The following is a 118,638-nucleotide window of genomic DNA, read 5'->3' as shown; positions in this document are numbered from 1 at the left end:
CTAATGAGGTGTTATGATTTATGCACTGCAATTTAACCTGTTGCCCTAAATACAGCTAGTAAGAGCCTGTGCAGAGTTCCTGTAACTCTAAAACTCTAAAAATAAGCTAATGGTGGGAAACTTACTGTAGTGGTCCTGTAATGAAGTTCCCTAAGTCTTAACTGTTTGAATTGCAAATACTGCCCAATTTTCTTAAAAGGAAGAGTTTAATATGTAACTGGTTACCTGTTACAAATGAAAAATAAAACTATTTAAACTAAGTTATTAGATTAAAGTGCAACCATTACTCTAAAACCAGTAGCATTTTCTAAAGAAAAACAGAAAGGTGGCAGCATTCTACTAATGTCAGCTCATATTCAAATTCACGCATAGTCAATCAAGACAGTAACATGCTGATTTGAAAATTTATAAAGTGACAGTGCCTTTTGTTAGGACATTAACTGGCCAAAAATTCTTAACCGTACTTTTTTAATGAAGTATTCTTCTTTTTCTCCAGCTCTCAAAACGTACTAGCAAACCTAGAGGTAAAGTGGCACTTGACGAAGATTCACTAAAGTCTTTGCCTGAACTTTCTTCTAGACTGATTTGTTCTTTTGAGTGCATTCTTCAGGGCTCCTGTAAGAAGCAGTCTTGCTTCTGAGAGCCATTTAAGATTTTGTTGGTTGCTTTGTTGTTCTTTTCTGAGTTTACTTTAATATAACCCATCTAAATCTTTCTTTACTTTTCACTTCTATGCTGTTTGCGAACCATTATTAAATTTTGTAGAACATATTGTTTACCATGTTCCCAGACATATGCATACACAGATGTAATGATCCATGCATCATTATAGCCTTATTTCTTCAAATTATAAAGGCAAAACGTCTAAAGGCATTGTAACTATGTGGTAGTTCTGAAGGAAAAACAAATAATATGCCATTTATTGAACTAGACCCTAAAGCAGTAAGAAAAAGTTGTCCTTTGTGTCATACAGGCTGGACAGTTTCCCATGTGGCTTTCAAGAGAAGTTATCCATTGCTAAAATAAGACATAATTAAGTTAACATACTTGAAAGTTACTGTGACCTGTCTCCTTCAGTTTTTATTTGGAATAATGCTGATTATTGCATTTTCATCTATATTACCTTTGAGCTGTTTAAAAAAAAAAAGGAAGTTCTGTGATGCAGTTAGTATCAGTCATAAGTATTCGCAAGTGGTAGAAGGGCAAGTTTGTCCCAGGGCCCACACTGTCCAGCAGACTGGAATCATTCTGTTCTCAACCATGGTGTACAATTTATCCAAGGTTATTTTCTGAGCTCCATGACATGGGCAGTGGAAATGTGGTACGCCATTCAGAGCACTTCCGGTGAGTTCTTGGTTAACCGACAATTTTTTGACTTTTAGATAAAGCTCATGCAGAACAGCCTTAATATTTTATTTGAGTGGGAAGTGTGAGTAAATACCATACAGCATGTTCCCTTGTTTATGTGTATACAGAGAGCAAACTGTACAGAAATGTTTTGTGTTCTAATGGTACCCTTCATCAAGAGATTCGAACTCTTGCGTGCGAGGCAAAAACACATAGTGACCTACACCTCTATTCTCTTAATTCTAAACCCAAATTTGGCTCTATTTTTCCATATAAAATGGAAAAAAATATATATTTATTACTAGAATTTCTTTGGTTATGTTGTTTCTTCTGTATTGTATCTTGTAGGGATTTGTGAATCCATCTTTGATTTACATGGTGAGCCAGTTAGGGCAGCTTTAACAAAATGAACAATCTGTTGGCCTTGGATATAATTTGTTAAAAATGTAATTTGTTAAAACACTTCTGTGTTTTGAACGTATATTCTTAGCAGTCACCAGCCATATCATGAATTATTCTAGCTAGAACTGTGAAGTTTTGAAACTTAGCCCACTCTTTCCCCAGCTGACAATCTACGAGAAAGATACGGGATAGGTGCATACAACCCTCTTTAGAAAACTAAATTTGTAGTTTGGTTGGAACGCTGTGTATTTATCAAGATGGACACTTTCTTTGCTTTTACACCTGACTTAAAGTACACAGATTCTTTTATAATGCAAATTTGCAATATTTCTTTTCATTAAAAAAAGCATTTATCTTTAGAGTCTTTGGAAAAGGAGAAAATCTTACCTAGTAGAAGTCTAAAATAATAAAAAAGGGAACATGATACATTCTGACAATCTAAGGTGGGATTGGCTTTAAACCATTTAACTGTTTGTCCAACTCATCTTTAAAGCTTTCTAGTGTTGGACGGTCCACAGTCAAATAAAACAAAGTTCATTCCAAAGCACTGCTCTCCTCCTTAGGAAGTTTTCTTCCTCTTATCCTCCTGCCGTTGAAACCAAGTACTAGTTGTCCATTTTGCTATGAATGTAAAACCAGTTGCTTTCTGGGAGTTGTTTATGGAGTTGAAGCCCGCTCACAGTCTTCCTTTCTGCAAGTTAAACAACCATAGTTCTTTTCAAGTGTTTTTGTACTGTGAGGTATTTTCTTGAGTGTTCTGCCAAGGTGTGGTACCCAAAACTAGCCACTCTGAGCTACGAGGTTTATCAATATTAAGTACGCAGCTGAGTGTATCGTTCACGTTTCTTGCAAGAGTGTGGTCTTGCCAATTCAGGTTCAGCATGCTGTGCTTTACATAACGAAGTAACAAGCGTAGAATACTACAGTAATTTGGGTAATTTGTTTAATACAAATACATTTTTTTTCACAACAATAAGCAGATATATTACTTTTGTTTCCCTTACCTTCTGTCTTTCAGTACACATTCACCCACAAAAACATACAAGTTTTCTTTTGCAAAAGAGAGGGAGTTAAACAAGTAACACAAACTTGCAGTTCCAGATAATTATACACAGTAAAATATTTTCATCATAGAGTACGTTCCATTGCATTATTAGAAATTATAAATGGTTCGTTCTGGTGATGGGGAATTACTATTTTTTCTACACAACAAAAATAAACACCGCCTTCAGATAGAGCAGTGTGTGAATGGCACAGTTGGACTAGTTGAGAATCTTCGTTACGCTAATGGTAGTCGAAAGTAGTATGTTTATACCAGTTTGAAATAAACTTTATAATACTTGTAACTTAGGAAAAGAAATGTGCATCTCCATAGGTTAGGAGTATCTTGTTTAAAATTCCAGATCTGATCTGGCACCAGATTACTTCTACCTACCTTCATTAAAACCTTGCTTAAACAAGAATGCAGATTAAGTTCTTGGTAATAGCAGCTCAGAGCAAGTTTCTGCCCACACGGGTTTAGCCAACCTAAATGCCACCATCAGTGTGTTTGCCCGAGATGGATTGTGGCAACACAGGTAGTTTGATACGGATCTTTATTTGATATATCATTTTCATTAAAAAGTCATAGAATGTAGCTTAATACTTTCAGTGTACTGTTTTTGCAGGATAGAATCCTGTGGTTATTAAATTGATACAGAAAATTGTGCTTCACGTGGGAATGAAAACAACATTGGTTGATAAGCAGCTGCCTAGTGTCTGTATTCGTGCACCTTCCTTGTTCATGCAGGCCTGTATCCAAGGCATGTCGGTGTGAATAGCTCCTTGCCCTCTTGAAGAGATTGCACCCAGATTCAGAAGCAAATTCCAATCCTGCATGAAATCCCTGAAAGCTCTAGAATATCCAGGGCACCTAAGAAGAGAGAGGGCTGTACGGGCTAATACTGTAATGCTTTGAAAGGTTAAAGACTGCTCTAAGCCTGCCTGTAATCTCTCTTGCTGCTGGCTTGTCTCATAGTCTGTCTCAGCAGACAGTGTCCCGTTTTGACCCTTTGCCTGCTGTCCAAATTAATATTTCAAAGGGAGAGAAGGAATTTCAACTGAAGTCTTTCTCCATTCTTACATTTAACTATCTGTAAGCTGAGTTGCACATGTAGCTGAGTGCCATAGTAGTGTTTTGCAGTTAAAGCTGTTAGTATAAAATTTTCCAAGTTGTCTGTTCTGTTGCCGACTCTTCACTGTATTTTTAAAAATGCACAGTAATCTTGTTGGATGCTACACATCTGCTTTCAGAAGCCTTAGGTATTTTTTTCTTTGAGTCAAATTTTATACTTGTTCAAGAAGAAAAAAAGCAGTGTGAATCAGTCTTCAGTAAACTGTCAAAATAGGGAATAAAGTACTTTCAATGGGGTCTTGATGCTACAGCAGGTCAAAAACCAAGCTGAGTTAATGTCACTTAAAGAGAAGCAGAGTTAATGTCACTTAGTAAGAAGCTTTCTGATTATTTCAGAAAGCTCTTAATTATCTTCCATAATAATGTTCCTTGTCAGTCAATTTGGCTATGATTCATCAGGTTTTATTGTAAACATCATTCCAAACATTTAGATGCAGCTAGTAATTTTAAGTGTCTAACTTCAGATATGATAAGATTTACTTTTTAGCAAGTAGATTTACAGTTTTGGAAAACATGCCTTTGCAGACTATCTTAAAACGTGTAGTTATGAGGCATTCCTTAGTACTGTCGTTTTCTGAAGACCCTTCTGAATTCTCCTCCACAGTTATAAACAGAGAAGTTAGTTACTGTTGTATGTCATTTCACATGAGAAGCTGCTACAATTCCAATTTGCAATTGTATAATTGGAAAGTTATTTTATATGAGAAGTGTGTGTCATTATGTGAGAAAACTTAAACACTAATCCAACTCACCTGGAGTAACTTAGAGCAAATACTAATATTATGTATTTAGGGCCTGTTTAAGCACCAAGATTTTGGGTCCTGTCTAGCCAGATGACAATAACTTAGTCACAGCCAAATTACATGAGCAATTCCAAGACAAAAGAACATAATGGTCTGATAAAAGCCACATTTCTTGCTAATACTGCTACTCCCAGCATTCCCTGAGCCTTAAGCCAGTAAACACATTCACAAAGGAATGCCTAATATATAAACTCCAATACATCTTGGGCCCAGCACCCTGGATATTTGCAAGAATGGGATGATTCTGTTATTTAATTATAGACATTTGAGTGTGTAAAGAGGAAATTTACCACTAGAAACTGCAAGGCTTCTGCAGAAGTCTAGTTCACTTGTAATCGTGGCAGATATCTCCCTTTGAATGAACCTGTGCTCTCCTATCCTCTTTACTGTGGTTTTTTTTATTTGCCTGTTTGCTTTTCCTCCTTTACCTAAATACAAGATCAAAAGAGAACTTTTTACTTGTTTTTTTTTAAATATACATTACATTCAGGCCCCACACTTGTCCACACCAGTACATAACTACTCCAAGTCAATACTTGCTGTTGTGTCCTGATGGTAAACATCACAGGTATGAGAAGTGAGTCACAAAATTGGTTCTTTATATATAATTCATCCTGTTGGACACAGTATTACATCTACATTCATTTATCTATTGCACCTTTTAATGCTATTCACACTTCATTTTTATATGAGAATGCTCAAAACACGAAGTTAACAACTGAACTGTTGAATCTCTAACACCTCAAGTTTACCTGTACAGAGGGAAACCATTGATTCATTTTTTCAGTCAGGAAAATAAAAACTAACTTTTCAGAACAAAGAGGTAAAAACTAATGTTCTCTTAAGATACGTAGGTATATTCTCTTATGTCTACCTTTCTGTATCATGAATCTTTAAAAATAAAACCAAAAATGCGTTCCATCTTTCCTGTGTGTCATCCTTTTTCAGACCTTCGATAATGTGCAATTCACTTTTGTGTGATTCTGCAGTAAACTGCATTTTTTTCATTTATAGTTCTGCCTCAAAACTTTGTGTATCCAATTTATGTCTTAATTCAATCTTACAAAGTAAAATAAACAGCTGAGCTGCTCTTCTCAATACGTATCTACACATCCTCTCCTTCCTGTACTTATGTTGCTGACAGCTATACTTAAAAAAAATATCTGTAGCTTATGGAGACATGAGTTTGTACTGGTTGGAATTGCTTACTTTTCAAAAATTCAGGCATATTTTAAAAACAATGCTACCCTTCAAACGTTTCTAATATCCTGCCTAAACATTTAGGCTCCGCTGCAGTCACATGAACATGTGTTGCTGTATGAGGCTTACAGAGTAAGTGCTGGGATACAGCTCTTCGTACTTCCATGGGGTTAATGCATATAACTTGAAACGGATCTTTACAACGTTTTGTAGTAAACAGATGAAAGGTTTTTGTTTTCTGTAAACAAAATGATTCTATCAGGTCTGTTTCTACTTTCCCAGCCATCCAATTTAAGGGGGAAAAAAAAAAAGTACTCTTGTCACATTGGTTTGGCATTGTCTGTTAAACCTGTTCTCTATTGCACTTTCTACACTTCCACTTTCACTACACTTGCTGACTAGTTGAGAAACTACTTCACAAACGGTCACATTCCATACAGTAACAAGTTGCTTTGCTGGATCCGTTTTCCTTGTAGGGTTTTGTTTTTTCTGTGGGTTTTTTTTTTCGTTTTTTTTTAACTGAAAAAAATGCACAGTCATTTCTACTCTCTTTAGCATTTGCAGTGTAGAAAACACTACACCTTGTTCTGCATGGAAGAAACAACGCTGTCTCTCGTCAAACTGGCATGACCTCAGATGTCGTTTCTTCAGCTGCCGGCTGAGAGTTTGTACCTGTCTGTGCTACTGGTACCACCACTGCGTCCTTGACGTCCGAGTTCTGAGTGCACGAAGAGTTCTTCTCCTCCAGTTTTTTGGCAGTGTCTGGGCAGTTCTGAACAAAGATCACTCTGTTGTAGGCTTTCAACCTGCGCCACAGCTGAACGTACACCTTACACTGCACGTACATGAAGACCAGGCCCCCCGTGAATCCAATGGCCACCACAACAAGTTTTGTCCAAAATGGCCATTCAAGGACACCTTTGAAATAAAATGTTTGTATTTATTACTGTTGTTATACATTGAATATCAATGCACTTGAGTTTCAGTCAAATATTTTGAAATGAAGCCACTTGCTAAGAATGCCCAGGTGCGTACGTGCTATTGGGGCAGTTGTGGCTCAAATAGGAAACAGCAGCAGTTTCCTATCCCACAGGCAAGCCAAGAAACTACATCTGCCTGCCACTTCTAACTGACCTCACCACAGTTTGGCCAAACCAGAAATACAAGGCCACTCTCACAAAGGAAGTGTAATGCTTGATACAGTCAACATGGAAACATTTTACTGTTCTTCAGTAATATCCCCTTATTCCATAGCTTGCTTGGGCAAAAAATATAAGTACCAAAACTGAGATAACTGGATACCTATATATATTATGCACATCTTCAACAACCACTGTTTTTTTCAGTCGTGCTAGAAGCATGACACTGTTTTGGGTACCTGGAACACCAACATTTACAATACTATTACCTGGTCCTAGCTTCATCCTGAAGTAAAAAAAGCTAGTGGAAAGGGCTCTTATTTCCTGCGTCACCTGCCTTCATTGGCCTCTTTTTCCTGCTGTCTGTGCAACCTCCCTGAACACAACTATATCAAAAAGCACAATTTATATTCCTATATACTAAAAAAAAAATTTTACAGTTTTTGGTGTAGCTGTTCTTAACTTTTCTGGTTGCGTTGGTCAATCACATTGCTATTTACAGAAAAATACGTGGCTGCTAACTAGAGATGAGAGCATTTGAACTTGATTATGATATGAACAATGTCAAAATGATTTGCTGTGGCCTAAAGAGTTTAACAGAATAAATTAATATTGTATTAAGAACAGCCTTTTTATTAATTCATACCGCTGTATCTGCTTTTTTCAACCCTTCAGTAGCCTAACTTAAAGGCACGGCTCCCAGACATCCCCTTACACATTGCCTCACCACATTTAAAGATTAAATGCTCTGCACAAGAGTCAGACCTCTGTATCAATGCTTAAGCTGTCAGTCTGAACAATGTGAATAGGTTTGTTGCTCCTATGTGGAAGGTCTTTCAGCACCATTTTGCTCACTGAGCGTAGTATTCAAGGTGCCTTGCAGATGCTGTATTCAACTGCTGGTGATATATCACAACAACTTGGTGATATTTCTGAGTTTTACACAGGACATATTTTTTTTGCCACAGGCAGGAAAGCAACCTGTGTTCCTCTGGGACTCGGGAGAAGAGCTTCAGTGAGGAACCAGTCTTGACTTCTAGAGCTGGTAACCTGGACTCCTCAAAAGCAAGTCTTTACCTTTAGGCAGCTGACTGAGTCTCATGAATAAGTATCCCCTTTACTGTTAAACACATAGGAACCAGGCTTTTAATTAAATCAACAAATGGAGACCAAAAGAAGACTAATTATTGCAAAAGCACAGAAAATGTTTGAAGTAGCTGTAGTTTTCCCTGTCATGGTAACTGTTTAGTAGTACTTAGAAATTGTAACAATGTATTAAGTGATGGTGCAGGCCAATTATTAATTTTTTTTTTTTTAATTTGCAGCAAAATGAAAGCACACAAAGACCATCTACATCACTTTGTATCTCCCTAACCACTATTACTCTAATTAGTAGTTCAAAGTCATTCCTAGTCCTCTCCTCAGGGCCAGTTTTTTTGAGATGAAAGACAGGATTAACTATTTAGAAAGAACGCAAAACAAGCCTTTGTAGTATACATTCATCTGTGACTTACTGAGGCTTGTTCCATGTTTTCCTCTCATTGGCAAGAAAGGCAAGCAAAAGGAGTATCATCAAATATTTATCTAACTAGCAAGGCACAAAGCTCCACCTGTTTCGCTTTCCACGTTAACTTCAGAGTACAGCACAAAGCTAAGAGACCTTTGTCCATCTACTGTGCTTAAAGTCAAATCAGATCAAAACTCAGAACCTTTTTATCCTCTTCATCATCATGAACGTATATAAGACTAAATTTAAGACCGAATAGATTAAATTCTTAATTTATCTTAAGATAAGATAAATTAATTAACTTAATCTAATTAATAAATTAATTAACTTAACTTAATCTAGATTAAGTTCAAATGGAAAACAGTAGTTTACTTTGGAATATAGTTTCCGCATGCAGTAAGTATAGTCCAAGAAGAAACCTACTCATGTTAAACACGCATTTTGTCACACAATGTCCCGTTGAGTTTTCAGTGACCTCTCTGTTCCAGTGTCTGACCACCCTCACAATAAACACAACTGGCACATGGACATTCACAGTGAAATTCTATTCAAAAGGATGCAGGACTGGCTTTACATGTTACTTAAATCCCACATGAAGGACTAACACAACTGGAACACAGTCTCTTGGAAGTTCGTGTTAGGAAGCTTGTTGATAAAAGGGCTCTATCATGTTTTACAGGATATAGAGGTTCAAGTGGGTAATATAAATAAATTGCTATATTATGACCTGAACTTGCACTGAGCTGTTTGAATTTTACTCATCTTTTTGTCTGAGCTTTAGAAATACCTAGATAATGGGAGATTAACCTAGGAAGAACCACCAGGCTAGTTAAGCTGTTGTAATGATTCCACTAAGTAGAGGTCTCTCTGCAGGGGCATAACATAAGCTTTAAACAGCGATGCATTCATTACTTCTGCATTCAAGCATTTGATGTAGCCATGTACCAGTCAGCTGTTATTTAAGAACAGAACGTGACTGGTTGCACAGCTGCCTTTCAAAGCCATCTGCTGCATTATCAACAAGATTGACGAAGGTAAAAGATACTTACCATTGTCATTGCCTTGTTTAATCTCCTCAGCAGTTCTGTCAATTAAAACATACAATGACCAAACAACACAGGTAATTGCAATGACATGGAATGTGACGGAACAAACTATTTTCCTCCTCTCACTTGTTGTCATCTGTAGTTTCTCCCACTGTAATTTAAAAACAAAAGTAATAAAAAACTTTACAATAAACCGATTAGACCATTCTGACTCTTTCTACCAAAAGCCCAAGCAGTAATAAAATTAGCAAATCCTTTTATTTTGATAATACACGTTGCAGTAGTATGTGCATTGTCACTGTGAAATTCATAATGATCTCATTTGCACAGATCCAGAGGAATGAAAAGGTCTGTTCTATTTCTGTCTGCTTGCAAATGACATCTGAAGTAATTTCATAGCGGTGCAGCCACAATATGTTAATAGACAGGTAAAAAGCTGAATGTTTATTTTAACTTTACCTGAGGCACACTTCTGATGATGAGAGAGGAAAAACCCCAAACATTAGCTTGTAATACTTAAACTAGTCTCAGCTATTCTCAGTTGCTTAGCATCAGAGGAATGCAGTTTCGAACAGTCTTCACATAAAATAAAAGCATAAGAAATGCAACTGCATTGAGGATTAAATTCAATAAACTTGAAAAGATGATTACATGGAAATGATCATACATGACAGCAGTCAAACAGTCTCAGTAACACAAGAAGGGTTTTCCAGGTACATATTTGTGAATTATGGCACTAAATCCTAGCTTAAGTTAAGACTATTTTAAGATACAATAGGCTATTCTCTGCATTTGAACAATGCAACTCTTGAGGCGATTTTTTTTTTAAATCTCATTTATGGAGACATCATTTTTTTTCATCACTTCTTTAAAATAAAACCTTTCTCTGCTAAGAGGCTTGCCTTTTTGAAAACAGACGAAAGAATATGACATTTAAAAGCAAAACACCTCAATTCCAATGAATAATCTCGGAGTCTGTCGCCAGCATCTGATGAATGAAGCGAGTACAAAGCACAATACAGCAGTGCCACCTCTCTGCAGTCCTGCTAGTGCAAGACTGGACCGTGCTTCAGCATCTGAGGCACCGCACGGACCGCCGGGACCGCAAAGCTGCACCTACACGGGCCTTTGGTACGCACTCGGGCTGTGGCTCCTATTAGTTTCCAGGTGCTAAGGCCGGAACAAAAACCTTGGCCACTTCACAGCACTGAGGTGGTATAAATTGAATTTGAAGGTATGAGTTTGGCTTTGCTTTCCTTGTTTGGGTTTTGTTTTTTGTTTTTTTGTTTTTTTTTTTTAAATTATTTATTATTGGCTTTTTTTTTAAATTTTATTTTGGTTTGTTTTGGAGAAACAACAAATTTCCCCCTCGATTGCTTATGGCTAGTGTCGGAGATGGCATCTAAGCTATATGCTTAGACTTTAACCTGAACCAATATGGCCATTCTTCTCGTCTGAACGCTATTTGCTGTCTAGTCACATTTCGAAGGAGCACAACGGCAGTAAAAGCTGAGGAATTCCAATGCAATGTCACCAAGAAGGCTAACTCTCAGAAACACTTCTTCCTGCCGTAAGTTTTAGAGCCATACATACCAGGCCAAACAAATTTCATTCTTTAATGGCAGTTGAAGCTTGTAGGTTTCAGAGCTGTTGCCTCAAAAAACAATCTCTGGAGCATTTTCTAGCACTTGCCAGAATTTTATGAACACAAGGCTTATATAACTGTTTAGAAGAACTGAGATATTTCCTGAGTAATAAACAAAGAGACAGAACTAGCAGTTTATTTACCAGCTGATACCTCATTTCAGTTTCTGATACATCTACTTAGGAGTGAAAACTAAGCTTGCTGGGTTTTGCATGGCAGTCTGAAACAATGGGAGGCATTTAAAAAAAGTACTAAAACAAAAAACCAGACTCTTATATTCATTGTGGTTCATGTAGGTAGTATTCCACAGTCCGACCAGACAGACTGTGGCATTATCATCAGTCTTATCATACCATTACAGTCACCAGGTTACACAGCATTTGACCTGGAGACTTTCATCCTTTTTGCAGTGAAAATTCAATTCAAGCCTTGCAACAGGCTTTATTTCCAAAGAAAAAGTTGTCTTTGTCCAGATGGAAGAAAGGGTTTTACCTTAACCCTTCACTTATCCGTGGATGCTTTGTGAGAGATCAACGTCAAACATAAAGAAGAATGAATTGTGTTCTTAAAAAGAATTTTTCTATCATCTTAGCTCTGATGCTACACCTGGTCTACTGGAGAGAAGATTCTGTGCTAAATTTTCATTGTTGTGCGTAACTGCAGTCTCATTATAGCCATTTTACTCTCTGTAACATACACAAAAGCCTTAGTGTTGATCTGAATGCCCCGTCAAATAAAACTTTTTCATGTGGAATTTTAAAGCCAAGGACACTGGTCCCAATACTTTAAATGTAAACATTTGTAGGTGGAAAAAAAAAAAAGAAAGACAAACGACCAACAGGAAGGATAGGTAAATAAAGAAACAAGCTCACAAACCTCTGCTGAGATACACAAGATAGGTACACCAGGAGAGGGAGCTAGCAGAAATGAGCAGAAGAATTCTGCATCCTCTCCCTGGCCCCTTTTCTCCTCCCACAAGACAGCATCCCTGCGTGTCTATTCTATCCACACATGCATCACCACAGCAGAAACAAGCTGGTTGGCAGGAGACTGGGAGAGGCCACCAGGCCATGAGTGGTTGTGGCACTGGAAGACTGTGCAGAACACCTCACAGCCCCAGAACTGGGACACGAGAAAGGAACAAGGAGCAAGGAGAGACTCCTCCTCACACGGACAGACGCAGGGGGATCAGACTATTTGGGAGAATTTTACAGCTCTCAGGACCTCCCAAAGCTGCGTTTCTGTTTTTCCCTGCCCCAGCTGTGGTCCCGCTTCTCCTCTCACCTTGAGTCATGAAGGGGAAATTTAATTAAACTTTGTGCTCTAATCCTGGTGATCCCTGTGGTAGCTGAGGTAATTTTCCTGTCCTACTCATGTATTTTAGCTCAGCTGAACAGAGAGTACTATGTGACTACTGTCACTCTCCACTAGATGAGTGATGCTGGTAGATAAGCCAGCAATTTAAGTTGCCTTGGAGCAGGAAAGTGCAGTTCACTATTTAGGATTTTTGCAATAGGCTTAAATTGAAAATTTAACTGTTAATGTTCGCACAGACTTGCTTGGATAAAGCACAGTGATGTGAAATAAAAATTGTTTGAAAATCCATAGCAAACTATGAGACGACAATATATTGAGAAGTGAAACCATCAGTCCCTTCTACTTGTGCTTTGTAGTCCAGGACTCGATATAGCCTAAGTTGGGTGGGTAAGTTTCGCAGGTGCTACCATGTCATCCAGCGCATTAGCACCTCCTTAATCACTGATAAATTCGCCCCTGCTGTATTTTGAAAATTCTGTGGTTCTCATGGCTCTCTACATTCATGATGACAAGATAAAAATAAATTGCATCACGTTTTATTCTCTTCATCAGTGATGTAGAAAAATGTACAACCATCAGGCTGATGACACTGTGATGTGCCATGAATAGAATATCAGATGCCATCAAGAACAGAAAGATAACAGAAAAGTAAGTGCCCAGATGCAATTTTCCTTGGAAACTTTTATGTTAACACTCATAAGGTGCTCTAGAGACTGGAAGGAGAGCCAGAAATGGAAGACTGTAACAGCCAAAGGAGACATTTAGAATTACTTGCAGATTACTGAGTCACTAATTGATAGACAAACACTCTAGTTTTTGCCCAGCCTCCACCGAAGCACCCTTTCACTGTTGTACATCTGTCACCATCCACAGATTCCTTAGTCCTGGCAGGAATGCACACACACAGACCAGGAATCATCACAGATGCAGATGGTTTCATGTCCTGCAAATGCAAGCCATAGCGTATCACTGTGCTCCACAGAACAGGTGTGCTAAACCACTTCGTAACATCTAGCAAGCACAAGACCTTTTACACAAGTCACCAGACAAATCCACAATGCAACAGTACGTGTCCCGAGAAGAAAGCTTGAAATATCCCCAGCCCTCTTTTTATTTTCTGAATAAGGTTTCTGAGCGTTGCACTTGCACTGTGCTCTGCAAACCACTGGGTGGTGGTAGGAGACCGTCTGCATCAGGGGCCACTGCCAAGGAGCCAGAACGAACTGCCCAAGGAAAGAAGCTGGACCGTAAATGTGATCAGAAACACTCCTCCCACCCCAACTACTACTTACAGCTACTTCCAAAATACGACGTGCACCTCAGCCTGAATTCCTCTGCTTTACTGCCAGAGATGTTTGCAATAATCTTGAACGTGGCAGCTGTAAAACTGTCCCCCATCCTAAGGTTTCTACCTTGTCTTTTGGGTTTGCTTCCTAAAGACTATGTCGCTCTGAAATTTAAAGGGAATGGTTACTGATTTTATAACCCACTCTTGCAACTACAAAATGTAAGAAAAAAAATATTAAAAAGAGGAAAAAAAATAATAGCCTACTCACAGGAAACATCTAAATCATACGTTGCCAACCACTTCCCTTTCCTGTAACACAGTCTGAGAAAATCCCTGATGTTTATTTTAAAGGACCAAAATTTGCCTCCCTGCATGTCACTTCTAATAAAAGCTTAGTTAATCAATATGCAACAAATAAATATGGATATTTTTTGATATCCTCTGAAAACAGATTGTCTGTGGATGTGGGGGTGCTGCTTCATATCCTAGAGATCCCAATACAGTCTCTCTTCTAATAAACAGAAGTAAATCTGCAATTTGAATTCCTCTCATACATTAAGCTTTCTGCAAAGTGGTTTCGTGATGGCCCAATGCAGAACCAAAAGCTTCACAGTGCTCACATAAAGCTGTTACCACACCACAGAATTGCACTCTGCAAACTTGCTGCTTGTTCTGCTTTTCCCCACCTTCAGATTTATCGTCTGCCTACCCCCATCCCCATTTGGTGCCCACATGTTGCCTCCTGCTCCTGGTAATCTTCCATTACATTGGCCACCAAATTTTATCTGCGTAGGCTTCCTGAAGCAACTGCGTATCTACTGCAGGTTTGCAGATTCACACCTCTACAACCAAAGGTCTCTCTCCTGCAGGGGCTCATCACTGAGGACACCAAATTGAAGGTGAAGGTAATGGGCTGCTTTGAAACATGCTGTGAATGCTTGGACTTTTAACTCCTGTGTATTTTCAGGATCCCTATTTTTAAAAATTGCATGTAAGAAGGCCTGACAGGGGAATCTGGTATGGGCATGACGTTGCTAATATTAAATATTTTTCCTGTGACATATTTCTACCTATCAATCATTTAGCAAAAAAAAATGACAATGAACATACAGTAAACAGCACCCACAGCTGGAAGGACTTCCTTCTGCTCTCACCTACAGTGCAAGTCATCATGGAACGTTTTCTGAATTCTTTCTACAATCTAAAGAAAGACTTTAAGCCAAACCCTATCTTAAAATAATCATGCCTGCAAAATGAAGGCTAAAATTATTTACTAGGGGCTGTTGTGGAAACTGCACTTTGCACACAGACTAGGAATACACAGAAAAACATCTTTTTTATCTCAAACCAGGCCTGAATCTAGCCAGGACTTTAGAAAAAAAACTCTTACGAACTGGAGCAGTGTAGGATGAAGTGAACCGAGCAGTGAAGATGTGTCAGTAGTCTGAACATGTAGCTCAGAGCTATTTATTTTCTGTGGTTTAGGGAGGGTTTTCTGGTCACTTCTTGCAGTACTAATTCGCTCAGGCTCCACAGTAAACTGTTCACTACTGTTCACTACTATCAACTTACCAGCTGGAGGAAAGCAGCTGCAACAGTAGTTTGCAGGAATGGAATTTGTGCAGTGGGTGGAGGAGGAAGAAATAATAGTAATAAAGGACAACAGGGCTCCACAAATGTCGGGAGCACAAAATAGCCTGGTGCGGATTTGCAGCGTTGATGAGAGATGAGACTTCAAACCTTGTAATTTGAATAAAAGCATTTTGGGCCACTCTGTGCCATCTAAACAAGATGTGGTTAGAGCCTGTGCCTGAGGGACTGCATCTTAAAGAAGGACAAGGCATGCCTCACTGCATCCTGCTCCAAGGCGAGAAGTGTCCCTCATACAGTCCAACAGAATGTGCCAGGTCTGGTGGCTGAAAAGAGAAGGGTTTGGGCCATGAAAACACCTCCTCCACGTTCTTTGCCCCAAACACAGCCAGAGCACACTCACAGAGGAAGAACTGAGCAGGTTCACAGCAAACACAGGAAACATATTGGCCATTGCCTTTTGTCAAAATATGCATCCCAGGGAAGAAAGTCTTGTAAGGATCAAGAATAGAAGACCAGAATTAGACCTCTGTTACATTCATCACGCAACACAAAAATAAAATAAATTTTAAACATCCCACGTCATATAGTGCATCATATGGCCATATCGATGCACAACCTTACCTTGATCTGGTTAGCTCATTAAATGAGCTGGTACAAATCCTTCTCTGTCAAACACGTCTGAAGTTTATCTATAATCTACTTCTGTCCCTAGGTGACACTAAACAAAGCTGACTGGAATTCAAATGAATGTCCATGGTGTATTTAAAATAACTACTAAAAGTTTAAAACTGAACCAGAAATGTGTGTCTTTCTGAAGACAAACACGCTTCAATTCTATTTTATATGTGATATGCATGCCTAGAGTAAGAAAAGGACTCTATAATAAAAAATCTCACTTTGATAAATACCTTAAGATTATTGTCTGCAAAGAACTAATAATTCAGTTTTATCAAAATCAAGGCAGTGTTATATTTCTTTTTTTAAGTGACAGAGCTGGACTTGAGTGATATAATCAAAACTTCTGCAATTTTTAGCTGTGTATGTCATCAATTAGCAGACCCTTAAAAAGTGTAAAATAGGGATATTAAGTAATTTGAGAAGATAATTTCTAAAATGAAGTAGCTGTTTTTGCAATCTGGAAGTACTATTGAGAATACTTGTCATTTACCAACTAGAAGAACTTCAGTACCTGCATCTTAATCAACCCAACACAGACTAAACAAAAAAATGTTATGCTTTGGAAACACAGGAACAGTCAGATCTCATGTCCCTTTCATCCAATGCTCTGTCTCGGACAGAGGCCAACACCAGATGCTTCAGAGAAATGTGCAAGAAACCCCGTGGCAAGTAATTATAGCATAATCTCTCCATATTGGGAGCTTCCTCCCAACTCCCATCTGCTAGAAATTATTTTACATCAATATATAGAACGTGGAAGTACTCTACAAAGTGTTTACTTTCCAAGCATCCTCTTGGAATGCTGAAACATCAACCAATTCTTTGTTCAATAGAGGTCTACGATCATCCTTCGGTACTATCATGAGCTGCTCTTTTACAATTACTATTTATTTTTCTGCCTTGTAAGCCATTTAAGGAAAGGATCATTATCTCCTAGCACAGTACGCTTCAGCTACCTTATCCAAAAAGATAATCCTGACAGATAAACTGCAGGTGGAACATTAAACTACAGGTCAGGAGTGAACTTTCACCATTAATGCAAAACTATGGGGAATGCCTGGTACTAAGAACAAGAGGCACACATCTAGAACTCCAGAAAAGATTTACTTTAGATGCCTGAGCATATGCCTTTATTACTCAAATAATCAAAAAACAAGCTACATGTGGGCAGCCCATAAAGAAGCAAGGAAAAAAAGGGATAGGATCTATGTCTCCACTAACTTTTATCACCTTTAGTCAAGAACAGAAGCAGATGCTACTATTACCTGCTCTCCCTACAGCATTTCTACAATCATTCTATTGAAAGGATCTAGTTTGTGTGTCACTTCTATTCTCTTTGCAGCTACTTGTCTCCCGCCTCTGTCTACTTTGTCTTTCCAAAAGAGCAGCACACTTAATTGGAGGCATGACATTTTCCTCCAGTCACTAAGTTGCAAATGCCTTTAAATCACAGGCCAGCTCTCAAACAACAATAGCTTAGAGACAAAAAAAAAAAAAAAAAAAAAAAAGACACAATCAATCTAACTGCCATGCCACAAAGCACAGATCGTAATTTTTCTGCAAGGCCAGTTAAGCTGAGATTTCACTTTCCAACCAAAGCAGGTGGAAGTGTTGCATTTTGTGGTATGTACTCTATGGGCAATAGAAGACCAGTGATGACACATGCTCAGTGCTGGATTTGAGATGGATTGTACCAGAGTCAAAGCAACCACAAGTCCTTCCTCCACTACAGCAGCCATAACAAACCATCTCCCACCAGTCTGTGCCAGAGTGTCTTCAAACGCCAAGTAGCATGGGCTCCCTTTGCACAGCTGAGTGTATTTTGGTCTTAAATAGCATGGACAGCAGCGTGGGATAGCGTGGAATGGATGTGGACAGAATGCTGGGATAGCATGGGAGAGAAATTAGAGAGAAAGGTAGATATAGCAACATGCTGGAGATCGACATTCCATTACATAGTCTTGTACACCTCTCCACTTTGTTTAGTCTTGTCCAATTAAAGTGAAATTTCTCTGAAGAACTGTTCCCTGAGGCACCTAACACACAGTTAGAATATATGATCACGGTTTTGTTAGAGAGTCTTTACTTGAATCACCTTCTCTTCAGTATTCATCACACTGCTTAACTTCCTCGATATCAAATTGTCTAGCCTGCTGAGAAGTAACTAGAAGCATGCATTCTGAAATTAGAGCTGATGAAATAAAACTGGTGACACCTGAAAAGCTAAATCAACAAGTATACTTTCTATTTATTTAGCTGTAGTCATAAATGTTGTACAGTCTTCTCCAGGAGTTACAACAGAATATTAGTTATTTCACCTTCCACCTCGAAAATATTTTTCACCTAAGTTTGCCTTCTCTTAGAACAGTGCAACCATGAAAATTCTCATTACTACCTTGTACTAAACGTGCTTGGTCTTTTTTCTTTGCCGATCATGCCCTTGATTCTCCCACTTGATACATTAGTAATTTAAACACTCTTTCCAATACGTAAAATTCCTTAGAGTTCTAATCTGTATCTTACAGAATAAAAACCTAAGGCCATTTACCTGGAGAACTTGCTGTGCAACCTGGCCTACGGAAGCGTGTGTTACATCACTACAGCCCAAGGCCCTTCAGCATCACATGTTGTAAGAGGAATGGTGAGAAGTATAGCAGCGAGCGGCAGAAGGAAGGGTAAAAAGGTACCTTCACATGTAAGGAGGCTTGCAAGAAAAGGAGTACAGTTGAATGGAAATGCAGAGCAGACACATCGGAAAGTCACTGAATGAAGAGTAGCCATTTGGTACTGCTGGATGAGCCTCAAGAACATCATGTGCGTCTTTTTGTCTCATTTTCTATCCTTCACTTCTATCCATCAAAGATGCTCTTACCAATTCTCCCCTCACACCCATCACCCACTAAATTAATAGTACAAGGGAATCTGAACACTAGTTCTTTTTATATGGTCATTATTGTCTTCCTGAAGTTATAAGAGCAACTGACCTACATTGTACAGAAAATGGAACTCAACTTCTGAGCTTCCCTTAGCCAAATCAGACTGAATCGTTACAAAGATGTGGTTTGGGTTAAATGTCCTTGTATACCAAAACAGTGGTATTTTTAAAAACGTTGTTGTTTAAACATATCTAGATGTGCCTTATTTTTCAACTATGTATACAGTATATACATATATGTCTGAATTACATAAGAAAGATTAAAAAAAGGAGCTGAAGTGTTTCATTATCAATAAATACGACTTTAGCAAGAATACTGATTTCCCAATGAATAGCTACGGTTACCTTCTCTGTCTTTTCATTTTCACACAAGAGAGGCTCCTTTGATCCAATTAAATAAAATTGAAACAGAGGAAATTTTTGCTGACGAGAGGCTACAGTAATTAACACAAAACTACAGCCTGGTGCTCTGGCAAAGAGCTGAGGGAAGCTATTCATTCTGAAAGACTTCCAATAAATGCCATACATTTCAATTTTGCCACATACAAATTGGAGCAGATGAATAAAGAGCTGAATAATTCCCGGAGGAAAAGTTTATCTTTTTTTTTTTTTTTAAAGTGATTTTAATAAAATGCTACAGGAATAAAATTAACACTAAAAATCATAAAATATACTGAATAAACTGATAATTATCCCATTTGATCATAATTCAGATCAAGTACCGTATTGCTACGTTCAAAAGAACATCACTGTGTTCAAGAGAAGCCAATTTTTGCACGCGTTCCACCAACAAGAAAGCATCAGTCTGTCAACTAAAACTCAGGTCAGATCATTCTCACATCACAGAATCATAGAATGGTTTGGGTTGGAACATCAATAGGTCCCAGGCAAAATAAATTTGAAGCAAATAACCACTGTAAAATTGTATGTGTTAGTTATGTGATAGATTAATACATATATTAACCAGACCATGAATAGCAGCCCACTCCCACCAGAGCTGGTAAAATCCCTAGCTTCAAAATTAAACAGTAAAAATGGCATTTTTACAGAAGTCCAGGAATAACAATAACTGGTTTAGGTCAATGCTTGGGTTGATTATGCTCATTAAATTTTATATTACTAGCTATGCATTTTGTGTCAGGGCACCATTCCATTTACATTTTTTTTAAGTTGTAAAGCCGGCATCAAGAGACTCTCTTAGTTATTTTCAATGCTTCAGCTACCCAGCCTTTCCTCTGCTATAACTATTGATGAAGCCAAGCTGTAAAACACAACACGGAAAGGGTTGAAATAGAAAGCAAAAAAGAGACCCCAGGTTCTTAAAAAAAAAAGTGAGAGGCTGATGAACTGCAGGTTGGGGTAGGTAGGACCCTCTCAGCAAAATGGAAGTGAAGGCTTTTGATGCAACTTGCATCTGTAAACCAGCTCAGACCAAACTGTTTATTTCAGCCTCAGAAAGCACAGAAGGATTTGTATTTCCCAGAGCTCGTGTTCATGGTTCTGTGCAATAGGGATAACACTACTAATACCCAGAGCTGGACAATCTCTTGAATTCCTTTTGCTTTTGTAAATGCTACTGAGCAGCAGAAGTAGCGAATTTGGTTACTAGCAGCTAATTAGAAGGGGAAACAGTTTTCACTTCATTTTCTGGTATAAGATTTTTTGCTCGTTTCTTAAAAGAAAAAACGTTCGAAGCAATGGCAATAAAAACATCTTGTTCCACCTACAGGAAGGACAAGGGGGTGTTCCAGCAAAGTATCATAGTAAGATGTTTTTTTGCAAGCCTAAGGGTATATTATGATGGTTTCAAGGTATGAGGCACAAGAGGTCTGAATCTCTCGTCAGAAGTCCATGGGAACTGGAACAGCTGTGTGAATAAAAGCTATGTTAAGTGGAGGAGAAAGAAATATGGAGGTGGAAAGCTAACTTAAATTCTACCTCTACGAGAAAGCTAAGACACATTATTCTTGTTATGGCACAAAATGCAAGACAACATTACTTTGCAAACTCCAGCATGCTATCTGTATACAGATAAATTGGCAGTAACGTTCTATTACTCTCTCAAATATTAGGAATACAACTGTCTAACAGAGTAGTCCCTTGCATCCTTGAGGCATCACAGTCAGATATAAATGCTATAAAATTATTTTTACTTTAAAAGCTTTAATATACACATTCTCCCTTGAGCACAAAGTTATCCACTATAATGACATGATAGCCAATAAGAAAGTAATAGCTTTGTGCCTTTGTGCATACTGGTGAAGTGTCTGACCCCACATATTACAAGAAATGATTTGAGGCTAGCGATGTTTTGAGACAGTTTACTGGAAGAAAGAAAACACTGGAGCAGGTTGCCTTGACGACGCTATGTAGCTGCACCAGAAATCAAAAGGAAATGTAGGATCTTCTATGTTAAGGACTTGCAAAGTATTCACCAAATTGGGTTAAAAGAGAAATAATCCCACAGCACATCAGTGTTACCTGACCTATGCAATATTGGCTATCACTTCTTATCATGAGCCTTATTAGAAAACTGATGAAAAAGCCAGATGGTGGGTACTTCACAGCACAGAGCAATAAGAAGTAAACAGCAAGAGATACAATAATGACTTCTCAAAGTTTCTTTTTTTTTTTTTTTTTTTTTTTTTTATCCTCGGAGACTCTGCAGGTCACTTCTGGTTCTGAGAGGCTATACTCTGGTGGGAGAGGTGGTTTCTAATGGTGACCATTTTTGATTTCATAGCAGGATTTCACAAAGATGTCTCTGCAGGCTATGTCACTTTTGGCGGTGATCACCATATTCTTAAATAAGGAATGGAAATATGAATTACCCAGCTAGCATCGAACCAAAAATAAAACACCCTTAACATACTCTGCTGTCACTGAATTTATCATGCACACTACCAGATTTTATCAAAAAAAGATTTATCCACAAAGCATCCAGTTATGAATGAATTTCTCCAGGCAGTCATATTTTTTAAGATTTACTCTTTTTATAGGACTGCATTGAGCACAGAGAAGAGAGTGAATCTGGTGCTGTCACACATTAGCTAAGAGCTCTGACAACTGGATTTAGAGTAGTGCAGGTGACGACTCTTTTGTAAAAAAAGGTACCCTATGCAGTTTTACCTCCAACAGGGAGAGCAGAAACAGCTATGTTTCTTCTACAGAGGGAAACACTAAGTCTGGGAGAGAAATGGGACTTAAAAGATTCACTTTAGACTTTCCTTTTGTCTACCATAGCTCTCAAAGCAGCATTCTGATTTTCTTCTGTTGCTTCCATAGATGATTCACTTCTTTTTGTGTTTTTTTTAGGAGCCTGTGGAATTGCTGATTTCTCTGCCTTACAGCTGGGCACTACCCACAAGTTGTCTGTTGGCTCCAACCCTACATCTTAACTGCTTACACAGCTCCTACTGATCCGATGCTCTTGTTACAAACAGAGTATCTTTAACCTACTATATCAAACCCAAATATTTGCTTTTGATCCAACAGTTAAATCAGCATCATATCAAACAGTCAAAATCTTCCCCAAACTGATTTAACCAGTTAATCACTAATCCAACCACAAAGGAGCACTGATACACTTGAACCGGGTCTGGCATTGTACAGAAATTGGAGGTAGCCAGTGCCATAACTTCACTCCAGGACCTAAATACCCTGCTCTGGGCAGTTGTGAACCATGTACCTCCAACTGGGACTTAAACATTTGAATCCTGTATGGGAGTTAAAGTTGACATGGACATTTTATCACTCTTATTACAATCTGGTTATTTGTAAAATAAACGATACTAAGCAGAGAGAAAGCTTTCCTTCCTTCTCCTCTAATGACAGCAGCTGGGTACATGAGAAGTTCCACAGAGTTCAAGGATGTAAAACCTGAAGAGAGGCACCTCTTATATTTAGAAGTGCTATTTATCAGTATATAAGCAAATACAGAATACAAGAGGAGTAAACACTTAGAAGATATATGAACACATTCAAAACAAACAAGAAGATCAAGTTTCTTTCATTACCAGTATTTTAAGACTGGCTTTGCTTCTGTTTGATTTAACAGAAACTTGTCCTTCTGTTTTAAACATAGAGGATTGAGAGTACTCTTTTAGAAGGGACAAATTCAGATACCCTTTTTATCAGAAAGTAAGTCAACCTCCATTTGTACATTATGCTTCCCTAAACAAAAAATTGACTTGCTCTTCCTTAATGACCAAGAATAACTACATGGTAACAATGTACAATATTGCTTATGCCTCACATAAATAAGACATTATTTGTAAATAATTTCAAAGATAAATCAAAATCAGGAGAGAAAATAGATGTATCCAACATGACAGAAAAAATATGATCAAAAAAAATGCATCAAAATAAAACATGTCATCAGATACCAGACATCTTAAATGCACAGCAAAATTTAAATATGAAAAGTATTTTGAAGTATAGTGAGACACTGTGGAGAAATCTCAATTTGAAGACACTTCTGTGTTTTAAGCGCCTTTTAACTCGACACTTTAATCCATTTCATACTTACAGTATTTTCATTCATTTCCAGTTTCTACTACGCTTCAAACACCAAATTCAAGAGATATGAAATGCAGGTGCTACTTTACCAGGATTATATCCTTTTTAAAGAAGAAGTGATTTTCTGAGGATGAAGCTATTACCTGAGAGAGCTCAATAAGGAACTCACAGAAGCTTCTTGCCACTTTCTAATTCCTTCCATGATAAATAAATTCACTTCATAAATGAGAAACTCTGCATTATGGATTGCAAGTGCTGAAAGGTAAAGCTGCAAATACTGAAAAGTAAAGCTACAAATGCAACTGCATTATTTATAAGCATAGATAGACATATGTCATGGTTTGATGTGGAGGGGGGGGTGGTTCTGGTGGCAGGAGAGGGGTTTTGCTCCCTGCGACCTCCCTGGTTTTGGAACCGGGTTAGGCTTAGTTCTGGCCACCAGATCAGACTGCCATCCCCCTCGGGGTTGAGCCAATAGGGCGCCTCTGCGAATTGCCCTATTTAAGTCAGGATAAAGGAACCGGAAAAGGTGCTTCGCCCAGGATCGAGCAGAGAAGGGAGGAGGGCACTGCCCCCGCGCCCTGGCTCCCGGCCGGGCAGCTGCCTGCGTCGGGCCGGCGCCGCCCATGGAGAATGGCGGCGGCGGAGCCAGCTGGGGAACTCGGGGGCACCCCACTCCCGGGGTGCCCACTGGGCTGAGTTCACCTGGAGAGGACTGAGATCTGAGAGAAACAGCCGCATCGACAGCAGGTCAGTGAGGATGGAGCGGGAGGAGGTGTGCCGGAGCCGAGTTTCCCCTGCGGCTGATGGTGAGATAGCAGGCTGCCCCCCTGCAACCAGGACGGCCTCGGTGGAGCAGAGACCCACTCGCAGCCCGTGGGGAGAAGATGCCTGAGCCTGAGGATGGTCGTGTTGGGGTGCACGACAAGGCAGAGAGGCATCTGGAGTCTGTGTGACGACCCACGCCGGAGTGAGTGGCTACAGCTCCCTAAGTATCCGAGACTGTGGTAAAGCCCACACCGGAGCAATCTGTGGGGAAGGATTGTTTCCAGTGGGCTGGACTCACACTGGAGAAGTTTGTGGATTTTTCCTCGTGGGTAGGGGATCCATTGGAGCAGGGGAAAAGGGTGTAAGGACTCCTTCTTCTTTAAGAAAGAAGCAGCAGTAACAGCACGGAATGAACTGACCTGCACTCCCCCAGTCCCTGCCCCCTGTGCTGCTGGGGGGAGGAGGTAGAGCCGGGAGGAAAAGGAAAGGGGGGGGGGAAGGTGTCGGTTTTAAGATCTGGTTTTGTTTCTTTCTCTCAAGTAATCGGTTTTTTGTTTCCCTTTGTCCTTCTAAGTAATCATTAATAAACTGTTTTGCTTTGAGAAAGCCCTGTCTGTTTTGCCCAGGACCATGGTTGGTGGGTGCTCCCTCTGTTCTTGTCTCAACCCTCAGTCCCTTTGTTTTTTTTTTTCTCTCCTCTCTACTTTACTGGAGAAGGAGAGACTGTGTGAGTTTTAGTTGCTGGATCAGCCTAAAACCACGACAACATAACAGAGACCACAAGAAATAAAACAGACACACTAAGCAATGCTGAATATTTAAACTCTAAATTTGCATTTAGCCAAGTAATTAGACCTGCTCGAATATATGAAACACTTGCAATGCCTGTTGATCAGTGCTTAAAAGGATTACTTCAATGCAATGACTCATTAAAATGATTAAACTAAGTTTTATTTGATGTCTGGTGCTTTCAGGGATTCTGTAATTAAATAACTGTTGCATATTGACACAAGCCTATTGATTTAATAGAGATATCTTGACTTATGTTAACTTAGTATGCTGTGAATGGTCACTTATGGGTGCTAACAACTCTATGACAATATGCAAACATGATTTTGCTATAAAATCCTAGACTTTGATAAAAAATCTTTAGAAAACATTGAGAGTGCATGAAAGGCCAAGGCATGAATAAAGATGGTAATTCACCAATTGAACCAAATAGTTTGTTTTATATTTACATTCTGTTTTTGTGACACTGCAAAAAAAAAAGTATAGATGCCTGTCATTAAGTTCTGTGGTCTGTAATTTTTTCCTTTCAGGAGACCAGTGGTTGGAACGTTATAAAGGTACTATGATAAAATTCATCATAATGAAGTAATGCACAGTCAAGAACCAAACGTTGGAATCTCACATCATGACTAAGGTAGAGATTAAAAATCAAAACTGGTTGAGAGATGTGACCCTTTCACTTGTAGAATGTCACTTCAAGTCCAGGTCTAATGGCCATGGAAATGGCATCTTCTGGAGCTGGCCAGAAACTGTCACTTTGAGGGAAAAAATCTCCTTTTTTTTTTTTTTTATTTATTTTTAATAAACTGACTTTCTTATGGAACTGAATATTCTTCTGTTGCAACTAAATCTGTGGTCTTTTGTTTAAGAAACACTGAAACAAAATCTGTTTTCAGAATTCCTCAAAGTTTATTAGCAAAATAAATTAATTTTGCTGTTTCCACTCAGCATATGGCAAAGCTGACAAGAATTGCATTGTTTTCAGATATAACTGCCACTGCTCGTAATCTACTTGCCATTGTGACCAGAGAATTCCAGAGACTTGGGAAATCTTAATTCACTGCTGCCAGGCTGGACTTAGTGCTGGAGAGTGAAGGCTCTCTGGGTCTAGCACATAGCCAAGCTAACCAAAACCCAAAGCTCTCAAGAAAGTCTGGAAATCCTATAGTCGGCAGTGCTTTTCAGATCTCCATCAAGGAGACAGGATTGTGGAGAGCTGTACGAGCTGCCTGTCCCACTGCTCTTTGGTCTCTGGCAATCAGTCTTCACACCATCTTCTGGAAACCTGGACTCCTAGAGAACGCCTCGCAGCTGAGGTTCTGGGCTTCATAAAAGCTTGCACGAAATTTGACATTGTTTCATTGGAACTTTCCACTTTTGCAAAACATGTAGGTTTTGACAAAACAGTACTTTCAGTGATTTTTATAAAAGATGTTTGGGTGAAAAGTTACGAGTCAGCTGCACTTAGTTGGCAGGTCTCTTGATGGTCCCTCTTTCCTCCCTTTTATTTTGTCTTTGCCACAGCTGTCAAAATGCTTGGTTTACAGAACAGCTTCTCATAAACTGTTTAGTGTTTCATAAATTTGTGAATGATGAGGATGATATGGAGCGCATACACTTATCAGGGACGATATATTTAGTTTAATATAACATACGAAGGGTGTCACAGTTGCATGCTATAATTGCAAAAAGGATTAACTAATTTTAACTTTGAAATCTTTGGAAACTTTGGTTTCATTTTCTGAAATGGGTGTAAATTATAAGAAAGGATCTATAATTAGATGCTGGGTCCATACTACACAGACAAATATTTGTTAGCACTGCATTTAAGTGAGGAACGTCACCAGCATTTACTGCCAGGCAGATAAACTACATTGAGTACTGCTTTGAGAAGAAACAAAATCATCCTGTTTGAAAGAAGAGGCTGATCTTTGCTATGTGAGAATTCAAAAACGTACCTGAGAACCAATGCAAAGCTGAATAAGATGGTAATCATTCAATTAAGAAATGACAGACTTGCTGGAATTACATTACCACTCTAAATCTGCCAGTATTTCATTAATTTCTTTCAATTAAAAAAAAAAAAAGGGAGGAGGAGGTGGCAATGACCTCATACACACAGTTAAAAGTGTCTATTTCTGATATCAACAGTTACGCACATTTGTAATTCCTTTTCTCCTTGGATGCTATAAATTTTGTTTCCATTTTTTAAAGATGCTCTATTATCTAATGCAATCAGGAAATGGGTTTTGTTAAAAATACTGATATCTCTATGTTGTCTTGGGTAAAGCGGCTGTTGCAAGTGTACTTGTTAGATAGAAGGTTAAAGCAATTTGTGTTGAAAATAGAAACATACATACAGAAAAAAAAACCCAAACGATATGCTACAGGCAGGGGATTTTATACAATTATCTCCTTCCTGTCACATTAGCTAAAATTTATCTGCAATTACTAAAACCTAAGTCAATATAATTGAGTTTTTAGGCATCAGTTTTTTATTTACATCTGTTTCAATTTCCAGTCTACCTGGCAAGATCTACCTGGCACTTGAGAACTGTGTCCTTTCCTATCACAAGCCTTGCTTGTCAAATCAATCCCAATCCTCTCTTCAAAAGTGGTTTGTCATCAGGGACTTAGTAGAAAATTTATCTGGATGGGAGATGAGAAGGAATTCCATTTGCTCTCCTTTCCCTGAACTGCTACCTGTGCAAAGCTGACAAAAACACGTCTTTTGCCATCACGACAGTACTACATATGGATATAGTAGTTAGAAGCTAATAGTTTCTACGTATTTTCACACTGAAATTTATTTTAAATCAAAACTTGCCCTATTCTAGATTGACTCAAACTACAAAGGTGCAACAAAGCCCAAAAAGAATGAGAGCATTTTTAGAGAAAAATTAGAGGAGAAATGAATCACTCCAAAGGAAACAAAACCCATATATGTTTAACAAATTCTTCACCTTTCCTATACTGACAACCCGTGTACCATTAAATTGATTTATCCTGGAAAACAGATGAGTGCAGATAGCATACATTTGACTTTCAGGATGCAAGGTCGCCTTGTAGTTTAGATTCCATTAACTAATCTTAATGTACGAGTGATTAATTTGCCCACAAGCATAACAGTTAGAACAGATGCAGCTAAATTGATTGACTGTGTGACTTCACAATTGCTGCCTCAACACTGGTATAAGCATCATTCTCAACTAGAAGTTATGGGCTCAATGTAAAAATTACTGGGATAACAGGCCTATGGCATTCGAGAGCAAAATGTGATGAGTACAATTTCTTTCAGGCTTAAAAATAGGGAGATCATCCAATACCAAAAAGTGGAAGGTATAAATTCTAAATACAAAACCCTATTATTTATGCATTTTTACTGCAAGTGTGGTGAAAGACAGTCTTTAGTCAAAATCCTCTGCTGCTGCAAATCAACTAACTTCCATGTAGAAATAAAATCACTGGGACTGATTTAACGACAGCAAACATAAAGCCATTTTGGACAGGCAGGTTTTTCTTTAATTGTGCCAGTATTTTGCCCAGCCCTTCCGACCATTTGACACTTGAGGATAATGAGATTCAAATCACCATACCTTCCGAAGAGGTTTGAGCTTGGTCTCCATTATAAAGTCGTACTTGCAGAGTTCACAACAGCGCGTGTCTGAGCTCTTAATCCACTGGTGCAGGCAGGCCTGATGGACAAAGCGCAGGGTCCCTGTGCAGCGACACGGTGTGATGAGGGGACTTTCATCATCTCCCTCACAGTGACAGATCCTGACAGGAAGGACAGCAAGAGCTAGTGAGGGAACTTGTCAACCAGCAACGCAAAGGCATTGGTTTATTTACACCGCTTTTTTGTTTTCAGACTTGACGTTCATAAAACGTAAGTTAAGTGACCTTTCAGATAGAGGCCCAGGAACATATTCCTTGTTCCTTTCTGCCACTTAGTAGTTCCTTTCTCTTCACTTAGTTATTTCTCTTTGAATTTGCTACGTGGTCCAAAGGTGAATCAATAGAAATAACACTGTTTCTCTCTGTTATGCAAAACCTTTACAACAAATACCAGCACTCACTCTTAGAGCTGAAGAGTTCTTGGTCTGTAAGTAATGCCAATAAAATACACAAAGTTAGCAGAATCTAACCCCAGACTGGAAATTTCCAGTATGAAAAGCATAAAAAGTTCCTAGAATACCTCTTTGGAGTTACACGGTTAAAAGGATAAGAGAACAGTTTTGAGTACTCTGGAGTAATGCGTGTGGCACAGCGTACACACACGTGCACACGCTTTTTAGGAGGCAGGTGTTAAAAAGTCATGGTCCCTCCTCTTTTTCATTCTTCACTGTCCCGTTGAAGCAGACAGCTGCATTATCTGGGAAAACAAAAACTACAGCTGTAAGCAGACCCTAAGTTAGGAGTGGTCCCAGAACTGGGAATGGGACTTGGAATGGGATACAGAGCTTTTCACATTGCGTTTTTGCATAAAATGATCAGTGTCCTAGCATCACAATCTGATGGTTTTCTTCTGTGACACACGTCCAAATATCTTGTTGATCTTCCCCTCTTTCAAATAGACTCCTGATTATATCAGGAAAATGTTCACCCATCGAAACCAATGCCAGCTTTATTGGCGAGCATCTCTGTGAGGGCAGAGGAAGCTCCATGGTGAGTGGAAGGCTTAACCAAAAGCCTGAAGTGAAGGAGGTTCACCTCAACGAAGAATAACTCCCTCCCATCTCCACCCTAGAAAAACACAATAAAGCACCCAAGCCCTAATGAGTGTCCTAGGAGTCAAATCGGCATGTAAGGGGGAAAAAAAAAGAAAAAAAGCTGAAGCTTGAGACATGTTATTTCGAAATAAAGAAGTACCAACAACCAACAACAGCACAGATCCTGGTGTCACGCAAACAAAACTTAGACCTTAGAAACTTAGTACTTCGGATAGGTACCCTCAGATACGTGCGTGCAGAGGAGGCTGAATACATCTGAGGAATAACTTGCCCCGTTATGCAGAAAACTGTGGCCACACCGCTCCTGGGGTAGGAAGAAGGCGCGGGAGGGCCCTGTAGTGAGGCTGTCTTCCTACCAGCCCGATTAGGGAAGAAGGGTGACCGTCATCACAGCACAGGAGCACCCGGCGTGCTCAGGAGGCAGCCTGGCAAAGACCGTGAGGAAGACGGGCTACAGCATAGCACTGAGGCTGCCACGTCTACAAGCAGGGGAGGAGGAAATTTCAACGTCTAAGCAAAAGATCTATGGATCAAAATCAGCAGCTTCACTATTCTTCCATGGTGTAGCCTAGAGCCATGAGAAAATGAATCTACAATAATGGGAAAGCAGAACAAAGCTGCTTTGCTGGATATATAGAAAGAAAGAGACAAAAAAATCCAATAAAAAAAAATGAAGCTCCGGAAATCTGGTACACAAAAGCCAGGTTTCAGTGTCTGCAGTGGTGCTCGTCCAGCAGCCTCTCATACCCCACGGGAGCAGAGGGGAGAAGAAAATACCCACAACTTCCATCTTGCACACATTCATTTTTTGAGACACGTTTCACAAGAACTCGATTTACAGTCTTTTCTTTACTAACCCAGCCAAGCCAGGTGCATCAGGGGCTTAGCTCTTAAATGGAAACGGGCTATATGCTGACTTCTTATTGAGCCTGTAGCTTAAGCAGAACTAAATTTTCAAAACACCAAATAGTTATTTTGCTAACAAATGCATTCCCAGTCGAGAGTTACATAAAAAACATCATTTTCTTTTTAAATTAAAACTATTTCCCAAAGGAAAACTAGTATTCTCTGTTCATTTAAATTCAAGCTATACATAATTTATTTTACAGGCTTAGCATTTAAACTATTTAGAAATTAGACAACTAAGCTAGGTACCCAAGAGCCTTTTTTCTACTACTGGCAGAATTGTTTAAAATTATATTAAGAGCTAAAATACAAGCCTAAAACTCCACTGGGATCTTCAAATAAAGTGACATTGCAAATTTGAAATGAATAGGAGTATTCTTCAGTAGAAATACTTTTACAGAAAAACACTATATGAATTATACATTCCATTTATGCTTTCATTTTACAGAATTTTCAAGCTAAATGTATAAATAACAGAGTGACATTAAACACCTACATTACACAGAAGGTCCAGCTAAATAATCTAATGGCCTCTTCTAGCTTTCTACTCATGAAATATGTAATGAGAATAAAAACAAACTTCAAATGGAATTAAAGTCCAGAGAAAATAACCAAAGGCACGGTTTTCATTAGCTTGATTGCTCTTCAGTGCAATTTAGCTCTTTGTTATTTGTTTAGCCAGAGGAAATTAGCTTAAAAGAAATTTGTGCTACCTAAACTCACAATCACAGTCTGTAAAGATACGTGGGTGCCTGATAGCTATTGAAACAGACTGTTGGCTAGCCACTTAAATATCTTTTAAAGACTTGGGCCAGATAACTTGTAATATCTTGCTCAGCCATGAGTACCGAATCAGAATTTTGTGTGTCTTTGTCCTTCGCTGTATTTATCTAGCATGTTGTCATGGTTTGATGTGGAGGGGGGGGTGGTTCTGGTGGCAGGAGAGGGGTTTTGGTCCCTTTGTTTTTTTTTTCCTCTCCTCTCTACTTTACTGGAGAAGGAGAGACTGTGTGAGTTTTAGCTGCTGGATCAGCCTAAAACCACGACACATGTACATCACAATTACTAGAAATTATAGAAAATAAATTGTAAATAATTGTTTTGAAAAATACTTTGTTCAAACAGAACTGAGGTAAGAATACAAAGCATAGACTTATCTGAGTGGTATCTAAACCAAGTCAGATGAAGAGAACTTCCATTTTAGTTGCCTATTTTTACAAGCTCAGAACTATTCAAAATTTTCACCCATCAGACTGATTATTTGCAGGGCCAACCTCATCCTGACAGTAAAATTTGCTTACACACTTTAGAAATGAGTTGAATGAAAAAACCCCACTCTTGCCTATAAAGAAAAGAAAGAAAATTGCTAAATCTATACTGATTTATTTACAAGTTGTAGCATAGGTTGATCATGGTTAATAGCTGCAGTTTCAGCTGTGTAGACACACCTACAGAATTCATGTACTCAGCTTTTCTCAACTTTCTAGCCCTTTAGTAGATAAATGGCCTTCATTATAGAGCAATACTTTTGACTATCTGGAAACAGAAGGGAGGAAGAGAAGTTGTCAGCTATTTGACCAAAACCTTTTAGTTAGAATCCCTTTGTAGTCACAAATTGAGCCTGCATATTTTATTTTTTCTTGTAGGTTTAACAGCTTAGAGCTTTAAAGATTCCTGCCTATGAACAGGACCTTGCTTGTCTAGAGGAAAAGAGTACCAAGATGCAAATGAGCTTGCTTTTTTTTTTTTTTTTTTCAGAAAAACAGCTATAGCTATCCTGGATGACTATCCTTCACTTCTCATCAAATTAAGGTTTTGTTGTGGTTTTTTTTCCATACAGACAAACATTTCTTACATAATCCCAGTTTAAAAGGTCAACTAAAAAATCAGTATTAAGCAAGGAGTTCACACGGAATATTTTTAGGTTTTCCCAGCAGTGGTTGAGTTTGGCAAAATCTTAGCAACCAAAATTACAATCTAGATGGTTAGTCAGCATTGGAGCTGCCTATTGCAAGAGATACAGATAGATTCCAACAGGTTTGTAGCTTTTTCTTCACATGCAAGGTAACAATTTTACTTTCATTAAAGAGAATAGCTGCTAATCTCAACTCTCATTGGAAAAACAGCAGTTATCCTAACCTGTCTTTCACTAATCCACTTTACTCTTTGGTAATTAAGAGAATAAGCCAATTTCTATTGCACTGTAGTGAAGTATAAAATGGGCTTATGCTGCAGGAGTCTTGTGTATTGCCAAACTTAGTGCTCTACCCTTACCCAGTTGGCAAGTGTTCCTCTATGACAGTATCTGTACAGCTAATTTCCATAGCTGACTATCGTCAAAGGAAGGTGATTAAGGATAAGAATGCATCAGCATGTCCCTGCTTGTGCTTCAGGCCACATAAGAGCCTTGTCATTAGGAGCAGCGCTAGTGGAAAAGAGTTTGCAGTAATTCTGCAGCACCAGAACTCTTTCAGTGGATCCTGTATTTGAGATCGGCACTGCAACTCAGTACCTAATAAAATTTTCAAGGATTTTTGGCCATTACATATAGACAAAGGGTTTAGCTACAGTAAAGTAGCGCAGATAGCTTTTATAGACTTCCTTAAAAATATACCAGGTCAAATTTTATCCTCATTAACAAACATACAGCCTAGGGGAATGCCTCTGAGGCTTTCAAAAATAGGGGGCATGGGCATACTGCTAATGATATATTACAATGTTTAAGGTTTATAAGTGACATAATTATGTGAAAAATGTATTATTCTCTAATATTCCTGGGTGCTATACAGCTGTCTGTGCTAACAAGCATTGCCGTGAAAGTGCAGCAAATCTGTTGAAAAAAACAACTAGTGCTAAAAACCTGATATCTACACCAGGCACATCTTGCTGGGGGTTGCTTTGATGTGATACTGATTTGAGGTTGGACCAGGAATACATCTTGCAGTTTTCATTCACTGAGGGAATACAGCAGGAGAAGCCTGAGACCAATACTCAGCGTGGTCAAGATCATGGTAAAAGTAAGGGTGATCAGATGTGCTTCTAAAACAGGCTCCTTATCTGATCTAAAGCACTAATGGAGGTCCCTTATCTGACAAAATTAGGAGGAGCTACTGCCTTGTGACTATGACATGTTTACCACCACTGTGATGCGATTTCCATGCACTGTGAACTGAACTAGTGCAGATGCCCAGTATCCATATGGTTGTTTTCCTGCAGATGGAAGTACACCAGTAGAATAGAAATGCTTTTGAACTTTTAGTACATCTCCCTAATAAAAGGGGGAAATATCTTTTCCATATAAATATGCCCATGGAAGATAATGCCTATCCCAACCCCCTTATTTTTGGTAAGAAATGATTCAAAAGGCAGTTAAAATCTTGCCCTTTACTGGAAAGCATATCTGGACTCAAAATGATTATGCAAAGATAAATTCTTACCCTGTTCAGGGATACATCTCATTGCTATATCTCATTATTATTTAAGGGAGCTTAGTCAGGGAGAAGCATCATAGCTGGAAAATGGTGGACCAAGTGAATCCCTGGCTTTGACTTTTGGCTCTGAGTATTATTATCTGCCAGCATGAAATACCATGAGCTCCTAGGCTATTTTAATTGGACCAAAAGGAACCAATTCCACAAGTTTGCAAAAGGATGCAAAAAATTACTGTTGTTACTATCTGACAATCTGAAGAAAACTGTTCTCCTGTCCAAAAATGGTCACTCTCTCTGCCAATTCATAAAGTGCTTACAGTGTTTTTAGATGGTTAGAACCTAAAATTAAAGCAAACAGCTTTATGAACAACTCACAGCAAATAATCAACTCATTCATAAACAGAAACCAAAGAAATATCGAACTCTGCTCCCGAATAATTTATCACTTAGGAAAAAAAGTTAAATTTGCTAAATATGTTCACCCTGCAATAGGCTACAGCATGCCATGTTTCCCTTGCTTTCATTTTGCAGGCTTTTTTTCTTTTTTAATCTTGTTTCCATCCTTTCCAGTGTTAAATCATAAAGTAATCTAAATGACAAATTGTTCTTCCTCTCCATTTAAACACAGTGTGAATGAAGCACATTAATTCTCCATACTGAATGTAATCAATTTGTATACCTCTTCCCTGTCACTCCTGCCCTTCCATTATGCTATGCAGTCAGCTGTCTTTATCTGACTGGAGGAAAAAACATTTTCTAAATGTTGCAGAACACCAGTGGAATTTCATAAAGGTCTAGGTAAAGCTTTCTCTGGATTTCTGCAAACGTGATCAGAATTTGTAAGAGACCCAAGAGCAAACAACATTAGCAAAAGCACACTAAATCTTTTATTTTGTCAACATTTCTTGTTCTTCTAATAATCTCCCATTATAGGTGATAAATAGGATATCTAACCATCTAAAGAATTACAAGTAATTCCTGCCTCAGACGGACTGTCAGTGAAACTCAAGAAACGTGTCAGACAAGATTTACTGTGCTGAACACAAGTTCACAGAACTAGGGACTGCATCTTAGAAAAGGATTTAGATTTCCTTCCACAGGCCTAGTGCAAGTCAAAGCTTGAAGTAACTGAACTCCCCACAGAATATATGCAAGCTTGAAGTATTTAATAATAGGACCCTTAAAAGCAAGGGTCTCCTCTCACCCAAATTTTCTAGTAGGAGGTGATGCCATTTCACCTATTTGCATTAAAAATAATACTAAGTTTTGAGAGAAAGAAGTAGAAACCAGGACTCAGTTCTCCTCCAGTTAAGTGACCCTAACCACAACAAAGACATGCTTGCCTTGTTTCGGCTCTCCTTGCATCCTTCTGAATCATGGAGAGCTTCCAAAAGAGACTGCACAACCAGATGGCTAAAGAGCTGACAGATGGGGCTTTGAACCACCAGGCAGAGAATAGAATTAACCAGGATTTCATACTGCTTCAAAGACTGATGAACCACTAGACCATCATACAGAGGAGGAGATTCCTCAAAAAGCAGGAGATTCCTATCAGAAAGTCACCTTGCAAAAAGGCTTTGAATAAGAAAGTAAGCAGCAGTCACAGTTCTTTAAAAGGAAAGAGTGAGGAGCCAATATGCCGAACAAAATTCAGAGATTTGGTTCCTAAAGAAGCAATGTATCATCCTGAGACCCCAAGGAAGGCACTAATGTCCCAGGGAGAAACAGGTTAAAAACTCTCTTCAGCCAAACATTATAGTCTGGCACTTCAGCAGCCTCAAGTTTTTGGTGATTTTAGGGGCTCTGGATGGTATTTAAAGTCTATGTATTCTGCACTGCTGTTTAAATTACTGGATCCAACTTTGTGGTTTCAGTATAAATATTTAAAATGAACGTTAAATTTCAATGGTAGTATTTGAGCCTATATATCTATCTTCACCTTTCTCTTTTTTCCTCAAGTCCATGAGTACTTGCCTCCTCCCAAGAGGCTTTCTGTCTGTTGATTTTGTGAGCACTCTACTACGTGAATATTTCAGGAATTAAGCATTTTCATGCAAGATACTACTTTTGCAGGTCTACTAAATAATATTATGACAAAATCTCCAACCTGTTAAAATGCTTGATTTCACAGAGAGAAACTACATAATCATACTGTCTCTTGTCAAGTGTAATGTACACTATTCCTTCCTATCCATGATTGTGTTAAGACATAGAAATACCCACATTAGTCTTTTCCTAAGTTTATAATGGTCTTTTAATTAATACACGAGCTTTTATAAAGCGATTTTAAAAAATTATACTTGAAGAAGATTCTGCAGATTTCAGGAATCAACTTCGTCATATCCCTTACTACTTCTCCCTGTTCTTACCAGTTTTCTGGCATGCCTTACTCCTATTTACTCTTCACATGAGGGTCTACCATTACCTGACTGCATACAAACTCATTCATGCAGTTCAACAAAATCAAAATTCTACTTCCAATAGGCATTCTTTTTCACAGTGAGAAAATCCACCTTATTTAAGTGTGTGTAGTTTCTTCCTGCTAATTACAGTTCAGTGTGATTGCTGAAATGTCTGCATCAGTACTACAGGAAGATTTTACACCAAAAGCATAACTAGTCAAACAGAAAATATCTTCCAATTCTCCCATCATACATAATAAAAATACTATAAGATTAATTCAGAATCAATACACAAAGCACTTATGATACACTAGTGGCAGTATCAACTACCCAATTTGCTTCCCTTACTAATTCCCATGTGAAAATCCATGGGACTAAATCCTCACCATCCACTCATTTTATCGTGTCCCACACATAGCTTTTCCCTTCAGGGAGATGACCTTCATGCAGACCAAAGAAAGCTATTTCTGAGGTTGTGCCTCAAGCCACACGGCAAATTCCAGAATAAAGTACTTATGAAGAAAATCCCAGACTCGAGGCAATTTAGAAAAAGAGAGATCCAATTGTATGATTTAGAAAGCCTATCCTGTGAATCTCAAAAAAAAAAAAGTACCAAAACAGCCCAGCATGGTCAGAATTTATGTAGTTGCCTCTAATCCCAGAAACAGAAACCTTGCCTTCTAATGGACTCCCAAAGAAAACAGTATGTTCAGGGAAGAGATTGTAAAGATCATCATTGATGCCATGCCAGTGTTTCACCACTTTGGAAACAGAGAGAGAGCGACACTAGAAGGGGAAATGTCTCACTTGAGGTGACCAAGAGGCCTACATTAGACTAGCTGAAGTATATATTGCGCCGTGGTACTATCCTTTATCTGACTAAAGTGCTTTCACTAGAATTGGATGTGTCCTGTCACATTCCCGCTCACGCAGCTAAATGCACATCCAGGAAACTGCTTATAGCCTTATATGTGTATACAAATGTGCTCCACTGCCAGTAATTCATAGGGAAATAAAGGAAAAAAATTGCCTCCTCAAACACTTAAAGATAAAATAACTAGCACCAGGAGATGTTTAAGATCCCTGTTCCTCTGCTATTTCCACACAATCCCATCTAGAGGACAGCCATTCCTCTCAGACAGTTTTGTCACATCAAATAGAAAACGTGAAGACCTAGCTTGAAGAAGTACCTCAAGAAAACAAATTTTCCACATCACAACCAGCTATGTTAATTCCAATCTCAGAATAAACATCACAAAAACCTCCTTTTTCTGTTATGCAGAAAAATGGTTACTGTATATGCGCATATCTGCATTGAAATGTAATTATTTTTGTTCAGATTCAAGATTGTGAATCTGAAGAAAAACATAACACAGATCATGAGTCAATTAAGTGCATGGACCTGTTCTGAAAAATAGAAACTACAGTCTATACTGAATCGGTAGTAAAAACATGTCTTCCTTTTTCTTCAGCTGTCTACAAACTGATTAAGTAAGACAACTTACCAGCTATGAAAAATTCACATGCTTTTGATTTTGTAATGTTTTTCCAAGATGTATTATTATCACCACTATGATACACCTAGTAATGACAACAACAACAAAATAGCATTATGCTTGACATGAAGAAAAACTCAATTATGACTTTCTTGACAAATTTGAAACACCAGGTCAAGTTATCAACTGTGTGGAGTTTAACTCTGGTTGTTCAAAGTGCATCTCCACTGATAGTGAGCCTAGGGACACATATCTATCTAAAGTTTTCAACCTTCCTCTACTAAACAAGAGCTTAGCTGAAAAGTTTTCATGTACATCCAAAAAGTTCATCCTTGAACCAAGCTCCAAGTCTTACAAAAAGTGCCTGAATAAATAACTATAATAAAATTGAATGGGTTGAGCAGATAGAGAAAAGACTGGAGTCCACTTCCCATCTGAAAGCAAAGTTTAAGTTTAGGGACTTAGGTAACAGCTAAAATTAATCTACATGAGACAATTACAAAACTTTGACTTTAATTTATCTTTTTCTTTTAACACAGTACAGTTAAGCCCATGTAAAGACCCATGTTGAAATAATTCATTTCAGGTTTTGGGTAGCTCATACTCTTAATAATTATTAAATGGCCTTATTACATGTGCACTGTGCCTACTACATTGGATCTCCAATACCTGCAGGCTTGGTGGTTCAGAAATTTAAGACAACTCTTCAAGTTGTTGAAGCAGTTATCTGTGCACATCTCTGCATCATATCATGCAGACATTCTTCAAGTACCTAAAAAACATGTAACATGGTTACCACTGCTGCTTTTTCTTGGCATTTCTGAAAAGTGAAGAGATTCCAAGCCAAGGATGTGGTCCTGATATAAAAGCTGATGTGCAAACACAGCTGATGTGCAAACACAGTCAGACTTTACTCTGATGTATTTTAGATTATCATGACACATGATGGTCAGATAACTGAAACGTCCATTCTTGGTGTAACAAGGAGAGCACAGCACCAGCTCTTTCAGTAACGGCTTATATCTCCTGCTGTGAAAAAGCACAATGCCTGCATGTCATCTTTCTTCTTTTTAAAACTAGGATCTTTGTAGCGTGTTACTAGGTTGAAGTATACTGTGAAAGTGCCTGACGTGGCATCGTGGACTTCCTCATTCTGACTGTGTTTACATTTACATGCAAATTTCTTCCCAGCAAAGAAAAGTGAGAAGTTTTCGGTTACCATGTAAGAAACCAAGCCTGATCCTCTTTCATACTCTGTAGATGAGAGTCAATGCTGGCTCACATGTTTGGAGAGGGAAAAAAAAAAAAAAAAGAAAGAAATACTTGTTTCAGTTCTGTTAAACTTACGGGATGGTGCATTTTCATTTACCACTAAATTAAGCAACTCAAGTCTACCCAACTATCTACTCCAAATTTGGACTTTAGCTCAGAGGTGGCCAGCTTGCTCTCATTTCCAGGGAAAACGCTTACCTTCTGATTGCATGCTTCACACCAAGGGCATCAAACTGTCAGAAGCCCGAACTACTGAACTAGAGAGAACCGTAGGTGTTGTTTTGTCTTTCCCAAAGCTTATTTTAATGCTTATTCTGCCCCATTATCCTTTGCATCTTTCCAATCCTTGTGATGGAGACCGAACTAACAGCCTCTACATGTTCACAGTTCAGCAATGCAAAGTCCCATACAATTTACGCCTGACTGGAGAGGGTGTTTTGCAGACACTGTCCATCAGATTGCTGCGGCAATGACAGTTCTACAGGACACTGAATCAAGACCATAAATTTATATCATGTAAGTCAATGAAAAATGAGAAAGAGGGACCAAAGCTGGATTTGAACCAGTCACCTAAGGAAGAAAAACTCCATATCCCATTGTATTGAGCGATCTGGCACTCTGCCTCATTCTCTGCCTCTGGATGGACATTTAAAACACAGTGATACTCTGGCAGAGGACGCAGCATGTCTGTCATCACAAAGAAAAACATTTGGTTCCCTTGTAGGATTACTGTTTTTAAATAAGAGAAACACATCTTCAGATTGAGATAGGCTAACTTCTCTGTAGCAAAGGTTTTTGCATTATTTCTTACGGCCTGCCAAGCAGTTTAATACTGAGAAACAGTGACAGAAAGCAGTCAAGAGAAGGTCACTCAGCCCGTGGCGGTGAGAAATTCCTCTTAACAACACTAAATCTTTCTTATTAGGGACTAACCTGCATACTTCTAAATCATCAGACCAGTCATCATACAACACTGGAGGCTTCTGAACAGCATCAGTCACACTGGGCCCTGCCCCAGCAGGTGCTGCCTTGTCTGGGACTGCCAGAGCATCGCTGCCGGAGCCTGCCTCGGCAAAGTGGTCCTTCGAATCTGTACTGTGCCTAAGGAAAGACACAGGCTGCCGATCTCTGCAGTAGCTCTTCCCTTTGCTTTTCCCACATTTTCTTGAGGAAATCCTTGCTTCCTGAGATGATGCTGAAGACTGTGATTCCTTAAGCCTTGGAACCCTTCTTCGGCGGTGATTTAAAGTAGGATTCTCAGGGTCAGACACCTCTTGCTTCTGTTTCCCCATTGTCCCCAAGGTGACAAGTTCAACAGCATTATTGTTTGGGGGCCCGTCCTGGTTACTGCATGATCTATTGCTCCTTCTCCCTCTCCTGGGCATTCTGGCCTTTTCTCTTGCTCTCCTCCTAGCCTGAGCCCACTGACTCTCATCCGAAGATGATGATGAATCAGATGCATTCCAGCTGGGTCTTGCAGGCTCAAGATGCAATTTACAGTCTTTCCCCTTTCCTTGCTTTTCTGTATGCTCACCATTGTCTCCAGTCTCTCTTTTCCTCCTAAACCTTCGTTTTACTTGTTTCTTACTAGACTCCCTATTAGAAGGGGTCAGCACCATGACAGGGGTTGCATGTTCAAGCTCATCTTCAGACAAATCATGCAAGGTAGTAGATCTAGACAAAGCATTAAGCAAAGGAAAGGGATGGAAATGGTAAGGGTGGGTGGAAAGAGAGAAATCACAAAGAAAAAGGATGAAAATCAGAACATGAATTTTAATAGAAAAACATGAGACTGAAAAGCAAAAACAGAACCAAAAAAAGAGAGATCAAAAGAAAACTAAAGTCTATGTAAATTATGAATAGTGTCAAGCAGAAGCAAGAGCTGCATATTATTTAATAAAAACAACCAACAAGCATCAGGCAGATTACAGTACATTTTTCTCAGCACATACCTACAAATGTCCTGAGTGGAAGGGCAGACAGATAATCGTGACTGACTCCTGGGAGCTGTTCCTGTTGTAGGACTGCTTGCCTGTTGGAATAAGTTAGACAGTTTGGAATCTTTGTCCATGAAATACATTGCAGATATTTTACTGCTTTGCCACATGATTACAAAATTAAAGTAGTTGCTGTTGTTCATAGTGCACTGTTGAATACATGCAAGCTCACAAAATACAGGAAGCCTGACCAAAAGCAAAACCTATTTGTGGAACTAAATATGACTGAAGTGTTTCAGCTCTCATTTGCTCATGACTACGTTTTGTCACTGTTTGAGGAAGCAGCTTTCAACACTTGAATTTTCATTCTGGTTTTGATCTACTGTAAGTATCTGATGGGAAAGGATGTTGTCTTTATTTCACGCAATCAAACAACCATGATGATTCCTTTCAAAATGGAGTGAAGTGCATTTACATTATGCTCAGTGATGAAGAGCACAAAGCTAAACCACGTTGAGTGGACTGACAGAACAGCAAGAAAATTAAAGTATGTTTTAGAAGGTTTTCAGGGCAATCAGATCTTCCAGAAGAGCTGAAAAATGTTAAACTGATGAACCTGAGAAGACCAAAGTTCAGGCTGCGTCTCTACAAGGCTGATCACATTCTCAAACAGCAGCAGTTTAGTACGTGACATTTTGCTCATAAGGTTGTTGCCACAAATTGCAGACTCAGTTGCTCAATACTTCCACTGAAAACATATTTTGATGGTGTTAACAGTAAACTATTTCAATCTGCCTCGCAGTCTATTGGCAGCATAGCTGTATGAAATTCGAATTTAAATCCAAGGCTTTGTGATTCTTCAGGATCACTCACAAGGTATAATGGGAAGAGGGTTTGACACAAATCATTCTGTAAGGCTATGACCTTCCCTTGGCTGATAAGGGCATTAGCTTTTAGAATGCAACCCTATCCCACCAGTAGTGAGCACCACTACCAACAGGAGACAAAATACCATAAGCCTAAGAGTTCCACTAGATCACACACCAGATGCGAGGGAAGAACGAGTATTCAGCAAGAGTACAAAGTACAAATAACACAAAGCTGTAAAGGCTGTCATCCCAAGCTTTTATACTAGCAAATCAAATTCAGTCACATGTAGAGTCCATAATTAAAATTATTTCTAGCTCACCTTTCACAGACATTTTTGTGGTGTCAGTTTGAAAATTAATAGTACAAGCAAAAATAAATAAACACAGCAAGTACCTGCTGACTCTTCACTTTTATCCAAGGTTCTTAATATCCATTATATTTCATGCATAGATCTTTTGGAAACATCAGTTACCACTATATGCATTTTTGCCTTTAATGGGATACCAGCTGAGACTTAAGAACGGTTCTTTTGCATTAGAATAATCTTCTAGCTTTCAGAATTCAAGTAACCCTTTTACCTTTGATTAATATCACAACACCAAAAATATTATTAATTCTTTACTAATAGTTCCACGAAATGAAACTCAGAGATATGAAAATTAAGTTGACATGAGAAATTTAATTCATAAAGCATTTGGGCACAATCCTTGTGTTCAAACGGTTTTTCAATGCCTGAGTCCACCAGACAGAGGAGGAACATTAGCATGTCTACATGCAGTCTTGCTGGAAAAAAGGACAAGTATCAGTGAGAGAAATTGTTTATATTTCTTATCTCTTTTTCTGCAAAACCAACATTTCAATTAGACATACTGTGAAGGAATATGACTTGTTCTTACGTATGTATTACAAACAGATGGTATATGTATGGTTGAATATACAATCTTTTTCCACCTCAGCCTCTGTGATTAGTTTTAAGTGATTAGGCATACCTTAAGCTACTTAACCAGGAAAGACGTAGACATCAGCACCAGAGCCACATTGGGCTACATGCGGCTGCTGTGTGAGAAAACGTCCCTCCAGACTAAACCCCAGGTGATGGACTGCTGAAGAAATCCAGCCCTAAAGTTGAGTGTGGGCTCCTGAATTCATCCCTCGTGACTATCTCCCATTTCTTTTTTCCCCTCACAACTGCAGGACTGTTACGGTTGCTTCTTTCAGGATCTGTGTACTACAGGGGTTTGGCTTGATCTTAAGTGGTGGTCAGGTTGTCCCCATGCTGTAAATGCAAGTTTTATATCACCTTCCCACAAGTGTTACCCTTTGAAGGGATAAGGAGAAGGGCCAAGCTGGTCCAGTAACCGTACAGTAGGTCTGCACAAGATCAAGAAACTTTCAGCAGCTATTAAAAAGCAGGAAATCAGCTAGACAGTTCTTAAGAGGGCTGGAATCAAGCCAAAAATTAAAACAAATTCCTTGAAAAGCTTTTACACTTATTATTTGGGAATGGAAACAGGTGGAAATCGAATTATTTTAAGACAAAAATTACATTACCAGTTTGATTGCTTAAATCTTACATTTTACTCTCAGCTGTAAAGAGGTCTGGACTGTTTCAGCACTGCTCAGTCAAATTTACTTTCTAGTTCCCCTGCATTGGATAATGATGTTATGTTTAGTTGCACGTAACTCAGAGGAAGGTTTATTTCCTTCTAAAATAATTTACATCAAATTCTTTAAAAAAAATGAATGCCTTTTGCTTGTTTCTCTAATCCCTATTGGAGCAAACCCGACATCTGGGCAGTCAGAAAGCCTATGCACCACTTAAGTCTTCCAAAAACAAAGCCAGAAAACTCCAACATGCCCAGTTATTCACAAGATAATTCAGATTCTTATCTCTGAGTAAGTTTCATTTGATAGGTTTCCTCAATTTTCAAATAAAAATTTTGATTTTTATCTACTTTAAAATGGCTTTTAATGGTAAAACTGTAGATTCATAGAATACCAGTTTGGAAGGGACCCCAAGGATGATCTGGTCCAACCTTTCTTGGCAAAAGCATGGTCTAGACAAGATGGCCCAGCACACTTTCCTGTCAAATCTTGAAAGTGTCGCATGTTGGGGAGATGAACTGATGGAGTGATTTCTAAAACTAAGAAAGTTGGTGCTTTTGATATTCATTATCTGATGTTTAGTTATGAACCTGACAGGCACTGGAGGGCCTTATTTTGTAAATAATTCCAGTCTTATCTCCATAAATTAAATAGGCGTGGAAGGACCTGTTAATATCAGGTCTGTCCCTGCTACCGTATGTCATACAAATATAATGATTCACGGCTAGTCAAATTGTTTTTAAAAACTTGTAAATTCTAACTCAGTTGGAAGCCTACGCCAGACGTTTACTCCAAAACCCGTTCGCTTTTTCACCCTACCCATGTTCTGACACCATAAACTGCATCTGCTTTCCACTGCCAACACTGCCTCTGGGCTTACCTCATTTCTTCCTGTAATATTCCCTCTTAGCCATCTCCTCTACAAGCTATTGATCCTGAATTCTTTTTTTTTTTTTTAAAAAAAAGTATATTCTCTTAAGCCTAGCATCACAGTGAAGATACCTAAAGTAGCATTTTGTCAGCTGGTGTATTTAGAGAGCACAACATACAGCTGTATGGAAGTTCCAGGTTAGATCTCAGAAGAGATATAGTTGTATTAGTGCAGTGCTTTGCTTCCTCTGAGCGGCACAGTGGGCTGATGAACCCAACCAAGCACAGCTCTGCATAAGTTCCACGTTCATTCAGTCGGTGCTACCTCAGAGTCTCTGCAGTACTGTGCTGCCACAAAACTCAGCATTGAATATGTCCGTCATCCCTGCTCATAATATAAGCTTTCTTTTATTTTTAATCATCTTTACTGCTAGTTTTAGCAACAAAACACAAAATCCTTTAAGTGGCATCGAGTTTAGTTAAAGGTATATCTGACAAACCAAAATACGATTATTTGAATATGTTCTGCACATATTATATCAGTCCAGCTCTTATGGGACTGTATATACAACAGATGTTGGAAACAGTCTCAAGCACACAGATCTTACTGCTATAATTGCTATACCATTGCTATATTGCTATTTAGCACACTGAATATTTTGTGATACTGTATTTATTTAATAGACGGATCAGATTGATGCTGTGGACTCCAATTCCACTTGGCAGGCAGAATAATAAATTTTTTTAAAAACAGTATTCCTTGAATGGATGTCTACTTCAGAGACCTATATTGTACAGCTTAGTGGAATGGGAAAACTAAACAAGCACTGTGCTAATTTTATCATACCAAATTATATCAGCAGCATAATTAAATGTAGTAATTCAAAATAAAGTTGTCTGACAATTTATAAGCAAGGCAGCTCCTTTCTCTACGCCATCAACACAAGGAAGATGCTTGAGGGATAAAGCAAACTCCAGCTGATTAACTTTGGCATTTCAAAAACATTGTTAGTAGAGAGAGATTCCCCAGTCACCACCTTCTGCTGTCTTGGTCAGTTTAGATGAACTTTCCCGTCAAGGATATGCAATTCAATTAATGGACATGACAGGGCACTTAACCATAATTATTTTTGATATCTTCAACAGGATTTGGTAGTATGCTTTTCAAACAGAGTGCTTGTAAATAACAGAGTTTTCAAGACAAGTGAGATGATAATAATTTCTCTGACACAAGGGAACTTTAATATCACACATGTCTGTGTTAAAAGACTGGCAAAGACAGAAATGAGGGACAGAATGAAGTTCAACGGATTAAAAAACCCAAGAGTTTTAAATCAATATTGCCTTTACTTTGGTGTTCAGGATCTGACACAAAAACGAGAGTCCTCGCTGACCATCTATTGCTTACCACTGCATGTGCTAGTCCAAGAACGTTAAGTTGTGCTCTTCTTCAGAAGACAGAAGGGCTCTACTTTGACCTAACAGAAAAGCCGAGTAAAAGCACGTTCCATAAGCGCAAAGCATTCATATTTGAATGGAGTTAAGCTTTAAAATAACAAACCAGATGTAATGGACAGCTGCTGTAAAATGGTCTCGCAGATACCACCAGAAAGGCTAATGAATCCTCCAATACCTCTGTTCTGAATAAAGACAGCATTTCCAAAAGCTGCTCAGCTCACAACACTGCTTAAGTAAAAAGTCACAGAAAATTGAGGGAAGGAGAGCAGACAGGGAATATGACTAATGCTTTTATTCTCATACTAAGTATGCTTTATAGCAGTGATGGATCACAGAATCCTCCAGATCCACCAGCCAATACAGTTAAAAAGCTGAAACTCTATCCCATTAAAATAATGGCATACCAAGGAATGGATACCTTAGAAGATTATGGCAGTTTGCATGGCAATAAGCTCAGCAGGAGGTCCAGTCTGTTTATTTTCATCTGAAAATTTCTACTTTTTAAACAACACAACTTTTTGTGGAAAACATCTGTCTTTATAAACATTTATTGGGATAACTTCTCAGGTCTAAAAAGATCAAAAACATGGTGGAAATAACCCAAGCCAGATGTATCTTATAAAGAGCGTCTTGATGGCAACTAAAACTTACGCACATGGGTTTGGGAGGGGGGAGCTTCTTGGTTTGGCTTTTTTGGTTTCAATTTCTTTTCTTTTCTGTTTTTTTTTTTTTTATGATAGAGTTCCTGCTTTGTGCTCGAAGTTATTATGGTCTGACTGATGGCTTTACAGCAACCGTTACATTAATTGGTAACTCAATTTCTGTTACATTTTCTTTCATACAATTTTTTAAATTGAATTATTCCTTGCACATTTCTTCCCCAATCCTTTTCTTTCTGTCCTGTCCTCCATCCCCTCCTTCCAACCGACTCTGAAGAGAAGGAATAATGGGAAAAGAAGCACAGAAGGAAAGACAGGAAACATCCTTATGATTCTGCTCAATGATATCCTTCAGCACCTTTGAAAGTTAGTATGATCCTGTAACAAAATGGTCTGAAATCTAAATCACTAAATCAGGTTTACTTTCCATCAAAGTAAAATCAAAATTGCAAGTGGCAAACCTATCCTACTATTTAAAAAATGAACCAACAAAAGCAATTACAATTTTGACTTGCAGATTCAATAAGCTGCTTGATTTCTTTTCTCCTGTCTTACTGATTTATGTTGACCTTTATTTTCAAGGTAGAGGTTCTACTCAAAATCCCACTTTCTATAGAGGTAGAAGCACTGCTAGCTAAACTTTGAATTATCCGATGGATTATAGTTTGCAAAAGCCTTTTTACTGCAGCAATGCAATATTTTTGATTCATAATTCTCTTCAAGGATGAGTCTTTCTAGGTACTACCACTTTCTAAATATAAATATTCTATAGTTCTTAGAAAAAAATACACAGATGTAGGCAATTGAAACAAAGGATGTTCTAGTCTTTACATAAAAGGTGCAGAGCCCTAAGACCAGCAGCTTTTGACTGTCTGGAAGGAGGTAAATACAAATTTATTCTGTAGGAAAGGTGAAGCACAAAACACAACATCTTTGATACTGTATTTTGTAGTATTTTGGTTCTAAAGGTAGTCAGTCTCAGTATTCAGAGAACATAATTTAGACTTTCTCTTCCAAAGAGGGCATCTGTTTCCACACATCCCTCTATCTGCAAGACTTGAAGCCTCAAAATGTTTGTATATACTAAGCAGCTTGCAATCATATGACACTCTTGCCATTCTCCCACAAGTGCATACATATGTGGGCACACACCTATTCTTCACTTGGTTTGATGTGCTACAAAGGACAGAGACCGGATAAAATCCCATCAGTGAGGATATCATTATTATATTTGAGCAACTCTACTCTGGTGTGTATTTCATATCTATTTATTCGAGTCCTAAGGAAGAAAGAAGCCTAAATGTGACAGAGCAAAAGAGCTGTAGAAGGAATATCAAAATGACTAAGCCAAAAGACAGCGAAACTCTGACAATGCATCATTACAAAAAACAGGAGACACCATATTTTTATGAAGTGCAATAAACCTCACACTGCAGTAAAAAATAATTTTGTATCACTCTAGAAATAAAGTTCATTTAACTGATTTTTTTTTTTTAAGACAAATACCTGAAATGTGTTGCTTAGTGGCATGGTGAAAAAACAGATGCCATATAAAATTTTCCAGGAGTACATATGGAGCAGGTATGTTATGGATCACAATTCTTGTTGAAAATTAAACAATAAGCATATGTAATAACTTGCATACTGTATTTACTGAAAACAAATCAAAGCTCCTTCTCCTGTATGGTATCACATATCACAGGATAGGACTGAAATCTGTGATAACACAATGTCTTTACAGAAGTGGAATTTATATATAGGCATTACACACAAAGTAAGCTTATATAAACACATAAAGTTTGTGGTACTTAGCACATTTCAAACATATATGCGATTTTGTCTGGATGTGTCGATGTGGCACATTTAGGCATACTCAGAATATGCTGTTGGCAAAAATTGTGATTTAATAATCTGTATAATTGTATGTATTATTGTATACATACAATCGCATTTCTGTACTTATTCCCTCTCACTAGAACATGAGTTTAAAACAGGTCAAGTGAATCCAAGAATAAATTGAAAGTGTGTTATTTTCTAATGGTTGTCCTCTGGAACTAAGATGTATTTAACATAAGTTTATTCAGAAGTTCAAATTTCAGGCAGAATTAGGTGAATTCTGCAGTTATGCCTTTTGTTAAGCTTATTGCAAATAAAGAATAAATCGTTCAGACAAGCCACAAAGTATTCTCTAGACAAAGGAATCAAACATTTACATCTAGGAGGAAAAATAACTGCAGCAATAGTTATTATCCCATCCTATCTACTTCTAGTTTTTTGCCTCTCTGCTTTATGTTTTGATGAACAAAATACTTTTAACTAACTTGTTTACATTGTGCTGTTGTTTTTTTACAGTAACAGAATCGTAATGAGAGTTAAGTGCCAGGTTAGTCTTCACCTTTGATATTAATGATTCTGTTTATGAGCAATAAGAATCATTTAGATGACTAACAACACACTCATATTTTAATGCTGCTGGGTTTGTATACACGGTCTTATTCACCGTAACAGCACTTTTGAAGGCTGACATTTTACACTTTACAAGAGCAAGGAGTTATTTTTTTCTTGCTTTATTTTCCCTTTTGAAGGTTCTACATTTTCTCCCAGTTGCTCACTACAGCATGAAGCTACACTTGGAAAGCATGTAGCTACATGGTTCCTTGACAAAAACACCACTGATCTGGAAGAGAATTGTCATTTAGGATCAGTGTGAAATTGGCAAAGAACAGAGAGAATAACAAATGTGGGCCAACTTTTAGCAGTGTAGTCCCCTGTAGCAAAATGCAGGGGATCACACAATTGCTCTTTAGCATTCAGTCATGCAACAGATATCTTGGAGATGCTGCAATCCTCTTTCGGGCTATCAAAGTCCATGATATGAACCTCTTCAAAATGAATAGTTAATTTCCTTTATGCTTTTTCCATCATAAAACCTATCATTTGTGCTAGCAATAATTCAGAGAGAAGATATTATGCATTCTTGGTATCACTGCCAAAGACACGGTGGTATGTTTACCCATTCAAAAATGCATAGTGTGTAATAGTGAGTTCTGCTTAATGTTGTGTAAGTCAAACTCTGATACTGAACTCATACATTCTCCTCGTGCTGAGAGACCATGAAAAATTAACAAATATCAAAACCCATGTGAAAGAACATTCAATTTAAATCGAAGAGATTAAATGAAATTTATAATTCAAACGGATAAAATATTATATTACATATTACATAAATTGAAATCCAGTTTGTGAAACATATTTCAAAAATCACAAACCAAGAAGCTCAAATCAACAATCAATAAATTGGCAACAATATATTTTTCATCTAAAACTTTTGTGGGCACTACTTTGACATGCTGGTGCCTTTTGGTCTTTGTATTCTATCGAGAGGAGCTCGACCTGACATAAGAAAGCAGTATGGAAATTGCATAAACATCGAGTAAAATCAGTTCTTTCCTTCTTTCCCTTCTCTGTTGTTTTTCATATTCTAAATTAGACCAGTGAATATAATCACACTGAGTATTCTGAAACAATCACCTCACTTCTTCCTGATGTAATTCAATGGAGTTTTATTAGATGGCTGCTTCAGAGACTTGTAAATAAAAAGTGTTCAAACACCTGCTCCAGGCTTTTGAGAAGCAATTGAGCCAAAACAAAAATCAGGTAATTTCCTCCAAGCCTGAGTTTCTCTGCACTGAAAAATAAGCCCAAAGTTCCCATCAGAGAATTTCAAATCGTACTGCTGAGAGAGCATCCTTCTCTAAGGAGCTCTTGAATCACAATTAACATGCAGAAAGATAATTACAATGTGTTAGAAACATTTCTTCCAAAAAGCATTTTAACATAAGCACGCAGCCTCAGAAACACATATAAGCATAACCTCTATGGACTATAATTCAAACACAGGATTTGTTCCACTGGTTAACCACAACAGAAAGAAATGAATCCACCAGATCTTCTCAGATTAGCTTTCTTCTTAAATTATAAACATCTTTAGGAAGACAACAAGTTTACCAAAAAAATCTGGAGTGCATAGAACTAAGCAGAGGCAAATAGGTAATTTACTTAGATTTTAAACACACCCAGATAAGAAAATTCTAATTCTGAAATCTGGAACACCGCACTAGGCTACCTCTTACAAAGAATAATAAAGTTGTCTCTACCACTAGCACCACGGGAAGTGGGTGGGAGAGTGCAAAGTCTAAGGGTTTTAAAAAAAAAATAGCAAGGCTGGTTGATAACTCATATTTCCAATATTTCTATGGTTTAATTTATATGCATTACAGTAGGTAGGTTTTGAAAGCCACAGCTAGTAACTAGGGCTCCACTTTGTCACTATGAGATTATACGAAATATAGATCAGTCCCAAATGTGATCTATTACTCTTAATGCTAGCAATGCAGAAGGCAAGAAGACCTATTTATTGATTTATTGATTCTACAGGGAAAATCTAGGTTATTACCAGAAGTGCAGCAGAAATCAGACACTGATGCATTTTCCTAATTGTTTCTGCTTGGAAAACCAAGTGAAGCAGTTGCTCTTGGAGTCTCAACGCAGTTTTATTGACGTAGAGGCTGAAATGAATGAACAACTGTCCCAGGTGGGTGTTCACTGAAGACAGCCACAGTGACTGCCAGTCAGGAGTACTGGGAAGCAGGCAGGTAGAACTGGGCAGAGTATAGAAGACTGAGGGTACAAAATGATGTGAGATTACTTTCAAAAACTCGCAGTTAACTCAGTGGTTACCCCACAAGCAGGATACATACGGTCACAGTAATGAGCTGGAAAAGAATATAGAGATGGATCCCCCAATTAGTTTGAGCAAATGCTCCCTTTCTCTCCTGCCCGCTGAGGGAAGGAGGGGTAAAGCACGGTGCCTTACGGAGACAAGGGGCAGCGGGAAGCTCCAGCCCTGCTACACCCAGTTTTCGCTGTTCATGTACTCTGGCCCACAAATGAAATAGTACCTGAGCCAGGTTAACAGAATCAAAGTGCAGGATTTTGCCTTACTCCTGCCATACTGATAAAATACTCCATTATACAAGTAAAAAACCCTGACTTTCACAGGTAGAGCTACACAATTTTATAGTTATATGAAAATAATTTGTAAATATTCCATTTGGCTTAATTTTATAATAGTACATATACAGAAATATATTGGCCAGCCACTGTTTTTACTTAGTAACATGTATTACAGTAGACTTTACAAATAATTTCGTATTGAAATCATATCTAAATATTTTGCCTAAAATAGTTTATTACTGAAATTCTTACCAGAAACTTATATGCAAGATATGAAAAGTCTTTTCAAAGTGCTAAATTTCTGTGTTCTCAACGGACAGCAAAAGTGAATGGTAAAACTGACCATTGATTTTCCCCCCTCCCCTGTAGGGAATGTCTGATTTTAAAATCTATAGATTGAACAGGTATATACTAACTAGTATCTGGAAGATAACAAACAAATCAAAGTAATTCCTTCTCATTATGTCTAGATAAGACACAATCAATGTTCTACAATTCTATTTAATCTGTAATACCATGTAATTCAGACTTAATGTACCTAGCACGCAAAATTGCCCAAGCATACACTGCAAACCTCAGGTGTCCTCTCTGAATAAACAACTTTAAAGCATTACGAAATATGAATCTGTATTTGCAGAATCTTTGCTATGTTCCACTTCACAAATAGGATGGCACAAAATCCAGTGATATCAGGGAACATCTACTCTGCTCTAGACTAGGAGCCCCATATACAACCAAAGGTGCATACACAATACAAGGTAACTATTAAAACATAACTCTCTGTTTGACCCTTTTTAGCTTATTCATACAGGCAAATGAAAGTAGTGAAAGATACAAAATCAAAACAATACGTTTTGATTACTGGAATTTATGTCTGGATAAAGACTCTCCAATTTTTCTGTCCATTGAAATTTTTGTTATATGCAAGATCCGACACTGCACAGAACACAACTCTTGCCTTTGGATTAAAGTTTATGCCACCTAGAAACTTCCAATCTTGTTTTGAGGTGCAATATTTGCTACTAATACTTTATGTCATGTAATATTAATCTGAAAAGTTAGATGTTTGCTTTTCTATGTACACACACATATATACCCTCTTGTTTTACAAAAACAAAGCATTTTGAAACATATAATAAACTGGAAACTGACTTTCCAATCAAGTGCCTTTCACCATTTGAAAAGCTTCAATGGCAAGTAGCTTCACCTAGAAAAATTGATTCCAAATAATGAATGATGCTGTACATCAGAAATAGATGAAGTGCATGCCTGAAAACCTTGCTTATTAACGTACTACTAAAAATGATGCAAGCACCCCTTTCTAATAAGCACTTATACTGATTTATGTAGAAATCACTTCAAAATAAATGTTAGTCACTGCCATGTGTCTCGTTGTCAGTGAATAATTTATGCTTTGTCACAGTGTAACCCACGCAACTGACTTAAAAAAGCAGAAAAACCAATATCAAATTAACAGAGACTTACAGTAATTATAACTATAGATATGCACTTTAAACTCTTAGTTAAAATAATACATACAATTCACTGTGATCAAGCTTGTAAGTGTACAACTATATACTTATTAAAAATAGGCAACAAGTCAGGAAGAGATTCAGCCATGTTCTACAACAGGCTGGATATATTGTACACATTTTTCCTTGCATTTTTTTTCCTTTTTAATATAAAAGAGCAAAACCTAACACATACCTAGTTTCTTAATCAAGAAATCACAAGAATTTTTTTTACATCTCTGAGAAGAAAACAGTTTTACAGTGTGTACCCCACAGACAGTAATATTGTGGGGAAGAGGTCTAACGATACCGTACTTGCACTGGATGTAAAACATTTAATCTTTAGATACAAACATAATACATGGCAGATGTTTAGGCTGGGATTCAAACAATTATTGAGTTTTTAGCTTTTACCTCCTGTATATCCTGGCTTTTTGGCATAGATTTCAGCCACATCTGAACCAAAAATACAGAAAAAGGGGGATTAAAAACAAAGAACTCCAGTACAAATCACATTTTGCTTCTCCCTACAGTTTCCCTTCTGTGTTTCCTAGAAACGAAAAAGCATCTAGATATAAAGTCCTGGCTGCAGTGAACCATAAATCCCTGTAAAAGGAATTCAGAATTCAGTCCAAAATGATGAAACATTCATAGCTTTACACATTACAGCTGTTAGCATTTGGGTAGGGCAGAGGGAGCAAAATCAAGCAGTAATTCTATCTTAAGACAAAGTGTTAACAGAACATTAAGTAGTTGTGGAAAGCAGGTGAAAAAAGTGCAGTTCTTATTTACCTATTATTATTACACATAGTACAGAAATAACCATCGAATATTTATACTTTTAGATGGATTTTACATGGAACCCATAACGTTAGGCAGAAAAACTTAAAATCTGATGTTTATAAAGAAAACATCAGAATATGTATATATGGTTAAATGGAGTAAAGTACTGTGCTATATTTAATAAACTTAGTCTTCTTTAAATTTTATACAAAGGAAATAGATATACCTTTCACATACCTTTGAAATGTTACTTGATCGACTTGTGGAACGCCCTGGGGATTTGTCATTCTGGAAAACAAAATTAAAAGATGAAAAAAGTTATGTCATTTGAATCTTACCTAAGAAGAAGTTGTACTCCTTTTGTGATCGTCAGTGCACAGAGTTTCTCTTCCTCTATTTCTCATCTCTTCAGTTCGGCTACTGACTGTACAATGGAAGACAGCTCAAAAAATAAATCATTACAATATTCACACGAATTACATCAGTAAAAGTTGAAAAAAGTTCTGTATGAAATTAATGTTAGCACTTAATTACTGTTGATGTATTTTGGGGTTTGTTTTTTTTTTTAAACAACATTTTGAGTGAAAAATTAATGTATCACCATGGCTTCTCATAAAAACTGGTACTCTTGTAAGAACAGGAATGTTTCATGACAAATAGTAAAATCCACCTAGTTACACTGGACACATCCCTGCTCAAGAAGTTGAGTTCGTCCTTTCAGGAAGATTAAACCAGCACTATGTGACATCCTGGCCAGGTTTGTTCTGAGAACCATAAATAACAACCAGTCATAGACACAGCTGAATTTAACACCTACCCTTCCATCCCCTCTCACCCACATACACACTCAATCCAACACCATAGGTTGAAATCCATTGATAAAGTACACGTTGAATAGCTACATTTTTAGAGCACAACTCTTTTTTTTTGCTGGCAGTTCAAAGGAGGAAGCGAAGCAGTGGTTCAATGATTTCCTCAGTATTTGCACTTCCCCAGCAACAGATTCAGCTTCATCTACACGGAAAAGGTACATGATATTTCAGACATGTAAATGTACATATCTTAGGGAAGTCATGGAAATGTTTTTCTCAGTACTGAGAATGTGGGTTCAAACACTGAGGTGAAATATTCATATAAACAAGACTGATTTTTACCGAGAAGGGGTTGGACTAGATACCTTTTGTGTAAGATTGTTAAATTACTTACTCAGAATGGGAGGCAAGGAGGAACATGGGGACAAAACCCAAAGTAGACTTTTCATCTGTGCACCATAATTTGCAATGCATGCATCACTGCAGCAGGCAGACATATACGTTAATAATTTCATGCATATATGTCCATAAAAGGCTTTCAACTTGACAATGACCCATCTCTCCTTGTCCTTCATTAAACAACCACAGAAAACTATAGAAGCTGCCAGTTAAAAAAAGCGGATTTTCCTGCTGCATTAATGCACGTCTATGCTAGAATTTAGCATTTCTCCAATAACTTGTAGTACAGAACAATTTTGTAATGGCAAAAATGACAAAAATAAACACCACCAAACTTAGATAATTTGTCAATAGACATTCAGGAAAAAAACACTTTGTCATTTTTATATCAAAATAGTTGCTTCGATCTTACCCCAGTAAACATGCCCAAATAAAAAAATACAGTTACATATTAATTTATTAGTCTTTATAGAAAGTTTGAAACCTACTTCACTTTCATAAACCTACTGTACCTCTCTTCTTTCAGACCGTTGGCAGCTTATATTTTTGTTCCATCCCTCAGCACCATCAATCTTTTGCACTGCAAATACTAATATATTGCATTATCTCTCTTTTTGTCTTCACTGTATTAAGTCGCATAATGTACTTCTGTCCTCAAAATCCAGTGTAACTGAACTCCCTGACCATACATAATTCTCCATTTTATTCCACCATACTGGCTAATTCTTAGGACTTAATCACCTTCAGGTTTATGTGTCAGAGTTTCTTCTCTTTTAGGAAGAATGGAAAAAAAATTGTTATGCATTCATTTATTACATCTTGTCCTTGAGGTTGGCCCTGCTTTGAACAGGGAAGTGAACCAGACAATTCCTTCTGACCTAAAGTATTCCATGATTCAAATATTACTTCTGTAATATATTATATTATTATCCATTGCAGCTTTTGTAATAAATTAATAATTGTTTATACTTTCCAGATGACATTAAATATACAGCTTTGAATGTCTTCATTTATATCCATTGAAAAGATATTTTGGATATTCTGGGTCAACTTTCAGAGAAGCTCTGCTTTGACCTCAAAATAATAGAAGTTAGGGACCCATGAAATTAATTCTCCTTTTGTGGTTAAAAATTATGAACGAGGATCATTGCTGAGAAACTCTCTGCTAAAAGCATGCCACCTTTATCCTCCATCACTTTGACTACGATTTTGCATAGTCATATTTGAAAATACTTTGCATTTTCTGACACTGCAGTGAACTCTGGAACTCTAACTTCCTTTCTTTTAATAATTTGTCATCCAAGACTCATTTTCAAAATCTGTTTTCTGACTACAGCTCTTTAGGCTTTTTACATGATCCATTCTTCACTATGGCACATATCAACTTCACTTTAGTTACAACAAGCTCCTGACACTCTACCTGAAAACCCCTAGCATCCAAATGCTGCAAAGTACTAGATTGGACACTGAAAGGTCTAAGTTGAGAGAAAGAGGGCTGGATCTGCAGCTTTTGGGAAAACAAATAAATAAATTTAATCATAATTTCCAAGTTCAGGTATTTTATGACAATTTATCCTGAAGAGCATATAAATAAAACACGAAATGTTGCCCTAAATAACTGTACATAAATCAAAGAGAGAATTTTTCATTCAATCTCTTTTGAAATGTGTCCTTAAAGAAGGTCTGTGTGTTCTATTTTAATGGTTTATCTTTAAAAAGTACTCATATTGTTAAGAAGAATTTATTCCTTTTCTTACTGTAAGTGAAGAGGAACTATCTTTATTGAAGAACATTCTTCCTACAAGCTTGCTAAACACTACTAAAAAGATTTTTTTTCCACACATTCAATATTGATTTACATTTGAAAGGTTATATCCGAAGAAATATATGTTCAAACATCTATACATATTTTTGTGCATCAAGGAAATGTCTTATCATGTCCTTCCAATCAGATTATTTCAAAGAAAGTAGTATCCACCTTTCAGAATTAACACTTCTCAGCAGGAATTACTTAAAAATCTATAACTACGGCTTTTTATCTCCCTGACTGAGTTTTCTAAATTGAGACATACAGAAGCTTGGTCCTTGAGCAAAGTAAAAACAAAATATTCAGAGAGATCTCTTGCTAAAACTCTCAAATTGTCGCCTTCTCCAGTGAACTAAGCAGCAAAACATCTCCTTCCAAGACTCCTCCTGGCCATGATAGGAATGAGCTTTTCAGGTTGTATGTTGTATTATGTAGTCCAAAAACCCCACACTGGAATGCCTCTCCTTATTTCCAGACATCCTGTACCACAAATACCACCTCTGTTCTGTCTTGTATTACATTCTGCAAACACTCATCAGATATCTCTTCAAAACTGTAATAGCACAGAAACAAGATCCTGTAACTATTCCCCTGGAATATCAAGACAAATCAGTCTATGTCTGTAAATTTCCTAAGAATTCATTTTTACCAAGATCATTTACAAAGATATCATTGAAAATACGATTCAACCTTCAATACAAATTCTGGGAGAAAGACAAAAGAGAAACAATGACAGGAAATTTCAGATTATGACATGTTCATGAAACCACTTTGGGAGGAATGTTATATGCACCTGTCCCACCACATCATACCAAGAAACCAACGCTGGTTGTAATAAGAAATTAAAAGAATTAAAAATAAAATAATAGCTAAGTCTCTCTTTTTGTGTCAGTAAACCACCTCCTAAAATCTCATTTCAGCACAAGACTGATTTTTTTTTTTTTTTTTGCAGTGACTAGTTAAAATTTAAGCCCATTAAACTTTCTGATGCTTAAACTTGCAAATGTGACGTACATTGCTAAGAAACAGCATTTTTGTTAAAGCAAGAAACTAAACAGGGCAGTAGTAACAAATTCCTAAAATACTGCTGGGAACAGTTCAGGCTCTCATTCTAAGGAGGAAAGTGGTAGACTAGCTGGTTGCTTTCTGACTCGCACTACATTTTCATACTCACAGTTCATGATTTAGTCTTGCTGGGTAGCAAAGTGCATTTTAAACTAACTCATTTGTTTGTCTAGTCTCTTTCCTTTAGTTGCTCCTTGCTCTTCTCTGGCTCTGAGCATCGCTGGCAGCCTGCTAACGGATTGCACCTCATCTCTCTTCAGAGAGCACAATAGAATCAAGAACTAATCACAGCATCTCCACTCACAGGAGAATCTTAAGCAACAACTTCTGTCACATGCATACACCCAACCCACCATGCAAAAAGAAACCTTTGCGCAAAACATTTTGCCTTTGTTTTCTTATCTGTGGGCTCTAACCTTTGCATCCAAGTGCTGCAACATGCTGCTTCACACATCTGCACACATTCCTCAGGCTTAGAGTTCTATATGTGATTGTAACGACAGATTTTTCTTCTAGAAGTCATATCACAACACATCACGAAAATAAATGTCTTCTAAATGTAAGTACAGCACAAGCCAAATGTGGTTTTGCATGCCTGAAGTCCCTTTCCACCTAGTACCCTCTCACTGCATCCACATAGGAGCCTCCTTTCAGCATCTTTTCACTTCTGGAATTTTGAATAGCAGCAGAAGCTTCTTTCACTTTAAGGTCTGCGCTATCTGATATGTAGATGATCTGAAATAGCAATGTCAGTTGCTGGGAATATAAAGAGCATGAATTAACATTATTAAAATGGATGTGAGCACTCGATATCCTCATTTCAATACCTTAACATGAAAACAGAAAGACAAAACCACAAAACAGGCAACACTTGCTTTAACTGATAAACAAAAACTCCAATGACCGTAATTAACTAACACATAAACACAGTGTAATTACCGTGCAACATGTATAATTTTACTGTGGAACCCAGAGTGTTTTCAATACCAAAGAAAAGTTGGGTTCAAGGTGCCAACTCACAGAAGAAAAGTCCTCTGGGAATATTATAGGTTGTGATGCAGATGTAATCCTTTATTAAAAAAAATAATAAAAGATAATAATAACTATTAAGACAAATTTAATAAAATATCAATAAAATACCTCTAGTATTATATTATTTGTATTATTCATATATACTATATCACATCTGTATCTATAAAAACAGAACATCTAACTGCATATAACATCTATCTATCTATATATGAATGTATTTTTATATATAGATTTGTAAATGTATTTGCTGTTTTCCTAGTTATCTGCTACTGGACATGGCCCGAGCCAGGATAACACTGTGTCCCACAGTGTGGCTATTTTTACATAATTCAAGAACTATTTCACAGTTTCTCATGTTTGGGTCTGAATTATTAAAGAAATTCAAGTATGTACATATTTATTTATGACTATTTATGCCAAAAAGATAATGGCAACGTTACTACTGACAGAGTATACAACTTGCCTTGTGGCCAGTTCAGATTTGGACAGTTTTTCTCTATGGGAAGGAGGGGCGGGGGGAAATCAGTTGCTGCTGAGAGCATCCTAACAACTTTCAGAGAAACTGGCAATTTCTAAACAGTTTTGATGTGGGGAATTTGAGTCCTGGAAGGAAGTCAAAGCAGATTTTAGCACTAAAATAATAACGAGAAAGAAATTCATCATGAATTGACAGTTATCTTTTATTATTCATGGAATTATTTTCTGTGCTGTTACATATTTTACCTCATTTTTTCATACTTTCAAATATTCAACAGTTAGCCTTGTAACTCCTCTTATAAATGAATCATACCACTAAATCACTAAATATAGAATTATTGGTAGTTAAGTCTGTATTTGAAAATGTAAGAAAATTTATCTCACTTCTTTGTAAACAAATAACTCACCATCCTAATGAATTTTAACTTCACTAAGTTGTTCAACATTTATGACAAATCACCTACAAGGTCACTATGCAAAAAGCCTGTTGAGAAGGTAAATCTAAACAGACTGAAAGTCTATATTGTAAAGCACAGCTGTACAAAAGCAGTGGATTATTACAAATAAATGTTTCTGAGGATGGCGAAGCATTTAAAACACGTCATTCTGACTGTTATCTGTGGAAACAGACTAACCCAGTGTGACATACAGAAATTAGATTTACTACCCTAAAACTTGCACATTTTCCACATTTGTATGTAGGCAGAAGAGTACACAGCAATGGTCAAGGAACCTCTCTCTTAGTGGGCTGTCGGGGAACCTTGTAGAAGAATAATGTACAGGTGCTTTACTTGTCATATACCCTGTTACTAATTTTGCAACTAAGATACCTCTGTGGCCAGATTTGCAGCACATAAGACCACAATAATTGCACATTGGTACTTTCACTACAGTAAGGTTTGGAGTTGAACATTTTAGGAAGTTATTTTTTCCTTCTTCAACATTTTTTTTTCTGAAAAGGAATGCCACTAACTTCCTGGCACAGACATATCACTGTGTTACTTACAGCAGCTTCTGGCATTGGTATCTCTAGAGGGCTTGGTTCCCTTCCTCTCCTACCTTATACTATCTTACTCCTCATCAGTCTCACTGGACTCGGTGTAGCAGCTTTTTTATACTGTAAGCTGCTAATAAGCATGATAAATATATTAGAATCTGATCCACCATCCTTTCGAGCTGAAAATGCTAATTACAATTTAATGAGGCTCAGAGAAATTTCCATCACAGGCCAAGATGAGTCAATAGCATACTTGCTGTTACAACATAAAGGTTTCACAGTGATGCTTCTACCTGCAATTACAAGGGCAACTTCCATGTTACAATGTTTGGTTATCTTCTCTATATTGCACAGATTGATAAGGTCAAAACTGTTTTAAAAAAGAGAATAAGTACACCATTACGTTAAAAAAAAAAAAATAAAAGATCCAGCATTGAGTCAACCTTGAAGAACAGCACAGGTGTGCAGAGAATACAGTCAGAAAACAGCATATACTAAACACTCGCCTGATGTAAGTGCAATTCCTTTAATAGCTCACAAACAGTCAGATTTTACTTTCTTTTACCATACTCAGCAAAAATGAAAATTTCCTAGAAATCCTTGCCAAAATGACAAATGAAACAATCATGAAGTTGGAAATAAGTTCAACACAAATCAGTAAACAGACAATGTGTGTCATGTAGCCTCCCTTGACTGATCATGAGATAATAAGCTAGTCAGAAGCTTTTATTGGAAAATTATTTCTGGTGATGCCTAATACTGATGAGAATGAGGTTGAATGAGCAAAACTGAAAACAAAAACGGCCAGGAGTTCAGAAGATCAACATATAAGAGTGAGCAAGAGTCTTACAACAAAGAAACCATACACAACAGTCAAAGGGTCTTGCGCATTAGTACCTCCTAACACAAAGTGAACTTATTCCTACTGCAATTAAGATAACCAGGAACTGAGGGTTGGAAGTGGCTCCAATTTCCTTCTGTACCTGCAGACCAAGAGAAGCCATTTGATTCAGTTCAGAGGCTGAAGGAGATCACCTCCTTTCCCTCATGGAACACAAGAAAAGAACCTGAACAAATTTTAAATTGACCTAATAACCGTCTTCCACATTTTTCTGCTACATATTACATACTTCTTCATCCAAGTCAATAAAATACAGTGCAATAATCCAGCCCCAGCCCCCAATGACTTAAGTTTTGAGCACTTGAACAAGTTACCACAGGGGAAGTTTCCAATGTACGCTATTTTATGAAGTTCCAGTATATAAAAAATATCATAAATTGTTTACGTATCCTTCAGCAATAGAACATCCTTCAGAAAGTGTATTTGTAGCAGACAAGATGCTCTAATGCCCTGACTTGAAGTGTGATATGTTTCTATGCCCAAATCATCAAATTACTAAAATACCAAAGAGAATTGAAGGGATTTGTCGAAACAAACATGAATAAGAAGTACCAGTATTTTGCATTGTTCAGTACAATGCATTGCATTTTTGATAATTAATTATCACTTACCTCTACTAGGAAGTGAAGCATATACGTTGCTCAGGATAGATTTGGGCAATAAGCAATGCACTGTTGTGTGGTAACAGCCTGGTGCCAGTGGATGTTTCTGCCTCCTCCGATCTAGGGCAACAGAGCGAATTGCACCTACTGGCAGAAAGGTTCATGGTGCTCTTCTTTTCAACAAGAAATCAGTGTTATATCATCCAGCTCATTTCAAAACGACACTATCCATCAGAATCTATGGACAGCAATATGCTAACCAGTCTGTAGGTTACCATACTCTAACATAACATAATTTCACATGACTGGTTTCATTTTTTAAGTAGATGTGAAATTTCCATACACTCCTACTTTCACCCACTGAATTCGTCAGCTGATTAACAACGTCAGGAATTATTTTTTTCAAAGTAACCAGGTTTCATTTACCCTTTTGCATACTTTAACCTTATGAAAAATCACAAGCATTTAATCAAAGGTTGTTCCCTATGATTAGGTATTCTAAATCACTCTCAGTATGCAAAAATACACATCTAAAATAGTATCTGTCCTTGTCGACTCAGGAACTGTTTGGTGAACACCAAACATCAAGCATGTAAAATCTGCTGTAATTAGCTGCCTTTGCTCTTCAGTTTATACTTTGGGAGGGGGTAAGAAAAAAGGCTGCCAAAATGATAGTTCCTAGTAGTACTTTTCTAACAAGACACAACTGATTCCTGTCTTTATCCAAAGCTGACCACGTAGTTAAAAATTAAAAGCTGCAAAGATAGATATCGGAAAAGTGAAACTTGCCATTATCTTGTTATTAAAAAAAAAAAAAATCACAAGAAAAAAGCAAAGGAAGATTATAATTTAAAAATCAACAAGCTGTTAGTCTGTACTCTAATGACATACCTCGGTGTGATCAAGATGGCTGGAATACTATTTGCAAATACTATTTTAAATAAAATAATGCATAGAGGGATAATATTAATTACAACTGAAGAAAAGATAAATAAATAAATAAATAAAACCAGAAAAAGACAAATACAAAGGAAAAGAGATGGAATAGAAACATGTCTTTCCAGTTGCGTCGAAACACGGAACCACACAAAAAGTAAAAATTTTTTCCTATGCATACAGGCTTTTAAAGAGCTAGGTTTTTAGAGTCAAAAGAGTAACCTACAGGGAGAGAGAGTAATTGCATGAATTCATTACCCTTAGTTTTTTACCAGAGAACTGTGCGTATATTGTCACTCAATACAGGGCTCTAACTTCTCTGACACACAGTGTCTATAGAAAATTTACTTGTCACATTTAGAAACAAATCTTGGCCTACAACCATCTTATGAATGTGTTTCTTTTCCATTGCTATTTGCCAAGATACTTCTCTTAGGCAAAAATATAGAGCTTTTTATTATTATTATTATATCAATGTCTAACTACAGCCAGTTTAGTTTCTACCATCTCACTACATTAATCAGAGCACTTCAGTTATAACAGGTAGCAATATAATTTGTGACAGATTCCCACAAGTCAAAACCACCTTCTGCTACTTGGTTGCTAATGTCTAAATTATCTGGCAATTATAAACAAACTGCATGATTGCACTCGATTTACATTCACTTATTACTGGAGACATGCTATGGGAGATTTTGTGTTTAGGTGTTGTTGATAAAGACACCGTACCTTGGAAAATTGCAAATGTTATTTTTATATCTTTTTTTCCTTGGCATTACTCAGCTATAGAAAATGAAGACAAGCAAATTTCTTTTTTTTTTTTTTTTTTCCCTCTATAATACAAATGAAACAAGAAGTCTGCGGGCTCTACTTTGTCAATCTGTTTTGCTAGTGTATGATTGTCAGTTCAGCTTTGTTTTATTAATTCCACATAGGTGTGACATATATGCCACTGTACATCTCTGTTTCAAATATGAAATAAACCAGCTATTTAATTATCACTTCTTTTCACACTGTGTTACCCTCCTTAAATGGGTTTGACACATGGAGCAAGAAAGTGAAATAGAATCCTCCTCGCTATGACATCAAATTATCATCCTGTCTCTCTTCTATGATGAGCAGAAACACAACACAACAAATTTCACTGCAGCATTCTTAAATCGTAGGTACTATCATTTACCTGTTACTATAATTTACAGATAATGTATTTAAGCATTTCCATCCTTGATGAATAAAGAACTGTTTTTTCATTCTATCAAGTATCAATGCCAACTTTAGTACACTAGCCACTATATTTATTTCCCAAAGCTCCTAGTACGTCACGAAACTTTGCTTTTCCATAAGGCTCTCAGAGAGTTTGAAGAGATGACTTGGTCTTCTCTTTATCATCTCCAATCAATGTTAATTCAATTATCAGTCTGAATTTTCCTTATTTTCCCTTATGAGTAACATCCTTTCCTCATCCTTCACAATGTTTCCTCAAACATCTGGTTTCTGCAATGATCCTCCCTTGTATGAACTCTCTTGCTGGTCAGTATATAAATTTCATCAAATAGTTGTAAGAATTAATGGATAGGAATTTTTTTGACAAGAAAGTAGACACAGATAATTGTCTGTGGACTATGCAATCCAATTTTTAATTCATAGTATGACATGCATTCAGTTTTCTCTTTGTTAAGTATGACTATATGCATATTTTTTAATTGAAAAGACAAACTAACTTGTTCCAGAAGCTGGAATTCAGAGGCCAATTTGTTGTCTGCCAATTATTGTGACCTGCTGGACTCCAGTCAATTAATACCCGAGATGAAAGACTGAGTGGCCAACTAGCTGTCTAGCAGCCAAATATTTATCAAAGGACAAAAGGTTATTTAAATACGCAAACTGAAAGTGCCTCAATTACAATAGAACTATTAAACATTACTTGATTATGTGCTGCACATTCAAATATTACGGATTTCATACCTTTTGTCTGATTACAAGTTTTATGTCTTCCCTTTAAAGCATGAGCTTGAACTCCTTTGACTAAAAGGGAAATTGAAAGGAAATAATATTTTTTCCAGGCCCCTAAAGGATATCCAAGAATTCAAATCCTTCAGAGTACAGGTGCCACCTTTCATTGGCTGATTTGATTCATTATTCAGCCTAAACCCAGCGACTCCAACTACAACAAGAATAGAAGCAAAACTGTAAATAATTAAGTTCTTGACCATAAGTCCTAAGTGCTAAGTAATAATGCTAATAAAAAATAATGGAAACAGAACTAGACAAGGAACAGTAATGCTTGGTAATATGCCTCAACTCCGATATGCAGCAAACCTGTATCTCAAGGATCTCCACAAGCGTAAGAGAAATGTGCTTGTAAGCAGAGCTCACAGAAAATCCTGACATTGGATAAGAGTGGGATTAAAAGAATTTACATTAAACCCTGGTGATTGCTACTGCTGGATGCAGCTGAAAAATCAGAAAAGTTACCAGCTGAACACTTTAATTCTGTACTGGCAGGCCCAGATTTAAAGGCCCACAAACCTTAGCACTATGGGCTTAGCAGGTCTGAAACCCCAAAATCTTGAGCTGAAAATAAAAAATGTAAGGACATGAAGGACTTTTATGTCAGTTGAATCCAATGTGTATATAGAATCCAAAGATACATTCACCAGCATCTTTCCTACCTCTTTTGGAAATCCCAAAATTCATCTTAATGCTATACTAGCCAAGGTTAATAAATAATTAAACAGTTTGGGGCTTATCATTTAATTTAATTATCTACCCATTAGTTCAGTCATTATGTAGCTTGTGATTTTCAACATAAATTGGAACATCTTCACTCCTCCCTCTTTAAAAATCAAAGCAAAATAAACTTTAGTGCTTGAATGACAAAATTTTTATAAAAATTCTTCTCAATCAAGATCTATATGAAAATTTATGGAGTCATATACTTATTCACACTAAAATGTGTAGAAAATTTGGAGGAAAGATAGCTTCAAGTTAAAATATTTATCCACAGCCACTTATATCTGCTTCAGAACTCATACTGCAGTTCATTCAAATCTTATTTCTATGTACTTTGATCCAGTGATTATCACCCTTCATAACTGATGGGACCCACCATTCAGATAATACAAACTTTCCTACTGTGAAATTTCCATATATGCTATCACAGGTCTTTACTAAAGAAAGATGATCAGAAATGATCATTCTTGTTTACAGGTAAGCTTTGTCTGATTTGCATCTCTAAAGTTACTGAGTCTGTTCATAAAGAAGCTAGCAGCAGAAATGAATAGTATCTTATTACTGCACAAACCCAGAAATGTGTCATTTACTATAACCCTTGGAAGAGTTTCCATGACAAAGACTAGACCTTTGCTTCTGTTTCATGTGAAATATTTTCAGAAAGCAAGGTCTGGGATCCAGGTCACAATGATTATCTTTTTCTTTGCCTTCTGAAATATTCAGTATATTCATTAGAGAAAGGATACTGTTGAAATTACAACTAAATTTGGCTTATTCTTAGAACTCACATGTGTACCTATTGCTATACATTCATGTATTTAGTCAGGGCATCAAGGGAAACTATTATAAGAAAGGTTTTTTTTGTTTGTTGGTTTGTTTCTGTAAATCTACCCTAATGTTTAATTAAAAGGCTAAATCTTGAACCTATTTTCCACTTAAAATAATGCAAGAAGTGTGGAACACAGTGTATACCTATTTCTTAGCAGACTTGCCCAGCAAGTCATACATATTCATGACAGAAGCTTTCTACAGGTCTTTTATTCCCAGACAGACATGACCTACATATTCAGTCTCAAAGATGTGTTGAGAGAGGGACATGTACAGCACACCATTTACTGATTATTCCTTCTTAGCAGATTTTGTGTTATAACAGAAATCTCTCGGATGGAAAGAGGAACACCAAGGGGGAAAGAAGGAGGAAGTCTGGGGAAAACAGATAATGGGGACACTGTCCTGGGGAAGAGAAACAGCTACTCTATCTTAGGCAAGGGAAGATTTTACTGTTGGGAGTACAATTTTTGATTGCAGATGTGACTAATAAATGAATGAACAGAAAAATAAAACCAAAATATGAGGAGCAGCTCTACCAAGATATCTGATTAACTATAATGCGAAGACTCTGTAGGCAGTTGTTAATTCCTCCCAGTCAGACCTTCATGCCTAATAAAAAAAGTCCTTGGCATAATTAGGACAGACAATAATTCCAACTTTCCCAGAGTGGCTATAAATAACTACTTACCAGAATGTAGAATAGGCTATATTTATTTTATTCATATCTGTTAATTACTGCGTAGAATTTGGTCTAATGTGTTGGGAGTAACATTCTGACACTGTAATTGACTCGAGTATTTGCACACACTATTCTACGCATTTTTCTGTGTCTGTCTTCAAAGGCTCTAGCTGTTCAAAACACCACCAAAATTATCCAGTCTCTTATTCATGAAACATTTTAATTGCTGTCTTAGATACCAGTTAATACCTTATGCTTTGTGTATTTTCCCATTACTGCAGGCAACAATGAAGCATATGTGATTCCATTCTATTCTTTTCCATGCTTTCTCACCGAGGAACATTGCTTTTCTTAGCCACAACACATATTGTGAAATAACGTTACCCACAAATGACTACTGTCATTTTCTAAACAGATACCACACCTTCTCTCATTTCACTATAGTGGGTCTTCAATGTGATAAATGCTCTAGATTTTTAGTCTTCAGTGCAATTCCAGATTTCCAGTAGTCCACATAAGAAAGAACTTCAAGTACTGTTTTACTATTATAAGAAAATAAACAATATTCTGCCAATTGTATCTGAAGCATGTATTTAACTGGTGACTTACACAGTGTCAACTTGAACCGGGTCCACTAAAGATCTGGCTTATTCAGCTCAGGTAGTGGTCCATACTTTTCGATACAATGCTCACGGAACATTCTCAGCAACACGGTATCTTTCAGATTTTTGGGAACGAGGCCTCCCAACCCTGGCAAACATTGGCTTATACAGTTATAAAAATGCAGATGGTATTTAGGTGACTCTCTTTTAGATCTAAGAAACATCTTTAGCTCAAACTGAATTTTTTCCCCTCATACAGAAACAGTATTCTTGCCAATTATTGCTCAAAACAAGCAAAACAGTGCTTTCACAATCTGAGATACTAGACAAAATTATTACAGAGAAGAGAGCCTCAGAGAAAGGATTAAGGATTCAATTTTCAGTCCTTTTTTTTATTAAGCATTTAACTGATACAAATGCTGAGTGATCAAACAAAGGTCAATATAAAGGGATTAAATCTATTTATTTTTTTCTTTACTTGCTTCTAGAGTTTAGTTTCCGCTAATACTTACACGCATATGATTTCACAGAACTTGTTTTTTAACTTGGAAGGGTCATGGAACACTAGGCATAGAGAGCTGGAAAACAGACCAGGTTAGGGAAAATGTCAAGAGAGAAGCTGACGAAATCAGTATCTTCTTTGCTCTTCCAATTTGACAATAAAAACAAAGTATGAAGATGTAATTTCAGTATTCCAATTTTGGTTTACCTTAGTTCTTTCTAAACTTAGGTATATGCTTCATCACTTCAGTACTAAACTTTTCCACTCATCTAATTCAGGACAATTCTAATGTTTTTAGATATCAATGATCCACCATTCCTACGTGGCTCTCAGTAGAACTTAAAACATATGGTTCCTTGAGTTTTTTTTCAAATATTATCCTGGTTGGGAGGTTAATTAAAGTATAATTCTATCTGTTTTTCCAGTTGTAAAGGTCAGGATCCAAACTCAATCTACACTGAAACAGAATTAACCTTTGGCATTCAAAGAAAATAGACGTGCTAAAACCACCCAACTGTAATAACAGCCAAGCACCACAGCACAGAACTCAGCTTACTCATCCACATTGGAGAAAAACTGAGGAGGGATGATAATGACAAACTGACAGAACTTCTGAAAATGATGCCAATTAGCAGGATGACGAACATATCCTCATACTGTGATAATAGATGGAGAAATTTTACTTGCAATAAAAGATGAAAATATAATCCCCAACAACAGCTCTGATATGATTTCTCTTTTAAAATCAGCGCACACATAGTCTAGTTGGAAAGGTCAGTGAAAGTCCCCTGCCTTTCCCAGTGTGTGCAAAAGACAGTCACAACTACAGTCCCTGTGAACATGAACATCTCAGCCAACCAACTTTTCTCAGCCTGCACTACTCATAGTTAGCATCAAGTGAGATCACTTCCTTCCCCACATTATGCTTCCCAGGGAAATGAGATTAAAATATGCTCAGAAGGCCCAGATAAAAGACAGAAGATTAAGTATTACACAGATATAATATGTTACGCCTCTGTGATGTAAAGTATCTAGGAGGCAAAGTATAATAGCTCTTCATATAAGGAGATGCGTGTGGGAGAGAAGTCATGTAAATGTCCCTTGCACAATACACAATGTTATCACCCTGGAGCCACTCTCTCACTATTATATTTTCATGTGGTGCAAGTAATTGGCCTCTGCAATTAACAGGAACGAGGAAGTAGCCCAGCTGGATTTCATTCCCTTCTCAGGTCCGTATATGAGCTGCTCAGTAAGAATCAACACAACGTAAGGAGAGAGAAAGTCAGATTAGCTCATAACTGCAGAAACACTAGGGGACACTTCCAGGTAAAAAACCTTTAAAGAGCCTTGCTGTCCATCCCTCAGTTCTCTCACAGCACAACTCAGTACCAGGAGCCCTGAATCAGAAATAGGATTTAAAAGATGCAAGGGACAAATCCCCATCCTGTCTCCGAGATGCTCAGTCATTAGCAAGAATCTATTCTTCCACTTTAAACATAAAAAGAAATGGTACTTTTACACCACTTCAAATCACTTCTGCATTGCACTCCAAGCTAAATCCCTGCTCTCAAAAGTGCCACGGCACATGTAGCTTTGAGTTCATATCTATATTAGCTTTTCAGTTCAGTTTTATAGCGCACTTCTCCGAGGGCTCTAATTGGTATGTGTTCTTTTGTGGTACTAAGAAAACACGACACAAAACAGGACTAGAGAAGGAAAAGCTGTATGTCTTTTGCAAGTACTTACTGGAATCTGAGAGTAGATGTTGGGATATCAGTAACTTCCCTTGCATCCTAAAATAAATGTGTTCTAATCCCTGTAGTTTATTTAGCTATTTAATATAGTCAAACATTCACTCGATAATCCATTCAGGTGCTCCCTTTACCAGCAGTGAGTCAGGCAGCCAGTTTGTGCACTGATCTCCATGGCAACAAGCTTGTATATCTGGCAACTAAAAAAAAACTGGTAAATTAAGGGTAATTTCCTCTCCTCTTTTACTTTCAGACACTTTAAAAAGCATAAAATGGAAATAATGAGAAATATAATAAACAGCTCATGATATTTGTCATGATGAAAATGACACAAATAGAACCACCACAAAAAGGCAGCGTTTTGCAGTTATTTATCTCACTGAATTAATTACGACAAGAATCATACCTGTCAAATGAACATTAGCTGGTGAATCGCTAGTTAATTAAGTATGCATTTGCAACGTATCGTAAACTGCCAGCTTCGCTGTAACAACCACTGTGTAGAAAATCCACTATACAGTATCCTGCATACTTGAGGTAGCCAAAAGAAAAAAAAAGCACTTTCCTCCCAAAGGTTCTTTGCCTTTGTCACACCTTTGCAAATTCCTCTTGGCCACCATGAAAAATTATTTTCTGATTATCCATTGACTATCTGTCTTCTTTTCCTCTATTATGGCGCTAAGCTTCCTGTGAGACAGTTTATCAATTAAGTTAATCAAGACAAGCAAAAACTCTTTTCTGAGTCCTTTCTCTGCATTTAGCTGATACAATAATTGTTGAGCAACGGGTGACCAACCCAGGTCTGACTGTGCCTCTGCAGCTTTTCATATTCAGTTTACCAGTGACAAGTCAAATTCAGATATTGAAAAAAAGTACTATCAATCTAGACTGTACATATATCTCTTTAAAACTGCAGAGAAATTAATAATAATATTAATCCCCATGAAAATGACTGAGATTCATCTATACTCCTTTGGAGCCCAAATTCTTCAGGGTGAAATTCTGCATCTTGGCTCATGAAGCACTTTGACATTTTTTCTTGCCTTAACATCTATATATTGTTCCAGACTTCAAAATTTGAGACTGTTGGGTAAATTTTCACATTGCATTCAGTACCTTTTAGAGTTGAAAAAACTGAATGTACAGCTGTGAAGGAATCCTACAAAAAGCTGAAGTTGTGTCCATGTGACGAAAATATAAGGAAATACACTCCCTGAGTGATTTTATGTAAAAAGATATGGGCCAAAAAAAAAAAAAAAGACAATGAGCAACAATTCACCGAAGGCATAAACATTCACAGTAATCCTCTTCCTTCCTCCAAACATATGAAGAGTGAGAAGTCTGCTGGAAAATTTGTATGGTCAATAGGTGGAAACGGCCTCTGCACAAGAAACAAGTAAATAAACTATAACCATTCAAACTAGAAGAGGGACAACTGAATTGAAATATGACAGATGGCCACAAAATCATAAGAGGTGTGGAAAATAGGAAATTATTTTCCAGTCTACCAGTACAAGAACAAGAGGACACCAAGTCAAATTAGCTGGCGACAGGTAGAGAGCAAAGTAAATACTGTAAGTGGCTAATGTTCAATAAGCACATCAGAAATTTTTAAAAGCTTATAGAGGATCAAAAAGTGACAGAACATACTTGCAGATGAAAAGTTTGTTCAAGGGGAACACATAAAAAATTACTTCTTGGACAGGAATTCCCTCAACTACAATTTACTGGATGACAGGAGAATATTCTGGGAGCAGCTCATGCTCTTACTGTACCCTTACTGTAGCGTTCACAATTAGCCATTGTCTGAGATAGCAAACTCAGCTACATGATCTTTCAATTTGTCTTCATTTGGACCTTCTTACGTTAATAGACGTAAACTGGATAATTATAAGACTGAAATTTGTCATTTCAATTACCAAGATGGAGATAAATGAGAACAATTCACACTAATCAATAAAACTGTTGTGAGATATTACGTATTTCACTAGTTCAGTCCTGGAAGATATCTTTGCAAATGTAAAGCAAATTATTCAGCTCCCACTAACTCCAAGTTCCTGAAAACTGAATGTCGTGGTTTTTGGACTGAGGGTCGAGACAAGAACCGAGCGGGAGCACCCACCAAACATGGTCTCGGGCAAAACATGACTCAGGCTTTCTTCATAAAAACAAAACAATTTATTAACAGTTACTAAACAAGAGACAAAAGGGAACGAAACCGGTTACTTGAGAGGAGAAAGAGAAAACAAGGCCCGATCTTAAAACAACAACCTCCCCACCCCCTATTTTCCTTTCGTTCCTGGCTCTGCCTTCCCCCCAGCGGCGCAGGGAGACAGGGAATGGGGGAGTACAGGTCAGTTCATCCATGTTGTTACTGCCGCTCCTTTCTTAAAGGAGGAGGAGTCTTTACACCATTTTTCCCTTGCTTCGGTGGATCCCCTACTCACAAAGAAAAAGTCCCCAAACTTTTCCAAAGTAAGTCCTGCCCGCAGGATTGCAATCCTCCCCATGGATCGCACCAGTTCGGGCTTTACCAGTCTCGGCCTCTTAGGGAGCTGCTGCCACTCGCGTCGGCGTGGGTCGTCCCACGGTCTCCAGATGCCTCCACGACCTCGTCGTGCATTCCATGCCCCATTATCAACAGTACCTGGTCGCGCATCCCCTGCTCCACGACCTCTCCTGGGCTCAGGCATCTCCTTCCCGACGTGGGTTTCTCCACAGGCCGCGAGTGGGTCGCTGCTCCGCCGAGTACACCCTGGCTGCAGGGGGGCCGCCTGCCATCTCACACCGATTTGCAAGGGAAGCCTCAGCTCCAGCACACCTCCTCCTGCTCCATCTTTGCTGACCCGGTCGTTGTGGTTGTCTTCTCTTAGATATTAATCCTCTCTGGGGGAGCTCGGCCCGGCGGGCACCCCGGGAGTGGGGCGCTTACCGAGTCCCCCATGCGGCTCCCCCAGCGCCATCTTGAGCACATGGCGCCGGCCCCGGGCCCGAGCGGCCGCTCGGCCGGGAGCCCGGAGCGAGGGCAGCGCCCTCCTGCTCTCTCCTCGCTCCTGAGCAAAAAGCCCTTTCCCGCCCCTTTGTCCCAACTTAAATAGGGCAATTCGCAGAGGCGCCGCCTTGGCTCAACCTCCCCCGGGGGGGATGGGACTCAGATCTGGTGGCACAGGGAGCAAATCCCCTCCCCTGCCACCAGAACACCCCCACACACATCAAACTATCACACTGAACAGCTCTGAAAACTGTGAGGAGATCATTTTTTACGTAAATATTAAAACTTGCAGTGAAACTCAGATTGCTAATTCAGCTGTATTTGGGAAAGTTCCTGTTGAGTATAAAGACACTGTATACAAAAAAATTTAAAAGGCTTGAGATTTAGTCCTTTGTTCATAGCTTTGTCTACATTTTATTCCTCACAGAATAGTGGAAGTTCAGAGTAAATTAAACAGTAAGTCCTTATCTTTGCTGAATAACATTTTGAAAAAACATTAACATTTATAAGGAAACTAAACTCAATGATTTACAATAGCGTGCAAAACTCCCATATCCTGTACAAAAGGATTACAAACACCCCATAATTTAAGTTGGATTATCTTTGATTATATTTTAGTATGAAGTCAGTTGTCCAATTTGTCCTTAACAGAATTTTTTAAAAAATTCTTTAAAAAAATATTTTGAATTAAAAAAACAAGAACATCATCATACCAGCATACCCGTATTAGACTAGTAGCAAAAAAAATATGGTAGTATCTGAGCATCCTCATGACACTTATTATTTTTATCAAAAGTTTTAAAGCTATTGTCTCTGCACATTCTGCTTAAGGTATTACTTTACATAGCATGTTCTTACTGTTTACACTGCAACCAAAAAAATGTCAGATACATAAAGTAGCAGACAATAACCTCTTTAGTTCTCAGGTACCAAAACCAGAAGCTAAATCCTCAGATGTTATCCTAAATTCACAGTGTGCACATGTAGCTAAAGATTTTTACAGTAGCAGGTCTTATTCTTCAGGTCACTCAAGGAACAGCACGGAATATCTAAAATTTTAAGTAGACTTTATAACATTTATTTAATGAGGGATATATAAAAATAACTCAACTTTTCCAACATTCCTGTGATTACAATGCAGAAGTGAGTCAGGAGACTAAAGTAAACACATATAGAAACCATCACACAAACATACGCACACTGACTGTAGTTACTAACATAGATGGTTGAGGTTTTTTTCAATTTTCTGTTTAGTAGCTGTTCCTTGAAACAAAACCATTTCATACCCATTAGGGTTTGAACCAAATTTCACTTTGAAAGGGTTCCTAGTCACCTCACAAGAGAGCTTAGTTGGTGGAATGAGCTTATCCAGCTGTGACACTTGGATGCTACCCTCTGTTGTGTCTGATTCAAACCACAAAACTACTGGTTCTCCCAGGGTAATAATTTTGTTGCTGGGGAAGAAAGAAAAAAAGGGGGAAAAAAAAAAAAAAAAGAGAGGAGAGAGTCCTAGTTTCACCCTATTCTGAACCAGACAATTATTTTTTGTTGTTGGAGGGAGGTAGGGTTTTTTCACCATAGTACACTTTGAAGTACTTTACTTTCCATTCCAATAAAGTTCTGAACTAACTTAAATTTAGACACTCCTGATAGAATAGATCACTTCTCTATGAGATAAAGGAGAATCAACATCATAGACTATATCCATTTAATAAGCTGCTTGCTAATGGGCAGGATAATCAAGAATAAGCAGTTTCCTTCTCATTCTAATTTACAGGTCATATATATGCATACTAGTGTATAGCATACTAGTAACTCCCTCCTTTCTTAATACAATTAACTCGTCTATCAAAAGTTTCAGTAAAGTTTATTTAAATACTTCAACTTTTTATAAAGACCTTTGATGAAGGATTATCACACAGATAAGCAGAAATCTAGTAAGGAATAGAAGATTGTCAGATACATTTTGAGAAATGAAACCATATGCTAAACAGTGATGTGGGAATAAAATTTTACATGCTGCCACCAAAGACAGAGAGAGAGAGGGAAAAAAAAAAAAAGAGTTATGGCATGCATGCTTCATGTTCTGTGACTCTTGAGAATAATTATTCTGAAAAGCCTGCTGAGTAGATCAGTGCTATAAAAGGTCGTTAGACACTACACTGTATATTGTATGGGAAACTTGAAGGAATTAAATGACCAAGCAAAAAATGAAAACAAGATAAAATAAATAAAAAAAAAAGCTGATCTGTATTAGTTGTACAGACTTAACAGACTTAATTCATAGCCCCACAAACCTCTAAGATGAAAAGAGACTTCAAAGGAAATATTTAAAGAAGGATACACAGGCTGAGTGGCTTTGGGAAAAGAGAGGGAACTATCAAACAAATGGAAAAATATTAATTATCTCTTATCAGTCTCTTGCCCCCAAGTTTTGTTTTGTTTGGGGGAAAGAAAGGGAAGAAGATTTACTCCACATGAGGCAGGGAAAGACCTTCACACACTGATACCGGAAAAATGATCAGATAATTCAGCCCAGTCATAAAATGAAATCTTGCACTCCATATGTTGCATCACACTTATCCTTCTGGGAACTGAATTATATCCCTTCAGTCAACTCATCCTTTCTGGAACTCTAGATTTTTCCATCCTTCTCAGCTGAGTGTCATCTTTACATTGTTACTCAGATCATAACAGAAAATACTGCACTATGAGAAAGTTATAATACTCCCAAACCAGTTTGCTATGTCATTCATAGAATCATAGAATGGTTTGGGTTGGAAGGGACCTCAAAGATCGTCTAGTTCCAACCCCCCTGCCATGGGCAGGGAAACCCTCCACTACACCAGGTTGCCCAAAGTCTCATCCAACCTGGCCTTGAACACTTCCAGGGATGGGGCAGCCACAACTTCTCTGGGCAACCTGTTCCACTGCCTCACCACCCTCTGAGTGAAAAATTTCTTCCTTATATCTAATCTAAATCTGCCCTCTTTCAATTTAAAGCCATTGCCCCTTGTCCTGTCACTACATGCCCTTACTTTACTATTTCTTTTTTTCTTTTTTTCTCCACGACTTAAAAGATTAGGCTCAAACTTCTAGATTTAGCATTCTAGATGTTTTGTCTAGGGTTTACCACGGATTTACATGGTGTCATTACAGTGTCTGCAGTGTTATTTACTCTCACATTCAATGTATCTATTCTATCACTTCCAGTTTCACTAAGTGTAGTTGTTAATCCTGAGGAAGATTCCACTGAGAAGTCTGTAACAGCAGAGCAACCATTTTTCTGAAAGAGTTAATTTTGGATGCTATATAACCTATTTAATACTTTCAGTATTTTCAGTGGTAAACAAACAAACAAAAACCTAACGGGCTTTGTACCACCCTTTTTACTAGTTACCTCATGTAACATGGAAGCTCCTTACTTAACTTTCAGCTTCAATCTCTTCTGTGCAAAGCAACTGATTTCTAGCTGAAAATGTTACTTCTTTACTTCTCTGCATCCTTCTTTTCAAGATAAAAATGGTAACTGCTCTTCCAATTAAATGATACAGTTGTTTTAACACAGTATTTTGTATAATGCAATTTTAATCCAGAATCTTCAATAACAGGTTTCTTTGTAATCCGTTTCTTAAATGACATTAAAAGAAAGATGAATGGTTTCTGAAAAGTATCAGGAAAATGTTAGTGGTGGTGTGCTAGGCACTGATGAGATCACATCTACAAGGACAGACACATAAGAAAGATTAATTGAAACCGGAACGGGGGCAGAAAGGTCAGTAGAATCATTAGAGAAGCGGAAAGTCTACAACATGATGGCTGAGATGGGATATCTGGTGTGTATAAATGCTTCTGCAGTAGATAACTAGGGATGGGAAAATTTAAGATAAGCCAGGGTTTGCACATAATAAATGGGTATAAAGTATCCAGAGGCTAGACATCTATTTAGGCTAGACATAGAAGATTCCTAATTGCTAGAAAAACAACTTCCCAGTAAAAAGAGAAAAAATATGACTGTTTGAAAATAAGTTAAAGAATAACATGAAAATTACAACAGTGGGTGACTGGACTCAATGATAGAGTCTCCTCTAGAAATATATTTTACTTTGAGAACAATATTTTTTAGTTTTCATTAGAGACAGTATCTAATTTTCACCAAAATTTTTGCTTAGGACGAAAAACATTTTTCTTCAAACATCTTGCTTCCACTGAAAACACAACATTTAAAAAAAAATTCAAAGTATTAATGCCAACAGAATGAAAATTTTTGTTTCAAACTTGGTCAATACCTACAACAATGTGTTGTCTGTGCAATACTTCAAATGAAAAAAAAAACAAACCCAAGCTTCAGTTTTGAAATTCCTATGAAGCATAAAATGGAATTTTATTGCCGTCTGCTCTCAAGTATGCCCTCTCAGACCTCAGATTACATGTATCAGCACAGTTTATCAAAGATTTTTCAAGATGTAGCATGCAAAATTCAGCACAAGTAAGGCAGTCATAGAGACTAACGTGAATACAAAAAATCTGGCTTCAGGTTCCTGTTTCAAACACAAAAGCTCCAGTTTTAACCGAAAGCTTAGATGCACTTTTTTGTTAAATTGGGCACAACAGCTCAGTTTTCAGCATGAAACCCACATTTTTTAACATAAGAAATTTTGATAAGAATATCAGGAATATGATACAAAATTGCATAATGTATGCAAGACAGAAATCTACTACTAAATCAAACCTGAGATTAATAGTTAATTTTTTAATAATTTATTCTTTCCTCTATACAGAATAATCCCTTAGTATCAGAAGTTATCACTTTCCTCAGTTAGCCAGTTTCATTTTCCTCTTTTATCTTGACAGAAACAAAATAATTAACACACACACATCATTTGCATAATCCGTTACTCCATATCTCCTCAATGCTTTCAAAACCACGCAAGGATCTTATTACTCACAGAAAGGATTTGGGCTTTTCTAATCTTGCATTCCTCTCTGCTCATGTAAAGGCTATTTCCATTCATTGTTACTTTTCCTTTCCTAAAGACATTTTTGAGTTTTTCATCTTACCTTTCTCACACTAAACACTGCAACAGAACTGAGCTTCAAAACTGTGTTTGTGAACATTCACTCCAATGACAATTTTGAGTATAGCTGCTTTAGCTAGGATTATGCCCAAGAGTGACCATCCTTCCTGAATATCCTACGAAACAATTTTTAAGATTTGGATATACAGAATTTATGTAAAAATTTTGGCATATTTCCCAATACAGATGTCCATATTTGCACCAATTAAACCTAATCTAAAAGTATCGTATCAGTCACAGGTCTTCTGAAGACTAAGCCAACATCATTCAAATTGAACTTCTACCAATATACTTTCAGATGGGAGTCCTGCTAGACACACACACTTGAGATGCAGTACAGAATCACGGCATCTCAACCATGGCATCTCACTGATCCTAGGATCACAGGCACCACAGCAGGAGGACACACAGAGCTCAAATGAGGCAAGGTCAAGGAGACTCAAGCACAAAGCATTTTTTATACCAGAATAGGACATGGGCCCTGGCTACCTCAGGTAGGGATTATTCACTGGCTTTTAGCATTTTTTTCATTCTGACACAGTTGCTTAAGTTTCATTCAGTGCACTTCAGTTTGCTTGTTCACCATTTCACATACAAATTCAATAATTAAATATACCTGCACTTCTCCTTGCGTATTGCTTCTGCTTGTCTCTAAACATGATATGTCAGTAGAGAGGATTTGGAGAGATATTTAGCAGATTCTTAAACGTGGTTTAATTACATTATACTGTTGGCGTGTGTAAATTAAATGAATCTGATATTTATTGCCTTGTAAAGTGTTTGTCTATTAAATTTAAAACTAATTACTATTATTTGTAATAAATATCTATTTTTCAAGTTTTCTTCAGCATAACTGTGAATAAAACTATTTTTATACAGATAAATATTTTCATTCAAAATATTCCCTATGACAACAAACCATTATTCCCAGCTATGACATGACACTCGCACCTTGCAAGATGTAACGCTATGAATCCTTGATTCCCCTCTTCTTCTGAAAGTGACAGATTATTCTGTTATTCAAATCTTACTCTAAGAAGTTAATATTAAAGGTATAAAAATAAACTAAATTGTGGCCTGCTCGTTTTTAAATACTGCCATCCAATTAAACATGACAAACCATACTGATTCTCCATTGTTTGTAGTGAATTTTATGTCTTAGTATTACTATAGAACTTTGAAGGAGCACTATTTTCAATTCAACCTATGGGAGAAACTAGGCAGTTAAAAGCCTGTATGGGAGACTTCACTAGACAACACTCATCTATTAATAAAAAGATGTGTTTTATTCATGGGAAAAGGTTTCTTCTCCCCCTGCAACACTTCTGTACTGCACAGATGATTCCACAACTGTTAAGTTGACATGAAATTATAGACAACACAAACTATTCCAAAATCTGTACCACTTTCACAATCTTATTGCCTAGGATTCATTCATATTCAAATTTTTAAAATGTCGCAAACACCAATAGACATTAGCTTTGATTTCATAACACCATGCATTTCACTAGTATGTTATTATAAAACATACCTAAATTACAAGCTATACCATAAAAATTGTATCTTAAGATACTAGTGAATATCTAAACTCCATTCTCTGTTTATCCTATTCAGTTTTGGTAATAGATTTCCTTTTTTGATTTGGTTTGCAATGATGAGTAATCATTAAAAACAAAACAGAACTCTGCCGTACTGTTAGAACTCCAATTCACTCAAACTAAACCAGAAACAAAGTGAGAAACACACATAACTTGTGACAGCAGGGCAATGTTATAACCAGTAAAGTAGAATTTACCTTCCAAATTAAACCATGCCCAGTGGCCTATGCATCATGGCACACCTTTAACCTAGCATAATATCAAAATTACAATCTCTGACAAATAATCAAGTTCAGCTAATTTCATGGTTTTGACTACCTCCTGCTGCCATGAGATTGTGATGACTTTGTAGCATACGGTAAGGTAAAAAGTTGAAGAAAACCATGTTTTAGTCTTCCCTACAGGAAGGAAACCTAGCAAGGCTGCAAGACAAGAGGCAGCACCTGAAAGGAATGTGTTCTGGTTTGACCATATGTCTTCCCTTGGTTATCAATGAGCAGGCAGAGAGAAAATGTTTTCATCTTTTTTAAGAGAATCTTGGTTACACATTTGCAACACTGGGACTGGTTCCACTGATATGTACTGGCTTGTTATGATGCAGATTGCAATGCAGGACACGTGAAGATTTGTACATTAGTGTATTATCTCCTCTCTATGCTCAGCATTCTGCTTAGTGCTATCAACCAAATGCAATGGTGCCACTGCGTGTTCATCCAGACTTGATTTACAATAGAAAAAATAACATCTAAAATTCCCATTCAATTTGCTAACAACATGGAAAGTTTTAATGCAAATCTACACATTCAGTATAAAGCCTCAGCTTGAATGATCTGAATTGCCTATCATTTCGGTTTCATTTATTTCACTAGTAAATTGAATCTTGCTACATGGGCATGGCTATATAGCCATGTAAATGTAATGACATCATTGTAATACTGGAAATACAAGAGTTAATACAAGGTGCCTGATGATATGCTCATGCTCCTAATGAATGCTACCACCAGCGTTCATGATGAGTCCTGTGCCAGCTCATTGTCAGAAGCCTGGAACATGAGAGTGCCTTGAAAACTCTCAGATCTATTTTGAAGTCAACGTCTGTTTAAGAAAAAACAAATTAGCAATCCTGTATATACTTTAACACCTAGCATGCTTGCACATGCTTAGAGCTAATAAATTAAGAACAGCAATTTTAAAAGTTTATTTTTAACATTAGTTTACCTTTTCTGTAAAAAGCTCATTTTCTTTCTTTGAAAAATTCCACATAGTTGAGTCATTCTGCAAATTCCTGTGCTGACTGAGCTTAAAAAAAGTAGGCTATAATATGGCAAAATTATTCATTATTTTTATGGATAAATTTGGGAACATAGAAGCTCTAGCTGGTGCCATGGGAGACTTGCAAATTTCCCATTAACTGTAAGCAATGTAAAATTTGTATCTCAGCTTATTTTCAAATACGTGAGTATTAGAAAAGGGAAATCATAAAAAAAAAGTAATACATACCTGAATAGTTTAGTTATGGTGTTACTTTTAAATGACTAAAGTATTGGATGACCTTAAATAGAACGTATTTGATCATACAGCTGGAAGTAGCTTTACTTATACTGCAACGTTGACATTTTCAGATACACAAACTACCGGGTATATGTTCATATTTACCAATTTACCAGGAACTCAATGTCTGTTTATTATCTCAGTAAATTAATGGAATTAATAATTTTTTATAATCTAACATCTTCTTGCATACCTGATAAAATTAGCATTATGGTTAACAAGAACCTTCTTAATCATAGAATCACAGAATGGTTTGGGATGGAAGGGACTTTAAAGATCATCTAGTACCAAGCCCCCTGCCATAAGCAGAGAAACCTTCCGCTAGGTCAGGTTGCTCAAAGCCTCTGAGCAACCTCTTCCAGTGCCTTACCACCCTAAGAGTGAAGAAGTTCTTCCTTATCTCTAATCTAAATCTACCCTTACTTAACTTGGAACTGGTGAAATCTAACATACTTCAGCATAGTCTGCATATAACAGGACAATAAATTATTAAATAATTCTAAAATTATAAAAAATATAAAAAACTATACAGTTCACTGACAACTGTCAACTATCAACTAGATAACTGGTTGAAAATGCTGCATTTATAGATCCTAATTCCTGTGTGACAGAGAAGAGAAAAAAGCACATTTAACATTTCTCCTAATACATAAAGCCCCAAGCTATTTTGAAAACAGGCTGAAAGTTTGAAAAGTGCTTGAAGATTCTCTGAGAAAAACCAAGCATATAATTTCTAAAGATGTATGATCCCACTTAGAAATCTTACTTTAAAATACTCTGAGGCTGCTCTTATAAGATACCAAAAAGATACAATTAAATATTCACACAACTAATAGAAGGTATAAATAAAAAATATGCTTCTAAATGCAGGCATACTAAACGATTGCACAATTAACAACAGGCACAAAAAATAATATAAAACATAGAATCATACAAAAATTTTGCCCTATGACAGTATATTCATTGCCTATGCACTTCCACCCCAAAAATTCAACATCATGCCTCCAAGTGAGGGATAAGTAAGTTAAAGAGTGTAAACTAAACAGGTCACCTGCAGTCCTAGCTTCAGGACTAGTCTGACAATACTCTCTGCTGCTTTCACATACAGTCTGCGTTCAGTCCTTTCCCCCGTCACAGCTGCATGTCTTTATCTCTACTCTTTTAGCTTTTCATCACATTAAAATCACATCAAAAATTTTAATTACTATTTTCCAGTGAGAGAGCTTCCAACGATAGTATGTGACTCCAGTAACGCCTTTGAACATAAAGCCTTTTCCACCTTTGTATGGTAACTCGTCTGTCTGCATAATTCATGAAGACAGATGAAAGACTACTTCCCATGTAAATATGTCAGGCAGAAAAACAACTGCTTTGAAATGAAACTGAGAGGAAGATTTAGATCAGACTTCGGGAGTCAAGGCAGGAAGCCAAATTCCTAGCAAGCATTACAGTGCTTAGGTACTGCAGAGGGTCTGCATAAATTATGGGTCAAATTTTACCCCATACCAAAATCAAAACTGACTTGTAGCTAAGCGTGCCATGCAATGCCAAAGAACATAGGAGACTGTGAAAGCTATATAATGCTAAGGCATCCCAAAATCAGGTTACGTGAGGCACTTCAATTACTTTCGAAACACATATGATCGTTCTGCACTGCTGAATTAACAGCATCAACCATCTGCCTTAGAACCGCTTTTCCTACAAACATTAACTCCACATTTGGAAATCACAGAAGATATGTCACATGAACCTTTTAATTTCACCTTTACTTATGCCTGATGAGAGAAACTGTCCTGCCAAGTATCTAAAGAACTAACCAGGGTAAAAAATCATGACCTGAACTTCTTTCCACATCTATTCAGAGAAAGCTTTTCAAGGAGCAGTATTCAAGAACAACCTGCTTCTTCAGAGACTCTCCCCTGATTCCAAGATCCTTTCTGCCTAAGCATACTCAATAAAAAAATTTTGGTTAAATTTTAACCAGAAACCATCTCCCAAATGCATTCAGTACTTTAACATTAAAAACCAACATACCTTTTTGATCACTATATTAAAGTCGGCAATTTTAATTTACATTGAACTTCCAGTAACTTCCTCAAAACCCTCAACCATCAAGTCAGCAGCTCAGGAGAAGCTGCTGTTCCATTCTGCCCTCGCAAACAGTGGCAGTGACACAAGAGCAACCTCTATGAAGCTGAAAGCCAAATGTGCACGTGCCTGGAGAGAAATCCCAGATTATCATTCTGATTGCTCATCGCAATGTCCTTGCCTCTCATTCCTGAAGCGACTAGGCACAGCACCAAGACAGCGGAGAACAGTGAGTTCTGCCAAAATGGAACAGTTAATGCTTTCTTCAACTCTTCCATTCAACTGAATTTTCAGCACCTGTGAACATGCTGACAGATTTCTTCCTGCTCTGGTTATTTGGGAATCCACTGCAGGGAAACCTGAAATTAGGAGTAGCGCTCTGCCTGATATGCTTTTGAAGGTATTTCATATTCTTTAGACTTCTGACAAGAACAGGTGTTTTAAAGCACCTAGCTCAATTTCTTTAATTGTGACTGTCAAAGGTTGGTAAGGCATAACCTTGGAGATAGTATCAATAAGTGATAATGATTTTTTCCTTTCCAAAATTCACACAATAGACTCAAAATTGTTCAGAAACAGCAAATAGATGCTAAGCCCTCAGAGACTTTTCCAATTTTTAAATTTAGGCTATGAAGGAGGCATAAACGGCAATCTTTCTAAAGAATCCATATCAGATTTGACAATTTATTTCAAAATGCATCTAAATAAAAGCCTAGGGAGTTCCTTAATAATAACGAGAAGTAGGTCTTCATACAATCAAGTAATTAAACATTGGAACACTGCCAGAGAAATTGGTCAACGTTAAAAGTTAATGTTAAATAGACACTAAAAGGCCTGCAACTGGAGAAACTAATGAAAGAAAAAGCATTTATCAAGGGCTATTAAAAACTTTAATATATCCCATATGGATGAAGAGGACCTGTGACTGCATATTTCTTCAGATTTGAGGAGCATGTCACAGAAATACTGATACTTGCATTCTTCTACAGGCATCAGTTGTTTTTGAAGGAGACATGATACTGGGCTAGACGAATTCTTTAGTGACCATCCAGATCACTGGATTTTGCATGAATCTGACTTTGGGAACCATATTTATGTCCATATTTTTCAAGTGGACAAAGATGTAAAGTTCTCAAGTTTGAACTTCATTATTGCTTTCTCATCATTTAACATTTTGACAAAACAGAAAAACAATTCCAAGAGCAGCATAATATTTCAATTTTAGGAGTACAGTGAATAATACCAGCCTTGGTCATATTACAGTATCCTTTGATGCCAAAAATAGAGTTTATAGCCTCATATAAAGACATTCCATTTGTAGCTATAGCAAGAAGTAAACTTAATTTGAATTACAAACATATTTGCATGATAGGTAATATTGTATATCCATAAGTGTTTATGTAAAAGCTGTATCCACTATCGAACATGAGAAAAAGAAAATTAATGTTGTAACTGCTCTGTGTCCAAGAATTCAGTGATGAATGGTGAAGTTTCTTGACTTGTATTTTCAAAACAATGCACCTGAAAAACATAAATTAAACCCCACACAAGAATAGCATCTGCTGAAAAAAAATAAATGAAATCTTAACAAGAAAAGAGCTGTGTGTTTTGTAGACCTATTTTTTTTTTTGTCCCTCGTTGATTTTGAAATACTTATTAGGCCCAGGTTTGCTTGTTTTACAGGATCTGACAAGATCACAGCTTGTGGCAGTGTAAAGATAAAGGATTCATTTCCTTTCTTAATGTGCTTATTGCTACTCCAAGGAGTGAGATAAATGGAATAGCGAAAAGGAATATAAAAAATGGTGAAAGTACTTCAGGTAGGTTCTAATATATTTAGCTTTTTCATCTCTCAACTCACATGAGCGTACGTATTTTAGAGACTCACAGTCTATAATTCGTGGTTAAGGAATATGTTCATGAAATGCGTTTAGTTATTCTATTCACTGAAAAAGATAATCTTTAATAGCAGCATAATACATGTGTTTGGTTAGATTTCTCATCTTAGTTCTTTATTATTACTATGATTACCATGTGATTAAGCCTCTAATAACCAAGAAGACTACTCAGATAAGAAGAGTTGGGTACAACATCAAAATCAGACATGAATCTAATTGCTGAACTTTCTACAGTTGATTTTTGGACATACTCCTTTTCAAATCTATTCTAATCTGGAAATTAGATAAGATTTTGCAAATCAGAACAAATATTTTTCTAATGTGTGGGTTTTAAGCTTTGATTACAAGTAAGGATCATTTTAAAAACTCTTAAAGCATACCTGTGAGTTTAAATATATGAAAAAATTGTATTTAGTTCACAAGGTGAAAGGTAAAATAGTAGAAAACTGTGTTGAAAATCCTTCTCTGTCAAAAAAAAAAAAAAAAAAAGACACCTATGCTGACCATCACTGACACTTGAAATCTGAAAGACCAAAGCCTACAATACTTCCCTTCTAACTGAAAGGACCTTTAAAACTGATGACAGACGTGCAGACCTGTACACCTGTGAATGTATTGCACCACGGGAAATGGAAGAAAACTGTTAAGGACACTAGAGCAAATACATATTCTGAATGTGATTTTTGAGTTCAAAAAGTACTAAAAGGTTTTAGTTTTTACTATTTTAAACAAGAACCTAGAACCATTCTGTTAATCTTAACTGTTAACCAAACTGTTAAAATTAAATTTTAAAATATCTTTTCTAAACAAAGGAACTCAACAATCACTGGACTCTCATTTATCAAAAAATAAAGGAATTTCTTACAAGACAAAGCAAAATCCATTTTGTCTTTAAAAGGTGAGCCTTACAGAACATAATACAAAAATGGACATTTTCAAGAAAAAAGCAGTTGGATGAATGTCAAAAACAGCTTCATGACTGTGAAACTTTCATCACAGCAATCTCTTGACAGCTTAGGTATTCTGAGGATTACAAAGCAGTTTCAACTACACTGTTTTCATTAATATAACTATCTCAGGCCATCCAAAGCCAGAGGCAGTGACTGGAAGGCTATTAGAGAACAATAATAAGCTTTCTTGAGCAGACGTGTTATTCACAGACATGCTGCTGAATCTTTTTTTTTTTCCTATATATTCTGTTTCAAAGATAACCTACAAGTCAAATGCATTGAAATACATTCAATCTTCATTCTCAGCTTTCTAAATAATGCATTAAAAAAGCTGGCATTTCTTAGTCTTGGACTTCATTTAGTATTGGGGTTGAAGGGGAAAGGAGTGAATATGTAAATGTTTTCAGTTTCACATAGCTGATTCCTCACACACCTCCCATTTAGAAAAAAAAAAAAGTATTTTCTTTTCTCATTCTTTATTATGGCACAGGAAACTTTATAGTATTTCTCATGTCTGAAATGTAAATTTTAGTCCTTTCTCAAGGTATTTAAAATTGAGTATTATTGAAATAATAATGCAAATGGTCTAATTATTTGCTTTCATGTAAAGAATAAAAATAATAATAATGTAGTCCTTGGAGATGGTCCACGGACTAGCTGATTAAGGTAAACAATAAGCTAATAAATCTCAAAGCAGTTACATTTTCTGGCAACTGCAATCAGTCCAAAGCAGTTGAATGGTTTCTGAAATGTTTCTGCATAACTAAAAAAAAAAAACCAAACACAAAACAAAAAAGCAACTTTACATTATTCCTGTGTATCACAAGTCACCAATTTGCAGATTTCTTATCTCATGGTTTTTTTTATTTATAAAAGCTATTGCCTATCTAGAATGTGTAATCAGACAGAAAAAGCAGAAAAATAGATTGTGAAATGTGACATCAGAGATTTCATAGTTTCCAGACCTTCTTACAAAGTCTGGCAGAGATTCAAAGTCGTCTAAGCACTAAACCTGAGACGACGATAGTGTGCAAGAAAGCTCTAAAAGAAGTGGTCAGCTTGTTTGAGGAAGAATGCCTACATCCCCATTTACAATTGTGTGGCACTGCAGACGTTATTTGGTAGGTAAGCTGCCGGAGTTATCTGGAAAAAAAATAAATGCTGTGCATCAACTTAGACACTATACTGTCTGCAGGGAAAAACAAGCTACTAAGCTGTATTAGAGAACTGTCTTCCTACATTCTTAGCAATATGGAATGAAACCAAATACATTTTACATATTGTTTTAAATAAAGCCACAATAAGTGTTTATCCAGTGGAGTCTCCTCTATTTGTCTTTGGTTTTAAACTGCATCTAATATAAAAATGCATAAAAATGCTCAGAAGTGCATTACTTTAATTAAATAATGTCAGGAAATAGTGAATACATTAACTTTTTAAAGAACTTCTAACAGATTAAGTTCGAAATCATATTTACTTTTCCTGAGAGAGCCATTCTGCAAGTCTGCAAGTATGCCAGAATGCTTTCTAGTTTATTTCACTGAAGGAGGCAATCTGTATTAAAGCAAAATAAAAGCTCGTAATTGGGAAAATGCAAATACCAGGTTTCTAGTCTCTCAATTTAGAATAAAAAGTATACATGTAAGGTCACTTCATCCCACTATACTGCTTTGAATCTAAAAAAAAAAAAAAGCTCTCCAATATTCTTCCACGTTTATACATATTTTGGTAAAGAGAGAATTCACTTGTACCATGCAACAATAAAATGAAAAACAGAACATCAAAACCCCCAGACAATGGCCCCTAGAATCAAAATTCCTAATGATACGAGTTGATCTCTAAATGACTAAAATTTCTGAAAAAGAGACACTTTGCTTGTAGGGATTTTTTTTTTAAAATTAAAGTATATTCTGTCCCCAAATATATATTTTATGCAGACAATTTGATAGTCACTTCTCAACACAGTGATACATAGATAAGGCATAAACAGACCCCATTCTGAGTGGCCTTTATGCAGTTAATTAAATCCCCTCCCCCAAATTTTATTACATAGATAACCAAAGCATATTGAATTTTCTCATGTACGAAAATAAATTGCTTTCATTTATTTTTTTTTATCTGCAAAAAAATGATTGCTTTACTAACTTTTGAATTGAGAATAAATAGACAAAATTACTAAGCTCATTGCACATCTCATGCATCGGAGAAGCTGATAAACAATGCATTTTCCATGAAAGGTACCAACTGACCAAAGCACTAACTCATGTTACTGTAACCCAGTACCTCTCTGCAAATGTTTTTTCAAATGCTAGATACTGAGTTGGAAAAAAAACCAACCTACACCTAACCTCTAGCTTATTAACTAATTCCAAAGAAATTGTGGGTGTTAGATAGGATCTTTGTGTCACTTTAAATTCAGGGCAGTGTATTCATGACAGTATGCAGAAACAGCCATGCAACAGTTTTCCCCTCTGCAGCTCCACACAATTTGAAGTCATGGTATTTTCCACAATGACAGAAAGGACACTGTGGAGCAGCAATGTGATGCTGCTCAAGAATGTAGTGCTCCACTTTGTTTCCTCCTTCTAAAAAAATAAAAAACAAAACCAAAACCATCAACCAAAAACATCTAAACAAGGAAATACAAGACTGTAACATAAGTTCAGTTACTTTTGTCTCAAAAATGGATTTCTGAAATATTGCTGAAATTCTTTCACATCTGAACTTGATAAGAAAGCTCCTCTAAAAATATTTTTTTAAAAAGAAAACCAGACCACACTTTCAAGGCTGGTACTAGAGTTAACACTTCTTGATTCAATCCTATGTGTAGACACATATTACACGAAAGCTTTTTGTACATGTTAAACAAAAGCTTTTAGGTCACTTGCAGCATTAAACCAAAGTTTTACTGTTACACTTTGCAGAATTCTTTTGTCTTTTAATCACTTCTTCAGAGCCACGGGAAACATGTTTACACTAATTATGTTATAATGTACGTTCTCTATGTTTAGAAAGAAAATATGATCAACGTTCAAGATCAAGCAGGAAAAATGAATGATCCTGTGATTCAAGTACAGAAATCAGCAGCAAGATGACTATTTGTGATTCTTGTTAACAGTGGTGCATGCAAAACCTCAGGCAAAGCTTCCTTAGAACAGATCTTCGAAACCAGCAGATGGATGACGGATGTCTCCAACTTTTTTATAGTGTATTTTAAACACACTTGCATGCTAAAAGGGTAGGCACCCCAGAACACTTTGGAAGAAACTTTTTTTGGAAGAAACTGAACTTTTTTTTTTTTTTGAGAACAAGTGAATTCATAGTTGCACAAGATACTAATCAAAGTGGAGTTGATATCTGTATTCATACAGAATTTACTTTTTTTCCTATTTTTTTTCTCCATTTTCTTCCTCATCTCATTTTGTCTTCCCTCTATGGAGAATTAAACATAATGGAAGGAAAAAAAAAAAAAAAAAAGAAAGTTCTGTACAAATCATCCTCTCATTATTTCAAACAATTCTTGACAGTGTGGAACCTTGATTACTGCAAGATTTCAGTAATGGCAGATTTTCTGATGCTATCTGAATTGGACCTTGCACCTAAAAATCACACTTTGATAAATCACCAAACTCTGAGATGCATCACTTCAGATATTCTAAGCACATAATTTCAACGGGTTGCTCTGAAAGTCAGTCAATTTTTACTGAAATCCCCAAATAATGATTTAAAATTTTAGGTTCACACTTTCAAAAACACCTCTTTTGCCTACAGAACAGGATTTTCAGAGATAAGGAGCATCATTAGCCATATAAAGTTACCGGGCGATTAGCATCTCTTTAAAAATGATATGAGTATCTTGAATCAGCTATCCAGAAGCACAGATCTTCAGGATTTTGCTTTAAATAAAATGGCCTTCATCCACATCAGCAAAGAAAATGAAAGGAAATCATACTGAGTCTCTCCAAAATATTCAAAATATCTCATACTACTGTAGTTCAACAGGCATCATTATTGATGTTTTGACAATTTAGTAATTATCTATGCAGTTATAAGATCAGATTAAACTGATTAATTGAATTGCTCATTTTTCTGCATTTCGTTTTTATCAGATGTTATTAACATTTCATGAGCATTAATATTTATAGATTACAAAGATTACAAGAAGCAATTAGCACATTCTGAAATAATATTACCCAGAGAAAACAAATATCAAAATAATTAAACAAACTCAGGTTTCCATAATAAAAAAGAAATTCAATTATTTCAGCATCAGGAAATACTGTAGTATAAATTAATGTCATTTAACAAGAAGAGTATATGCCTAAATCTGAATAGGTAAAATTATATTTCCCCACTAAACACGAAGTCTGAGTACATGGTTTTGATGCACCACACTTTCAGATTATCAACAGAGCACTTTGAGAGCCCTCAGACTCAGTGTATTGCCTCTATGGTCTTCATCTGCAGTCAACTGGAGTTCACTGGATGGACCAACATCGACACACCTCCTGGTTCAATGATCTCATTGCTATAAATTTTGCTAGACATAAATTTATTCTGTCTACCCTCAAACTTACACTAGGCAGAACCTGTACTTAACAGCTTCTCTGTGAAACACAAGAAGCAGCAAGTCTTCAGCTACTTCAGGTTTGCAGATTTTTCTTTTGTTTGTTTGTTTTGAGGTGCTTCTTTGTCTAGGGAAACTATAAGTTCCAATTGATAGCCTGATCAGTAAACGAGCTTTTTGTACAATCACTTATCTTCTACAACACACCTTTTCTCTTTATTTACATATTTCCCTTATATATTTCTTCCAATAGTTATATTGAAAATGCTTATTATGGACTGATGGACACTAAAGATAGCCCTATAACAGAGTACTGATTCTTGTCTGAGACCTCAAGACACTGTGAGGACCAATTAATACAATCTTCTATATTCTTCAAACAAAAACAAAACACAAACATCTGTGTAAGATGAAAATATTTCTTCACTCTCACAGCAGCAAAAAGAGTGCACTATTCCAATTTAGTAATAAAATGCAAAATACTTGCATTATCACCTTTATGTATTGCTAGAACAATGCACTTACAGCCTGAAAAATAACAAAGTAGACTACACACATGAGCATACCTCAGAGCAACTTAAAACATAATTCTTGTATGTGAAATGCATACCATATTAAAGCTAAGAAAAACAAACATCTTCCAAAATTCAAGTGTATCATTTCTGCATAAATAGAAAATAAATGGAAAACAAGAGCTCTCTCTTTGTAATATTGAAACATCTATTAAATACATTTTTGTCACGGTTTTCCTCTCTTTCTGTCAGATCATGGTGGTGCAGTACAGGAAACAACAGAAAAGAATAAATTCACAGAAAAAACACACTTTTTCTCCCTCATCCATCATGAGAGAGAACCAGTGTTTAACTTTTGGGTATAAAAATGCTAAAAGCATATTTGGTGTCTCTCTTCTTAATGTAAGGTGGGTCAAACATAGAATCATAGAATGGTTAGGGTTGGAAGGGACCTTAAAGATCATCTAGTTCCAAACCCCTGCCATGGGCAGAGAAATCCTCCACTACACCAGGTTGCCCAAAGCCTCATCCAACTTGGCCTTGACACTTCCAGGGATGGGGCATCTACAACTTCTCTGGGCAACCTGTTCCAGTGCCTCACCACCCTCAGAGTGAAAAATTTCTTTCTTATATCTAACCTAAATCTGCCCTCTTTCAGTTTAAATCCATTGCCCCTTGTCCTGTCACTACACGCCCTTGTAAAAAGTCGCTCTCCAGCTTTCCTATAGGACCCCTTTAGGTACTGGAAAGCTGCAATAAGATCACCCCAGAGCCTTCTCTTCTCCAGGCTGAACAGCCCCAACTCTCTCAGTCTGTCTTCATGGGAGAGGTGCTTCAGCCCTCGGATCCTAAGATCTTACTTACAATACCTTAAGAAAACCAGTAACTCAGTTATATAAATTACAACCTACATGGTTAACAAGTAAATATTGTTGGTGTCAGTACAGATTGAAAAGAGAAAAAAATTAAATATGAGGCAAAGAAACAGGAAATAGACACTTTACCACAAAACAGATCTTCACAAAGAATGAAATCAACACACTTTCATTTAAACAATGCTTAATTATTAGACGAATCACAGTCAACTGATATGGTACATTAGTTGTACCTTTCCTACCATTGATTTTATAAAAGGATTATCAGGACAAGAGCAGCGAGGCTATATTTCTTTTAGAAATCGGAAAAAAAACAACATGCACAGAAAAAAGGCAGGAGAAAAGCTAATACATATACCATGTGCAAATGTTTCCATTCCAAATTTCTAGGATCACAGACAAGGCATTCCTGTAACCCTCAATACAAAATCACAGTAGCCCAAGATAATTCATTGTCAAGAGTATGTTCTTCGCCTTCGGTCTAAATTTCCACTTCTTAATCTCATCCTATTACTCCCATCTCACACTTTATGAAAAGACAAGGGGGAGGGAATAAAAGATTAACCTTAGATGTAATTAGCCTGATAAGGTCACAGGCAGTTTTCTTTCACAGTCAACAGAAGTGAAATGGTCAGCATCCACATATGGCCTTCTTTGACCACATATTTTGATAGGATTGGCATTTCCTACAAATCCAGACTAACATCTCTGAAACTGCAGTGGAGTACCTGGTCCATGCTGTCATCTCCATCTCCTGTGGAATGAACACTAAACCTCAGCCTGTTGATTCATCTCTAGAAAGTCACTAGGTCTTCTGCCATATTTTCCCCTCCTCCTTTGTACTCATTTTCCAAATGTATTTAATCCACTGTCAACCAAGATAGGTCTAACACCTTTGCCTCTACAGGATTTAAACACCTTACAATTGTAAGTGAATTTTTATCCTGAATGTTATCATTAGTTCACATTAATAAGGCTGAAGTCACAAAGTAGACTTGACTTTCACAAAGTTATGTAGAAGTTACATACAATGCAAGCCACCGCTTTAACCTGCACAATAATTATGATCCTTTTTCTGCTTGGGTTCATCACTCCAGCACTTTCTATTGCTGTTCTTTGCTGTAAAGGGGAAAATTCCAATGGCAAGTATTCAGTGATGCTGCCAACTGGAAAACAGGGTGATAACATTAGATTTCAGAATCTTCCCACAGAGTATTTTTGGAAGAATCCGCTTATAAAGGTTAACCTTTGTTTGAAGATCTGATTTCTCCCCTAGACCCTCTCCTAGTCCAGTGGTCCATCAAAATCTCATAAAAAGGGAAACTCATACACACTGCACGTTTCAAGAGGCCCTATCTTCTGTGCTGCAGCGTATCTCTGTTAAATAAAAGGAAAAATGAGAGGAAACTGCAATGAGGACTCAAACTATCTCTATACAAGCTAGGTGTTCACAAAACAGTCCTGATACGTGTAGACTCATCACGCTGCAGGAAAACCAGCCAAGAGGCTGGGTGGAACACAGTGCTGAACGTGGGCTGAAATGGCTCCGCGACACATTGACATACCATTGCGTCAGAAGAACAGCTAGCCACAGAGATACAGTGCACTGCCTCCTGTGTCACAAAAACATCACCAAATTATTTGTAGCATCCAGAAGACTCTTACTGAGGATGGTGTAGCAGAACACATTAGGGACGTATCTAGGGGGACATGCAGCTTCCTGTAGTTCACTACTTTCTTCTTCTTCCATCCCTGTGTGTAGCAAAACTTATGTACTAATATGAATGCATTAAATGGCTTCTATGCATGCATGTATAACCCTGTATTCCTCTTAAGAATATTTTTGGGAGTATTTTTGGAGTATATTTTGCATTAATGATTACTATGTAAACCATTTAACAGTAGGAATGAATCCTGTTGTGGAAACTTCACAAACTTATGTGATTAGGTACAATTTAAACTAGCAGGGTTTAAATAAATAAATAAATAAATAAATAAGGGAATTCCTGATTCTTACGCTTTTCTATCAACACTCCAAAGTGCTGCTGCACAAACTAATATGCACATACTTCACTCTAAGCATGCAAATGGTATCCAGATAGATTCTTGACGAAAATTATAAATACACATTTGCTGTTTACAGGACTGAGTTGCACAGACCACAGTAGTCAGCACAGAAGAGAGGTTATCCTAAAACTGGTTCTAGATCTTGTAATTCAAGTAGTATTGTACTGCAATGTACCATGCAAAAAATATAGATCCTCAGGAATGGGAGTACTATGTAAACTTGCAATTCAACTTAAACATTCGATATTACCATGAGAATTTTTACAAGATAAAGTTGCAGAATCATGTTCCACCACTACTTTTTTTCCTTCTTTTTTTTAATTTTTTTTTTTTTTTTTTATCATGATGTGCTTTCATAGCTTTCCTTGCTGGTATTACTCTAGCAATAAATGAATTAGCAGAGACATTTCTTTGATGCTTCCTGTCATCTTGGCTTCTCCATTACAGCGCAGGTGTACAGTTAATGATGGGACTGAAGGCTTTACCGAGTTAAAATGAGAATAACCCATTTCACTTTAACAAAAATTTAGGTTAATTACTTGACCCTGTCTGATTTTCTCATTTTCTAGAACTCCTTTTGCAGATAGAAACTGAACAGTCATCTGGTAATCCCCTCTTTGTCTCAGTACTACAACCCTCCATCATATAACCTGGACCTTTATACACTTTAAACTAAATCTAAGATTTCTATGGACATATTAAAAATTGCTAGAAAAATAACACTTGAGCTTTCAGTCAAAAGTTACGTGAGCAACTCTAATGTACTGAGACGTAACTCTTCTCTCCAAATCTAAAAAAAGTTAATACATTTTAAATTCCACACTTAAAAGATGCCCCTTTTTCCTAAGTGAAACAGACTAATGAGACAGCTTCAACTATACAGAAAAGAAACACATTATGAATAATTTATATGAAATAGATTTGAACTAATCTTGTAAACACATGTTGCTATGAGAAACAAGGTGCATGAAATATTTTGAGGAAAGAATAAAGGATTTAATACAATCTATTTGAACAGTTACACAGATATTTAACAAATAATTATTATCAATGTCTTCTTATAGTAAATTGATCTACAGAAAATAATTTCTTGAAAATGCCACTGACAAAAGTATCTGTAATCTGGACACCTAAAACCTAGAAAACATAAATATTATGTAAGCTATGGAGCTAAATAAAACATTACTTTTAAAAACTTTTTAAAAAATCTAATAACAACAACAACAATAAACATATTGAAGCCAGAATTCAGATAAGCTTTATTTTTTTCTCCAATATTTAAGTTACTGTTGCTTCTATAAATGCAAAGTAATAGTAATTTTCTGCGTGGCCTTCATTTTTGGTCAGGAAATATGTTGTCCTTTTCACAAGTGAAATGAAAATTATTTAAGTGAAGACAGTCATTTAAAGCCTGTCACAGGGAAAGCTTAACTGAAATCAGTGGTCAAATATGTAAAAATTTGATCACATCTGTCTTGCTCTTAAATTATTAAATGACTCTGGTATGTACTGAGAAAGAAATTGAGCAATAGGGGAGGTTTATCCAAAAGCTTTCGCCTATGTCTGCCCTTCTCTAATGGTTTACGTATGCACAGAAAAGAAGCACAAACGCACTCTTAACAACTTTACATCCTGTAACACATTTGTAGTGAGAAGCCAGCAGGTGATGGTAACCCAGGTAACAACTGCTAATTGGCTTTAAATATAAGGAAAATCAATGAGATTGGCCTGGGGTGGCATGAGGCCACTAACAGCTTACGCTGACCCTGTAAATTAGAAAACAATAAATAGTTAATACAAAAACCCTGCAGGGGAGCGTGCAGCATCATGCAGAATGATTAGTCCAACGTGGAACACCTACACTACAAGCAAAACTTTCTATAGTTTAACATTAACAAATACTAAAGGACTTGCTATTTAAAAAGCTAAAAAGTAACCTGATGTAAAATGCTAAAAATGAACAAGCATCTTTCTTCTCAAATGGCCTTAGAGCATCTGAGGAAAGAAAAACAGGTGAGGTGAATCAAAAAGTACAATGAACAATGGCAATAAGAATTTTAGTCCAAGAATGTCAGAACAAACACTGACTCTAACTGAAATGCTGCAGAAGTTCCATGATGTCCATGAGAAGCAAACAGAAAAACTCAACTTCTCAACACCAGAATAATAGAGGGAATCTGCCCAGCTGAGATACAAACCTGTAGCACCACGGAACATGAGATACTGAGGATCCCTTCTCCCCTCCAAAAATTTATTCAGACCTTATGTATTATTCCGTAAGCCACCTGACACAGAAGCCAGGAGCAGTATGTCTGAACCACAAAAGGTTATATTCTCCACAGTTCCTTTATTCAATGTGTAATTACATGTGCTGCACCCAGCTGGACTTTTATTCTTCTACAAGTATAGACTAAGAGAAGGTTTAACAAAGCATATAACTTATTATACTAGCTGAATAATTCTGCCTCTTTTGCAATTACATTTCTCTGTAGAATGTCTTCCACAGTTTGATACACATATACACAGTTTTGCTACAATATTAACTTTACTACTAGATTTCCAAAAGCAGTGTCTATAATTTTCTAGGTATAGTACTGTGGATTTCCTAGCTAGTTCTGCAGCTCAATTAACATAATTCTACTTAATAGTTATGCAAATAAGAAGATAATTCAGATGAAACCAACTCCATATTCTTAGATAATAAGCCTTTTCTCACATCTAGTTTTTGAGTATTAAACGACACAATTTTCTTATATCAAATTAAAATACACATCTTAAATATCCCCTCAGCCCCTGTCAGATTAACGAAAACAGGCTTGCATTGTTAAGGGAAATCTAGATGGATCCTATTTCACAGGATTTTCAGCAAGGAATTACACTTCCCTGATGAAAATCAGGCAGCCAAACACTTCAAGCTCAGATCAAGAGATCCTTCTTGTTCTGGAATTCAATTTTGGGTTTTAAATAAAGATCATAAAACCATAGAATGGCTGGGGTTGGATGGGATCTTTAAAGATCATCTAGTGACAAATCATTCCTACACTATTCAGAACTTTCATACAGTTAGCAGAACTTACAGCTAAACCCCCGCTTCTCAACCCTAGCTTCTCAGTTTATCCCCGGAAGAAAATCTGTGCTGGTTTTGGCTGGGATAGAGTTAATTTTCTTCACAGTAGCTTGTACAGTGCTATGTTTTGGATTTGTGACGAAAACAGTGTTGATATAGGATGTTTTAGTTACTGCTGAGCAGTGCTTACGCAGAGTCAAGACCTTTGTGCTTCTCACCCGCCCCCCTAGTGAGCAGGCTGGGGGTGCACAAGAAGTTGGCAGGGGACACAGCCGGGACAGTTGACCCAACTGACCAAAGGGATATCTCACACCATATGACGTTGTGCTCAGCGATAAAAGGTGGGTAATAAGGAGGAAAGCGAGACGTTTGGAGTTTTGGCGCTTGTCTTCCCAAGTAACCATGACACAGGATGGATCCGTGCTTTCCTGAAGATGGCTGAACACTTGCCTGCTGATGGGAAATGGTGAACTAATTTCTTGTTTCAGTTTGCTTGCTTGCATGGCTTTTGCTTTATCTATTAAACTGTCTGTCTCAATACATGATTCTTCTCACTCTTCCCCTCTGATTCTCTTCCCTATCCCACTGAGAGGAAGTGAGTAAGTGGCTATGTGGGGCTTGGCTGCTTGCTGGGCTTAGATCACAACAAAACCACTTTCCCTGGTTTGTTTAATTATATTTTGGAATGACCATTGACTACTATTAACTTGCTCAGTCAAAATGTGTAGATCAGATGTGGCAACCTGAGACCTGCCTATGTCAAACAGATAATTCATAAACATTTTACTTTCTCTTAGAGAAACAGATGGTATAATTTGCTTGCATATAAAAAAAATCCTTCCTTAGAGTTAAATTAGATGCTTGATCATTTGCCATGACTTCCAAATTTCATTTGCATATACAAACATAAATTACCTAGTTACGCACATGACTCTACTTCCACATATATTCACCCATAATTCTAGTGTGGAATACGACAGGGGAAGGTAGTATGTACTAATGACTACAATTCAGCATGAAGTATGTGCTCATGTCCCATTAGTTTCATGTGTTTAACAGGATGTACTGAATCAAGGACCATACCTTATGCAGAACAGGCTCCACGTAACTATTAAGAACATACATTGTGATAATGCTCAAGTTCTGAATTAGGACTCCAAGAAGCACTAGGCACTGAGCAAAGACAGGCAGACACAGCACCACTTCTAGCAAACTGCTTAATCAATGTTAATACATATTTATGTATTCCCATCAAAATCATTTGCACTAACCATACATACATATACTTATAGAATCACAGTATAAATAGATACTGTCAGTAGAGAGACAAGTGACTCATGGAGAATTTGAAATTGTACATTTTCAATTACATCCATTGTCCTTTCAGAAGACAAAAACTGCAAATACTTTTGCATAAAATTATGAGCTTTCAAGATCTGGATTCTTTTCAATTAAGGAAGGAAAGATTATTACTCTTTTCATAACTCTAGCAAAAATCAGAGAAGGGTAAAAATGAAAAATATATATATGAATTTGCATTTAAGAAGAGAAAAAAAACACAAAATGGTAGAGAATAATCTGAACATCTTCAGATTTATCTGAATGAATATCTACTTCAGAAGAGATAAATATAGCAGATGAAGCCTACAGGCTTTTTTCCATGTGCCTTAGCACAGTTGCCAAGAGGATCTGCTCCACGATCTTGCTGGGCATAGAGCTGAGACTGACTGGCCTGCAGTTCCCTGGGTCTTCCTTTTTTTCTTTTTAAAAATGGGGGCTATGTTTCCCCTTTCCCAGTCGCTGAGAACTTCACTGGACTTCCACGACTTCTCATATATGATGGATAGTGGCTTAGCAACTTCATCTGCCAGTTCCCTCAGGACCCATGGATTCATCTCTTCAGGTCCCATGGACTTGTGCACTTTTCGTGTTCCTTAGATGGTCTCGAACCTGAGCTCCTACAGTGGGCTTTTCTTCATCCTCTCAGTCCCTGCCTTTGCCTTCTGTGACTTGGGCAGTGTGGCCAGAGCACTTGCCAGTGAAGACTGAGGTAAAAAAGTCATTGAGTACCTCAGCCTTCTCCATATCTTGGGTAACCACGTCTCCCGTTTCCTTCTGGAGAGGGCCCACATATTCCTCCTTTTATGACTGACATATCTATAGAAATTTTTCTTGTTGCCTTTTATGTCCCTGGCCAAATTGAATTCTACCAGGGCTTTAGCTTTCCTAACCTGATCCCTGGTTGCTCGGAAATTTTCTCTGTATTCTTCCCAAGCTACCTGTTTTTGTTTCCATCCTCTGTAGGCTTCTTTTTTGTGTTTGAGGTGGTCCAGGAGCTCCTTGTTCATCCATGCAGGCCTCCTGGTGTTTTTGCCTGACTTCCTCTTTGTTGGGATGCACCGCTCCTGAGCTTGGAGGAGGTGATCCTTGACTGTTAACCAGCTTTCTTGGGCCCCTCTTCCCTCCAGGGCTTTATCCCCTGGTACTCTACCAAGCAGATCCCTGAAGAGGCAGAAATCTGCTCTCGTGAAGACCAGGGTAGTGAGCTTGCTGAGCGCCCTCCTTGCTGCCTTAAGGATCTTGAAGTCCACCATTTCATGGTCACTACAGCCAAGGCTGTCCTTGACCTTCACATTCTCGACCAGCTCCTACTTGTTGGTGAGAACAAGGTCCAGCAAAGCACCTCTCCCCGTTGGTTCCTCTATCACTTGGGTAAGAAAGGTATGATCAATGCATTCCAGGAACCTCCTCAATTGCCTATGTCCTGCTGTGTTGTCCCTCTAAGACATATTGGGGTGGTTGAAGTCCCCCATGAGGACCAAGGCTTGTGAACGTGAGGCTTGTCCTATCTGTCTATACAGGGCTCATCCTCTTGATCTTCCTGGTCAGGTGGCCTGTAGCAGACCCCCACTGCAATGTCACATGTCCCTGCCCTCCATTCGATCCTGACCCATAAGGTCTCAGTTGGCTCCTCATCCATCCCCAGGCAGAGCTCCATACACTCCAGCTGGTCATTGACATGAAGAGCGACACGTCCTCCTCATCTCCCCTGCCTGTCCTTCCTAAAGAGCCTGTATCCTCCCTTTCCTATGCTCCAGTCATAGGATTCAACCCTCCACATCTCCGTGATGCCAATAAGATCACAGCCCTGCAGGCGCACACACATCTCTAACTCCTCTTGTTCATTCCCTGTGCTACGTGCGTTTGCATAGAGGCATTGAAATTGGGGCCCTGATGAATCTGACTTCCTGGTTGAAGTGGCTGGAATTCCTTTCCGCTGCTCTTCAGGTGTTCTCAACTTGTCTTGTTCAAACCTGATATTATCCCCCTCCCTCTTCAAATCCAGTTTAAAGCCCTGTCAACAAGCTCCACTCATTGAATGAAAGAACATTAGGAAGGATAGAACCTGAATCTATTCTATGATTCTATGATTCTTTGAAGTTTAGAAACAAAGTATACAGGACAAACAAGCACAAACTGATAATAAATTCAGCTTGAAAAACAGATACTGATTTCTAGCTATCAGAGAAGCAAAGTCAATTCCAGCTTTATGTCCCACTACACCAAGTTAATGGACTTTATGAAATTGTTTTGAGTATGAAAGAAATACTCTACTCCATATGAAGGTAAAATTATCAATACAAACCCCAAAATCCAATAAATCACAATATTAAACAACATTTTTTGAAAAGTTATGCCTCCTTTGATTACAGAATGACTCAAAATTTTTGAGGTATGCTCAGAACCAAGAAGACAGGGCTCCGCCTAAAATTGAATACAAGGCTTTAATCTTCAAATAAAGTAGACTGAGCGATAAAGCCTGGGGATAATAGTATAATTAAGTGTAAACCTATAATTGAAAAATGTTTCCAAGAATATTTAGCTGAGTTTTGCTGAAATATTCCACAATTTATTTGATTGGAATGAAGTTAGAACATCTTAACATCAAATAAAATGAAACAGTACAACTGGTTTTATTAAACTCTTTAAATTTATTTCAGTGGTTTCATGAGCTAATTCCTTTTTTATTTTTTTCCCACATTGCTATTCGGTATTCCATGTACTTGCTTAATGAAAAAAACAATTTTTCAATGATCATAATGTGCTTCCTACTCCACAAGCTTCCTTCTTTCTGTCTCTAAGAGAGAAAAATATTTCTTTTCATAAAAATTATTAAGACATACTTTCAATTTTCAGAGCATTCCCCTTCAGGAAAGCGGCATTGCAAAATGATTGCTTTGAGTGTTTATTTTTAAAGGGAAATAGAAGTTTATTTTGAAAAGCCTTAGCCAGAAGACATTCTGCTGAATGGGAAACGTACACAAAAGGCATACATCAGAGGTGGAAAAAAAATGCAGTATACACTCCAGTTTGCTTCCCACCAAAACCAGACTGGCCACCTGCAGTCTAAGGAAGAAGAGAGCTGCTTCTTCCTACCATAGATGTACTTGCGAGATAGATCAAATAAAGCCCCACTAAGAGAACCAGGACCACAGAGGAGCTGCAACACACTAAAAAATGAACATTAATTCAGAAAGAAGGGACTCGAACAGGTCGTCAGAAGTGGCCTTGTACACTTACAACAAATAACTTACTATATTCTTTATTTTCTGGCATTTCATTATGTTTCATTTTCCAGTGCTAAAATCTGTATCTTCACTCAAGACCAGATGGAAAATTTTGCAACACTGAAAGGCTAAGACTGCTAAACAAAATCAAAACTGATTTGAAACAAGATTTTAGTTTTTAAACGTTCACAAGGAAGATAAAGATTTTTCAGCCTCCAGCCCACAAATTGGAAAGACACTGCCAGCAAAAGCTTATACAGAATGTCATTTACTTCAGAAGTGAGGGATAGAAAGAGCAATGGTTGAGAGAGCAGGAAGCAAAGAAAATGAAGAGGAAAGCTTGACAGGCCTCAAGAGATATTACTGCTTTATTTCCTGTTGCGAAGATTATTATTCTATAGTCAACCATGACATTAAAGGACACATGGTATGTTCCCTAGCTGTTTATATCCCTGGCTGTCTTACGCACTTCATCAGCTAAGCAGCAGTCTAAACAGTTTCACGCAAACTTAATTTTGAACAAGTTTTAATATTAATAAGGTTAAAACATGCTAACTCTACTGATTTAACTGCTATGAACTGTATTCCCAGTTCATAATTTCTAAATCTTATCTGATAGATTGGAAAGCTTACCTTTGGAATATCAAACGGAATTAAACGTTAGTTATTAGTCAAACAGAAATAAAGATATGCCAATTTTCACATATCTTAATTCCTTAATAGCTATTACCTATTACCAGCAATACCTAAACATTAATAGTAATAAAATAAAATAAAAAAAAAAATCTAATAGTAATTAAATACGGGGATAATACACTTGAAATGTCTTGTTTCATGACTCATTGCTTTTTAATTTCCTTTTATTTCTCTGAATGAAAAAAAATCCAGATGAAAATGAGCTACAACAATAATCCAGAATATTAAGTAAACTAGAAAATTTGCAAATTTTAGTGCTGCCTTTTTGTGTTCTCTTCCTTAGCAGAAACTTACATTCTCGATAATCTACCATCATATAAGACAATTTTGCCACATTAAGTAGAGGCTTTTTTCACCAGGACATCAGTAACTTTCAAACAGACCATCGTCTCTTCATTTATAACTTTCTTCACACTCTTTGGAACACCACTTCTCATCAGTGGTTATAAACAATTATTCACCTTTCTGCTTAAATGTCATGATGTCCATGTTTCAACAACTGGGGGGCAATACTTCCTGAGACATCATGCTTCTTAGGATAGGAAAACGTTGTGCTTATTTTAAATTTAATAATGAAATTGGACTAAGCATATTTAACCGAGTAGGTTTCAAACAATCAGTTTTGCTGTAGTCTGAAATGTCAATATAGTTGAATGAAAACAAGTACATAAACAATCTTTGCTCTTACATTCAGGCAGTGTGAAGCCTTTACATTCAAGTATTAGTTCTTACTCACCTGGGGTTGTCTACTGATGTAAATTGATTAGAGTAAAAAATGCAGGAATAAAATTCTTATCAATAGGTCACTTTATTCAACTTCATACAATTCATGATAACTCCACTATGTAAATTGTCAACTTTACATGGCCTGAACATCTACTGTCAATAGCTTTGCATGCAAAAACTCAACAATTTCTTGCAGCATCATGTTAAATACATGAAGATCATTTTAAAATCCATCTCTCTAACACAAGTGCAGACATACTATACTTTGTTCCTGTTACAAGCAGGAGCAAAGAGCAAGCAAGGTACCTTTAGATAATATCCAGCTGTATTCATGAGGGACCAAAGGCCATTGCATTGATTAAGATCATAAAGAACGTAAGTAATCCATATTAGGACATTTCCTGTTTACAGACTTTACTATTCACAGAACATCAATACTGATTTACAGACACAGCATGCAAGTCAGAATGGACCATGCATAACAAAAAAGATGAAAAAATAGCAAATGGGAAGAGTAAACAGCTGTAACGTCAAAGAGTTTCACACACTGAGGCAATGCAATCAATGGCAAACACTACGTTTTTTAAAATAACTTTAATGCTCTGAAGTTCATCTGCACATGCCACCGTCATGAAATGCAACTTTTCACTCACCAAAGTAGAGTTATGTGAAGCATCACCTGAGACCTCGGGTGTTCTTGTGCTGTTTGGAAGTCTGTGAGGGTTACGAGCTATCGCTTGGCACCAGCCCAACATTTTCTCCTTCCAATTATCCCTTCTCAATTTCTGAAATTCTGAAAATAATTTAGATTCCCTGAAATATTGACACTTTGGACTTATTGCGTGCATGTCTCTGGATGCATGCCTTTAAAAACGCCTTTTTAAGTTATATCTAAACAAGCTAATAAAGACATTTTTAGAAGAACATGTTTATTTATAATACTCCAAAGGCTTACGCCATGCAGGTTAGAAAAGAACGATGCACTTTCAGCACACCTTACATGCATTATTACTATTTCAGCGTCAGCAAATTCAGTGCCTTCCCCCATGTTAAATCTTTCTCAAGTTGTCACTTTAATCAAAAAAGTGTTATTTTAAAGGAATTTTGTTACAAAATAACTGTGAGAGTAGCATCATTCCTAAAACCATATAACATTTGGATGCAATATGCCACATTCCCTGAAATAATTAGAAATAGTCCTAAAGCAGTGGAAGATATTAAATACAGATCATCAGTGTGAAAACACACATACATGTACTCATGCCCACGCACATCAGAATACCTGGCTTGTTTTGAAGCGTTACACTAGGACGTACGGTAAATAGTAAAAAGTAATGTACATACACCAGCAATAAATGCTACATGCTAACTGCAAGTTGCATATGAACCTCTTTTTAGTTTGTAACTGTAACAAAATACTTTTTAAGTAACACCAGCACATTCTGGAAATACAGCACTAGTAAGTTGTGGCATTTTACGTGTAGGAAACCTCCATAAATATTTTTAAAATGTCACAATCTACTCTACTGTTGAAACATGTAATATAGCTATTCAGTGCAAAACTTGTGTGTTTTTTGTGCACATGTCTGGAAACTAGAGATTAATGCCAGCTAGAAAAAGAAAATCCTTAAAAAAAAAAAAATTAAAAAAACCACCAAAACTACATATTTGGAATAAACATAAGAATTCTTTTCATTTTCCCCTAGAAGAATACAATATTAAGATTACAGTCCAGTGGAACATGTGTATAAATTTCTGGCTTGCTATGTCTGAAAAGATCCCAGACTTCACTGTTCCTCTGAATGCACACCGTGAGCAAGGTGGCTATATATTTGGCTGGGAGCCCTTCACTGCTTTGCTTCTTTCCTGAAGAAAGAATATGAAAAATTCATATAATATTAAATATATCATATTCATATAATAAGAAAAAAACATATTCTTTCCTGAAGAAAGAATATGAAAAAAAAAGCACATAATTTTTAAGAAAGTCTTCACTGATTTTAAAAAAATATTTATTCATAATATATGTTTCTCTCCAGAACACTGTTCAGATGGAAAACTTCCTGATCATTCTCCAACAATTGGACAAGAATATCCAATCTTTCTACTACTGAAAAAAAAAACCCCACCAAAACCCAAATCTCAACTTTCCATGGTCACTCTTACACTTCCTTCTTTAAACCGAATGCACACAAACATATTTTTGCAAAGGCAGCAAAATTAACCTAGTATATTTAAGATAAGTGGTTTAAAAGATACCCTAGGAACAAAACATATGGTTCCCAAGTTCCTGGAGCCCTGAGGTCAGATTAAAAGTGTGCTACACCTACCGATGAGCCACTGCTTACATGAGCAGTTCGCTGAAGCTTCCTTTCAAAACATTACACTCTTGATCACTTAAGAGGGAAAGCTTCAGGTCTTCACTGAAGACCCTTCCTAATATTCTGTTACTTCTGATAAATTATTATCTTATTGTTATTTTAGGCCTGTATTTTAATATAGCTTGATGTGTCAGGCTACTTTCTTTGTTTCTGATTATCTACCAAATTTCCAAGTAAACTTTTGATGAAAACAGATCTATATTGCTGCATGTTTCAATGTACAGCGAATTCTTCCAGAGATGTCTTTAGCGTAGAGAAGCAATGCAAACTTCACCCCCTTTAAAGTCATGTACTTCTCACGCTTGGGGTGGATATAAGCCAATTCAACCTGAGAATACAATCCCACCTGTCACATATAAGCATACAACGTGTTATACTACACAGTTTGGGTTTGATCGCAGATGAAGTGCGATCGCTTAGTCTAGGGAATATCGTACAAAATTTCTCTGCACAGCTGGATACTGCTGGTACTTAGACCTGACAAAGAGCCATAAAACCCAAGCAACAGCTGTAGTCGAGTATGACAAAGGTAACTACTTGAAGTCATTACATTATGAGTTTCTACACAGCTGAGACAGGTATATGGCATTTTAACAATTTGCAGTAGATCCTCTATAATGTCAGCTGGAAAGCAGTCTAGGTTCTCAAAGTTTTACAACCTTTAAAAAACACGTTAGTTTAGAGCTCCACAGAGTCTACCTGAGCCACAGATGTAATGAGGAGCGAATGCCCAAAATTGGTGCGTGTCATCTACCTGCGGCAGCAGCTCTCCAAGGATCTGCAAGGAGACAATTCTAAAGAGTGACACCACCATCACCCCTCCGTAAGTGATCAATCAATCCTTTCTATACTGTCTATAGTAGAAGGAAAATGACTGTGAAGACTGGGAACCATCTGATTATAGCTATAGTCCTATGCTGTTCCTTTTGGACTGCAGAACTATTTGCAACATTTGCAATTATTTTTTTGCCCTGAGGAGTGAAAATGATGACTACCACTGTAGAGATCATAACTGAAAGAAGGACTTCGCACTTGCCCATAAACTGAAGAACCATTCAAATAAATTGCCTGAAAAAAAAATCTTAATTCATCAATTTGTTTAAAAATAAAAAAAATACTTTATTCACACTTTTCCAGGTGAGAGAATTTTTACTTAGACTTTATGCAAGCAAAGAGACATAGAGAATTATAGATTCAAGTACACCTTCCACAATATTAATGCTAAATAAATAGTGGTTTATTTAAGGACAATGTATTAAAAATCATATATTAAATTTATATGAAATAAAAGCCTAATGTCTCAAAAAAAAGTTCATTAATCTAGAGAGAGAAAAGAATCGGTAGACTTAATTCAGGAATATAATTAGATTCAGCTAATAAAGGCCTCAACAAAGGCTGAATTAAGGCAAAGTACATGAGAAAGTTATGCTTTTTCAGTTCTTACCAGGATCTAACGGCTACTGTAAAACAGCAGGAAATTGAACACAAAAATACTGTTCTTTATCTAAGCTAAATAGTTTTGTTCTCTGTCTTCGAAAATTCCCAACAGCAATCAAAGTGATGGTATTTGTCCAGCAACTAAACACACTGCATGACTTGGCAGATCATCAAAATATTCCAGCAGCAGCAGAGCTGCAGGAATATTGAAATGCAAATAGCCTTCAAGTGCTGAGCTCTGGTAAGAGAAATACAGTCCCTGTTCTTCTTTGTGTGTCTCTTGTCTGAGCCTTATCAAGCTGTGACTTCCAATCAATTATTCCAATTTGAATACAAACATAAATTCATGTGCGGAATGTACTAGAAAGTGCTGATAGCTTGTGCTAATTTTGTCACAAGTGAACAACCAACTTTTCTCAGCCAGTGAGTCAATATTATCCCATAACTGTTGTGTTTCACAAGAACAATTCAGTGTAGCCATAGCGTAACAGCATAATGACTCTATATCTGTATTTTTACACATAAGAAGCTCAACCTCAAGTTTTCAAATTATCTCTATATTAAAAAAAAAAAAATAAAGAAAAGTCGTAGTAGAATATATATGATTGTGCCAACAGCTGTAAAATATTCCAGTCTAGTACAATTCAGGGGTGGCTCTTTCAAGTCAGAGGGAAAAAAAATTAGTTTCCATATGCAAACGTGTGAATTTTTTTTTTTCATCAGAAGTGCTCCTCCAAACTGAGGAATAATTTTGCAAGAAACAGATGAGTCTAACACTTAATTAATATAATTTGCAATGTCACTAGCTTCAAAGGTCAAGCTAGTAAAATGTTATCTTCCTGACTGATATCTGCAGCAATTAGCTAAAATATATACCTAATGTGCTAGCCTCATTAAAAAAAAAAATAAATAAATGCAAAGACCAACAGAAACCAAGCACAATTGCCCACAAATTGCTCAGCTGACACCTAGACTGACAGTACCGATCAAGATACCAGTTTTCTTGTATAGCTAACTGCATATACGCAATCAAACTCATCTGTATTAAGTGCATGTAAGAATTCGAATTCAATCATGTTCTCATATTTATTAATTACTGATTTCAGAAGTGCTTCTAGGGCACTACTTGAAGACTAAACCCAATTATGCACACGTAAACGCATTTCTGTAGCTGTAAAGACAAAACAGAGTTGTCATTTAACTTAGTTATGCTCACCAGATGTGTCACTTCAGCAGTTCTTTAAAAATACAACCACAGTATCAGCACCTCTCTTTAGAGTATTAGAAGTTTTATTATAATCTAGTTTTCTAGAACTTGCTTCAGTTGTTTCTTTAAACCTGCAAAGTGTCAACTATAGCATCTTCTTAAATTACTACCTATATTATCCAATCAACTTTCAGAGACTATAAAGTGGCTATTTTGATGCTCCTGTACTATAATTAACCATATCATTATTTCCAACTAAAGCCAACCTATGTTTCATTCTTTTCTGTTATATTGCTAATATGAATTTTAAGTTGTCCTTAGCCCTTCAAGACTCTGATTCCTTTTTGTCGTAACTAAGGATCCAAATTTCACTCATTACTTAAAACAATTTAATCATTCAAAATAAATTAGTTTACGATGACTGGTACAAAAATTTTTGCAGCTAACATTGCTTTGTCTAACCACTCCACAACCTCAACACACAAAGAGTGACAAGAAATCTTTAAAAACTTTCAAAGAAAATAGTCTTCTGGGTTACTAAAGATAGAAAAATTGTAGGTATGTTTGTCTTTATAGTCACACATATTATTTTTTTTTTCACAATGAAAAGTATCTCTTGCGTAAAGCAGAAAGCAATTTTATATCACTCAAGGCTCTTTAGAGAAACCATGGCAGGATTTTTTTCCCCCATGGTAAATGCTTAGCATTGTAATTCTACTCTTTGCATTTGTGAAGACTGCAAGAAGAAAACATTGTAAAATTAGAAAGAGAAACATGTATTTATGGCTACCGATTTAATATTTTTAAAAATTAGTCTTTACTCATGTACCTGCTGCCAAATCTGTATTTGCTTATGCAGAGTTTAATTCTATTTTTTTTCCAAACTATTTTAATAAGTAACCTCTATACCATACCCAAATATGGCTTTGTTTCCTAAAAGATTTTTGCTCTTAATATCACAACTACTTTTCCTGGGAATCCACTGAATTGTCCTCAGAGCTCTCAAAAGCAAGGCAACAGTGTGTGCTCCTGGCACATTCCTGCCTACAAGTGAGTGACTAAAGGGTACCTAATCCTTCCCTTGGGACCCCTCCACGTAAATTCCAGATGCATCAGACTCCTCAGTAGTAAGGAGAACGGTCTTGAAACAAACATAGATTTGAGAATAAGAACAAAGTACATGTTTTTGCTTTGTGAGTTTGCATATATTTAACCATATACAATTGTCAAGCAGTTTAAACCAAAGCTTCAATCAACAACAAAGGCATGACTAGTAAGTGCACGGGTTAAAAACATACTGAGTACTTGGCAGATGGAAACTCTTCAGGGAAGCCACAGAAACAGCAGAAAGTGTAAAATGGAAAAAAAAAATACAAACCACAAGAAGGTAAAGCATTAACTAAAAGTTATGCATGCAGTTATCCAAATGCACAGGGCATAAGAAACTAAACTAAGTCTTTAACAGACTCTATTTTACACATGTAAAAGGAAAAGCCTATCTCAAAAAGCTTTTCCACTTTCTTTTGTGTTTATTTAGAGAAGTAGTATGTATTTATGGTGTAAATCAGGCAGAGCTCGCTAATGAAGTAAAATACAAAGACAGAAGTACCTTTTTTTTCTTCAAGCCAATAAAGGTTAGATGTCTGAAAGACATCATTTAACCACTAAACACTCCTGTTTCAAATGATGGATAATTAATACTGAATTCACATGGGGTTTTAAGAACAAAGAGAAAATCCCATTATTTCATATTTCATCGAGGTGCCAGAACTACACATGCCAAAGCGTGCTAGACCGTGCTCGGTCCAACAGAAGAAGTATCTCGCCTTCATCAGAGAAGCATTTTTAACAGAAGTTCTTCTGTCAAGTACAGCGTTCTGAGCAGTCATAAACCATCCCCCTTTGGCAAATCTGAAACACAGAAACCTCATGCTTGCGAGCAGTTTGAGTACAGCTCCCGTGAGAGGTCTGTCATATCGCACCTACACTAGACAACGGCCATCAGTGCTGGAATAAAGGCAAATCCTGTTGCTTAGATACTACTGCTCTTCATCATGCGATCTGTAACAACTCTATTGCAGGACCCACTATACCAGAGGGCCATTGCTACTTTTTCATTGCTATTCTCTTAAATTTTTCTTACCTGATTTCAGTTTTCAAAATCTCATTTAGAGTGAGAAACATCAGAATGACAGGAATGCAATCACTGTACCTCAACTAAATAAACAGAAACACCTCTCTGAAATTCTCACCTCTTCCAATAGGTTCATTTTGTATATAGAAACAAGATGAATTAATTTATTTTTTTAAAATAAAAACTTGAGAATAATTAATTCCATTACACCCAGCATATTTCCTGCATGTATTCTTTGCTGACTCTTTAAGGATGATAGTTAATGTTGTAATATATTATTGCAGATTTTTATTTTTTTTAATTTACAGTGCTTAAATAAGTGGTTTATGTAAAAGTATGTTTCATTATTGGTTTTGACTCTTTGTGCTTTATTTCCCAAACAATCGTAGTGTAAAAGCATTACCATTAAATAAATGCTCATCAAATGGCGAGTAGTAGGTTAATACTTAAAAATTATATTTCTGTCATATTAACTATTTTTTATGTTTCATTTCATTTTTTTTAAAGTCCTATAATAAATTAGGTTCAGGCTTACTTTCAACATATTTACAGACACTTTTAAGAATCCCACTAATTTCAATTTGGAACACCATACTGATATTTACCCAACCTTCTGGCACATGTTCAGATTTATTATCTGTTCAGCAAAACATTTCTATTTATTTAATTAACTACAAACAGAAATACTAGAAGGTCTACATAATCCTTTGACATTTTTTTTCCTGCTTACTTTCTCCAGGTATTTCCTGATTTACTTTTTGACAGCAGCCAGAGCAACAAGAATAATTGCTTCCAGTAATTATGCCACCATAATTATTATTGTCTAATGAGAACCCCATTTAAATAATTATTGTAGCTATTTGAGTCATTCTTTTGTATCTAGACATTCACTTCTAAGGCCTAATTTGTAATTTTTTTTTCTGGAAACAGCAGTCAAAAATTAACACAGTAAAGTGTTAAAGTTTATTCACATAATTATTAGCTTTTAGGTTAACATATATTTTACTTATGTAAGAGACCAGTTATTTAAGCTGTTACCAGTAACTGAAGCATTAGGCCAGTAGGCCAGTAATTATTTATAACTTAAATAACCCGAATCCGTTTATCCTGAAAAACCCTGAATAGGCCATCTGTCATGATTTCCTCCTAGCAGAGGTCAGATCTTAAAACATAATCTTCATAACATAGATCAGAATTGGGCATATGAAAAAAGATTACTTGCAATATTATATTTCAATTACTTTAATGCTAATAACTATTTAATGGGCTTATTTAATCTTTGTTAAAGAGAAATCCAAGATTTCTGCCTTCAGCAGATCTGTTATAAGTTTTCATCAAATGTAATTTGGTTCTTATATCAACTTATTAGGCAGTATATCCAGTTAATCCTTGATGACAACATAAGCCTTCTTCAAAATATTTAGTAGAACTTTCCTTATTATAATGCATACAACTTAACTTTAACAAGTGCTTTAACAAGTATTTTCCAAGAGAATATAAAATTTCACCTTCTTCAAACTAATTTCATGTCTGTAGCTGTTAACAAGAAAATAGCTGCACCTCAGTTTCCAGAGGTGACTGACTTTTCTATCAACTGGCATTCAAATAAACTATTTAATGACTCTTCATCAGTCACAGGATACTTACAAATTTGTATTGGTGGATATGACTGTATTGCTTACTAAGAGGAGCAAATTCCTTACAAATACTATTTATTAGAAATAAAAATAAGCTAAATATAGGCAGAAATCAATCCAGCAATAACATTTTACAAAATAATCTAATGGAATATGGCGGCAAATGACTAGTGGTGCCATCAGCTGAACAAAAATTAAAACATTATAATAACACATAATAATAATTTACTAATCATTTTTCATAAAGCATATTGATTTTGCTTCTTCATGAGATCCAAACAATACAGGACATGTAGTTATCATAACTACAACTCTTGTAGCTGTCAACGAGCTAGGATTCACATAGATCATATGCACGTTACACCTATAATATGCTATTCTTCACAAACAATTTAAAAAAAAGTCAAAGATAGAGTATTTGTTGTGTTTGCTAATCAAAGCATAAAACCAAGCACAGCATCAGTTTCTCTCTTCTATTTCAAAATAACATTAAGAACAAAATAGGTATCCACCCTCTTGCAAGTATTTCCACAGAACCTCAAAGAAAGAAGACATTAGCAAAGATACTGACAAAATGTAAAGTTATAAAACTGAGAACTTGAGCATACAGGAGAAGATGAGCACAATGCTTGATGGCACAACATTGCTCCCTGGCTCCCTTTAGTGACTGGGTGAACACACAAAGATTTGCAACTCTGCCATGGCCAAGGTGCAGCAGCTCAGGCAGCTAGTTCTCATCCTGTGCCACCCAGAAGGTTTGATCTCTGCCTCTGACAATCCCCTGAAGCATGTCATCTTGCAGTTACAACCTTTGCTGACTTTCCTACCATCCATACTGCTTTCTTTTAGGCTATACTGAGCACTGGCGCTGAAGTTGAGATGACAGCACGGAGTATAGTGTGGTGCAGAGATGCCCGTGGCAGTTGTGGGATGGGACCTGGCACAGCCACGTAACACAGCGCAGCCCCGTACAAAGGTCCTGTTCGAAAAGCTGTTTAACTGCTGTACCGACAAGCAGCTCCATGGCTAAGCCGTAAGCCTTGCCCTCATAAGAACTATTTCACAGTGGTGTGAGACCTCCTTAACCAGTCACACGACTTCTCAAGTAAGCTCAGCACTAACTTGAGTAGCTCTGCAGTGTCATTTAACGAGTTACCTTCATGTATTTAGTGCATCCGTGCTCCACAGTACCTGAGCACTTCGTAATTTTCAATGATTTGTTTTCTCATCATCTCTCTGAGATGAACGTGCTATTCTCTCCCTTCTACAGATAAGGCATAAGAGACGAGATACTTTATACCATTGATGACCTGCAATAAAGTCCATCTCAAGGGTAACCATGTTTTTGATTCAACACAATCTGGAACCAAACCTCCCACAACCCTGACTGGCAATGTAATTCAGTGACAGAGCCTCTCCTGTGCATAAATACTCACACTGGCTGGCTATTTTTTAGCTCTTTTTCCCAACGTGCTAATTTTTTCCTGTTTTGTGAAAGTTTCTCCCTCTTCTCTTATCAACTCTGGCTTCTTCTACCTCCAGCACCAATCTACATACCCTTTTTGTTCCAATCACGAAAATATATAGCATTTCTCCTATATAAAATAGCCTCTTGAGCTAGTCCATAGGTTATGCCTCCTTTCTTTAGCTGTCCAGTTCCTTGAAGTTCAAATTTTATTCATTTAGACATTTACACATTTTACACTGAATTCAGACATTTATATTTCTTTAAGGTTTAATTAAGGTTTGCAGTACTTTGACATTTCTTGCTCTCTGTTATACCATTTATTTTCATATATATACATCTCTAATCACAGCATTTTTATATGAAGGCACTCTCTCGTTTGAAGTAAGCAAGTATCTTTCCTTTCTAGCACTAATGGTTTTATTCTCTTCAGAAAAATACATTAAACTAGGAATGTTTGTTGAAAAAGTTAATAAATAAGAATTTCACCAACAAAATTCTGGCAAACTGCTAGAACCAATCCACTACAAAATTAAGTAAGCACTAGTAAATCACACCTACGAAGTGGTATAACTTGAGTAAACCAATTTTTACTACATTATCAGGAGACTTATTTGCAATTTTGAAATACATGCCATGCTAGCAGTCTCAATGAGCTAATTGGAGTAAGAACACTATTTCCCAATGCCATTCCATTCTCTCTTCCTCAACTGCATGAGTGAAATGAGAGTGCACTTGTTAAAAATTAGCTCAACAGATTAGATTTTATTATGGATCCTTTCCCTGTATACAGCTCCACAGAAATCAACTTTGCCTCGGGAAACATGAAATAACAGAAAACAGAGATGAATGCAAAAGCACATGTAGATAGTTGGCCTATATTCAACTTTAACACTTATTTAGAAAGCTAAACAGAAAGAAACTAACTTTGAAAGTAAAAGTTGAATTTAACTGCAGGCCAGACACCTGCAAATCTAAGAAGCATTTCAAGAAGTCTTGAGGGGAAAAAGAAATGTGCTGGTGAAAATAATTACACACAGGCTGGCTTGTTATTGCTACTGCAAGGACTTATTTTAAAAGACTGCAAGCACAAACTGAAGATGCCCCTGCCCTCCGCAGCTTTTGCAAAATCTAGGGTATAGCAAATCCAGGTCAGACCCCTGATAATCAGGTGGAAGTGGATAGGAATAAGTGAAAGACAAATAGAAAAGCGCAGACAAGATACTCAACAGTGGGGTCAAACATGCTCATTTGCGATGTGAAAAATGAAACGTGCACAGAGAATGTAATAAAGCAAAGAGGTAGGAAGAGGAATCTTACAGCCCAACATTGCAGTGGTCTTCGGGCACTTTCTTGTAGCTGAACTTCCATGGGTATGCCTAAGGGCTAATTAATCCACTTTGAAAATATTTACAGTCAAGTTAAGACGTGAGGGACAGTCTGTTAACCTTGTGTCCGTACTGAAGCTACGTCACATTTTGAAGGATCAGGACCCTCCTTGGCTGGCAGAGATGTGCCAGTGCGTTTAGAATGACAATTCATTTATCTGTGCCAACAAAGCACTATGACATGGTGCCCTCGGGAAGGAACAGAATATTCTCAGACACTGAATATATTGATTCCCTGTGTATATATTTACTTAAGTCTTTACTGACAACCCATGGGACTGCAGTTTGCTTAATTAGAATATTAATGTCTATTGCTAATACAGATTAATATTATGAACTTTTTGTCTTACATTTCCTGCACTGTAATAGAAAATACATTTGCACAAAGAATATACCTCTACCTGGTATCTAAGATTACTTCATCAAGCAAAACAGGTACAGTTTTTATTTTCACTTTTTTTTTTTTCCAACGGACATTTAAATGCAAATTCCATCATAAGGCAGAAAGAAATATATCTTTCTGTTAACATATATGCAAAATTTCATACCAGAAAGTTCATTTTCCACCAAGTAAAAAGCCCACATGAGAAGCAGTATGGAATGAAGGTGCCAGCTCAAATTTGCTTTTCAGCAGAGCAGTAGCTCTATTACAGAAGGAATGCTTTTTACAGTTTTACAGAAGGCACCACATAGTCCTTAAAGTTACAAGAGTACCGAAAAAGTCCTGAAATAGAAACAACACTGAGAATTAAAATATGTTTTGCTTCATGTAAGCTCAGTACAAGTACAAAGAGGCATGCTATCAAAAGTGTGAAAATTACACATTTTCTTTGCTATCGCCACTAACTGCTGCCACACTAGAAAGAAAAAAAAAATGTACTAGAATGTGGATTTTTCACATTCAGAGACTGGCAAAGTAATCAAAATATATAGAGAAGAACAATGTCAAGTGCACCCTTTAAAAACTATGAGAATTTACTAATTAGGGTGGTCTTCACTACAGTTACCACAGTAAGGGGATGTTCATTATAGCAATCTAATTAAATGTTAAGACAACACTACATAGACATACTTTACTGACAACGACTAATCGGTCCAGGCCATTTATCAGGTCAGCAGAAAGCTATCACACACTTACAATGTAAAACATACAGCACTATAATGAAATAGTTCTACTAAAGAGTCTACTAGCCAAAACATGAAATGTTTTATGCTCATTCATTTTTGTCCCTCCTCTTAGGAAGAAAGATATTTGAAATAACATTTATATCATAAAGAAATTCATATGTATTAGTGGAAATTCTGGATTGCAAAATTTAAATCTTTTTCTTTCAAGATAAAGAACTAACAGGAAACAATCAGTAGCATTCCCAGCATGGCATCAATTTAAACTCCCTGCTAATAGTTTAGATTCACCATTCAGTCTATGTTTGTACAGAACAACAATTCATTTCTTCATTCATCAAGCAGTAGGTAAATATTTTAAATGTTCTTCTGAAAATGAAGCAGCAGGTCAATCTTCTGATTTGTGTCAATTAGCCAGAACCAAACCAAGACTGCTCGATAGGTGAGAAGCAAGTTAGGTAGATTCTTATTCCCAGTAACTGTGCCCCACTGACTTTTTTGCCGTTTCTCTAGCCTTTTGTTTTGTGACTGTTTAGTTAAAAGAGCAATAGTTCTTGGAAGGATCTTTTATTATTTCTAAGCTACTTACATAACTAACCCACAGGTATCACCAAAAACCTCTCCAGCAGTTTCTGATCTAATTGTATATTCAGAATTGATGAACTACACATTGCTAATGAAATAAGTCTAGCAAAAACATTGTACAATATGTCATCAGAGTTATTGTTGAAAGAAATCCAAATTTCAGACATGTGCCTAACCTAATTCTGAAGATCCAGTGTATCTAAATATTTATATTGCAAAACCTACTTTCCAACAATGATATAATAAGATACCCTTTGTTTTATAACAAAGCTTACTCTTTGTTTTATAACGGGGAACCTCAGATTAACAGAAAATTGGTTTAATTAGCTTTGAATATTTGAGATAGGCTCACTTGACAGTACTGTTTGCTAATAACAAAGTGTAACTATAATCATAACAAAGAAAAAAGGCAAGTAATTTTTAAATTATTCTGGACTATTGCATGGCATGTTTTTTTGTCCAGTTAGTACTCACACAGAGGTGAAACCTGGCCTTGACTCTTTAGCTTCACATAAGAACTGGAGGTTGCCTAAGCAACTTGTGCTGTGGCTACCTTTAGAAAAAACACCAGCAATGGTCTTCAGAATTATTAAGCCAGGCATCTTCAGAATGAGCTAAATCTAAAATGAAACAGAAAACTATGAGGTAATAGGGAAGAATGGGTATAATCCTATAAAGGTAAATCCTGTTTCTTTGACTTATTGGAGTTCTTGGTGGGAAGTCAACAGTATAACGAATGAAGAAGGGAAGTTATTTACCTGGACTCTCAACAAATTTTAGGTCATAGCTTCCTGAAAAAGACAGTTAAGTAAGTAATAATGAGCAGTAGGTAAAGTTCTGTGTTGGACAATAGCATGTCTCAGTTGAGCAGCAGCAGACAGGAATAAATCACGTACTTCTATCATGAAAACAGCTTCTAGGTTTTACACTATTTCAATTATGAAAATTAGGAAGTATCGCTCGAAGGAAACCACTGAAATTGACAAATCCATCAATAAGTTGAAAAAAACCACCAAAATTATAACAGCCTGGTATATGTGCACTATAACCTCATTAGTTCTGGGGTCACATAGTGCTTCTCCTTGCATTACTTCAGACACACGGTGGAAAATAATTACTTAACAGAGACGAAAAAAAAAAGAACATGAAACCACATTTACTGCACTGTCCAGATCCTTCTTCAAAACACGAATTATAATTTCCTCATGGGTTGTACTATAGTATTAATAAACAGGCAAAAAACTCTCTGTTATCCACATACCAGTTACACGAGTCGTGTCTCTGATGTAGTCACAGCATTGGTCTTTGTGCAGAGACAGCCTGGCTCTGAACCCTTACTTTGGCTGATGTATGACATGACCACAGCCATATGGGTTACAGGCCTAGAAACAGTTTAGGTGTGAAATATATTATCTGCATTCAAGACGACTTCTAAAAAGCCACATGAGCATTGCCCTTCCCAGGAGACACAGCCTGGGAAGGTTTACTAGCAAAGCCACAGCACGAACATGTGAAACCAACTGGGGCCACATTGCAGCTGAGTAAAACATCTGTCACTAGAGGCACCAGAAAATTTTGTGAAAGGATGCCCAAGCATTCCTGTATTAATCAGTTTGAGTGAAGATGAGATTACTAGTTCTGTGCAGGTCAAATTCCATTATTCCCTGGCGACACATTATCTAGGTTTTCCATTTTCCAGACAATGAAAAACTGATTACTACTTGCCAAAGTTTACGTAAATTAGCTTTACAGCTTTACAAAAATCATTTAGGTGACAGCTCAGAATTAATCTTCTTTTATTTTTCTGATTCTTGTGAAATATA

The 118,638-nt window shown here is 36.9% G+C and overlaps 1 protein-coding gene across 2 annotated transcripts; it reads right to left on the bottom strand.

Moving 5' to 3' along the window:
* Positions 1–6,503: 6,503 nt before the first annotated feature.
* On the bottom strand, positions 6,504–104,211 carry MARCHF1 (membrane associated ring-CH-type finger 1). 2 transcript variants are annotated; one of them, XM_086611569.1, is made up of 7 exons: positions 104,110–104,211; positions 54,332–54,382; positions 41,338–41,417; positions 40,319–41,059; positions 28,745–28,925; positions 9,621–9,768; positions 6,504–6,843 (listed from the first exon to the last, which is right to left on the bottom strand). In XM_086611569.1, the coding sequence occupies exons 1-7, from the start codon at positions 104,209–104,211 to the stop codon at positions 6,542–6,544; spliced, it is 1,605 nt and encodes a 534-aa protein (XP_086467695.1). In that variant the 3' UTR covers positions 6,504–6,541. The 2 variants fall into 2 exon arrangements, with proteins under 2 accessions (XP_086467695.1, XP_086467696.1); XM_086611570.1 differs by lacking the exon at positions 40,319–41,059.
* Between the last annotated feature and the right edge of the window lie 14,427 nt (positions 104,212–118,638).

This window comes from Tauraco erythrolophus, chromosome 5 (assembly GCF_009769465.1).
Source record: "Tauraco erythrolophus isolate bTauEry1 chromosome 5, bTauEry1.pri, whole genome shotgun sequence".
NCBI classification, from domain to species: Eukaryota; Metazoa; Chordata; class Aves; order Musophagiformes; family Musophagidae; genus Tauraco; species Tauraco erythrolophus.
Note: the sequence above shows the minus strand (reverse complement) of the source record. Positions and strands in the feature narration are given on the sequence as shown.

Bases quoted from the DNA above. Each gene is read 5' to 3' on its own strand.
- MARCHF1 (XM_086611569.1), bottom strand. From the start codon at position 104,211: ATGTTGGGCTGGTGCCAAGCGATAGCTCGTAACCCTCACAGACTTCCA. The intron at 9,769-28,744 runs GTATGGTGATTT...TTTAAATTACAG, and splicing joins AGCTCAAACCTCTTCGGAAG to TGGGAGAAACTACAGATGAC. The intron at 6,844-9,620 runs GTAAGTATCTTT...TTTATTTCAAAG, and splicing joins TAAACAAGGCAATGACAATG to GTGTCCTTGAATGGCCATTT.